This window comes from Panthera onca, chromosome D3 (genome assembly GCF_046562875.1).
Source record: "Panthera onca isolate mPanOnc1 chromosome D3, mPanOnc1 haplotype 2, whole genome shotgun sequence".
In the NCBI taxonomy this organism is placed as follows: domain Eukaryota; kingdom Metazoa; phylum Chordata; class Mammalia; order Carnivora; family Felidae; genus Panthera; species Panthera onca.
In genome coordinates this window covers 61,279,813-61,423,991 of record NC_138350.1, presented here as the reverse complement: position 1 = coordinate 61,423,991, position 144,179 = coordinate 61,279,813, and positions in this window count along the sequence as shown.

Sequence of the window (144,179 nt, the reverse complement as noted above, 5' to 3'; positions counted from 1 at the left end):
TTCCTATGTGATGAGGTCCATCTGCACAGTGAGTGTCTCTGCCCAACTACTGATAAGGTGCATTGACTTCCATTCCCCTCACCTGCTCCCTTAATTCTGGCCCCCACCCAGTTTCCTCTTAAAGTGTTATGTTTCTAGAAATTTATGGAATCAGTCTGCATCAGCAATAAAACACTGCATAGATTCATCAAAGCTCCCTCTGTATTTTTCTTCATCTATCTCTGTCCCATTTACCTGGAAGGAAAACAAGAGTCAACACACCGATTATGCCACCTCAATGGGAGAAAAATAACCGTATTTCTCAAGAGAAGGTCAATCTGGCAGTAAGACAAATGCCCGGGATTTTGAGCGGGTGTAGCTCCATCAGATACTCATGTCTGTCCTTGGGCAGCTCACACCTCACTCCTTAATGGTACTCAGTTTGGGCATTTGTGATATTTAAGTTCTCCAGTAACTGTAGCAGTTGTATCTAGGTTATGAATAGCAGCCTAAGGTGTGGGCAAATGCTTTTAGAGCATGCAGAGTTAATTAAGTGTGGAGACAACGGTCCAGGTGACTCAGGCCCAAATGTTGCTTTATTCTGAGATGTTCATACAACAAAAGTGGAAAGTACTCTCTTAATTCTTTGGTTACTTACCTTAATTTATCATTAAGAAAATAACAGCTCTGTGGTCTATCTTTGATGGCAACAAGGACATTCAAATTCTTCTGTTTGTTGAATGGTAGAACAAGGGTTATGTGTTCGAACACCCCTCGTATGACCAATTTTGTGCTAAGCAAGGTGAGTAGTATAGTAAATCTATTTCTACCTTGAAGGGTTACAAGCAAGTTTTGAGACGAGAAATGAGCAGTGTGAACAAAATTGTCTAAACCAGGGCTAGTTGGTTCAGGATCCAAGTACAGGCAGGTTGTAGAGAATGGAGATTGTGCATGACTGAAGAGACGAGACTGCTTCATAGTGGAAGTATTGTAATGTCGTCTGTGATGGATAGTAACATTTGGACAGACAGAGGGCAAGGTGGGGGGAGGCATTTTTGGCCACATGAATGGCACGATCAAAGACATGGAAGCTGGAAGCACCGTGACATTGCAGGAGACCAGGGGGGAAAATGGCTTGTGTAGGGAAGTAGTCAGCTCCTGTGAGACCTTAAAAACCTCTAGAAATGAAGCCTCTGAGGACCTTTTCAAAGATCTTTCCTTTAACTCCCAGCGGATGACAACCAATTTTCAGAGAGCCCTATTTGAGTGCTGAACTTGGAAAATGACATTCAGCTGACATTTAACAATTTGCACACATTTTCCAAGGGCTTTTTTTTTTTTTTATGTGTGAAACCAAACTGAGAGAAGACAAAACTAAGATTGTGTGACAACACCTGATATGAGATTAAATCAGAACATTGATTCATCTACAACATTGTCCCCTTTAAGGTGTTGTGGGTTAAGATGGTCCATGGAACCTAAGAGTCCTACCAGAGAAATTACTAGGTATATTAAAAGAAAAAAAAAGCTTTAAAATGTTTGGTGTTAGGTGATTATTTAAATGGTATGCATTTACATACAATACTAGGGCCTAAGAACCAAAAAGGAATTAGGCATCACTCTTCTTAGGACCCCAATTATAAAACTAATAAAGCTCCCACCCATGATGGTAATGTGCTCCCCCAGGATCACAGGTTAAGATGTGTTGGAATTCTGACTTACTATTCAGTGGTGTTTCCACTGTGTGTGTGTGTGTGTGTGTGTGTGTGTGTGTGTATGTACACGCACGTGGTGCATGCATGTGTGCATGCATGCATGCTTCCATGTAGACACAAAATAACTCAAAGTAAAATACATCAAAATAACTCAAAAGAGCAGAACTTTCAAACCTCACATTTATCATGTGCTTGTAAAGGCCCACAGGGAATAGCTGCTGAGGAAGTTTGATGAAATGTTTCAAACAGTAAAGAGATAAACAATTTAAGTACTTTCAGAATGAAAAGATTTCTTCTTGACTTTTAATTACATTATATTGATGTTCCTTTGGAGACATCATTTGTTGACTGTGATTATTTCTCTTCTACTCTGTTTTATTTTCTTCTTCCTTTATTTAACCTGAAAAAAATCATTATATGCCTCCAAATCCATAATAAATGCTGATTTGACCATGCTAAGATAGCAGATAGTAACTTCCAGGCAGTTCTGATCTAGTTTACTGGTAATTGTTAAATAGTGTTTCTCCAATGTCAGTAAACTGGCTTGGAGAAAACATCGAGATTACATTTCTCCTATGTGTTAATTTATTTCACCTTAATGACAATTATTTTATTTAACATAATGATTTTTTTTATCAGTTTCAGAGACTACAGAATGTAGTTAAGGTAAGTTAACGTAAGTTAGGGAAGGTAAGGCCAGGCAATTCAAGGGAATAAACATTGCGTAGTCTCATACTTGTTGCAAGACACTTACTAGATGCTTCTGAGTGAAGATTCAGGTAAATAAGACACATTCTGTTTCCTGGAGGAATTTCCTGCCTGGTGGGAAAGAGAGACATGACCCTGAGTAGCTTTACTAACAATCTCAAGTCTCCTTTGAGATGAAGAAACATATACTGCAAATCTGTAACCTGGAACATAGTGTCGTGGTACCCACAAAGAGGAGAATGTGATATGAGGGGACATTGGTTGCAGCTTCAAAAGAAGGATGTTCTTTAAGGCAGAATGTTAACAGTTGAAGATGTGGCAGAGGGGCATTCCAAGTGGAAATGTCTGAGCAATGTTGTAGTGTGCAAGTCCAGTTCTGGAAATGGCAATAAATTCAGTGAACTGCAAACACACAGTTTGTATTGGGTAGTTAGGCTGAGAGGGTAGGGAGTTGGAGCCATGGAGGGTCTTATATGAAAGTGTACTGATTATGGATCTTAAATTGCAGAGGGAGGGAAAAGCCCAGAAGGATGAGGGGCTGAGACAGTGGCTTAGAGTCTTGAAACACTGGCATTGGGGTCAGACCAGCTCAGACACTCTCTGAAGGGCAAGTAGCAATTTCCTTCTCATTGCGCTCCCTGTGCCTAGACTCTTGCGTGACCTCTTCCAAGACAGGACTCTTGCTTCTGGGCCAGGTGTGTTTTTTTGGATCCTTGTATCCTAGATTGAGCCTCGTTATTTAGTTCTCTCACTTACTCACTGTTTCACTCTGCTTCACTCCATGTCACACCAAGAAAGACAGAATTTTCTAAAGCTATATTATTTGTCCAAAGACTGTAGAATACATTATCTTCTTTCTTCCTTCCCTTCCTTAATCTCTCCTTCTCTTCTTTGCTGCCTTCAGTCTTTACTGAATCATGTCAATTTGTAAAACACTATAGAGTTCCCTCGAGAATTAGGGAATAAAAGCTTGGATTTAGAACACTTCAGTTCCAGTTTCAGGTCTGTCAGTAATTTACCATATAAACCTGGCTAATTCTCTTGACTTTTCTGGGATAACTTTCCATACCTATAAAATAAAGTATTTGAGCCAGATGAATTTAGGGCCCTTCTAATGATAACAATCTTTGTGACTTTATATAAGTATAGTTTTTATACCTGTGCACCCTAAAATCACTTATTGCTAGTGGCAATACTCATTGCCTTGAGAGGTCTCTACACCTCCATTGATTTAGTATCTTTTTATACTATTTCATAAATTGTTTATATATTGGCCTAGCAAAGTCTCTTCTTGTTGGGTGACAGGAAAAATCCTTTTGAGGGTACTAATAGACAAACCAATGACAGGTAAATGTGAATATAGGGAGGCATTACTTAGAACTAGGAGGAATCAAAAGGTGAACAGATTTCCAGAGCTCTGAAGGCCAAAACTAGCTGCAACACAGTGATGGAGGAGGGGAGCAAGCATGGGGCTATAAATAGGTAAATGTGGGTAGCTGAGCAGAGGGGGTACAAGGTGAAACAGTTTGATATAACTGCTGTGCATTGGTCTATGAGCAGGACACGTCTTTTATTGTTTTTGATTTATTGAGTACTTATGAGAGTTGACGTTTCTTAAAAAGACAGATTTTGTTTGTTCAGGCTGTAGCCAAACTGATAGTACCCTGAAATAAAAGCAAAGCATGGTAAAACAATTTTTTTTTTGGTCACACTGTAGGCTATTTTTTGTTAACCTAACTGATTTCCCCTCACCCTCCTACATGCTGTAAAAGAAAGTTCAATTGAGGTATTGCAAGTTTCCTTTTATTTTTCTTTCCTAACTGACATGGCTAGAAAGCTTTAGGTTATAATCCGTAACACTTAGCCCTTGTTTTGTATGCATGTTTGTGACACAATTTGAAAAAAAGTGCCACTTAAGACTGGGATGGGCGACTGCGTTTTTCCAATCGACCTTCATGGGTTCTGAGTTTAGAGCTAAACTCGAGCCTGTCTGTGTTCCAGTCCAATTATGCCAGTGAAACGTGATTTCATTGTTCAAAAGGAAATGGCTTCTTTTTTTTTTAAAGGCCCTTAGACATCAAATAATTTCTTTAAAAAATAAATTGCAAATGAGTCAGACCAATGCAGAATTAACTCCCTGAAATATACTTGAGTTCCACAATTAAAGAGGAAAAGTTCCTCAACAAATTATGCAAAGAACTCAAGAATTATCAGTCAATAGCATTTATTGACTTCTTACTGTAGGCTGAGCCGTCATAGTATTATTGGGGGAGACAAGAGGAATAGAAGACTGTAGCATTTGATTGACCATCTAATGACCTTCATGATTAGACAAAAATAACTTCAAGTTATCACTCCACTCACCCCAAGATTCTGTCTCTTGAGAATTCTATCTGCATAGCTCTGAATAGGGAAAAGGAAGTTCTGACATGGGTAGCCCAATTCTAGATATAAGGTATATTATTGAATCAGAATGTTCTGATTCATCTCTATAATAATCATTGGCAGGATGGGGAAACAAGAAGACTGGCTTTTCCAAGAGTGTCAGGTATCTAAAGCTCAGGAAGCCAGTGAGTGTAAAACTCGGAACAAAATTTAATCTCCTGTCCAGTGGAGCACAAGGTGCTGGATATAAAACAAAATACCAAAATATCCTAAGATGATGGCAGAGCACAACCTGGTCAAAACATTCCAGCTTGAAAAGGTTATTTCTATGCAAGGTACCTTAGTCCAATCAGGCTGTGATAACAAAATACCATAAAGGAGTGTCTTACACGAGCAGAAATTTATTTTTCACAGTTTGGAGATTAGCAAATCCAAGATCATGTTGCCAGCAGATTCAGTGTCTGGTGAGGGCTTGCTTCCTGGTTCATAGACAGTTCTCTTTGCTGTGTCCTCTCATGGTGGAAGGGTTGAGGGATCTCTCTGGGGCCTTTTTTTTATAAGGGCACTTATTCCATTCATGAGAGTTCCACACTTGTGACCTAATCACCTTTGAAAGGCCACACCTGCAATACCATCATATTAGGGATTCGATTTCAACATATAAATTTGGGGGGAACATATTCAGTCTATAGCAGAAGGGCAAGGAAAAGGAATGAAACAGAACTTCCATTAAGGATCACCTTTCTCTTATCCTTCATCTTCCAGACTAACCTGAGCTAAGGCTTATGAATGATGCTCGACTTCTAGCTCTTCATTTGAGCTACATATAAAATAATGGAAAGGCAGAATACAGCAGAAGTTAAATATAGAATAGAAGTATATCCTTGGGCCAATTTACTTAACTGACCTCTAAAAAGAAGGGAATAATGTTATTTGTCTCACATTATAGTTGGTATTATTGAATGGGTTAAATCTTGAGAAATGTCCTGAAAAGTGCCTGGCACACAATAAGCACTCAATAATACTGTTAGGAATTATTATTACTGTTGTGTCCACTGGTTAGTGTAGTTTGAAAGAAGTTGCAATTATATGTTGGATGAAGGAACTCCACTGAATGATTTCAGAGGTAAGAAGTGAATTTTCCCAGCAACACTCAAAGTTTCATCTCCTCCATATTGTCAGTACTTTAGATCATTAAAGTGGGGACAAGATCCATCAAGTCTTGATTGCAGGAAGAATTCAAAATGCAAAGTGTTTGTCATTATTGTGTATTTTAAACCATGGATGTCTTTGTCCTCAGTGTAAGATTTTGATAAAGGAATAGCAGAAGACATTAGGAGAAAGGAGGATTTGGAATGAGGGCTACATATTGGAGAAAGTTTCATGGAAATGGAGAAGCAGTTACCACTGCCAAGGCTAAAGGCAGTAACACAAACTTTGTTGACCTTGCAATTTTGCCATTGGTACGCAGAACCCAGATATGACTATTAATAACACTTACAGTAACACATAAAAAGGAAGGCTTTTATGGAATTGAAGGCTGAAAGTGTTGAAAAATAAATTGTTTCCCTCCTTTTTGTCCTTCCTTAAGTCTTCAGTTTCTAAATGTGTTTGGTAATTTTTCTTTTTATGCTGTTGTTGCTTTACATTTTGCCAGTGGTTTGTGCATGTGCTGAATATTTATAGAGAAACTCAATACACTATAGATCTTGTAAGTGCCTCGAGGGCAGGACCTGGGTTAATAAAGTCATAAAATTATTCATAACCATTCTGGGTGAGAGCCATATAGTATTACAAAACTATATGAATGTTAATAAAAGACATAGAAAAAGACCTAAATCACAGATCACTGAAGCCAAAATGGTGGCCATAGGAGGTTTTAGTGTTCAAATCAACCTGAAATCTTGTTTCACAAGATAAGATGGTTTTATGTACTAGTCAGGCTAGGTTATTCTGTGGTAGCAAAAATCCCAGTGGTGTAAAACAGCAAGGTTAACTTTTTACTCACATTAAATATCCGTTGGGGGTCAGCTGAAAATCCTGTTTCACACCATCTTTATTCTGGGACACAGGGTACTGGCAGCCCCCATTTGGAGTATTGCCAGTTGCCAGAATAGAACAAAAGAAATTGTCATGAATCGTGCACTAGTTCTTAAAGCTTCCACCTAGAAGTGACATATCATTTCTACTCATGTTTCCTGATACAAATCCTATAGTCATGTTTAATTTAATATGGGGAAGAAAAATACAGTTCTGTTATTGGTGCTTAAATGATGGAACTTGAAAATATTTGGAGAATATCACTAGTGGCTATGACAACTGAAATCATAAATAAATATTTTATTGTTAGATTATCCATATTTATGCAGGATAAGTAAACACACATTGGTCAGATGTTAACAGCTTCATAAAGAACATTAACATAAAATGAAGAACATTAACATTTATCTACTGAATATCTACCACATGCCAGAGGAAAAATGTCCCAGCCTTGGAAGGTAAGCAAGACTTTTATATAATGAACTCTCCTAGCATATTGTCAGTTGGGCATGCTTTCACTAAAGTGGCTGAAACCAGTAAAGCTTGGTTTTCTTCACATAATAAGAAGTCTGGAGATTAGCATTTGTTGGCATTAGTTTGGCGGTCAGTCATGCCATCAAGGACTCACGCACTTACAGTGTTCTTGTTCTGCCATTCTTGGCATGTTAGCCATTTGTTCTCATACTTGGTGCTTCTGGGTCACAAGATAGCCGTTGAAGATCAAGGCATCCTTTTTCTGCTAAAAGCTGGAGGAAGAGAGAAGCTGCTAGTATCAGCTGCAGTTGAGTGCTGTGAGGAACATCACTTGTATGCATCTTTCCTAGCTTCTAGTGATTTGCCAATCTTTAGAGTTCCTAGGCTCTAGGAGCATCGTCTTATCTCTGCCTTCTTGTTCACATGTTCTCCCGGTATGCGTGTCTGTCTCCAAATTTTTCCTTTTTTAAAGACACCAGTTGTATAGGATTAGGGTCTACCCTAATGGCCTCATTTTATTTTGATTACCTCTGTAAAGACCTTCTTTCCAAATACAGTTATGTTCTGAGGTACTGGGGGCTAGAACTTCAATCTGTAAATTTGAAGGAACACATTTCAACCCCTAACCAGAGGGAACAGCATAAGCAAAGTCTCTGAGGTGAAAAAAATAAAACCAAACCAAACCAAGCACCTACTTTATATAAAATTATCATCTACTTTATATTATAATACATGGGGTGAATAAGAAAGGCAGGCATAACTACCAAAGGGTCTTGAAAACTGAGTAGATTAGTGAGTGTACCTAGTGAGCGCAGTAAGCAGTAGAAACCTGTACAGGGGAAAAGACTGGGAGAAGAAGGAGGAAAATTAGAGGGATTAGGCATGTGGGAGGTGTTTAGGTAGATGTGCAATGATGAGAGCCTAGAGCAGTATTAATAGAAAGGAAATTAAGGAGCATCAATTGGCATGAGAGGCATTTACAAAGCACAAAAGCTAGGATTTAGTGATAGGTTGCATACACTGGAAAAATGGAGAAAGATAAAAAACGACATTGAGAAAACATACCTGACTTTAACCATGTTTAACCATGGGAATTTAAGAAAGATATGGGAGGGGAGAGATTTTCACTGTAAATTTCATATCATCTTTATTATTGCTTTAAAAAAGTTAAACAAACAAAAGTTAAACAATGTGTCCAGATATTTTTTACGTTCAGGAAACTTGAGGATTTTTTGTACACTGTTTTTGTTTTGTATTACACAAATTGAATTGAGATAATGCTGAGACATCTGAGTAGAGATACCTGATTAGAGATAAAAGACGAGGTCACAAAAGAATCATTCACAAAGAAGTGACTGATAAAGTAAAAAGAAATAAGAGCAGGATGATGGTAATTATTTAGATGCTTGAAAAATAATAGTAATTATTGAATGCTCATCAGGTGCCAGAAACTTTATATATATTGTCTCATCTAATCCTCACAATTACTCTATAAAATAGGTATATTATTTCTGCTTTACAGGTGAGAAACCTGAAGCTTTGAGACATTAAGCAATTTGCCAGGGATCATATAGTACGTAAGGGTTGGGGGAGCCAGCCTTCAAACCCATCCCTGTCAGACTTAAAAGTTTATGTGCTTCCACTCCACTCTGCTTGAGCATAATTACTTCATCTGTGGATAATGAATTCCTTTCACGGGGCAGTGTATTAGGAATCGCATAAGAAATAAAATTTAGCTGTTTTCTACAGGTGGGTGGAAATTACATTCCCTCCTCTTTATGTGACACAGGCCAGATGAGGGGCATGCAGAATATGAGATGTCTGACAGGGGGAAATTATCACCCATTAAGCTACAAAAGTTCTGCTCAAACCAAAGATGAAATTGCTCTTGAATAGCAAGAGGGACTTCTCTGGCAGACATAGTAAAGTCACTGGGCACAACCTCGAAATTCCCCACACTGGATCTGTAGATTCAGCACTTCCTTTTGAGGAAAAATCTTGCATAACACTATGCCAAAGCTATTTTGAGTAAGAATTAGCACTTTGAAAGTGGCATGTAAATTTCTCATAGCAATAAAAATACCATTGCTCTATAAAGAGAAATGGAGAGCTAGGCTAAATTTGCTACTTTTTTGGAATGGATATAGTAGGAAGAAACTGAAGGATTATTCTGTTTTGGAATCTCTATAGAATGAATGAAGTAGAAATTTGACATCATTTCAACAAATGGATCAGTGTTGACAGCAAAATTGGGAAAGAAAAGGGAGCTTAAATGCTCTATAATCATAAATTTGAGATTTGCCTAAAAATCCTTAAACAGTAATTATTTTGAATAAAAATGCTAGTCCATTCTTGACTACATTAATCAAATCACCTGATGTTTCTTTGTGATGTACATTCATATCCACTGTGCGTTGAAAGAAGATAGCCAGCCTATGTTTAACATTTGCAGGGCTGGTGAAAGAACATGAAAGGAGGCCTTCATACCACATATCCAAATATTCAAAAATTAAATAAACAAATGAAGCAGTGTGGTAAATATGCTAAAGACCAGAAACATCAGATTTGAATGTAGAATTCCGAGACTTCTTGGATTTATGCAGAATGTGATGCCACAGGGAGACTTAGCTCTGGCTCCAGTCCCTGACTATTTGCCTTTGACCTACGTTCCTTTTTGCCCATCTCCAGATCTGTTCTGTACTATAGGGAGCCTTGTGCTTGTATGTGTGGATACCTCATCTGTATATCCAAACTCTGTCATCAGCCCTGGACCATCCTGGGCCAGAAAGGAGGTGGGATTACAGCTGGCCCCAGGAGGAGAGGCCTGAGGGAGAGGCATTTAAGACCTTGGGCTTAGGGCCAATTGGACCAAAAAAATCCTGGATCCTGGTTACTCATAGGTGATGTTAGAAGGGAATTTACTAAGGTGAGAGTTAGAAACTAGGTACCTACTTTTTCTGACTCTAATGGCCCTTGGTTGATTGTCTTTAATCCCTTATGGAAAAGAACCTAATCAGAATGGTTGGTTTCCCTAGACCATTGGTGGAACAAAGTAGAAGAAAATATTATAGAAATTCACTTGAACATTCGTAGAAAACAATACTCTTCAAATGTTATAGGAAAGTGGGATTTGTTTTCTGGCCGTTATGATACAAAATTATCTCAGTTCTCAACCTTGAGTGTAAGGGTGCAGTGGAAATGTGTCTTTTCTCTAGTTGGACCTTTTACAAGGAAAGAAGATGGTACAGCTGCAATGCTGTTTTTGTCAAACTATATTTTATTTCTTCTCATCATGGTTTTATAAAAATTCAATAATGTGAACCAAATAATTCATTTATGCCCACATCTTCTGATTTGTCTGCCATACTCTACTCTGAAGTGAAAAACACGTCTCCAGCTTGCTTTAGCAAACACATCCTGCTGGTCCCAGGGAAGTTCTTGGAAGAGCCGAGTTTGTTGAGTCCAATCTTCTTGATTTCATCATTGTTCTGCCATTGATTTACTACATGACTTTTGGAAGATCATTCGCTTTCTGGTATCTGTCTCTTCATTTAAAAATGGGACTGTATATCTTAATTTTTCTAAGTGAGTAGAATTCTGGGTAGGTGTTAAACAAGGAGACGCTGGGGCTGAATATGTGCTACAAGAGCTCACAGGAGAGGAATTGACCCAGATGAAGCTGAAAGGTGGTAGACTCATAGACAGTAAATTTTTATATTACTGGGTATTTGGCATATTTACTCTACTGGTCCCTTTTATTTTCTTGATAGGTATGGGCAGAGGTAAAAGATCCTTAATAACAAGTTGAACTGTGTGGCATGAGGGAAGGAAGTCACCAGAAATCTGCTGCATGAAACTGAGTGGAAGGAAGGATAGATGCTAAGAGTCCTGAGAAAATAATTTTAAGTGCCCAAGATGAGAAATCCTGTAGAGATTGAATTAATGACTCAAATGTATTTTAGTTAAAGATCATGGTGACAAATAATTTACTATTCTTTTCATCACATTTAACATTTCTGAGCCAAACAGAAGCCAGTACAGATGAACATAAAAAACGTATGTTGGAAATGTTAACATTTGGTGGAGGGAAGTGTGTTGAAAAGTTTAATCTGAAAAGTTTCAGAGTTGTCTTTAGGATGATCGACAACGTAGTTCCTGACTGTAACAACTGAGAAAGAATACTCAGTGCTTCCAAAAATAACATGAAATTGCTTTTGAAGGTCCTGTGATTTTGTTCAGTGTTGATTTGGGTCCTGTTGAATGTAGGCCAGATGGGACAAACTGATAAAAACTGAACAGCAGATGTTGGTAGATATCCTGGCAGCTGTTTGATATCCAGCCACATGAATTATCAAAATAGAAGCCTTATCTGTAGGGATTCTGACAAAAATGGAAGTATTTTGGAACAGTGTTACAACAGTAGATTCTGCCATGAAGTAGGGTTGAAGTTAAAGTTCCTTAGGGCGGAACATAGATTTATTTGGAGGGAAATTATGAAAAAAAAAAAAAAAAAAGAATCTTACAGCTCCAATGGGATACTGAATATAACATCTGTAAGAATTGAATCTAATTTGGCTGAAGAGATATTTATACTTTCTTTTCCTAGAGTAATTTCTGGGATCTCCTATAATTTGGAGAGCTCTCTATGCAAATATTCTTGGTAATTTCTACCTCTAAAAAATTCTTAGTAACACAGTTATGATGATTAAATTAATATTTGAAAAAATGAATTTGGCATTTGCCACTATTGTTTTTGTTTTTTTTTTTTTTCTTTAGAGATGTATATATTATTCACATATTTGGAAAGGCAAACCTACAGTCTTATCCAAACCACTCAATAGCTTCTCCCAGATCTGTTCCCTACTTTCTAAGATCCTCCTATGCTATGCTAACTAGATGTATTTGTATTCCCAAGCCTATCTTTGTCATTGAGCCCCTGAGCCATTGCTTATATCACCTCTCCTGTCAGGAATACTTTCATATCAATTATCCCTCATTCATATGCCACTGTCATTCAGACATATGAAAGGTATTTTTCCACAGAACATATTTGATCACTTTGGGCCAGGAGATCGTTGCTTGAATTAGACTCCTATAGGAGTGCTAGTGTGCTGGAGTCAATTGAACTGGCTTGCCAGAACCTATTTTGTGCATGTCTCCCCAACCCAGTGTTCGGTGACTTCATGTAGATAGCTTGAAATGAGCCAGTAAGGGAATATTTACTCCATGGAATTTGGCAAATTTGGTGTTTATTATATAAGACTTTGCATTGTCAGCTAGTTGTGAATCTCTGCATGCTTTACTCCCTGCATAATTATTGGGTTATTTGAGGGCAAGACTCTATCCTTAGACTTTTTGTATTTCTCAGCACACTTCATATAGTTTTCTAGAGTACTGAATATGTGCTTAATAAATACTAACTGATCAAAATACTCTCAAACTTTAAAAAGGAATGGGGATTTTTTTTCTATCAGTAGAATTAGATTAAACTTGCCTTTATATCTTCAAGAAACATGTTTTGATTTCTTAACCAAGCAACATGATCACCAATTAGCTTTTAAAATATGTATAAATAGATGAGCCAAACAATTGAACTACAAACCAGGTAAACTGTATCTACTCAAATAATAGCATTATGACAAGTCCCAAATAATAGAGTAGACACAGATAATAGAATTGGACAATAAAAAAGTTACTCCTAATTATCACTGCTAGGGAGAGGTTAATCAAAAGTATTAGGCTGGAAGAGATGCTTGAAATTAACTCCTTGATTGTCTTGAGACTGTAGATGCTCAGAATAGAGATGTGCAAAACTGAGACTAATTCTTTTACTTCTACTGAGTTTTTTCTTTCAATAATTCTGCTTTAACCCTTGTGTGATCCATTACTTTGTTACTTTATAAATGCAAGGGGAATAATTTCTTTGGTCTACCAAACTCAGTGAAACCTCTTATTTTCCATTGAATCTTAGTAATACTCTCTTAATGATGTCATTAGCTGACAAAACCAAAAGCATGTTTTTCCTAAATGAATAGAAAATTATGCCAGTATAGAGTCAAGCATATCAGGTAAGAATTATGAGTCTTGAGTTCTAGCCTCTGCCACTGATAGGTATGACCACATGCTCACACACATAGGTCAATTCTGTTTATTTTCGAGGGCAATTATGATGATCAACTGATCAAATCATATCAGTTGTAAAATTACTTCAAAAAGTAAAAATACACAGTTAATATTAGAGGAAAGTTTCTCTGACTTCATAAAAGAAAGCAAGGATCTAATAATATTTATATTTTATTTTTTTATTTGTATGTTTTTAAAACAGTTAAATAATAAACCCAATACAATTGTTTTATTAAGAGTGTGCCATGTGGCCATTTCATATACTAGAAAAGAAATGTGGTTACTCATTTAATACGCTTGACCTCTAGCTGGGGAGACAAAATCACTGATGCAAAACCAAGGAAAATATGATTAAATGATAAATTGTACAATACAGATTAAAAGAACTTTAGAAGTTTAAAGAAACAGAAGGTGGAGATAGCAGTGGGGGTGGGAGTACATCTCTGTAGATTAGGAGGAATGTGACTGGAACTTTAAAGTTAGTGTACATTTTTGACATGTGAGTGAATGACCAATGCAAAAGAAGAAACAAAAATTTTAACTTTCTCTGATGAATCCTTTATCAAGGGACTTAGATTTAAAATAAAACTTTTTTTTTTAAATTTACACCTGGCTTTGGTGAAGGCACTATGGTCTTCAAATAATCCTAAATGAGCATCTAAAGCCATTTGTGACTTATACCTTTCTCAATGTCTAGTCTTCAAGCTGTGTCAGAGTGAAATAAATAAATGGTAGAAGAAGTAGTCTTTGCCTTTAGTTAATTTCTTGGCTAAAATGATGCCATCAAAAACTTGGTAAAACAACCTGGCTCATCCTGAAATTTCAGAGGCCGCCAAAGCAAACCAAGATAGACAAAACAAAGGGCACATCAACATAATGTACATATTGTGGGGATTCTTGAAGGTCAGAGCATGATCTTTACTTCTTAGTGACATATAATGCCAATATTTGTCAGATCTTACTGAAGACTAAAGCTCAGGCAAAGAAAAAAATGCATTGCATGACATTTGTTTTCTGTCCTATAACATTAAATATCCTATTGTTATAAACAACCAGCTTTGATGATTAAATGGTTGGGGATATTGGGGTTTTTTTTCCCTATGAAATACTATTCTGACACATTTATAATGCATTACAAGCATCAGGCCAAAATTCTAAATTATAATGAATCTTCTTTCAGATTACACCATAAAAAATTAAACATGTATATTATAGATTTTTAAAAAAATATTGTATGGCACATAATCTGAAAGTAGGTCGTATTCCCTTTGTTTGGGAAGATGTTTTCTGTAGATTTTCCAAGTGGAACTCTGAGTTGTACTGGACAGTTTTTCCTGGTAAGAATGGAGTGGGCCATGATTATTTGTGAGAATATGGTGCTAGACCTGGGGCCAGCAGGGGCAATCTAGTAGTCAAATATCCATATTCTGGAACCAGATTAAGAAGGGTTTATTTCTAGCTGGTTGTCTATCTTAAAAAAAAAAAATCCAAACTTGTGGACGAAATTGGATCATGAATCTATAGGCAGTGAACCAATTCTGGAACCAGATTAAGACTTGGGTTTATTTCTAGCAGGTTGTCTATATTAAAAAAAAAAAAAAATCCAAACTGTGGACAAAATTGGATCATGAATCTATAGGCAGTGAACCAATTCTGGAACCAGATTAAGACTTGGGTTTATTTCTAGCTGGTTGTCTATATTAAAAAAAAAAAAAAGAAATTCAAACTTATGGATGAAATTGGATCATGAATCTATAGGCAGTGAACTAATTCAGTCAGGAAGTTTTGTGGTTTTAGGTGTCCATCCATTTGTTAACAAAATCTTGACTATAAATTAGGAATGCTGCAGATAAATTAATACATGTTGGGAGGGACTGACAAAATATGACCATAGACAGTAAACAGTATATGGTCAGTAACCATGAGAGCATCCAGGCTCAGAATAGTGAATGAAAATTGTCTTCCTAATGCTCTCTTCCATGTAGCTTCTAGGCCTCTGTGTCTCCAGCTGAACACCAAGAACTAAATATCACTTGTAGACTACTGCCAGGAGCAGGGTTAGTGCTGAGAGTATAATCTACTTTCTCAGCAGAGCAAACTGTATTCACATAGCACCCACTGTGCTGATAATCTGGTGAAAGGGAGGGCCTGAAGGGCATCGAACACAAAAGTGAAATATTTTAAATCACTCCCTGAACATAAAAGCATATTGCTCTCTGCGTTTGAATAAAAATAAGAGATTAGCCTAAATATTTTAAAACTGCAAGGATACCAACTCTTAGTATAAAATAGACAATCCAGTAAGATATTTTGTGTTTATCCTTTGACTTTTCATATTTCCCTCTCCACCACTGCTTATTCCTGAGACTCACCATATACCTCAGTTTGGGGAGGAGGGGGGAGAATCCCTTAATCAGCTGGACTTTATTTTGGTGTAAGTTTATATGGTCAGGTTCTTTTCCCAGAGCCTGAATTGCAATCAGCTGCCATCAGTTGCCAGTAATAAAATTGTTTATATGTGAACAAATGCACACTCTGTCATAAGAGAATACTTCAGCTCCATATTCTCGGTAAGTTGGTTAGATGTATGGATGTTTATATCTCCTTCAATTTTTTTTTTTAATGCTTAGGATCTGCCTTATGACCACCATCCTGGCCCATGTGGTCTCTCAAGAGTAGGTAAACCTCTTGTAAAGGAGAGGCAGTTTCCAATATGTCTCAAAACAACCAAGGCCTAGGAAGGAAGAGAAAGGAAAGTCAAGGCAAATTAAAAAGAGTCTTCAAGGAGAAAATGAATCACAAAGAAAAGAATGTTTTGCTTCTTAACTTGTCCTACCAAGAGTCCCATCAACTAGATTGGCCTAATTTTAGGACCTTGAAGAGTATCAGAGTTCTTTCCAGCAGGAAGTATATCTGATATAAGTGACCATGGCACTTCCTAGAGGGAAGACTGTGTGGTTTACAAGTTTTCAACCTGGAAAACAGTTGAAAAATTTTCAAGTACACATCAGTCTTTACCATAATTTAATAAGTGATTTAAAACAATTTATGTAAGGAACTTAGACTCTACTTCCTCAGCACAATTCTCCTTCCCTCCTGAGTGCAGGCTGCTGGGGTGTCACTTCCAAATTCTTATGCATGAGTAGTCTCACCATATTCAGTAATATATTCCTCTTATGAGAAAGTAATCAAGTACAATATAACTGATGACTTTCCTGATTCAGTAATCAGTAATTTGTGATCAATTTTACCTGATGGTGACAGCCTGGTGTATAAGTTAGTGCTAATGTATATTACTGCATTTCATTTCTGTAGAGCCTGTCAGCCGAGTAGAGGAGGGGGACTGGGATAAAGAACTCCTCCCCCTCCATCCATAAGTGGCATACCGCTGGCCTCCTGGTGTTATTAAAGGAAAATTGGAAAAGTTTCCAGAAGATTAAGCAGAAAGCTTACAACTTGCACAAGACTCTCAATTTTCCAGTGGCTCTGACAGAAGGATAAATCTTCAGCTGTTTTAACTAAAATGTAAGCAAACCCAATGTCTAACTACAGTAAACAAAATTTATTATGATTCGGACGTGGCAGTGGTGTTTACATCTAGGTTGACAAAATTGCCAATGTGTGAGACCCTTAGTTAAGAAAAATGTAGCAGGCTGTTTCTTATCCATCAGGCAAAGGAAAGGGGAATTTTTTTGAGAGCTGTGGACATACAAAGTGACTTTGAACCGTACACTGTGATTACATGTGCCTGTGAAACCTGGTCCAGTTTTAAAACTAAGTGAAGTAAATGCCTGACTATATAGTGTGAATTTCATCCATCTCTGCTCTAAAATAAATTCTCATGGTATATAACTAATGTATTGTTCCTCTTATTGGTTCTGAAATTATTATCTTGGTGGGGTTTACTAAGCAGGATAGTTACATGTATCCTTCTGTCACCAGATGAAAGACCTTGAGGTGATTAGTAAAAGAATATGTTGAGGAGGGAAGTTAAAACACCACTACCACCTAGAATTCCAGGTTGTCTGGACCATGCTGCTGTGCAGTGTGAGGCTTTGAAAACCCAAGGAGTTTAGCATGGAGAGGGGCAGAGGTTGATTAGGAAGGCCTTCTGTTTACTTCACATTTTGACTGATCTTTCCATGACTATTTGATCGAATTTAAAAGCATGTTGGGTGCACCAAAGTAGCAGAATTTAAGCTTGGGGTTTGATAACATTCATTACGCATTGCTCTTGCACCACGGCAGCATAGGTCTTCTGGCCATGTAGCCATTTCTGTTGTAGGGCTGTGCCTACTTGAGCAAAGGGTTGACTGGAGGATCTGACAGTTCTTCTGTACAGCTCAGAGATGATTTTGTGGAGAATATAAAGCCTACCTTCTCTCCTGTAAAAACCTTAGCTTTCTGCTGATAATACATGAAATCTTTTCAACGCTAAGTTTAAATTTATAATTAGAAGAAAAAATTAAAATTTCACTTGAGAACTGTACCACAGTAATTTCAAATAATATTGAAGTCTCTTTTTCTAATATCCAAAACTTTGCCGAGAAGCATTGGAGGGCAGATCTTTAGGAGTTTGGAAAGAGAAAGAAAATATAGAGAAGTGGGGTGGAAGAAAGAAAATGGAGAATAGATATTTCATTTTTCTCACCAGACCATGGACTGAGACTATTGGCAAATGGTGTATAAGTTCCTCAGATTTATCTTTCTTTGGGTTGGGATCCAGATACCCAGGAGCAAAATGTTTGTTTCCAGATGGAACTCTACCCAGGCCTGTATCCAAACTTTCAGCCCCCAAAAAACATTTCCTGTCTTAGGTTGGAAAGAGATAATGTTTATAGACAACCAAAAGAAATCCTACCATATACGTTTAAAAGTATATTGTTACACCAAAGGGAATATAAGAACGTGTTCAACTTGTACCACACAAGTACAAATTCCCAAGCATGTTTCATAGTTCTAAGAATTCAGTCACAGATTAGGTCTGGTGTTTTCCATTCACTTGAGAACTTCCTGTTACTTTAATGTTTGCATTACTATAATTTAAGTTGTGTACATTCTGTATTACCATAACCATATATATACCAGTGTTGGGAATGTACACATACTTGTCCTAAAGTCTAATAACGGCTCGATCAGGAGCATAATTTCACTAGAATTTATTTAGCTGTTGTAAGTCTCAGTGAAGTCTCCTATTTTTAATTTGGAATAATAAATTTCTTTCATCCTATTCTAGATTTGTTTTCTTAAAAAAGTATCTTACTCCATGTGTTTTTGCATTATTTCTCTCATTTTCACTAAGTCACGAACTCTAACAAATGAATTATCTAAATAAACATTGTGTGTTGCGTATGATTTGTTGTGGTCTTTGTATAAACTCACATTTAATGTTTTTCTTTTCTTTTCTTTTCCTTTCTTTTCTTTTCTTTTCTTTTCTTTTCTTTTCTTTTCTTTTCTTTTTCTCTTTTTTCTCCTCTTTTCTTTTCCTCCTCTCTTTGAGCATACCAGTCTATCTGAGTTGCTCTTTCTGTCGAGGATTGCAATTCACATCATTTATCATTTACTTACTTTCATAGGCTACAGACTCATTGTTCTGATTGCTACAATTACTTTTCAATATTTTATGTAGTAGTTATTCCAGGGTTGCAATTTCATTTTATTATGGAAATAAAATTTGCCCATTCAAATACCTTTAAAAAATTAATGATTTTAGCTTGTTCCCTTTGACTCCTGTCTTTTTTTCCTCTCTCAATATCAAGGTTTATTGTTTTACCTCCATATTCACCATTTATGAAGCTTACTTACTGACATTTTAGTTAACTTAAATTTTATGAAATCTTAGATTTCATGTTCTAAAATGAAGCAGTTTTACCATATTGACCTGTTTGCAGTTATTCACACTGTTTACCTCTTCTAATGATTTACCTAGAATATGTTACCTATCTGGAGTCTTTGGCTTAAGTGCACAAGATTTAAAATTAACAACACTTTAAATACATGTACAAAATTCCCTCAACTTAAGGTAGCATGAATCATAAAACACACATTGATTTGATAACTTTTTGAGTAAACACATAAGCACACACACATAACAGTTTGTGTATAAACAGTCATATACCAAATATATTAATATTTACATAGAAAATATTTTTATCTACATAATTTCATTATCCCAATCAAGCTCTAAGCATTCTTCACATTTAGATTCTAAATATTTTCTGAAGCACCTTTAGCCAATAGCAATTATATATCAATATGACATGTTGATTTTCAAAACCAAACTTAAAATCTTAACCTTATTATTATATTTTAAGACCTATCAAATCATTTAATCCACATTTACTATATACCATATTAAAATTCTTACTTTCAGTTTTCTCTAATTATAATAATATTGCTTGAAGTTAAATAGCTGCTCTTAAATATCAACCGAGTTTATGATTGATAGAGAGTTGGTGCCTCAGGGATAGTTCTTTAAACTATTTTGTCAGTCATACTAACCTTTCCCAAGTCTGAAAAATCTCAATGTGAGCCATGTGATTTGGCAATTTCCATTGCCTAGAGTTGAACAGTCATGTTATATGCAATAGTTTTTCATTTTTAGTATTACATCAGTATACAGTTCAATAAAATGTATTATAAACAACTTCATGTAACACAGCTATTATACAGCTAATGTAAGGGACTCACTGTATTTTCAACGTTAAAACAAAGCTTGCACAATGTTTTTATATGTTCTGTATGTTGTAAAATAATATGTAGGTGCGGGGCATCTGGGGGACTTAGTTGGTTAAACATCCCACTTCAGCTTGGGTCATGATCTTATGGTTGGTAGGTTCCAGCCCCGTATTGGGCTCTGTGCTGACAGCTCGGAGCCTGGAGCCTACTTTGGATTCTGTGCCTCCCTCTCTCTGCCCCTCGCCTGTTCATACTCAGTCTCTCTCTCTCTCTCTCTCTCTCTCTCTCTCTGTCTCAAAAATAAATAAACATTAAAAATATAAATAAATGAATGAATGAATGAATAAGAAATGTGTAGCTGCTATGATTATGTAATTAGATAGGCCACGCTAAAACTCTGAGATAGTTATCTAACTAACCCGAGTTCTAACTTATTTTTTTAGAAGTATAATAGGGAGAGTCAGGCCCATTCTACCAGGTATAAATGAAAACATGGAATGTATTCTGAGCATGGTGCATGATATAAAGTAAGTGCTCACTAAATGATAAATTTGAAAGAATAATAATAATGATGCCAAAAATAATAATTAACACTTATAAATACCAGAGATTTGTTTATCTTTTCAAGGCATATTAGCTTTCAATGTAATGGTGTATCTCTACTATAGCTTTTTAAGTTATTCAAGGGAAGAACTGACATCTTCCGCTGACTAAAGCAGAAACTGTCACTAACAGAATTACTGACTTACCCATAGCCTCAGGGCTGGGACTAGATCCCATCTCTCTGGCTGAGCTTTACACTGCCCTGTTGTCTCTCTGGTTAGGAAGTGATATGTGAAAGGAGAGCCCTCAGGACCCTAATGACATTCGTAAAAACCAAATAATGTTCCCTGTGTTCTTACCAGAGGGGAAACATGGGCTGTTTAGAAATATTTTATGCAATTTGAGCTGGAACCCTCAAGGAGAGACTCAAACTCATGGCAATTTTTGGTACTTTTAATGTTGATGGGGCAGGTAAAATTGGTATGCATAATGGAGTTTAGCATATCTGGCCAGGAGCTGGAGAAACTGAAGGAGGATGCAGGAGAATGTGGAACAATTGAAGGCCCATCTGCTACCCACATGAAGACGGGAGGTAGAAAATGACACAGGTATGAGTTACAAAGTGGTTGCTGCTCTACTTTCATGCTGAAAATATGGTGGGGAGTGGTTGTTGAGGGGGTGTCTTTAGGCCCACCTCAACTGGAAACATACAATGAAAAAGGTTATGGTAGTTTAGCCCAGCCAAGCTGACACATTACAAAGCTACCGTGGGTGGTTATAGAAAAAGATGGATATTTGGGGTGCCTGGGTGGCTGAGTTAGTTAAGTGTCTAACTCTTGATTTCAGCTCATGTCATGGTTTCGTGGTTCATGAGACTGAGCTCTGTGTGAGCCTTTATACTGACAGTGGAGAGCCTGCTTGGGATTCTCTTTCTCTCCACCCCTCCCTCACAGGCATGCACTCTCTCTCTCTCTCTTAAAATAAATAAACTTTAAAATAAAGAGGAAAATACGGATATTCATAAAATGCCCAGATATAAGCATGGCTAAAAATGCAATGGCAAGGCAGGAAAATTATGTACCCAGACAAGAGAATGTTGCATGTGCTGAACTTAGTTCTTCTCTGATTCATTCTGTTATTAATTCAACAATGCTTTCTTAGGCATCTACTCCATGTAAGGCACTTTACTATGTAGAAGTTATAAATATATAATTAATTAGGCCATAATTAATTCATTCAACAAATATTTGAATGATGTCTATATTCTGACATTGTGTGGTGTGGGGAACAGTGGGACAAGGTACAGTTTTTGTCCCTTAGCGTACATTATATCATATGGTGTTCACCTGAGCTATATGACACTATTATCTTTATTTTCCAGGTTAGAATACTGAAGCCTTGGAATGATTCAGTAACTTGCCTTAAACCATCCAGCTGGTAAGTGGTAGTTGTCCGAACTTGAACCCAGTTCTGTCCAAGACCAAAGCTATTGCTCTCCATATTTATGTGATACTGCCTCCTTATTGTCATTTATGAACATTTCTGCCTTATTCTCTAAACTCTAAACTCCTTTGAGGCTAATGCATATGTCACATTTATCGTTTTCTACTCTTTCCCTAGTGCCTATTGCCATAGTACAATATGTATATATCAAATCAGCTTCTTCTGTAGTACAACCATGAGCCATTAATCCATTGGGAACTTTATTCCACAACATTTTTACAAGTATTTCCTGAGCCCCTCCTATATGCCAGGCCCTATTATAGGTTCTGGTAGACATTATTTATGTAAGGAAGAACTCTTGTCAAAGAAGGTGAAGAAATACTGGAGTGAACAAAGTTACAAGTTTTTTTTTAGATTTCTTTTTAACCCCATGATTTCTTACAGACTTTAATATGTTAGTAAACATTTGAGATTCTTTAAAAGGGACACAGTACAAGATTTTTTCAACTTCTCTGATCAAAATTCACTTTCGGTTCTTTGATTACACTCTGAATTGCCAACGCCACTCTAAAGGTATAATTTCCAGAATTTTTCACAGCATCTACATCTAAAGTACCTGGCAGAGAGTGTGGTGGGACTTCTGAAAATGGAATAGATGCCTATATGATTCACTTTGATTCACATCCCTGACCCTGGTCCTCATGCCTGACTCTGGGAAGAGTTTTTGTCCATAAAACTTCCCTTCCAGGTTCCAACACTCTAATAATACCTCAGATACTTAGTCTTTTCGTCAGTTGTCAAATAATCTCTTTACTGATAAAGATAGAGGTAACACTTCCCACAAAATGAAATGTTTGTTAAGATCCAAACTAATGTACCTGTATTTTTTTTTTTTTAATTTTAGTGTTTATTTATTTTTGAAAGAGAGAGAGACAGAGTATGAGTGGGGGTGGGGGAGCAGGGCACACACACACACACACACACACACACACACACAGAATCCAAAGCAGACTGCAGGCCCTGAGCTGCCAGCACAGAGCCTGACACGGGGCTCAAACCCACGGACTGTGAGATCATGACCTGAGCTGAAGTAGGACGCTTAACCAACCGAGCCACCCAGATGCCCTATTCCTGTATTTTTTTAAAGTTTATTTATTTATTTTGAGAGAAAGAGCGAGAGAGTGGAGGAGGGGCAGAGAGAGGGGGCGAGAGAGGATCCTAAGCAGCCTCTGTGCTGTCAGCACAGAGCCCATCATGGAGCTTAATCTCACAAACTGTGAGATCATGACCTGAGCCAAAACCAAGAGTCAGGTGCTTAACCGACCGAGCCACCCTGGTGCCCCAAGATAATATACCTTTAATCAGCTTACTGTACTTTAATAAATGTTGTTGCAATCTGTAGGTGAATTCCACTTTAGTATCACATAGGTAGCTACTTACATGCAAGGCAAGTCTTGCAATACAACCCATTGGACATTGAACATGAGACAGCACGCTATAGATGGTCCAGCATGATCCCTGTACAGCTGCTAAAAATATTGAGAGAATGTTTTCAACTGTTGACAAACCAGAAGCATCAGAGCTCATGATTAAGAGAAGTGTTTGGAGCCATACCAATAAAACCCTAACCTCTTACTAGGTGTGTGACTTTGGCAAGATTTATGACCTCTCTAAGCCAAATTAAGTAAAATAATATTTATGAAGTATATATGTGCAAAAATGGCCCTTTTTCCAAGACCAAATTATGGTGATAACCAAGGCAAAAGTAAAGTAAGAGATTCAGTTTGAGCCTCTAGAAGCACATTTTTCTTTCATGTGTACTTCATACAAATTGAGCAAGACAGCAGCGTATTTTTTCTCAATAGACATTGAGATGGAATCCTCATTGTCTCAGTGATTTGCTCCCTTAATCCTCCTGTATGATATATGTGACATACATAATGTAATTATCCCCATTTGGCAGGTAAAGAGGCAGAGGCTGAGGGACTAGTTTATGATGACACAACTAGTAAGTAGGAGAACCACTATCGAAAACCAAGTTTTTTTCCCTCCACCAAGGGGACATGCTTTGTATTTTCCTCCCATTCTCTCCTCATTAACTAACTTTAGTGACTCACTTCTCTTTCTTTATCTGTTTCGTTGTTGTTGTTGTTGTTGTTATCTGTTGTTGTTGTTGTTGTTGTTGTTGTTGTTAGAGAACAAGAGTCCATGGGATGATTTCTATAGTGTCCCTTTCAGCTCTAATTCTTTTTGAAGAGAAGTGTAATTCCCTTTGGTCACAGCATCTCCTGTGAGGCTGAAAAATATATTTATATCATCTTTCCATTCACTCTCCCCATTTTTATTATTATTATTATTACTATTATTATTATTATTTGTATATGCCTAGGCCTCCTGGGTCCAGCATCACTGTCTTCCTGTCAACTTTTCAAGTAAAGTAATGCCTTTCATTACATTTTGGATGCCACACCAGTTTAATCCCATTGATAGAGGGCTATGCAATCAAGCTGACAGTTGGATGATGATTTGAATCGTCCCTGACTCATTACTTTGTGAAGGATTTGGCATGCCAATCAATGGGGAATGATGTGCCGTGCCTTGAAGAATGACAGTAATCCATTTTCCACCAATTGACGTGATGAGTCCTTGACAGAATCACAAGTTATGGGGCCAAAGCCAAACATGATTTGGCACATGCCTCCCAGCACTGCCATTTTGCAGCCCCTTAGGGTATTTATCAAAGCAGTAGCCTTCTTATCTTCTGCTGTTATCAGCCACACGTTCTCAGGAGGCGGTCCGACTTTAATAGGCTTTTGCAGGTGAGTAATGGGGCAACTTACTTGACCTCCCTTGGTGAACTTACCCAAAGTGTGTCTGTAAAGAAATAAATTGGACCTCCTAATTACTCCCACCCATGCTGACACACCTAAAATTATACATCTGAGTGAGAGCTGTCTTTCAAAAGTAGTCATTTTGGGAGTAGATACATATATTCTAATGAGGCTGTCAGCATTCACAACGCATTTGGAATTTCTCTTTTGAACTAGCATTCAAGTCCCAGTACTTCCAAACAATTCATTTTTGAGATCAGAATTGCATCTCCAGCTTGATCATCTTCCATGTTAATCTAATTTGCCTTTTGCCTATTTCCCAAGACAATTCATTCATTAGGGTATCCATAAGAAGTACTTTTGGCTCCAAATTAAAATCCAAAATGAGTTTAAGAATTATTTTCAGTAAAATCTGACCATTGTCCATGTTCCTAAGGTGGTTCATCTGAAAGCTTTGATATGACAGATTTTAATATATAAATTCCTATATATTTTTTATTTTATTTTTTTTTTTTCAATGTTTTTTATTTATTTTTGGGACAGAGAGAGACAGAGCATGAAAGGGGGAGGGGCAGAGAGAGAGGGAGACACAGAATCGGAAACAGGCTCCAGGCTCTGAGCCATCAGCCCAGAGCCCGACGCGGGGCTCGAACTCACGGACCGCGAGATCGTGACCTGGCTGAAGTCGGAGGCTTAACCGACTGCACCACCCAGGCGCCCCCTATATATTTTTTAAATATTAGTTATTCATTTCTGATATAGGATATTAAGCACCATCAAATTACGTAAATGATTTGTGAGCTACACTCTTCTTCCATCTTATTGCCTTGTTTGCACAATACTTCTGGAGCTTATTACCCTATCATGAATGATCAAATCCATAAGTATTTCCCCCATATTTTCTTTAAAAAAATTGACAGCTGGTTCTATACAGTACTGATAAAAGATGTGAATGTTGCCTTTTGGGGATGTATTGACTTGCCCAATGGATAAAGACTCCCCATAAAAGAAAGCTGGGATTCACTATAAAAAAAATAACAGAGTCCCTGACCAAGTAGCTTAAAGAGGAGCTTAAAGAGAAGCTCACTATTTCTCAAACTTTGTTCATGTATACTGGGCTTTCAATTAGTATTTTGGTGACCTACTTTTACATGTGAACAAATGGTCTGAGACCACTTGACATTTGAAAAAAATGAATTTTATTAGCTAAAATTGTATTTAGCATATCTGTATAATCCCATTAACCCTATCATCTGTAGTATTTTTTTCATGTGATGTCTTTGTCAGGTTTTGATATGCAGAGCAATACTTCCAAACTCACTTCTCTCATTCCTTATATTTGTAATATTTTATTTTCTGTCACTTTTTCCCCTGAATATTCTGGTCATAAGTTAAATGATTTTATTGATCTCAAAAAAGTTTGGTTTCATTTATTTATTTCTTATTTTTCTGCTCTGTTGCTTTTCACTCTGATCTTTATTATGTTCTTTCTTTTCCATAATCATCTGTTTAATTTGCTCTTTCTGCTTTCTTAAAGTGAAAACTGATATCATTGAGATGAAACCTTTCTTCTTTTCTCATATAGGTATTTAGTGCTATAAATTTCCTCCTAAGTACTGCTTTAGTAGCATCCCACTAATTCTAATGCTTTTTCATTTTCATTCAATTTAAAATACTTTCTAATTTCCCTTTTAATTTCTTCTTTGATGCATGGGCTATTTAGAGGTATGTTATTTAGTTTTCAGATATTTCAAAAGATTTTCCAGACCTCTTTCTGTTATTTAATCCTAATTTAATTCCATTTTAGCCATCCCAGAGTATTTTGTATCTTGGTGAATGCCCCATGTACACTTGTTTAAAAAAATGCCCATTCTTTTGTTGTTCAATACAGCAATATATAAATGTCAGTTGATCAACTGGATTAATTATGTAGTTTATGTCTTCTTTATTCTATTTATTTCCTGACCACTTGTTCTACCATTGTAACAGAAAGGTTTTGAAAGTTTTGATTTTATGCATGGCTTTTTAGATTTCTCCTTGCAGTTGTATCAGTTTTTGCTTCATGTATTTTGAAGCTGTCTTCTTGGGTACATAAATACTTAGGATTGCTATGTTTTTCTGATGACTTGATCCCTTTATAGTAAAATGGCCATCTGTAGCTCGAGTAACATTCTTTTTTTATGAAATCTACTTTGTCTGATATTAAGATAGACACTCGTTTTCATTTGGTTAGTGTTAGCATGGTATATCTTTTACCATTTTGTTTACTTTTAACCTATTTTCCATCTTTTATTTGGAATGAACTTCATATAAGCAGCATGTAGATAGATGCCTCTTCCACTTTTTATCTGATCTTATAATCCCTGACTTTAGGTTTTACAACATTTACATGTAATATGATTGTTGATCTCAAACCTTGCTTTTTGTTTTAAATTTTTCTCCTCTGTTTTTTGTCCTCTCTTTCCTCTATCTACTTTTTTCCTCACTAATTGATTATTTTATTATGATCTTATTTATTTCTTTTGTTGGTTTATTATCTACTCTTTGTTATTTTGGTAGTTGCAGTAGAGTTTACACAGTTTTAATTTATCACAGTCTATCTTCAAATGATATTGTACTAATTTGCATATAGTATAAGAATGTTACAGTAGTATACTTGTTTTTCTCTTGTTTTTTTTTGTGTTCTATGGTCATGCATTTTAATTTATGTTATAAACCTCTCTGTTTTTTTTTTTTTTTTTTTTTTTTTTTAACATTTTTTTATTTATTTTTGGACAGAGAGAGACAGAGCATGAACGGGGGAGGGGCAGAGAGAGAGGGAGACACAGAATCGGAAACAGGCTCCAGGCTCCGAGCCATCAGCCCAGAGCCTGACGCGGGGCTCGAACTCACGGACCGCGAGATCGTGACCTGGCTGAAGTCGGACGCTTAACCGACTGCGCCACCCAGGCGCCCCAAAACCTCTCTGTTTTAATGCCATGGTTGTGCCTTTTACTTTATAATTCTTTTTAAGTAAGAAATTATCTTATAATTACATTTTTTTTAAATTAAGAAAAAACTCTTACATATTTACCCACATAATTATTTCTAGTGTTACTCATTTCTATGTGTAGATTCATATTTCTGTCTGATATAATTTTCCTTCTACTCTAGGAGGTCCTTTAACTTTTCTTGTAATAAAGTTTTGTTGGTGATAAATTCAGCTTTTATGTACCTCAAAAAGTCTTCCTTTAGCCTTTGTTTTTGAAAGATACTTTTGCTGGGTATAATTCTTCACGGAAATAGTGAAGAAATTGCATCTGTGAAATAAGGGTAGGATGTTAAAAAGAGACAATAAAGCCAGTTACTGGAAGTTAATACAAGAGCAGAAACTTTCACACATTATAGAGAGGTTGGAAGGTTAACTTGAGGACATTTCCCAGAAAGATCTAAATGCCAGGAGAATACAACATAACAAAAAAAATAAGAAAATTGGAGTGTCAGTCGAAGGGATTTGTAATTTTACTAATTGGAATTGCAGAAAGAGAGAAAAGAAGAAATTGAAGAGGAGAAATTATCAAAGATCTTGTTTCTCTTTAGATTGAATGGGTCCACTGAGTACTCATTGCAGTATATGAAAAAGCGCCCATACATGCTGAAGATCCAGAGGCCTCCAGATACAGGATAAAAAGACTTTTCATATAAAGGCTCACAAATCAGAATGGTGCTAGACAAACATTCACTCTGGAAGCTAAAAGACAAGAGAATAATGCCTTTAAAATGTTGTACCTAGCCAAATTGTCAGCCTGGGGTGAGCATAGATTAAAGCAGGAGTCAGCAGTTTGTTTTTGTTTTTGGTAAAGGACCAGGTAATAAATATTTTAGGCTTACAGACCAAACAATCTTAGTTGCAATTACCCAACTCTGTAATTTTAACAGGACAGTAGACAATAAGTAAACAAATGGATGTGGCTATTTTCCAATAAAAGTTATTTACATGTATGATAGAGTTTTAAGAGTTTTAGCCCACATGTCATAGACCCCTGGGAATAAAAACATGTTCAGATAAGCAGCATCACGGGGAAGAAATCTTGATTTTTTGTTCTTTTTCCAAAAATGTATTATACAAACATACACACCAAAATTAGAGTTGATACCAATAGAGAAGAAGAGATATTGGAAATAGAGGATCCAGTATAGGAGAGAAACAGAATTCCAAAGAGATATTGCAACAGCCTGGAAGACAGTCACTTCAGACTAGAGCAGGAAGATGGAAAGCCCTAGGAGGGTTGTATACAAATAAGAAATGAAACTAATAAAATACCTGATATGTTTAAATATATTGAGACAAGATTTCAATTTCTGTTGAAGAGTTCAGGGTGAATTAGTAATAAGTACATAGAATACTAAGCAACTGAAAATAACCAGGTAAATATTAACTCCTGTGAAGTTCTACAAGAAAGGAAATCTAATCATATACTAAGTGGGTTCAACTGTGAGTAATATTTATATAGTCATAATTATATAAACACTGAACAATACTTCAACTAAAAATTGTGACACACAATGGGGAGACAGAGAAAAGAAGTGTGTGTGTATTTCTGAGTCTGTGGGGAAATGATGAAGAGAACCAGATTCTCATCTTCCATAGTAGGTATTCAACAGATAGTAGTAACATCTGAAAGGAAAAAATAGAATTAGAAAGTTATTTAGCTAGATAGAGGGGCAAGCTCAGGAAAATATAAAAGAATTCAAAGTAATTATTTCTAGAAGTGGGAATTTAGAGTGCAAGTAGGTGAGGCTAACTACTGTGATTTTTCTTATGGATTTTGAGAAACTGTTGCCTATTAACCTTTATAAATATGTATTCCTATACAAATAAAAAGTAAAATAAGTGGCTAAACTTCCATGGAAGAAAAGAACATGAAACTATGGAATGGATAATTGCCTTTAAGAGAATGAATATATTAATTTGTAAATTATTATTCTTAAAAACGAAAACCATAATATTGATAATACTAACATTTTTGAGTATGTACTAAGAGATTCTGCTAAGTATCTTATAGGTACCATACTTTAAAAGAAAAATTGTTGATAAGTAAACAGAATCTTAGAGAAGGTAAATAAAGAAGAGTTTTGGAGAGGACACATGACCACAAAAAGTGGAAGCAAGGTTCAAACAAGGCCTCTCAGTCCCATAGTGGGTACCTCAGCCTATGAGCTAATGGCCTTTTTTTAGTGGCATTCAATTTTAGTTATTCATTAAAATTTTTCCATCGTCTTAAAACCAGTTTCTCTGTCCCTTCTCTATGATAATAGTTCTATAAAATAATTCTGCCAACTTGATCACATTTCTCTCATTCCTGGTTTAATTTGTGCCACTTTCTTGCAACTTTTCCCTGGAATTTGGCTTGAATATCTTGTTTTCACTTGGAGTGTTTGAAAAGTTTGCTAGAAATAAATGCAAGCTATGGCTAAGCAAAGACATTCAATTTTCCTTTTTCAATATAAGAAGAGCATGAAGACTTATGAGGACTAAGGGAGATGTGTTTCTTGGGGTTGAGTATGGGGAGGGCCATGAACAGGACAAGAGAGAAATCAGTATGAAGAAAGACACAGAGAGGGGAAAAGGAGACAAAAATAGCAGACACACACATGCACACATACAGACACAGGAAAAGGAAAAGGAGAGGTAGAGTTTCAGAAACAAAGGGATGAAAGGGGGACCAAGTAGTTGTAGCAATTTAATGACTGATGGATTTCAGATAATTTACTGAAAACAGGTCTAAGTATAGGTACTATTAGCAATGTTACTACATGATGAAATAAGGAAAATAATTCTGTGGGTTTATTTTTTTTCCTGATTTGGAGTTAACTATACAACTTTGTCTTTGCCTAATGGTGGACACAGGACTACACACTGTGCTGAGTGCACATCTTGAAATGTTCTGCAAAGAAAATATAGGCTTGCCCTCCCTTGTGTCATTTAAATATTATAAAATTCTCATGAATAAGAGAAATTGGGAATGACAGAAGAATCTACTAAAATCTTTGCATAGCCAGTTAACCAGACAAAGATCTGTCACTTGTCAAATTTTAGAGATTTATTAGTTCTTTTTTTTCACATCTCTCCCCCTCCTCTCTAAGGTCTGAATGTAAAGGCTCATCTGGCACTAGAATCTTCAAGGACAGGAGCTGCATACTTCCATCCCTTTATTAAAAAATCCTGGTGTTATATTTTTAACTGAATTTCATATACTAGGGATGGGACAGTCAGACCCTTTTATTGCTTTGCTGATCTCTTGCATTATATCCTCTCTGCAAAAAGGCTCCTGTGGCTTAAACCCCTCTTCTTTCAACTCTTTAGATCCAGCATCAGAGACAACTCAAGATGTCTGATTTTATATAAAAAATAATAAATGGGTACAAATGATTGCAAGATTATAAACCAATCAGGGTTTTAAGGTATATTGGGCATGGGTATATTACCAAGGTTTCATATAATCAGCATGTGGTTGGAATCATGAAATATTTAGCCTATTGAGGATTCAAATATTATGTTTTTGTTGCCACTAAGGTTTTAGAAGGTAACCAATAATTTTGTAAAAATAGTAGCTGCAGGCTACATAAATATGCCTAGTGTCATCATATACTTACACATAATCTGTCCAAGTCTCCACTTTTGATTCTGTAAACCCACTTTAATCACATCATTCATTTGCTTAAACTTCCTTTGTTTCTGGAAGTTAGGTAAACCTTCCAAGATTCTGTCATCTCATCTACCTTTTAGTCATTTCCTTCTTCTTTCCATTAACCTTCCCCTTTCAGGTAAACTAGCATGCTTGCCACTCATCTTCCAGATCTAAGAATTTAAAACAGTATCAAAAACAACCACCAAAAAAATGGACACAAATAACCTTTATAAAGCTTCTTTACATTTTTGTGTGTTTAAGCTACCATGGCTTTCCATATGGTTGCATGCCCTGACCACAGCTTGGTCCACGGTGTCACCTGACTCATAACTAAATCCTCTGTAAGTTGGATATAAGGAAGTGTCATGATCTGTGAAGTGGCTTATAGCAGGGTTATAAGGACCCATGTTTAGATTCTGAAAGAGTAAGAAGGAGTCTTAAGGATTTCTACCTCCCATGGTGGAGCCAAAGTGCCTCTCCTTCCTGACATTAGCACTCTGTCCCACAGCACTGAGTATATCCCACAATAAATCTTCCCCTGTTTTACCTCCTACATCAGTTATTTTCTAGTCCACTTATTTGATACTAATCATGTATCAGCTTTGGACAAGTTTTCCACTATATTTGTTAAATCTTTATTCTTATTTGTATTTCCTATGGGTTTAATTTCAATTTCTCAACTGTATTTTAAACACCTTGAGGGTCTAGGCTCTGTTGATTAGATGGCATTTTGTGAAGCATCTGTTTTGATTTCATCTACCTTTTGATGAGGCTAAAAGCAAACATTAAATTACTGGGAGGAGAGGTTTATGTTAGAAGGTGGCCAGGGATTGGAATGCAGGCTTGCCAATTTCTGAGATGATATGAGGTTCAAGAATGGTATGAGGGATGGTGGCAGGGTTTAGGAATGGAATGGGATTCAGATACGAGACAAGGGTTATGAGTACATATCAATTGCATGGTTAATTATGTAATTGGGATGTTTTACTTTCATTATTTGGCTATTTAGGTGGAATGCATAAATATGGTGCCAGTCACAATGTCCAGCTTTGGAACATGCCCTAAACCTTTTGAACTCCCCCAAATAACAACTAGTTTCTCTAAAACCATGTATCACATAGAATATTAACTAACTGTAGGGCCTTCTAGAAGAGGCAATTCTTCTATCATACTCTTAGTTAAGGATTCATTACCTTGAAATACATTTGTATTCGACTTTAATGGTGTAATTGCTCAGCTGTAGTTAATGCATTTCAGAATCATTCATATACTGTTCTTAAACTATAAAGTTGGGTGCAAAGGTTACAGTAAATGTGGGAATAATTAAGAAAACCCTAATGGAAAAATATCCCTAAGTCATTAACACATCTGAGAATGGTGCAACTATGTGTACATAATGAGAACATTGTGCCTGTCCACTGCACATGCAGGTCGGTAGGTGCATTCCTGGCTCCCTCTTGTTCTCTTAAGGAACTGTTTCATTTGTTTCTGAGCATTTATGTATGAGTCCATTTTAATTCTCTCCACCTTCTGGGAGAAATACCCGCTGCGAGGTCAGTCCAAATAAAAATTGTCTTACTGGAGGATGGAGGCATAGCTTTGTTGCATTTGATGTTAGCGGAGTCTAGCATATGGAGAATTTGTCTTTAGGAGATATAATATTGCTCAGGTTATAGCTGCTATTGCTTGTAGAAACTGCCTGAATTAGAGATCTTTTGAGATTCAGCATGTAGGGGACTTTTAGTGGATTTTAAAAATCATTAGTTTTACTAGTGCCCTGTAGATTTATGGCCTCTTTGTGTACATTGGGAAAACATGCCTTCCTTCTATGAGCGCATGGCTGAGAGAGTGGGTTAAGTCGTTCTGAGAATAAAAACGTGCACCTTCCTTCTGATGGTTGCCTCCTTAACTCAAGTTACACAGCTTGGTGAGCCACTCACAACCACTCACCCTCTTGGCTACACCCTTGTGTGACACACAAACTCTACAACCGTATATGGAGGCCCTGTCTGGTCAGTGCAACATTATAGTCATTAATCACAGAACACTGGTAATTTGTCATTGTATAAAACATAGGCAACTTAATTTATATAAATATTTGTATGTTGTTCAGCCAATTAAATATGTTTTTATTTTTGTTTTTGTTGTTGTTAATGCATACTCCCAATCTTCTAGAAATACTCGTACCAAGGTTATAATTACTGGCTCCAGCAGGTAGGATAGAATATTTTGGAACCAAGCTGCCTTCAGTGATTCAATGGGGAAATATCAGAACCAACCTAAAAGGAAGTAAAAAAAAATATGGATCTTTTTTTTAAATAATTTTTTAAATGTTTATTTATTTTTGAGAGAGAGACACACACAGCACAAGCGGGGGAGGGGCAGAGAGAGAGGGAGACACAGAATCCAAAGCAGGCTTCAGGCTCCTAGCTGTCAGGACAGAGCCTGATGTGGGGCCTGGACCCACAAACTGTGAGATCATAACCTGAGCCAAAGTTGGATGCTTAACCGACCGAGCCACCTAAGCGCCTCAAAATAAGCAACTTTAAAGAAAAATGGGTTTATACCAATCATTAAGTAGTATTAGAAATTGGAGGCATAGTTGTAAAATACGTCTGCTTAATACCTACTGTGCATTCTCTACTTTGAAAGAAATCAATTCCTGTAAGAGCAAACACAACTCTTTCGGTGTACTTCATCATGTAAGTTCAACCAGTGGTTTCCCCATATTCTAGCAACCACTTATTTATCAGCGAGTGCTAAAGGAACTTTTTAGTGACTACTTAGTATTGAGCCGTAGGACTATCCAAAAGTAGTAGAAAATGGGTCCCTTTCCTTGATGAATTTATATCTTTTTGGATCCATGACAAAACAGTATAAGTCTTATTGTAATTAAGAGTGATATAGTGTATCTTATTCTTGATCTAATTGATAGAAATTGGGGGCATCAAACTCATTTATTAGACATCCAAATATGCTTGTTTAATTGTTTAATTTATGTTTACTATTGCTAGGTGCTGAAGATAGAGAGCTGCCTTGTCCCATGATTTTCTTTCTGGAATAGAACAGCAGCAAAAGACCAGATCATCTGGCCCATGCTTCCTCAGTTCTGACAATAGTGATTCTCTCAGAGACCAGTGCAGGTGAGGAGTGGCTAACAAAAGTGAGAGTAAGAAGGGAAGTTATTTCTTCAGGGTGTGTGTATGTGTGTGTGTGTGTGTGTGTGTGTGTGTGTACAAGGTACATATAGTAAGAATATTAGACTTTTAGAGCTGGAAGGTGCCTTAGTAACTGTCCTATCTTATACTGTCATTTTAGAGATAAGGGCACAAAGACTTGGAATGGCTAAGTGATTTGGCCAAGGTCACACATTTTAGGCATCAGCTCATGGAAACTACAGTTACTTTTGGTAAAGCACAACTCAGCAGTGTTCCACACGGCTGGAACTCTGCACCAAACTTTTCTTTTTCCTTTTCCAGTATCATCATAATCTGCCACTCTTTACTGTGGTGCCTGAGGAAGAAGCGAGGGAGTCTTAAAAACCATCCAGCTCTCCAGATTCAATTGGCAGGTTAATCGAAAACAATTTTTTTATAGCACAATAAAGGACCTGGGAACAGTGGAACATTAATATTTGTTTCCCAAAGAGTGGACCCTGAGAGAATAAAGCTGAATGCAGTTGAATTATGGTACCCATAGTGTGGGGGATGCATTTTGCATTGCTTCATTTTACACTGCCATTAATCAGGCAGCAGAGAGCAAAGGCTGCCTCACCAACTGCTGCCAGAGCACCCCGAGAGAGATGTCACCCCCAGTCCTGGGGAAGGGCAGTCAGCTTTCCTAAGTACCTTATGTGATTACAATATAGTTTTCATGATGCATTCTTAATAAAACAAAAGGTGGCCCTCTGACAAAAAATATCATCTGGTTTTTATAATGTAAAATACAGCAATTTTATCAACATTAACACTGATTGGCTGCCATTAGCCCCTTGCCTTCTAATAAAATTTATGATACCTTTCAGGAGCCCAATTTGATAGAAAGTGAAGTGATTGCACCCTGCTTAGATATCTCTCTGGCATCTGTTCCAACAATAATGCGGTAATTTTATGCATGAAATAGCACAATTGGCATAAATAGTTATAATACTGAGTGCTGTCTAAGGAAACTGGCTGGTGGAAAATTAGAAAGCGCTTCACACTTTTGAAACAGGTAATTAGGATTTTTCTTCGTGCTCATACAAGGCAGACTGGAGTTTCATTTTATATTTCATGTTTCATTAAAATATAGGTGTGAAAAATAAATGTTGAATTTAAAACTGCATATATTATGAAATTAAAGGTATAGTACATGGTAGAGGGTGCAAAGTGTGCAATGAGACTTTGGGATGTTCTATTTAGTTGCAGGGGGAGTATGTTTTTAAAACATTTTGGACAGGTAGTATAGCCTTGTTTCAAGTATGTTACTTTGGAAAGGATTGATTTAGAAATAAGTTGCATTCAATCTCCAAATCTTTAGCCCAAGAAACAGTGTGCTGCCTTGATTTAAACTCTAACTGAGGATGATCTCCTTCATTTAATTGGCAGGTGAGGGTAGACTTTGGGTCACGTAGGATTGGCTGAGCGGCTTTGAACTTTGCATTGGGCTCAACAGTTCTCTGTCTATTCCACATTTCCATCCTGACCTTGGCTGCTCATTCAGACCTGAGCCAACCCCCAGTGGAACCTTTCTGATTCTCTTGAACTGTGCTGTGATTTTGGGAGGCGGGCAAAGGGCTGTAATGGCACCATTGTATTAACCTCCACTTATGACCCAGCCAAGGGCAGGCTTTTAAGTTTTCCCAGCTGTGTCATTAAATTTGTTGCTCTGGCCCCACTGACATGACACCATCACAATCCCAGCCACAGACTAATGACCGCATTTGTGAGGGCAGCATGTTATAGAAGAGAGTACACAGGGCTAAGAGTTGAGAAAACTGGGCTTCTTTCTTGTTTTCCCATAACTACTCATGTGGAATTAGGAAGGACATTGAACTGTTATATGCCTCAGTTTCCTCATCTGTGAAATGGGAATTGTACCCTCATTATGTTTCTTAGAAGCTTGTTGTGAGAATACAGATTGCAAAACTTGTTGAAAAGGAGCTAAAGCCAAATACAACATTCCACATATACGCCATGTCTTGCTATATTCTAATGAAAAAGCTCATGCAAAATGAAAATGGTATTGCTCTTGTATAATACAAAGTATTTGTTCTTAGAGTGTTTGGAGATATGAAAGGAAGCTGTGTCTGTGATTTAGAAGGATATTAAAAAATGCTCTTATAATTTAAGATGCATAAGAAACATACCATAGAAAGAGCAACAGCATTTATCGTGCCTAAGTAAAATTGCAAGGTTCCTGGCGGTTACTCTAGTTTTCAATAGAAAATCATAAAATAGGGAATAAATTCAGCATTGCTAATAATCTCACTGTAAATTCTGTTCATTACTCCTATCATATCTTCTAGTGATTGCAAAGTAAAGCTGTGGCCTGCTAATGTAATAATATATTCACATTCTCAAGCAATTCTAAAAAAAAAATATCTAGTCCACCAGAACAGTGATCATGCAAAAGAAATTGGGAACAAATGCTATTTTCATTAACCTTTACCAGTGACACTAAGTTCTAGACAGAGTCACTTCATGTTGTAGTTATTGTTCATACATAATTAAGAAAACTTAAGTTTTAATTTTTAAGACAAAGATTTTTAAGATCTTTTACAGAACCACTGGAACTTAACATATTCCTCTTTACTTTATCTTCCATTCTTCCAATAATATTATCTTTCTAATTCTCAAAGCTGATTATATTCTTTTTTCCAGGTTGTGGGGGGAATTTTTGCTCCCCAGGAGAGAATGTCATGGGAGAAACATGTCAGCCTTCTTTTTTTTTTTTTTTTTTTTTTTTTTTTTTTTTAGAGTGTGTGCTCCTGGGGGAGGGACAGAAGAGAGAGAGAGAGAGAGAGAGAGAGAGAGAGAGAGAGAGAATCTTAAGCAGATTCAATTCCACACCAGGCTTGATCCCAGACTCTGGGATCATGACCTGAGTCCAAACTGAGAGTTGGACACTCAACCTACTGAGCCACTCAGGTGCCCCCACCCTTTTTTCTCCACATCCTCTCACTTATTCCTCCCTGAAGGAGGAAGGGGGGATGGTTCAATAATTGAGACTGAGAAAAGAGCCTGTGTCTCTGCTTTTCTTCTTCCCAGTTTTAGATCTGTGTGACTGAAGAATGGGCATAGTCTTAGCAGCTTCTCTTTTTCTGTAGTGAGAAACTTAGAGTGGAATTATTACATTTTGGTTCTCTACAGTGTCTATAACATTGAGAACTCGGCACATAGTTAGTGCTTAATCAATGTTTGTTAAACAAATAAATGACTAAACACACCAGGATCTATGGCAGTGATCCTGGGTAAGTGTATCAAACTTGAAGATACAAATTCTCCCTGGGGTGGTTTGTCTTGAGATCTGGACTAGGAGGGAAAGTATGAGGAGGCCTGATTATAGTCATCCATCTGAGCCACATTTTCAGGTTCAGTTTAGTCACATATAGAGACTTGCTCATCAGCTTGACTTGTGTCTTTTTTTTTTTTTCAATTTCATTCAAAACTGGAAGAGAGGGCTGTAATATACTTTATTTCCACACACCAACTTTCATTCTCTACTTGAAACTAATTCCAATTTGTTTAATACATAATGTTCAAATATGTTAGAATAACTAATGAGAACTTTCATAAGTTCACATAATTATTCTATAGGAAGAACAGTGGAGCCAGAGTGGATAATAACAGAGACTCAACCCAGGATAACCTAATGAATAGGTACTTATGAGTAAGACTAAGAAATACAGACAGATTAGGGTTGATATGTATTTCAGCAAAACACACATAGTAAAAAAATTGTTGATCAAAAATATTTATATGATACAGGAAAATATTGACATATGCTAATAATATATGCTATTCTTATATCTTTTAATAGACTGCACCCTTTATCAAATCTAGACATCATTATATCTGACATATTTCTCAGTTTAGGATTGACTGAGTTTAAGCTCAGACACGTGGGAGCCTTTCGACATATTTGTATCCCTAATGTGAACTTTGGCTCCAGCCATGAAAAAATATACTGTTATAATTCCATTAAAATGGTGCAAACTGTGCGTTTTGAAGGAACAGACTCATGCCATTGGGAATTGCTCTTTAGATATCTCAAATCCAGGAAGGAAGTTGCTGAAAACTCTCTAAGGTAAAAAGTTAAGGAACATAAGAATTTACAAAAAGGAGCCTGTTTTATTTCATCTAGATGTAGTTATCACAGTGATTCGCTTTGAAATTAGCAGTGTGTCTTAGGGTTTGAAAGAAGAGAAATTGATCAGTAGAGAAAGGCCACAGAAAAGAATCAAATTCTTGGTTACATAAGTTTCAAAACTAGCAACGTATGGATTTTGCTTTGAGTCACTTTTGCCAAAAACAGAATTCTCCAAATGTAAGACTGAAGAGCTAAAAAGAAACAGGTTTTAGTCTGAAAAAATTCATTTATTCATTAGTTGATTTATTTAACAAATTCTTATTGGAAGGAAGAGTGGGGTCATAAGAAGAATAGAGGCTGTGATATGAGACAGACTTACTTAGGTTTGGGCTTTTGCTTTGTTAATGTTTCATTTGACAAACCATTTACCCTTTTCAGGACTCAGTTTCCGTATTTTGCAAGCCAAGGGTAATGATGTTTTTATGAAGATTTTTTCATGTTTTTGTGAATACTAAATAATATATAAAGAATCAACTGCAGCATACACAGAAAATGATTCCTTTTTATTTCCTTTCCTCACTTAGCTCTTCCCCATCTCTATTCTAAGTGTTGTGGAAGAAAAGATGACCCAGATATTTCATTGCCCTCAAGAGCTGGCAGTTTTGTGGGGGAACAACGTAATATAAAAGCAAAACCGCTCACCAATGTGCTGTGTGCTATGTACAGGATCCTGTATGAAAGTTGAGCTCTTTCTGGAGCTTCCAAAGAAGGCTTCATAGAAGAGGTGTTGCAGAAGCAAGGGAGTCTGAGAGAGAGAGGGGCAGGGGAGGAATGCTGAGGCCAAGAAACGATAGGTGGGTTAATGAACTAGAACATAAGGTGTTCATGGAAGAGTGGTAGGAGGTCTAGCTGAGCAGATAGACTGGAGCCAAGCGGTGTGACCTAGAGGGCCATGTGAGAAGCTGGGAGTTTTCCTCTGTGGGTGATGGGGATTCACACAAGCCTTTAAGCAGAGGTTAGCCAGATCAGTCTCATTTCAGAAAGATCACTCTTGTGACCATGTTCAAAGTAGAATAAAACCTGATTAGTAATCAGTTAAATTAGTACAAGATATTTCCTTAACAAAATAAGTGCAGATAAGGAAAGACAGATTCCAAAAGCATTTAAAAGGTATAAGAGAGAGCTGTATGAAATTGGTAAAGTTATGAGGAGACACACCAAATACACTCTTTGCCAAAGCAAAAACATAAGTTTTGAGGACTGGATCTAGCTAGTAGAAGCCATTGACATTGCATTTCAGTGCTTTACCTCCCAAGAATTACCAACAACACAAGAGAGATAGACATACTTCTATGATGGATGCTTCTAGTGCTAAAGGTGAAGCTTTGGCATTCTTTGTAGCTTCATAGATGACCTCTGTGTGAAATGCAATCAGACAAATACTAGTAAGTTAAAAAAGGGGTTTTATGACTGTTTTCAGGCAATATATGGTAACCACAGATCCAAACATTTCTGTGTTAGAGAAAATAGAGTTTGCACATGATTTGCTTTCTTCTCCTAATGTAGTTAAATCTATACTGGTGTCTGGTTAATTTTTTTTGACTCAGTTATGTCTTGTTGGTAATATTCAGAGTATGCTGCTTGACACAAATACATTTACATCCATAGTTGAGATCGCTCTCCCCGCATGAGTTGATCTCCCTTCCCCCACCTTGCTTCTCCCTTCCTTGATCCTTCACCCTGGATGATTGGCCCTCCCCTCCTCTCTGCTGCACTGTCTGGAAATTGATTGAAAGATGCACTCAGTATACCAAGAAGACTCTGAAATATTAGCTATCCAGAGCACTCTTCTTTTCACCCTCAGAACAACTTCTGGTTGTTATTTTCTATAATCTTCAATGTTAAACTCATGACTTTTTTTAAAATATCAGAATTCAACATCCTGGAAGTACTAATGAGATATGCAAATACTGTTATTTAATGTTGCACTTCACTTAATCTTCTCTCCTTATCAAAATAATTTTTGTAGCATTGCCATCTTTAGTGGCTGATGCCTTTTATGGTCTCCAGGTGCATAAGCTTTGCCCCAGAACCAAGTAAATGGAATGCTATTTCAGATAATATTAGAGTGTTTCTAACTATGGGATCAGAAGTAATCGGAAGAAGCCCTTAATGCTTTTAGAAGCACTGTCCTCCTTTAGTTTTAAAGTTCTGAACATAATGTGAAGAACTGAGATAGGAAAGTAGATGTGGTTTCTGCCCTCAAGAGTCTTTACCATTTAAATGGGATGAAAGATCCATGTATTTGTGAAGCACCTATGTCACAATATACAATGTCTGATAAGCTGCCAGATTATGTGGATATATGCTAAGTAAAATTATATAGAGTAAAAATAAATTTCAAAAAATCATATAACACAGAAATATTACACTAAAACTTGCAAAACAAAACTGTTCAGAGATGAAACATTCATTCATTCATTCATTGTGAAAAAAAAATTTGCTACCAGGTGACAGATACTGTTTTATGCACTGGGATAAAGTGGTGAATAAAGTAGGGCTTTTAAGGGCTTTTAAGCCCCTGACCTAATGATGTTTTTAGACTAGATGGAATACATTGAACAAATAAGTATGTAATATTTTTGGGGAAAGAAGCAAATCAAGAATGATACTTAGGTTTGGAATTAACTGAATTATGAGATCATTTATGAAGATGAGGTATAACCAAATTTAAAGAGTATGAGGTCATGAAAAGAGGCCTCAAGAGTTCTGAATTCAGCAGAGGTTAGCCAGATCGGTCTCATTTCAGAAAGATCACTTGATATTGAGTTTGATGCTTATTAATCAATCAATTCTAGGCCTGAAAGGAAAATCCTGGGCTGGAGATATAAATGTGTTAGTGGACAGATGATTCTCAAAGCCATAGACAGATGGATGTTCTAAAGGAGAGAGTGATTGTTGAGAAGAAAAGAGAGAGAAGTCTAATCCCAGGTTTGGAAGATGAGGACAAAACAACCAAGATGACTGAGAAAGCAACCAGTGAGGTAAGTGGAAAATCAGGAAGGCGATGTGTTCCTGAAGCCAAGTGAATAAAGTGTTTTAAGGATGAGAGAGTGATTAACTGTGTCAAATCTGCGCCAGAGTAGAAGAAGATTAGAATTGAGAGATGACTAATGATTCAATAACATGGAAGTTTTTGATGACTTGACATGAAGAGTGTCATTGAGTGACTGGATGAAAGTTTGGTTGGAATGGCTTCAAGATTGAATTATATTTAAGGAAATGGAAAGAATGAATATAAAGAACTTTATACATGAGTTTTACTGCAAAGGGGAAGAGAGACATGTGAATGTAGGGCCAAGGAAGTTGAAAAAATGAGGGATATAACAACCAGTATATAGAGATAAGAAAATTATAGTGGAGATATTGGTTCAGTAAAGAGGGAGAAGTAAAATTGCAGGAGAAAATCCCTTTGAATATTTTGGAGAAGATAGGATCCAGCACACAAGGGGAATATTTGGCCTTCAAGGTAGGCAAAGAAAATTTCATTCAGAAGCAGAGGAAAAGCATTGTAAAATGAGAGTACATGTATGCTGGTTGACTTTAGTGATGGGAGATATGGATATTGTTCTCTTATTTCTTTTTTTCTTTTTAACTAAAATGAAAGATGAAGCCATCAACATGGTGAGGAACATGAGTGTTAAAAGGTTAAGAAGAAAGGAAAAATGGTGAACGTGTTCTAGAAGAAATCTATAGAGTGTAGGAACTAGGGAAATATAGAAAGACTACAGTGACATTCTGAGAACTTTCAGGAGATGGAAGGTTAGCAACTTAAAGTGAAACTAATCAGAATTACCATGTTTTGTTGTGCTGTTTCCCCAGCCTACATTCCATAGTTTCAGTGCACAAGTGGGATAGATGAAGAAATTAAGTTTCACCAAGAAGAGAGAAGGCAGAGAAGATGAAGGTGTATGTAAGGGAATAAATGATTGACCCTGGCATCTAAGCTGGGGAAGGAAGGAAGAGAAGACACAAGATGGGTCTTGGAAAATGAAAAAGTGACAGGCTACACATTGGAAATAGTGTTGATGAATTGTTGGCTTGGAGGGAGTGGCATAAAAGTATTGGGGATTCATGAAGTAAGCATATAGTTGAAATGTTGGAGGGGATGAAGTGACTGATAGGGCAGATTCTAGGGTGAGATAAAAGAGGAGGCTTCACTGAGTTGAGAAATTCATATGGTCAGTATAATCGTATTATTGGGTATAATCGTATAATGGGTATTATTTGGAAAGGCAGATGTGAATAAACATGTGAACAAACTGATTAAGCCAAAGTATTCATTTGAAGGGGAATTAAGAATGAGGCAATTAAATGTGACCTTGATACCTGAGTAGTAACACTGGTGTAAAAATAATCATCATTCAGTTCCCAATCTCTTATTAAAACATAAAAACATCTGACATCAGAAAGAAATACAAATTCCTTGAAATATATTCTAAAGAATTTCTCTATTTTCTCCTGTGATTTCCCAGTCTAATATAATTTGTAAAACACAGAAAGCATCTCGTTTGCTATATGTTATTGTAAGTAAATCCGTGTTCGTTTCTAGTGATGTTGTCTTATTTTTGAAGTCCTATGACCACTGCAAAATCATAAATAAAAATAATTATGTGGCATTTAGAAAGATGCAGATAAGCACTTCCTGAATTTAAAAGAAAAATATGTACAAATCAGCAGTGATTTAAAATGCTTTAGGAATTAGCAAGAAAGATGTCACATTGTATACCTAAGTATTTCCTTAAAATATATTTTAAGTGTTGAGATTTAGCTATATTATTGGACAGTTCTTACTTAAGAAAGTATTTCATACAAAACCAGCTATCTTTCTTTCTTTTATATATTCCCATTTTAAAACCTTGTCTTTATGCCATAAGACCCCAATCATACACTTTTCTCTCTTTTACTTGCTGGTGTGGCAGTGGAAGAACTCTAGAGTGTCAACCTTGTGCTCATGAAGTATAAGCTGAGGACAAGTAAAGTCAACCAGATCTGGAATGTCTATTTGCCAGAGGCTCCTGATGACTTTTTACTCCAGACCAGTCATGAGCACCTTGCCATACAAATAACATATGCTTGAGATAAAACAATATTCATTAAGTTAAAAAAATTAGCTGATTCAATTAATAAATCAAACTACTCCAATAAGGTATTTTTATATATAATTTTCTACTTACTTAAATTAATTTTAGTTGTTTGGGAAACCATAATGAGCCTGAAAGAGCTAGTTTGGCCGCCGGGGTAAATACTTAATTAGGCTGTCCTGCCAGGTGCCTTCTGAGCAGTCTTACTCTAGTAAATTGCATTGAGACAGGCTCCACTGATCTCAAAGGTGATGGAGGCCCAAGTGATGACAGTTGATTATCTTGGTCTACATTCTGAAAACTTCTTGAGTTTGCACAATTAGACTAGCCTACTCATGAAATTAGACCCCCCCAGGAGCTTCTCTTCTTAAATGAAGGGGCATCGTATTTCAAGGAATGGAGATGTTCCTGAAACCAGATCCTTAGCCATCTGTTCAGTTCCTGGTTATAAACAGAATTTTAAGGCAATTTTTAATTGCACTGAACATATACACTTCAACTTATCTATCAAAAAGCTAGCTTTTTGTTTGTTTACTCAGAAGTGCTTAAGAAAATGGGAGGGAGAGGTAATTTTTTTAAACACATTCAATGTACCAGCCACTCATTGGTAGTTTTCATACATTATCTCATTTAAGAATCTCTTCATATTTAATTTGCCCAGGAAATAAATAGAAATAATGGTTCTAATCTGCTTCTCCATTCACTGCAGAACTTACTGTTTTGATAGCAAATAAGACAAAAATTGACTAGAGAACAAAAGCAGGTTGCTGACCATCTGAGTGGTACTTGTTGAGTTATTTCTTCATATAGAATTATCAGTCCTGGGCTAGGAGATGACCCCAGCACTTCCAGGAGAAGTCACATCAATTTGTTAGCAAAAGGAATAAAGCCAGAGCAAAGCTGATGATATGGCATTATTTAGCTTCATAGAAAATTTCAGTGTATTGTGGTTGGGACAGCGTGGCCAAAGCAGGTATTTGAGGTCATCTCCCTCCTTGGTGCCCACAGATAAGTTTCTAATGAACTTGAGACAATAAAAGATCCCTGTTGTTCACCCTGGTTGCTCTCGTTCAGATAGTAGGATAATGTTTACCTCCCATTGCAAGTGTGTAGAAAATGCTAGAGGTTATTTTTTCCCTCCATGGGATGAGACATCTCAAACCAATTTGAAATATTTATTAATAAGCTAATAGTGTATATCATTTTAAGTTCATTGTTTCAGTATTTTTCCATTCATTTAAAATAAAAATCTTATTTCAAGTTCTCTTAATTATGCTGCTAAGAATATATCATTTTTTGAGCAAGAGACAGTATTAAATTTTTAACAGTCTTTTTAGGGTTATAATTTTGGATATGGGTAAGTTATTTAATTTCTTGTGAGTTTGTTCACCTTAAAAAATAATAATAATGCTCAGGCCATATTAATCTGGGCAAATTTCAAGTTAAATAAGGTTCTAGGAAGTTCCTTGCCTTTGATGGTTTTGCATACAGGTTGGGGAGAAAACAATAACAAACAAAACAATTAGAAAACCGAAGAGGAGAATTATAATCTAGTGCCAATTTGTGTCATACTGAGGATAATTAGGCTGGGAGAATACAGGTGGGAGGGATTAATGTCAATTGAGTAACCAGCTATAGTTTCACAGAGGGTGTGAAATTAAAGTGGGCTTTGCCAGATGGAGCTAGTGTAGATTGACGTGGAGAACATAAGAGGACTATAAATTTAGAGGTAACAGTATAAGCAGAGATGCAGGGTTGGGAAGGAGCATGGTAATGTTAATAATGACATTCACACTGCCATTAAGCAATATGGCCGAGACAACACTGAGACCAGAATACTCCGTTGATCATAGTTCTAAATGTTCCCTGTGTACTTTATAAGATACTTAAAAAAATAACAAGGAGATGGTGTCCAAAACAGTGGTAAGACTGGAGTCCAATAATCCTGGGCTTATGTTTCAGCTCTCCCACTTACTAGCTGAGTTATCTTGGCCAAAGCATTTAAATATCTCTGTGTCAGTTTACTTATTTCTAGAACGGCAATAGTAATGTGCCGTTCTCATAGGGATTTTGTGGAGAGTGAAAAAAGAATGTGAGGAATAGTGCTTGCTATGAAGGGAATCCATGAGTGGTTGCTAGTATTATGATTGCCATTGCTGTTATAATTTTTAGTAGTAGCTAAGATTTACAGTAAGATTAGATTGATTTTAAGTGGCATGGGATATGCTTACATGGATACAATCTCAAAAACAAGGTCGAAAACTTATATCTAAGGTGCCATATACCCCTATTTACCTGAGGTCATCTCCATTTACACCTGTGGTCCTGACATAAATATCAAAAGTGCTTTTTTCCACTCTCAGATATGTCCTGGTCTGGCCAATAAATTATACAGTCATATCTCCTGTAACCAGTGCACGGCAATAAAAAGCAGTGTAGCTCTTTGAACAGGGGGAATGAGGGGATGGAAGCAGTGTTTTAGGAAGATTTCTGTGGTCATGGCATCCAAGAGGCTTGGAAAGGGTGCAAGGCAGGCAAAAAAAAGCAAGGTAAGTGCTATTAGTGGTAGCACCCTAGACTCAGATAACAAGGATAGTGACAGGAGGGTTCAAGATATGTCCTAGGAGCAAAAGCAGGGCCCAGGAGGAAAAGGACACTTCTTCCTTTTTTTTTTTTTTTTTTTTTTTTTTTTTTCAACATTTATTTATTTTGGGACAGAAAGAGACAGAGCATGAACGGGGGAGGGGCAGAGAGAGAGGGAGACACAGAATCGGAAACAGGCTCCAGGCTCTGAGCCATCAGCCCAGAGCCTGACGCGGGGCTCGAACTCACGGACTGCAAGATCGTGACCTGGCTGAAGTCGGACGCCCAACCGACTGCGCCACCCAGGCGCCCCACTTCTTCCTTTTTAAACTGACTTCTGACCCCTGATGTCTGATCCCTGACCCCTCACATTTGTCACCTAGCTCACAAACCCTTCCCCGGAAAACTCCAGCATATGATCACAATTTTTTGAAGGAAACCTTATGATCAGGGGGGCAACTCTAGTCAATCCTGATAAAGAGGGGTCGTAGCTTCCAGTCAAGGCAAGTGGCCTAAACAATTCTCAGAACTACATAAGAAGTAACTCTTCTGCATTGATTCACCAGCTTTCATGGGTATATGGTAATTGTCTCCTGTCCAAACTGCTCTGAACAGTTACACTGAATGACCTAGTGTTGTATTCCCAACTTGGGTTTGTCCTATTTGATATTTCAGACCATGCCACTGTCAGAGTAGACTTCTCTAGTGGATGTGGGGCAGTTTAATTGAGACTAAAAAAATCCACTTATTATATAAAAGAACAAAGGTAGAAGGATGAGGGATTCTGGTGGCCTGAGAGCTCTTTCTTAACTGAGAACAGTGTTGAATGATAGTAGGGAAGTAAATATGGACTGGACAGAGCTGAATTCTCTGCACAATTTAGGTGAAGGCAATGAGGACTGACTCCAGTAGGATGGAGACCAGAGACCAGAGCCTGGGCACTCTGTTGGGAAGGACAGACAGAAGAAGACCTGGAGAGGAACTTTAGAGAATATAAATCTATGTTCTGGGTGTCTGTGTGGTTATGTGCTATGAGGTGTGCACTGTAAACCCTTTCTCCATCTCCCAAAGATAATCACTAGAACATAAAACATTCTGCATTGCTGTCTAATGTTTTCAGAGCCTGGGCAATTTTTCTGGACACTGGGGGGAGGAGCTGGGTCTTGTGGCTAAGTTAGGATGGTGAGCACATAGGGTGAGTCTGTTCAGATCAGGTGACAGGCTTGAAGCTACCAGACTGAGATGAAATCTGAACGAGAAGAAAATTGGAAGCAAAAAATGATGGTTTGGGAATCTTTTGTTCTCAGACTTTTGACCAATCAAGTCTGAAGGAGAACCATAACATCCGAATAAGGTCTTTCTTCTGTGGGGGTGTTTCCTAGAAAGCCCCAAACTAATTAAGTTTATAAACTTTTAAGTGCTGAAGAGGAGCTCTTAATTTAAAGAAAATCTAAAGTGAACCCTCTGGTAAAGCATGGAATCCTTTTGTAATGCAAATAACCCCTCCCCTGTGCTATTATATTATCTTGTAAGTTTCTGAGTTGGGAAAATGCTGGGCCCACCTGTACTCCATTCATAGCATACTGAGAAAGCAGAGCATAATAGATGGTGAGCCCTAGGAATATTTCAACCCTAGCAGCATGGTTCACTGTTGTCTATGACATGTTATTAAATTATTGATACCCAGCCAGGCTTTGGGACACAGGCTTTGTTGTTCTGAGCTAACAAAGCCACCTGAGAGAAAGCCATAATGAGAGAGCAGGGACTTAACTATGATGGGGTAAGGCTTCTGGGCCTCCCGTAACAGGAATCCTGCCTGAAACAGGAGAGGGCTACAAATTATTTGGACTGACCACTCTTGCAAAAAGGAAGAGAAAATAGGTGCATTAATGAAATTCTTACAACAGATGGCAAACTGTCCTTGGATCCTCTGGTGGGGGAAAAGGGGAAAAAAAACTTTCAAAGAATATTTTATATGAGTATATCACACAGAATCCACTTACTCCGAGGACTCACAGAAAGCTATCTAAGAGACATTCAGTTAAATTATTTAACAGAAGATGACAGAAAAGAATTAGAGAAAGAAATTTTCCCATCTCAAGTTAAAACAACAATCCACTCTCTATCCACGGGTAAATCTCTGGGTCCAGATGGTTGCCCAACAGAATTTTAGCAAACATTTGGAGAGATAATAAGGCCTGTAACAGTAGATAATTACTCACTTATATATGGCTCAGTGCCCCCTCATCTACATTAGTTTCTATAGCAGGTTTTTTGCCAAAAGAAAGGAAGCAGACCCCTGCTCTATTTTTCCATTTGTAATTTTCTCTTGCATCACTCTGTGCAGATGCCAGGAACCATCCTTTTTATTTCACTGTCCTTATGAAGACCTTTGAGCACAATGGGAGGTGAGGAGACATTAAATATTACTGAAATGGGATATGAAAACAGCCACTAGGAATTCCTCCAGGAAAACAGGTAAAGGTCCAGTTTAGTTGTCAAGAAACATCATCCAATTAATGTATGTTTAGGGAAAGGGACTCCATTTACCCTTCTTCTTAACACCTCCACCACTCATTTTCCCAAGAGGAGCAGTAAACATTGGCATCTCAGGAGCATGTAGTATTGAATGTCCACCCCAGAGCATGCAGAGCAAAGGTCACGGACATTTTCGACAGCAACTAGTTCATAGCCATTTTGCCAGGGGCTTAATGGAGGCTGATGAGTTTAGCTACAATCTGTGCTCTAAGGCTGAGAAGCAAGGGTGAGGCTCCAAACTGCAGGCTTCGCTGACCAGACGGGCTATAAATGTCTCTACAAATTATAGATGCTTCTGGGAGACCATAATCCTTAGCTCTTATAGATGTTTTTTCCTCTCTACAAAGCATTTTACATGAGCAAACTAATTAGTCCTTTCACCAACCCAGTGGTTTCAGAAAAAGTGATTTTCCCATTTTATAGATAGAGAAACTGAGTGCCAAGTGTCTTCTTGCCTTTTAGCTGTCAACACTTTGAAGATGAGACAAATTTGAAACATGAGTCATTTCAACTTCAGTCGATCTGCCAGTTTTCTGTTAACTAGATTGTGACATCTGTGTCCAGAAAGCACACTAATGTTTGGTGATTAATGTGCTGGTAATCGTTATCATTTATTGAGTGCCTATTAATATGTACTGTGCTGTACGTATGTTAGATTGCTCAGTCTTCATCATCCTGTAGAACATTGAGTCTTACTCTTGCATGTGTTTTAGAAAGCACCTGAGGAGACCTTAAAAAATCTGATGTCTGCTTCCCAGATCAATAAAATCAGAATCTTTGAGAGCAGACTTCAGTATTGTTTAAAGCTCCCCAGGTGATTTCAATATGCAACTGAAGTTGAGAACATTTTGGATAAGAAAGCTAGAAGAGATATAGAGAAACAGAATATCTAGAGTTAACAATATGATGGTGGTTTCTTTTGTTTTCAGTGAAAAAGATTTGAGTTATAGGATGAGTAGAAGGGGCTAGTAGAGAAGAAACATAATGGAAACAGAAGAGAATGGGTCATTAATGGGGCAATTCCCAGAGGAAATCAGAGAATGAGGATTAGCCACTTTCACCTTTATGTCTCTTATGTACTTGTAGATTTGTACTGTAGTATCTATTACCTTAAATTTTTTGTTTACATGGCTGGCTTCTTTCCAGACTATACATTGTTTGAGGCATGGTTCTGTGTCCAGAACCTTGAGTAATGTCTGAGATACAACAGTCTCTCAGATGCTGCATAAACAAAAGAGTGAATTTGGGTAATTTAAAAATCTTCTCTTCATGGAAGAGACTCTCCCAACTCTCACACAGTACTTGAAACACCATTAATCACCCTTTTAGAGTAAATTTCTGATAACCTGAGTTAACAATTGGTTGCAAGGACATTACAATGACCCATGCTACCTTCAGCCATTTGTGCCTCTGCATAAATTGTTTGGACTGATTAGCCTATCTGTCACCAATAGGAACCAAAGAGAATATGAATCTAAACAGGCTGTCACCATTTGGTGTGTTTAAACACAATAAAGAGTACATCCCAAAGCACTGGAGTGTGTTTCAGCCCTCTGGGAGGCAACAGGATAGCCAAGCAAAATGTGTGTGTATGTATTGGGGTGGTCGTCAGAGAATTCAACTGCACTCAAACCCTTGGTGTCTCAAAGGCTGTCTTGGAGCCAAATTTAGAAGCTACACATCATGCTATCACTTAGCATTGTTTGTGCTCCTCAGTTTTCTGCACATGTGCTCCTCAGGAAATTGATGACTAGAAGACATCACTTTTCATTCACATGGACTGATTCATCCCAGAGGGAACATTATTTGGTGATTTGTGAAAAATTCTGTGAATGCAGAAAAGCACCCCATTCAGTGCTCCAGTTCACACTGTAGCCAGCAGGGGCCTTCATCATGGTATCCCTCAAAGCTCAATCCTGCTACCTGTAGGATACAGGATAAGGCTATCTTGCTCTGGCCCTCCACTGGAAATTGCACCATCTTGCCCATATATTCTGTAGTGCCTTGCATTGACCCTAATCCAAACTCATTTTTTTTTCTCTTTGAAATGTCTGTTTTATGATGAGTACACTTCATATTCTTTCAACTCCTTACCTTAATCATAAAACATTTTCACTTCCAAAATCACTATTTAAAAATGACTGCTCTTGGGGTGCCTGGGTGGCTCAGTCAGTTGAGTGTCCGACTTCAGCCCAGGTCATGATCTCGCAGTTCGTGAGTTCGAGCCCCGAGTCCGGCTCTGTGCTGACAGCTCAGAGCCTGGAGCCTGCTTCAGATTCTGTGTCCCCCTCTCTCTCCGCCCCACCCCTGCTTGTGCTCTGTCTCTCTCTTTCTTTCAAAAATGAATAAACGTTTAAAAAAATGACTGCTCTTTAGGGGTGCCTGGATGGCTCAGTCAGTGGGGCATCCAACTTTGGTTCAGGTCATTTGGATCAGGTTCATGAGTTCGAGCCCCGCATCTGGCTCTGTGCTGGCAGCTCAGAGCCTAGAGCCTGCTTCAGATTCTGTATCTCCCTCCCTCTCTGCCCCTCCCCCATTCTCATTCTCCCTTTCAAAAACAAACATTTAAACATTAAAAAAAAAATTACTGCTCTATAGCCTTAAGTTCCTATCTTTCCAGCTTGCTCTAATGTGAAGGTTCAGACTTCTATTATTTGACCCCTGTTTAATTTATTTTGCTATCCATAAGCTTTTAACCTGCTTTCATCCTTCTTTTATCCAGCTTTGATTGTTTGACCTGCCATTACAATTAAACATTGTACAAATGGTAAATTATGTTTCTCTTCTGTCCTTTATTGCTCTCATCTGGGACAACGTCAACTCTTGGATAAAACTATTTCCAGGAAATACCATGTTTTGTTGGGGAAAAATCACATAACAGAATAATGTAATTCCATTGTGAATTAATGATTGTCAGTCTCAACTGAATCTCAGTAATATTACTATCCAAAAATTCTATTATGTTTATCTGGTCAGTTTTCTATCCAACTTTTACAATGTCTATTTCAAACCTATTTTATTTTCATTAATCTTCTGGGTCTCCCCTTCTGCCCCTGCCCATTCTCAGCAGATGATCGTATTTCTCATGTAACAAGGAAAAATGAAACCGTAAGATGGGAGCTTCTTTGCCTTTTCATCTCCACATCTATCTATACTCATTCTTTTCTCTCTATAACTTGTTAAGAAAAGGAAGTATCCATCTTCTTATATGTCAATTCTTTCCTGCATATTTAGGAACATTATATTCTTGGCCATACATTCCCTCTGTTGAAACCTCTACCAGTTCCTTTTATAGGATCATTCCAATTAGCTGTTAAGGTTTGGTCTCTCATAAATAAAAATTTACTTTTGGCTTTAGTTTCAGCCTCCACTACTAACTACCCTATACCTTGCCTTAAAAATATTTCTGTTCTTACCTTAAACTAAAATGTTAAAGGGATTTTAATGTTTCGATATCTGTATTTTCCATGGACTCTTAAAGAGCTCATTTTGATCAGGCTTGCATCAAAATCTCTACTACTTCACTAAATGCCCTGGTCACCAAAGTCTACCATGTCCCCAAATAAATTTAACATTCTTTGTTTCCTTTTTTTTTCTCAACTTCTCAGTAAAATCAAACATTTCTTACTTCCTACCCTAGAAATTATCCTTTAGTGACATCAACACCATACTTTTTACTGTGTACTCTCACTTCTCTGGAAAATTCCTTCTGAGTTTTGCCTTAAGTATTGTCATTCTTTAGTGTTTGGTCTTAAGTACTCTCCCTTTTATTAACCTTATGATCTACTCTTTCCCCAGGCAATTAGATTTAATTGTAGAGCCTTTTCATATGTTCGTGCATGACTGAAATTTGAATCCCTACCCTAGGTTTTTTCTCTGTACTTTACCCATATGTTCAACTGACTAAGTGACATTTCCAAAGGTATATTTCATAGATGCCTCACCATCTTGTGTAAAATTGAATCTATGATGTCCTATTGCTAATATGCTCATCTTCTGTGATTTTATTTTCCTGTACAGACTATTTTTGTTACTGCATTGACTGGAAACTCCAATAAAATGAGTAGAAGCAGTGGTAATGGACATTCCTAACCTATCCCTGACTTTAATTGGAATGCCCCTAAAATACCACCATTAAATATGATGATAGTAATCCATAGCTGATGCTACTAGTTCCTTATGCAATATTCATGAATTAGTAAGATTACCATCTTACTAATAGGTAATCTCTTTTAAAAAGAGCAGCAGTATGTCTAGAACAAAAACAATTTTTTTTTGATTTTCAAACTTTATTGCAGTTAAAAATACAGTTCTGAATAATGACATGTAAATTGAGTGTTTCCAGGAAAGGTTTTAGCAGTCTTGGCATAGGCACTGTCCCCTCCCCCTTTTACTTCCTTCTTCCTGCTAAGAATGCAGATCTGATGCCCATAAGACTTACAGCCTTTTTGCCATCAAAGAATATGTGGCAGAAATCTAGAAAGATCTGGAGACCCTGATGTCATTCTTATATTACCATACTGTCCTTCCTATACTGCTACTTCTCAGACTTCTTATAGTTGCAACAAATGAAAAGTTTATTTAAACCATTTCTGATAGAATTTTGGTTAATCTCAGCTAAAAACAAACCTAATTTATATGTATTTGTGGTAGAGTAATAGCATCCCAAAGATGTCCACATACTAATCCCCATAGTCTGTGAATATGTTACACACATGGCATGGGGAAATTAAATTGCAAATGGAATTAGTATTACTAACTTTAAACTGATTTTAAAAGAGGCAGATAATCTAGATTAATCACATGAGCCTAATGTAACTATGAGGATCCTTAAAAGTTGAAGAGGAAGATAGAAGAGAGAAAGTCAAAGTGATGGAATGTGAGATGTGAGAACGACTCCAGCCATTGCTAGTTTTTAAAGTCACTAATTGGCCATAAACCAAGGAATGTGGGCAGCTTCTAGAACTTGGAAAAGGTAGGGAAGTAGTTCCTCTCCTAGAACCTCCAGAAGGAATGCAGTCCTGCTGACATCTTGATTTTAACCCAGTAAGACCTGTGTCAAGTTTCTAACCTACTAAACTATAAGATAATAAAGATGTATGGTTTAAAGCCATTAAATTTGTCAAAATTTGTTACAGCAGCACTAGAAAAGCAATATAGTACTCTTATTTTTTTTAAATTTTTTTAAAAAGCTTATTTATTTATTTTGAGAGAGAGAGGGAGACAGAAAGGGAGAGGGAGAGAGAGAATCCCAAGCAGGCTCAGTGCTGTCAGCACAGTGCCTGACTTGGGACTTGAACCCACGAACTGTGAGATCATGACCTGAGCTGAGATCAAGAGTTAGACACTTAACCAACTGAGCCAGGCACCCCTAATATGCTACTTTTTATGAACTTGAGGAAGGTTCCTGCTATGTTTGTTGGCTAAAAGTTTTATCATGAATGAATCTAAAATTTAACCAACTGTTGTTCTGGCTATACTGAAAAATAAGTATGATGAAAATATCTTACTTTTCATTTCCTCTTTTAAGTGTTAATATGCTGGATTACTTTAGGATTACTTTAATAAATGTTTCAATTTAAATGGTGACTACATATCTTGATAAGCACTGAGTAATGTATAGAATTGTTGAATCATTATGCTGTACACCTGAAATTCATATAACACTGTATGTTAATTATACTTCAGTTAAAAAAAATAAATCTGTCAACAAAACTAGAAGCCTACAGAAAGCGAGAAGATATTTGCAAATGACATATCTGATAAAGGGCTAGTGTCTAAAATCTATAAAGAACCTATCAAGCTCAACACCCAAAAAGCAAATAACCCAGTTAAAAAATGGGCAGAAGACATGAATAGACACTTTTCCAAAGAAGACATCTAGATGGCTAACAGATACATGAAAGAATGCCCAACATCACTCATCATCAGGGAAATACAAATCAAAACCACTGAGATACTACCTTGCACTTGTCAGAATGGCTAAAATTAACAACACAAGAAACAACAGGTATTGGTGAAAATGTGGAGAACAATGCACTTGTTGTTGGGAATGCAAACTGGTGCAGCCACTCTGGAGAACAGTAAGGAGATTCCTTAAGAAACTAAAAATAGATCTACCCTATGATCCAGCAATTACACTATTAGGTATTTAACTAAAGGATACAAAAGTACAGATTCAGAGGGGTACATGGAACCCAATGTTTATAGCAGCGTTATCAACAATAGCTAAACCGTGGAGAGAGCCCAAATGTTCATCAGCTAATGAATGGATAAAGATGTGGGATGTGTGTGTGTGTGTGTGTGTGTGTGTGTGTGTGTGTGTGTGTAATGGAATATTACTAGCCATCAAAAAAGAGTGAAATCTTACTATTTGCAATGATGGGATAGAGCTAGAATGTATTATGCTAAGTGAAATAATCAGTGAAAGACAAACACCGTATGATTTCACTCATGTGGAATGTAAGAAACAAAATAGATGAATATATAGGAAGGGGGAGAAAAAGAGAAGAGAGGGAAACAAACCACGAAAGACTTAATGATAGAAAACAAACTATGGGTTTATTGGGGAGGTGGCTGGGAGATGAACTAAATGGGTGATGGGTACTAAGGAGGGCACTTGTAATGAGCACTGGGTTTTTTATGTAAGTGGTGAATCACTAAATTCTACTCCTGAAACCAATGCTGCATTGTATTTTAACTAACTAAAATTTAAATAAATAAAAAAAGAAAATAAAGTTTTAATTTTAAGCCTTTGGATTAGTTTTCTACATTCTCAATTTTAGGTCACTGTAGAGACACTTATTAAACCTGTTTGTAATTTCTGTTTTCTTATTTTTTTTTTTTTTTTTTAATTTTTTTTTAATTTTTTTTTTTCAACGTTTTTTATTTATTTTTGGGACAGAGAAAGACAGACAGAGCATGAACGGGGGAGGGGCAGAGAGAGGGAGACACAGAATCGGAAACAGGCTCCAGGCTCTGGGCCATCAGCCCAGAGCCCGACGCGGGGCTCGAACTCACGGACCGCGAGATCGTGACCTGGCTGAAGTCGGACGCTTAACCGACTGCGCCACCCAGGCGCCCCTTCTGTTTTCTTATTAAGCTAATACTCATGAAGAAAAATAAGTTTGGTTGTTAAGAATGTATTTGATGGTAATTCTTTTTTTTTTTCTTTCCAAGTTTTTATTTAAATTCTAGTTAGTTAACATGCATACACTTGTTGGTAATTCTAGGGCTAGAGGTTGTTATAACCTATGGTCCATTCCAGGGAGTGAGTTCAAATACCAAGAATTGTGAATGTTTTGTTCTAGTCTCCTTTGGCAAATAGAGATTTTCCCATTTCCACCCTATGAAAGGATAAAATAGTCTTAACTACTCTTATTAAATATAAATATTTAATTTGATAAAAAAAAAACAAGCAGCAGTAAAGTGTATAGAAAATAAAAAAGTAGATTCTTACCTTGAGGAAGAAAAATCTGCATAGAATAATTTGAAAATCTTTTAAATGCTGCCTTTCTATGCCCTTATCTCTTATGTCTTTGGACCAAACCCTTCTCAATTAGATTCCAGATTAGGGACTTTATATAATCAATTGGTCTCCTTGGAATGTTTCAAACTAAGGCAGTTCACAAAGTCATAACTCCACATGCACCATTTCCTGAGATGTTGCCTAGGAGTACTGGGCATCTAGAGCTAAGTGATGCCTTTGATTCTGTACCTAGACCACTAGTTTTCTTGTTGCTTCTGTACCTTACACACCGTGTTTTCATTGGACTTATCATCATAAGAAAGTGCTCCTTACCTGTAACAACTCCTTTACCTTATGGAAAAATCTGCCTGGGGCTCCAGGAAGACAAACTCTATGTACATAATTTTTAAAACTTTTTAAGTGAGCTATATAACTACAATATCATCATGATGTATACCCTGGATGCAGTCTACATGAATAGTAATTTGCTGAATATAATGTTGCATATAGGGGGAAATTACTATGGTGCCAAAGTTGACAGTTTAGCTTTTCAGATTTTTTGTTCTAAATAAACAAAAATATGTATTTTGTATTTATTTCAAAATAATAGAAGTATGGCCTTCATCTACTATACTTTTTTCATTAAACTAATATTTCTTTGCTCTAGAGTCCATAAAAACTAATACATGAAGATGATACTGAAATTGGTTTGCTAACACTCTATTTAGGAATTTGTCAATATATTCATCAATATAGTTGGTCTATACTTATCTTTTCTTATATTCACCACTCTGGTTTTAGTATTAAGATTAAATTAGTCTTGAAAAATGACTTAGTCACACTTAAACTTAGTCACATATTTTAGTCTTGGAGAAATTCTGAAGATCAGATTTTTTTTTATAAGGAATTTGGCAAAATTTGGCTATATATATATTTGGAACTTGTTTCTTTTTAACAGAGTTTTATTGGAAGTTACATTTTTCTTTTTCTTTCTTTTTTTAATCCTCATCACCTATTTAACCCAGCCCTCCACCCCTCTTCCCTCTGGTAACCATCTATTTGTTCTCTGTAATCAAGATCTGTTTCTTGTTATCTCTCTCTCTCTCTCTTTCTTATTTTATTCCCTTTCCTTATTTGTTTGTTTTGTTTCTTAAATTCCACATGAGTGAAATCAAATGGTATTTGTCTTTCTCTGATTGACTTATTTCACTTAGCATAATACTCTCTAACTCCATCCATTCATTGCAAATAACAAGATTTCATTCTTATGTCTGAATAATATTTCATTGTGTATATATACCACATCTTCTTTATTTGTTCATCAATCTATGGACACTTGGGCCACTTCCATATCTTGGCTATTATAAATAATGCTGCTATAAACATAGGGGTGCATATATCCCTTTCAATTAGTATTTTTGTATTCCTTGGGTATATATCCAGTAATGCAATTGCTGGATCATAAGTTAGTTAAATTTTTAACTTTTTGAGGAACCTCCATGCTGTTTTCCACACTGGCTGAACCAGTTTGCATTCCCATCAGCAGTGCATGAGTGTACCTTTTCTTTACATCCTCACTAAAACTTGTTGTTTCTTGTGTTTTTTATTTTAGCCATTCTGATATATGTGAGATGATATCCCATTACAGTTTTGATTTGCATTTCCCTGATGATAAGGGATGATGAGCATCTTTTCATGTGTCTGTTGGCCATCTGTATGTCTTGGAAAAATGTCTGTTCTTGTCCTCTGCCCATTTTTAATTGGATTATTTATTATTTGGGTGTTGAGTTTTATAAGTGTTTTATGTATTTTGGATACTAACCCTTTATTGAATTTGTCATTATCTTCTCCCATTCTGTAGGTTGCCTTTTAGTTTTGTTGATTGTATCCTTTACAGTACAAAAGATATTTATTTTGATGTAGATACTAACTCTTTATTGGATAAGTCACTTGCAAATATCTTCTCCCATTTTGTAGGTTTCCTTTTAGGTTTGTTGATTCTTTCCTTCACTGTGCAGAAACTTTTTATTTTGATGTAGTCCCAATAGTTTATTTTTGCTTTTGTTTCCCTTGTCTCAAGAGACATATCTGGAAAAACGTTGCTATATCTGATGTCAAAGAAGTTACTGCCTGTGTTTTATTCTAGTATTTTTATGATTTCAGGTTTCACATTGAGGTTTTCAGTTCATTTTGAATTTATTTTTGTGTATGGTGAAAGAAAGTGGTCCAGTTTCATTCCTCTGCATGTTGCTGTCCCATTTTCCCGACACCATTTGTTAAAGAGGTTTTTTTTCCATCGTATATTCGTTCCTCCTTTGTCTAATTCACCATATAACTGCGGGATTTTCTATTCTGTTCCATTGATCTATGTGTCTGTTTTTTGTGCCAGTACCATACTATTTTGATTATTACAGCTTTATAATATAACTTGAAGTCCAGAATTATGATGCCTCCAGCTTTGCTTTTCTCTGTGAAAATTGGTTTGGCTATTTGGAGTCTTTTGTGGTTCCATACAAATTTTAGGATCATTTGCTCTATTTATGTGAAAAATGCTGTTGGTATTCTGACAGAGATTGCTTTAAATGTGAATTTACATTTTTAAATGGTTATTTTTTGTTTAGATATTATTTTAAAAAATTATTTTTATCTTAATTATGTATTAATATAATTTTTTCATATTGCTCTATTGATTTTTAAAATCTTTATGTCCACTTTTTTCCCATTTTTAATCCCAATGTTATAAACATATTCCTTTTCTCTCTTTCTCTTCGCTCTTTTTTACATTCTTCTTTCGTTTTTCTCATGTCCTGCTTGATATTTGGCTACAAATTGCTTTTCAATTTCATTATTTTTTCTGTTATTTTCTTTAATTTGCTCCTTTTATTATTTTCTTGCTATTCTTTTTCTTTTCCTAAATTATCACCTCAAATGCTAAACATACCATGAGTCCTATGTTAGTTGTCACTCCCAAATTTGGTTACAGCATATCTTCATTATCATTCAGTTCTAAATATTTTATAATTTCCATTGCAGGAATTCTCTCTTTCACACATGTTATTTTGGAATGCATTTTTAAATACACACACACCCACACAAATGCAGATGCATCTGGAGTTGATTTATTGTATATGGAGTAAGATGGGAAATCCAAGAGCATTTTATGCCAATGTAGTCACTTTTTAAAAATGTCATTTAATAAGTAATGCCATGTATGTCTACTGGTATGTCAGGCCAACCTTTGTCCTATATAAAATGAGTTTATTTGGGGGCTGTTTTATTCCTTTTGCTAGTTTGTCTCTGCTTATGCCAGAAGCTTATGGATTTAATTCCTTTGGTTTGCAATAACAATTGATGTTGGGTAGGACTAGTCTCCTCTCCTCACTTCTCTTCTTAAGACTCTTGACTATTTTCACCTCCTTTTCCCCCATATATATGTTTCATAAATATTTTTGAATGTTTATCAAACATTCAAAGAAATAATTCACAACTTTACAATATTCATCCTTTTTTGAACACAGTATCTTTTCATTATTTAATGACTCCAAACAGATAAAATATTATAGTTTTCTTGGTACAGGTTTTCTTATCTTTTGTTAGATTTATTCCTACTTGATATTATTTTGTGATATTGTCTTCTTTTCAGTTGTATTTTCTGGTGTATGTAAATGTAATTGACTCTTGTTTTGTTACCTTATTACCCAGTCTTCTTGTTCAACTCTGCTGTGATTCTAAAATTGATTCATAGTTTCTTTAAATTCTTTTATATGAAGTCTCATATCATTTACAATAATAAGATTTTTATTTTTCCTTCCAAAACTTCAAGCTTTTTTCTTCGAATGCACAATCTAAGATCCCTAATACAAGGTCAAGGAGTTAAATTGATGAAGGTGGGTGTTTCATCTCATTTCCTTATTCTAACATTTCCTGTTTATAGTAATGCTTACTGTATACACGTGCACACATACACACACACTTTTTCATATTAGGGAATTTTCTTCTCTTCCTAGTTCTCTGGAAACTTTTAATGTGAATTTATATTTAACTTTATTTAATGTCTTATGGAATCTATTGAAGCAATTATATGGATATTATCTTTAATATATAAATGTGCATTTCTGGAATAAACTCAAATTGGTCATAATATACTATGTTTTCTATGTGATAGTGGATTCAATTGGATAATATTTTGTTTAGGATTTTTGCATCTGGATTCATGACTTAAAAGGTTTTGCTGTTTTCCTTGTTATAAAATTTTAGTCTCATTTTCTGTTTCTCTGTACTGTAATGAATTTTTCAATTTTTTCCCAACTCTGTAGGTATTATTGTGATTATGACTTATTTTGAGTTTGCAGTACTAATGCAATATTTGTTTTTAAGATTTAATTTTTAAGTCAACTCTACACCCAGTGTAGGGCTTGAACCCACAACCTCAATATCCAGAGCCACACACTCCACCAACCGAGCCAGCCACCCAGGCATCCCACTACTGCAGTATTTTATATTAATGGAAATATTTTGATCAAACAAGATTTTTTAGTTATTTTCATTTTAGATTCATGTTACATGTTCTATCCACATCCATTTGTTTTATTTCTGTCCATTTTTTTTCATAATCTCTTCTTTTAAAATAATGAAAGATGTGTCATCAGTTACATCCTTAAGCATCTGAAACATCATCATCTTAAATTTTGTAATTGACTCTCTTGGAACTTTAATTTTATATGGAGAAATAACCCTTGTAGTAGATCTGTTTATTTGTTTACTTACTTTACTTACTTAGATTTTTTTTAAATGTGCTTTAACTTTGAGTTATAGGTGTATTTTTTGTGGAGGCTTTTTTTTTTCTTCTCTCCTCTTCTTTTTGCTCCTCTGGTGGTTTTGCTACAACTCCAAATAGCCTTGCAGACCAGGTTCCATCATAAATGCAGGATGGATTCCTGTGCCAGTATTAAAGGCCCTGCAAATCCAGCCACAGAGCCAGAGAATATCTTGGCTCAGTTCCTGGTATAGAGCTTTTCTGCACATTGTTTGAGAGCCATAATTCAAGTTTAATTTTTATTTATTTTTAAATTAATATACAGCAAATTTCACTGTTTTTAGTATGCAATTCATGATTTTGACAAATGCATGGAATCTTCCTGCTGCCTTTTTAAAAAATAAAGTTTATTTTATAACAGTCTTATATTCACAGAAAAATTGAACAGAAGGGGCAAAATTTCCCACATACTCTCTGCCTCCAGACATACATAGCCTCCCCCGTTATCAGCATCTCTCACCAGAGTCGTATTTGTTACAGTCGATGAACCTACACTGACACATCATTATCACCTGGAGTCCATAGTTTACATTAGGGTCCACTTTTAGTGTTGTACATTCTGTGGGTTCTAGACAAATTATAATGACATTTATCTAGCATTATGGTATCAGAGTCGTTTTATTACTCTAGAAATCCTCTGGCCTCAATCTGTTCATTTGTCCCTCCCCTCAGCCCCTGGAACCACTGATCTTTTTACTATTTTATTTTGCATTTTCCAGAATGTCAAATAGTTAGAATCACAGTATGTAGCCTTTCAGATTAGCTTCTTTCACTTCATAATACACATTTCAGTTTTTCATGTGTTTTTATGGCTTGATAACTTATTTTCTTCTAGCACTGAATAATATTCCATTGTCTAAATGTACCACAATTTATTTATCCATTTATCTACTAGATGACATTTTAGTTGCTTCCAAGTTGGTTTTTTTTTTTTTTTTAATTTTTAAATTTATTTGGGAGAGAGACAGAGACAGAGTATGAATGGGGAAGGGGCATAGAGAGAGGGAGACACAGAATCCGAAGCAGGCTCCAGGCTCCGACTGTCAGCATAGAGCCCTATGCAGGGCTGGAACTCACGAACCATGAGATCATGACCTGAGCTGGAAGTTGGACGCTTAACCGACTGAGCCACCCAGGTGCCCCAGTTGCTTCCAAGTTTTGACAATTATGAATAAAGTTGCTATAAACATGTGTGTTCAAGTTTTTGTGTGAACTGAAGTTTGCACCTTCTTTGGGTAAATACCATGTGCTATTGCTGGATCATATGGTAAGAGTATGTTTAGTGTTATAAGAAGCTGCCAAACCATCATCTATACTGTCTATGACACTTTGCCTTCCCATCAGCAATGTATGAGAGTGCCTGTTGCCTCACATCCTTGTCAACATTTGGTGCTATCAGTGTTCTGGATTTTGTCTGTTCTAATAGGTATGTAGTCGTCGTATGTCAGTGTTGTATTAGTTTGTATTTCTCTGATGACATGATGTGGAGCATCTTTTCATGCGCTTATTTGCCATCTGTATATGTTCTTTGGGGAAGTGTCTGTTAAGGTCGTGGCCCCCTTTTTAATTGAGTTGTTTGTTTTCTTATTGTTGAATTTAAGACTCTTTTTGTATTTTTGGGATAATAGTCCTTTCTCAGAGTCGTCTTTTGCAAATATTTTCTCCCAGTCTGTGACTTGTCTTTTCATTCTCTTGACAGTTTCTCTTGCAGAGCAGAATGTTTCAGTTTAATGAAACTTATCAATTCTCTTACAGATGGTACCCTTGGTGTTGCATCTAAACAGTCATCACCAAATCCAAGGCCATCTAGGTTTTCTATGTCATCTTCTGAAATTTTGTAGTTTTGTGTTTAGTATTTATTTATTTATTTATTTTAATTTTTTTTTTTAACATTTATTTATTTTTGAGACGGAGAGAGACAGAGCATGAATGGGGGAGGGTCAGAGAGAGGGAGACACAGAATCTGAAACAGGCTCCAGGCTCTGAGCTGTCAGCACAGAGCCTGACGCGGGGCTTGAACTCACGGACCGCGAGATCATGACCTGAGCCGAAGTCGGCCGCTTAACCGACTGAGCCACCCAGGCGCCCCTGTGTTTAGTATTTAGATCTGTGGTCCATTTTGAGTTAAGTTTTGTAAAGAGTGTAAGGACACTCTTTCATGTAATTTTTGGCCAATGGATGCCAATTTTCTCCAGCACCATTTGTTGAAAACTGTTTTTTCTCCATTGCATTGCTTTTGCTCCTTTGTGAAAGATCAGTTGATTATATTTATGTGGGCATATTTCTGGACTCTCTTCTGTTCTATTGATCTATTTGTTTCTTGTTTTACCAATGCTTGCTGTCTTTTTATGTCAAATCCTCCACCCACTCATGTGGGACCATTCATCCCTGTAGTTTTACCTTTTACAGAATGCCATATAAATGAAACCATAAAGGATGCAGTCTTTTGAATCTAAATTCTTTCTTCACTTAGCTTCATACATTTTGATACGATAGATGTTATAGCATGTATCCATATTTTCTTTATTGCTGAATAGTATTCCATTGTATGAATGGGCCAGTTTATTTACTCATTTCCTAGTTGAGGGCCATTTGGATTGTTTCCACTTTGGGGCGATTACCTATAAAGCTTCTATAAACATTTGCTATAAATGAGTATGCAGGTTTTCATTTCACTAGATATAAAGCAGGTATAATAGTCAACAATTTTTGTTTGTGTTGTTTTGTTTTGTTTGCTGTTTTTTTTTCATAGCTTTTTTATACTGATAGTTGGGTTCCCTCCTGTGCTTTCAAACAGAGAGCCTAAATCAGTTACCTTTCTGAAAAAAAGGGTAGTTTGTCTTCTTTGCCTCAAAAAAGCAGAATTTCTAGCCACCACTATCTTTATTTGGGGTGGGAAGACTTATCACTTTAACCTCTCTCTTCATTTGGTGTTTCTATTCCATTTTTGGTCCATGAAAATATTTATTTTTTCCTAAGTTACATGTTTTTTTGTTTTCTCATTATATGTTTTGTCTATAATTACTATGTGGCAAAGCAGAGGAGGTGATCAGAATACAAACTCACAGAGCCATCTGGAACCAGAAGCACCTGGAATTCCCAGAAGGTCCTGCCTGTGCTCATGGCACCATCACCCATCTAGCTGAGTGAATCAGAGAACTGAGAGTTATTTTTGATTATTTCCTTTGCCCTCAGCTTCTATATGCAGTCGAGCACAAAATTTCATTGGTTATTACCTTGTAATTTCTTCTCGAATTATTATACTCTTTTTCATCTGCAGCCTCCATTTTGGTCTAAGCTCTGGTCGTCTCTCACTAGGCTTCTCTTTCCACCTAACCTCTCTTCACAATGAAGCCTGAAATATCTTCTGTAGCTACATATATAATCAAATCATTCTCTTGCTTTAAATATTCTGTGGCTTCCACTAACCTTAGTTTATAAAGAGATAAAGCCTGGGGCTCAGCCTGTTGCCTACTGCTTTAACCTCTTGATGAGCTCCTTCCTCTATAAGTTCTATTCATACCCATCTCCTTTAGTCAGTGCTCTGTAGAAGGCATGCTCATCTCACTTCAAGGTGTTCACAAGTGTTAGTCTTCTGCTTGAATGCTTTTTTTTCTCTCTTTTCAAACTCCCTTTCATATGTAATTTCTACTAGAAGTTAGTAAGAAGACTTCAAGGAAGCCTTCCCTGACTTCCCTAACTTCTTCAGGTCCTGATTACAAACTCCTATTATACTTTGTATTTACAATAATTCTTTACTCTGATGTCTATCTTGTTTCTTTTGTGTATGACTAGTGTTATGTTCTGACAACACTAAGTTTTCACTGAATACCTTGTGTAAATGAATAAGTAGCTACAAAAATATGTTTCAGAGGAGTCATTTAAATGATACCATTTGAAGTACCAAGTACGTCTGTATCTTTGGGTACCTCACCTGCTGATGTCTGAAAGTGTATCAATCTTCATTACTTTTGATTAGCCATTGCCCTGTCTAGACTCCACACTTTAAAAGGCAATTCCTTCTTGGGACACCTGCGTGGCTTAGTCGGTTGAGCGTCCAACTTTGGCTTGATCATGATCTCATGGTTCATGGGTTCGAGCCCTGCGTCGGGCTCTGTGCTGACAGCTCGGAAACTGGAGCCTGCTTCAGATTCTGTGTCTCCCTCTGTCTCTGCCCCTTCCCTGCTCGTGCTTTGTCTCTATCTCTCAAAAATAAATAAACATTAAAAAAAAGGCAATTCCTTCTTGTAATACTAATGCATGATGTCCTTAACTCCTTAGTGTACTGAGGTTACCAGATTTCTTTCATTCCTGAGGGACAGACTGTCAGATGACATAGATAACATTAAGGGAATTTTCCAAGTTAAGTTCGTACACAACTGGTTTGGTCAGGTAAAAGTGAAAGGATATGGCCTAGCTCTTTCCCAGAGTATATACATAATAAATACATGAGGTAGTTTTTATTGTGGTGGCTTCATTCACACCCTAGTAGTGTACGGTCTAGTTGAATTGATTGACAATGGTGTCTAGGCTTCAACAATGAGGTTGCTGATTCAGAGTGAGTTAATCTCATCGATGTAAATACTTTTAAAGAGCCTAGAATATTTTCTTTGACACACTCTTGCAGTTGAGTCAGATATTTGGCATCTATAACCCCAACAACTTGGCTCATAACTTGGTAGAGAAATCCATCTAGCTAGCTGGAGGCCTTCTGAATAATAAGTGAGACTTTTTCACAGCATGTAAATTGTAGAACAAATACCACACCATCGGTTTATAATGACTTTTTAATTTTTATTTATTTTTACAGTAGGCAGATATTGGGACAAGGGACTTCTGAAAGTGTTTATAACACTTTAAAGGAGAAGATTTTCCTTTCTTTCTGGGAGTCATGGAATCTTGTGACAAGGAAGAATGGTGGGTGGATTTTATTAATAGCTAACATTAATTGAGTATATAGAATATGTGCTAGGTGCTAAAATAGCTCTTTATATTGTATTATTGTATTTAATCTCCAATCTGTTAACTAGTTGCTGTTGCTATCTCTAATTCTTTTTTGAGGAAAATAATGATTTATTTCACTGGGTCTATTTCAAAGAATGGAAAAATTATACTTATCTTTATTTGTGAAAGAAAATAAGTCAGTATAATTACTCTTGAAGGAAATAAATTTTACTAAGGGTAAAATCTAGAAGTAGTTGTATGGAATATTCTTCATTATATCAATGATTTAATAAGTATCTGTTACTCTAGATCTCAGGGCAAAATTTAAATGGTTGTAGAAACTTAGTTTCTTGAGGTGAATGAGATTAGGTTTTTGGGGCAGTAGAGTTCTAACATCGTTGGGGCAGCCAAGTTGTCATTTAGACCATACCTCACTGCACTTTTTGCTTTCATGTTCTTCATACTATCATGGAAAGGAATGGGATACCTATAGTGTTTCATGTTCTGAGCAAGACTTTCAAGTCATAAGCTCCAAGTACTTTGGTAACTTCTTGAGATGCCTGTATTTAATGCAGAAAATTTTGAAGAGAAGTTCCCGTTGGATTATGTAACAATGCAGATCAATGGTACTCATTTTTAGACTCTTGGGTAAAATCCAAACTGAGTAAAGTTGGTTTTGCCACGGATAATATCCATCATATAAATGTTGCACAACATTGTACTTGTAATTCAATTTCAAATGACCATGGAAATAATTTTTGGTATACAAATGAAGTCTTATGTAATACCATGGGAAGGTGTAAGAATATTTTTGTAAGACCTCTTATGTACCCAAAATAGAAGGCTGGGGCTAATACAGAAAATTTTTGATTCATTGAGCCACCTCTGGAAAGTTAGAAAATGCTATGAGCCAGAACAGATATGATGTGGGCTTTCCCAAGGCCCTATTACTTCTCCTTTATAGATGAAGAAACTGTATCCCAGGAAGGTTAAATGACTTGTCCAAAGTCAACTTGCCAAGTCAGGTTTGAAGACCCCCAGAGTGATCTTCTACCTAGATGCAGACCAAAGTTCCAAGGAACTTGATATACAGCCAGTCTCAGATGATTATAATGTGGCTGGCTGCCAGAATTATGCTTGCTGTGAGAGAAATTACTGTAGGGAAAGAACATAGTAAACACAGCTACAGATATGGGTCATGTGCATGCACTGAGAAAAAAGGAATCAAAGTGGCATAAGAACTTGGGGTTAAACATTTGCTCTTCTGAATTTGACTACCTGCTCAAGAGCATGGGTGAGGGAGTCAGGGTTCTGGGGTTGGGGTTCTGGGGTTGGGTTCAATGTGGAGGAAATTAAAACCTATCTTTACTCATTAGGAAAAAATGCCTAAAGGACTAGAAAAGAAATTTATATTTTTAAGAATGGAAGAAAATATACTTAATCAGAATTTAACCCATGAACTAAACTCATGTCTCTGTGGCATGAGCTCAGGGATCATAGTAGGTCATTGTGAATCCCTCACTGTTTCCAGTACTATGTGCCTGAAAACTTGCTTTTCAAGCTTCATTCCTTTAGTTTTATGCTCTAATCCCTGTCAAAATGCAAATTCTTTTTTAGAAACTTTTCATATAAAACAAATGATTTGACTTTTTTTTTTAATGGCAGCACATCTGAAAAATATGCCACATTCCAATCAGCAACTGTGGGTTCACTATGGCAGTGATTGTCAAATGTTCCCACAACTTCTGAGTACAGAGGGTATTTGAATTTTAGGAGAAGTTGATGGGAAGAAAATAGGAAACCACACTGTTAAGAATTCACTAAATGTGAATTTATGCAAGGGAAAGAAGGGCAATGGTGGGCACCTGGAGCAGAAGGGAAAGGAGAAGGTAGAAAGCTTAGCAACAAGCTGTTATGGCTTGACAGTTTACCAATGATGGGTCTTCCAGATACAGTGATGGAACACTTCACAGGTTTACCTACTAGCATCTCTTGTCATCGAATGCACACCAAGTCCAACTGACATATCACTCACAGGTGCTAAGTATTGCTATTACTAGATAGGCTGGTAGGTGAGAAAGAGGATAGACTTTGGAGGAAAACTTAGACTCTCATATCTTCATCATCATGGGTTGGCTGAACAATCTGAGGTATATTTATGAACCTCTTTGAGAATCTTTCCACTATAGCATGTTGCCTATGGATAACAACATTTATGTTGTGACAATTAAGGGAGTTTGGCTCTGCAGGATGCTTAGCAAAGTACCTGCAGGGAGTTATGCACTAGAGTTTATACCCACCAGTTCCCTTCCTGGTTTCATGATTGCTTCACCTCTCCTTACATCTCTCCTGTGCTGCACCCTGGTTTTCTAAAGGTATCCCATTGAGGACTGCACATCTGAGACCATGCTTTACACATTGGCTAAGCTTTCTGTCATCATACTTTCTTCTCTCAAGAAAGGTCCTGGGTAAGTACATTCACACCAACATACTGATAATTAAAGACCTAGTTAATATTATTTTCTGAAACATAGCTGAATTTTAATGAAAGGGAACAAATTAAGAGTTTCAGTTTTAATAGTGAGAGAGAGAGAATGAGGCATCAATATCTGATTGATTGATTGATGTTGAGTCTCGGTGTTTAACTCTCCAATTTTGACCTCCATAATTTTAGACCAGAAGGCTGGCTTCAGCTTGGGTTGTAGAACACTTAGGGAAAGATTTTAGATGCAGAAGAGCTGAGGGTTAAGTATAAGGTGCTTGACAGTCGTGCATTTAGAAGTCAGGAGATGGGCAAGAAGTTTGAAAAAGAGTAGCCATCAAGGTTGAGGGCATACCAGGATATTGATCCAACAGGGTCATGCCATATCCATGTTTCTACCCGCTCAACTGGAAACTGAGCTTGGGGCTCACTAACAGAAGGGAGAGATATTGAAACTTGTTCTGTCCTCATTATAGTCAAATATATCTTTGGTTCATTTCTTTACAGTGAGTCACCTGCTCAATCTGTCCTTAGTCTTTCAGCTAGGACTTGGGATGTTTTAATTTACTTAGCTTAAGCTGGAGTCAGAAACATTGCTATATACTACTTTTGAATTTATTTTCATGTTCCATTATAACCTCATCATCCCCCTTCACAGTCTAATGGTTAAAGCTCGGGGTTTGGAGTCAAACAGGTAAGGTGTTTAATCCTGTTTTCACTACTGACTAGCTGTTTATTTTTTTACCCAAAGGTGAGATTACCACTTCTCCAAATTCCCAGAAATGCATTCTTATCCTTCTCTCTTCTCCAAGACATAGGCAGTATTGCCCAGAGTTTGGTCTCTCATACAGTACTGCTGAAAGTATCTGAGGCAAACATGTGAGGTGGAGAGAAACCGGGGTCCCAGGAGGTCAGAGATTTCATAGCATAGATTAGCTGATGGCATTTTTCTGTGTTTCTAATGTCATCATGAAAAAAGAAATTTTAATCCTCTGGAAGGAGAACTAATATTACAAAAGAAACAAAGCAATCCATAGGTTGTAATTATGCTTTCTATAAAGAAGGTCCAGCCCAAAAAGCCATAGTATATTTTAATGGATGTGTCAAAGCTACTCAAGACATTAACATGAAATATCAAGAGCAAGGCCATATAAACCACTAAAAACAGTTAGCAATGGAGAAGAACTTCAGGGAAAGTGGAAGAACTTCAGGGAAAGTGGAAGCTGTCCCAAACACTTCACGCTCTATTGTGTGGAGGAGGGGAATGAAGAAGAGCATAGTTGGTACCAGTTGGTAGACAGTGGGTGAACTTTGACTCAATGGAAAAAATAGTTTTCTTTTATCCTGAGTCACTCAGTAATGGAACAGGCTACTTTTCAAGGTAAAATTGTAGAATTTTCTTGCCAGAGGAGTCTTTGAAATCACGTTAGCCCCTCTTTTCAGCTGACTTGTGAGATGACCAAGGCCATGTTCAGTTTAATGACTTTCACAGAGTCACACAGAAGGCATATAGAGTTGGAAAACATGGCTTGAGTCTGTACACCACTGTTCTTTCACTATGAAAGCTTGTTTTCCTTGTTCTGCTTCCAGTAGTCCTGAGAGAAACTCAGAGCTTCAGGAGATGAGATCTGAGCCTACCTCCTTTCGTCAAAGATTTGGCTAGGAAAGCTCAAAGATGCAGGGAGAGCAGGGTGATGCTTTTACATCACAATAATATGACCTTTCTTGGTTCATCTGTAATAAAAGCAAAAAAATATGTAAGTAGGAATAATACTAATTTCTCATATATCACTTCTCAAGTAACTCCTCCACAGTAGTGAGAATAAAGTTTATCTTCTTGTCAGAAACTGGGTGAAGAATAGCTTTGACATTTATCAGAGAGAGAACAGGCTGAGAAAATTATCGGATGCAAAAATAGATGTAGGCCTGGCAAACTTCTGTGCCATGCCCTGGGAAGAGGGAAGGAGCCCAAGGAGAGGATGGTAAAGAAGGCAGAGAGCTGCAGTGTGGAGCTGAGAGGGTGGGGGTTGGGCATGGAGGAAGTGAACATTGAGGCCACATCTATTAGCCTGGGTGCCTCCATTGGTTCCTCCAGAGACAAGCAGTAAAGTTGCTGTCTTTTTTAATGTTATAGGGAATAAAAAGTAACTAGAGAAAGAGCATAATTCCATCACTTGCTCTAGCTTGTCACTTTGAACCTGACACAAATAGTTGAACATACAAGTTCTGAAACCTTCCTTGGAGCAAACTCCACTAGTGTTTATGAAAAAAAATATGGGGACAGTGCCTTCTGCTTGGTTAACAATGGCCATCATATTCGGTGTGGATAGCAAGATGGCAAGGCCATGTGCCAGAGGTCAGAGCCAGAGAGATATAGTAGGGTCAGGTTACTTCTATACTTCTGCTACCCTTCCATCCCAAAGGATTGATTGAAAGCATCCAGCAGAGACAGAACAGTGGCCATCTCATGAGTAGCAGTTGAGAAAGTCTCTAAATTTAGGAGTTTAATTTTCCTATTTATGAAATCAGTAATATCACCATGGTATTGTTATATTTTAGTATTTCCTAAAATATTTATTGATTTTGACAGAGAGCATATAAGCGAGAGGGAAGAGAGAGAGGGAAAGAGAGAGAAAATCCCAACTAGGCTCCATATTGTCAGCTCAGAGCCTGATGCGGGGCTCAATCTCATGAAGCATGAGTTCATGACCTGAGCTGAAATCAAGAGTCGGAATCTTAACTCACTGATCCACCCAGGTGCCCCTATTACATTTTAGATTACATTAGATAATGTGCAGTATTGCAATGATAAGTTAGGTCCATCTGGGTGGAGTTGTCCACATTGGAAGCAGCCAAAAGGTGAGCAGTTGTCTCCCAGGAATTGGAGGGGAGGGATTCTTGCATTGGATGGGACATGGCAATTGTGTGTGACTATGTTCTGAAAACAGAAATGTCACACATTTAAAACATCTTTTTTAAAGATGTCAGAATGAGGAAGGCAAGTTGCTATAAAAACAAGAACATAGGGTTTGGAATTTGAGGGTCTATCTTTTCATTGTGGTTTTCTCATTGTTTTTTGGGTGATCTTAGACATATTTTCCTAAATCTCAAATGATGGTAACACTTTCATCTAACTGAGGAATAAATAAGCTGGTGGGCCTGAATGTGTTTTTGCTAAATACAAAGTGATACACTACTGTTATTTAAAGCAAGGAAGGAAATTTAGAAAGCATCTGATAACTTACAATGTTATTATTATTAAAAAATTTATTCACAGGATGTGCAAAGATGGATGAATGAAGAGTAGCTCATCAATTATCTTAACCTAGACAGACTCAGCCAGGGCTGGGCAAAATATTAGATTTCTATCTTCACTATATAGGTAACAGGTTAGGGAGAGAATTTTATTTTACTACTCTCCTTCCTGTAATGTAAGGCTCTGAAGTTAATACTTGTTCCAACAACTGTGACTCAAGAAGTTTGCTATGCTAGGGTCTAGGAGAAGAGATTAAGATATACTTTGGCTAGGATATCAAAATGGGGAAGAAAGCTATGTTATGGTGAGGTGCCATTTCAGACAGTTAAGAATACATGACAACCCAGTGATCCCTTGCTCTTAATTCAGTGCACGGCTCTCTGTGGCATTGGCTGGATCAGCTGCTCTTAGCCATGAACCAGAGCATCTTGGAGAGGATCAGTTACGTGCCTACTGGGTCCGTAGCATGGAAAACATGTCTACAAACTTAATAGAGAGCTTCTGCTTCTCAGGTTTGAGAGATTTCTATCACTGGTATTGTCAATGAGTAGGGCTGTTTGGGGCCATGATATTTCCTTGTCTGGGAAAAAGAACAGAAGCTTAAAAAGCAAGAACAAAAAAAACACACCAAAAATCAGCCTTGCTGAGTAGGTGCCAGGTCCAGTTGTGGGCTGTTGCAGGTGTGTTAGCTGACTGGAGCTGGGCCGATTTCCTCCTGTGGTGGGGGAGCCCTCCTGCAGGGCCATGCAGCACACCACAGCTCCACTGCTCAGAAACAGGAGGTTAATTAGCTCAGTGCTTAATGAGAGCGTCTGGAGGAACTGTTGAGAAAATACTAAAAAATAAATGAGATGGAGGAATGATGGAGAAAAAGCAGAGGGCTGTGATGTGCTCTGAAATGGCTGGTAGGAGAAATAATACAACTGAGACAAATTGCCAATGACTGTGCAGTGAAGGCCTGGCCTCAATGCCACTGGAGGGGCACTCTTAGTGAACAGGCAGCACAGTGATGGAGGAACTTGTGAAGGATGGCAGCTGTGGATGGTGATGTGAGTGTGTGTGTGTGTGTGTGTGTGTGTGTGTGTGTGTGTGTGTGTTTTGAGAGGTTAGTGTGGAAAGGGGAGAAGCTTTGTTTTCATTTTGAGGACTTGAGAATTATTAAGACTTCTAAGGCAAAGGAACAATTATGTTGTATCCCTATAATCATTTTTATTGACTTCCTGTGAAGCTGAAAATAAATATTTGTGGGGGCGCCTGGGTGGCGCAGTCGGTTGGGCCTCCGACTTCAGCCAGGTCACGATCTCGCGGTCCGTGAGTTCGAGCCCCGCGTCGGGCTCTGGGCTGATGGCTCAGAGCCTGGAGCCTGTTTCCGATTCTGTGTCTCCCTCTCTCTCTGCCCCTCCCCCTTTCATGCTCTGTCTCTCTCTGTCCCAAAAATAAATAAAAAACATTGAAAAAAAAATTAAAAAAAAAAAAAAAAAAAAAAAAGAAAATAAATATTTGTGGCATAAATGAATGAATAGAAGAGGAAATGTGTTTCCTTAAGTCTGTGCCGTGGTTTTACGGTGGTAATTTTCCAATCATGCCCAGAAAAGTCCAAAGATTCCATGGAGATACATCAGGAAACTCTATGAAATTATTGACCAAATTGTGTGGATGAGTGTATGACTCTTTGAAGAAGTGCTTCAAAGCTCAGCAGGGTTTGATGTGGAACCAAAGGTCTAATTGAGTCAAACTTCAGTATGGCCATTACAGCCCAAGGTCATAGGGAGAGCTAGAACCTGAGTTAAAGATTAAGTCAGGAGCTCCTGAGTTAAACTCCCAGTGCTCTTTCCAATCCAACATGCTTGAGGCTACATAAATATCAGAAGAATGCACCAATTATACATTAGATAGTCGTAAAAAGTTGTCAGTGTCTTAGAAATTTGGGAATACTTGAGAGGGCAAAGTGAGAATATAGGCAAACTTTGAAGAAAACAAGTCTCTTGAAATGAGGATTGAGACAAAACTGAAGGAATGTGGACACAAAACAATAAATATGTACATACATAGCAATGACACAAAGAGATCTTAACACTGTAAAACCCAGGTGTCTTCTTTCAGGCCACTGTTCTTTGAGGTAAACAATATTATTCCAGTTTTACAGATGAGGAAACTGAGACTCAGAGAGATGAAGTAACTTGATTGAAGTGACATTGCTAGGAAATGGTAGAGTGTGGATTCAAATTCAGGCCTGCTAAGTGCCAATGTCCTCAATCTCACTAAGTGGAATGAATGAGCATGAACTAGAGGTAATTAATATAAAGTTCCAAAACAAATGGGCAAAATAATTAGAAATTTTAATAATTATGTGCATACTAACAGATACCATGTTGACAAATGAGAACTTGTCCGTCTCTACACATAGCCTGGACCCTGAGCATGGAAAGCACCTTCTACACTAACATGACAGTGCAGTTCTTCTGTCTTTGTTAGCATGTCTTTGCTATCTCTAAGTCTTCATTAGCATGACCTAATTCTTTCAAAAGTCTCCTGCCCAGGTAAATGTTTTCATCATTCTTCACAAGAACTTCCTGATGGACTCTACTCTTCAATGGAAAACATCAACAATTTATGCCCTAAAATTCTTTGAATCCTTTGCCTCAGAGTACTTCTTTTGCTGTTTCCATCAATCTCAGACATTGTTTCATAATTCTTACTCAATCCTAATCAATCCCCTGCTTTGAAAGACCTGCCTGAAGTCAATAAATGTTGACCTTGCCTCCCCCCATAAAGACTTTGCCAAAGCAATGTGATGTTTCCAATAGGAAGCAATCAATTAATTTTTGTCTTATCAAGAGCTTGTGTTTGTAATATTTGAGGTTCCAGCTTTTGACACAAAGTGAGCTTTGAAAAGTATTCAAATACCAAGATCAGTGAGGGACCCACACTTAGAGAACCACCAAACAGAGCACACAAAAGACCCACCACTCTGCCATGAAAGTTAAGTTCAAAACTAAGGCCAAATGTTCTGTCCTGTTTACTAGCCCTTCCCCAAATATAACAGTTTTCAGTCAAAGTTGAGGCCAGTGCTGTTGGGGAGGGAGAAAGAGATTGTGTTATTTGGAGGAACCAGAGGCAAGAGGCAGGAGGATGTCACAAAAGGGCCCCTTTGTTCCAGAGCTGGAAAGGTAAGAGAGTCTAACAGTATTGCAGGGTTATCATGCTGCTCGCCTGAGGCTTAGACCACCAGACTGATATATTGAGACAGAAGGATGCAAGAGTCATTTTCTGAGCAAAAGGCAAAGAGCACAGTAAGCTACCTTTCCACCCAATCATTTCATTAAAATTCTATATCAAATTGATCATGGAAGTCAAATTCCATGTCAAAAGGCATTGCTACTAATTGCTATTGATCTATCATTGGAGGCAGAGGTAGAAAACAGGAAATAACCTAGGAATGTAAGGGCATATGCTTGACTTCTATGTGATGGGTCAGGCTGTTTTTGGGAGACAGCCAATATACCACTGTGTCCCTGTCATTTAGTGCTCAAGCGTCTCGATACAAGTGACATCACAAAACCTACCTGATGAGATTGTAACTGAACTTTGAATGGAGTTACAGGTAAAGTTGCCAAAATTCTTTCCCATATTAACTAGTTGGATTTATATTATTTTAACTAACTGAGCCTAATTCTAGCACATAGCAGTATTCCTAAATCCCAGTGAAATGATCTGATCATTCAAATTAGGTGGGGCTCTGCAAGTAGCTGAGTATAGTGTGAGATAAATATCAGTGGGCCTCTTTCATTGAACAGATACTTAAAAGGAGTACCAATGGGCAAAGAACCACTATAGCCACTACAAGGGGTCAAAATGTGAGTGGGAAATCAGAAAGTGGGGTAAACCTCTCTCTCTCAAAAAACGTCGGGCTCCTGGAGGGCTCAGTCAGTTAAGTGTCTCTTGATTTCAGCTCAGGTCATGATCTCATGGTTGTGAGATTTAGTCCTGCATTGGCTCCACACTGGGCATGGAGTCTGCTTGAGATTCTCTCTTTCCCTCTGTCTCTCTCCTACTCATGTGTGCTCTCTCTCTCTCTCTCTCAAAAAAAAAAAAAAAAAAAAAAAAAGAAAAGAAAAAGAAAGTGGGGTAAACATACAGGCAAGCCCATTTTGTACAGGAGAAAGTAGGTGAGGGAGTAGGAGGCAAGCTGTTCTGTATTAAGACTTTTTCTGAATCTGGAACTTCTGTACATTCTACAGAAAGAAAACAAAGAGTTCTCTTGCCCATAAATTCTTGTATGTGCACTCAAACCAGTAGTAGTCTCTGTCCCTCCATGCGAGTTACACCTCTGTTTGCTTTCCAGATTCTTGAAATTTGCAAGTGTTTCTTTTAAACTGGTGACACTACTCCCATTATATTTGCTGTTAGTTTTTACATTTTGTATTTTTTTTGCTGCCTTAAAAAACAGTTTAGAGAGATGTTGAGAAGAGAGGAGCAAAAGGAGATGAGTATTAGTAGTGATCCATCACCTTCAGCCAGAAGACCTTGCTTACAAGAACAAATATTTTTAATTTTAATGTTCTATTTATCAATGTTTTATCTTATGTCTCATGCTTCTGGCAGTAACTTAAGGAGCTTTTAATATGGCATCATGTTTAAAGCCTTTGCCTGAATGTCCACAGGATATGCTAAGTGTTATATGAGTAATATGAAGTTCTATGAGAGTTCAGGGCAGGGAGAGATCACTTAGAAGTAGGTAGTTTTGCAGTGTTGCTTAACAGTTTTCCAGTAAGCTGCTGCTGACTCCTGAATTTTCTACGTATTGAGATATATTGTTAATGTTTCAGGATTTGGCTTGAGCACATAAAGTTCAAGAAATGTATCTATCTCTGGCCAGTGAGCCCTAAACAAAATCATTAGTGATATAAAGAGCCAGAAATGTTTCTCAGCTCTCAGACCCCCAGCAACCCCCTCCCCTTGTCAGTCATGTATTGTTTTATTCCACAGAAGTTTATTTAAAGTCTTAATGGGCCCTTTGGATTTTATACATTTCCTTCTTTGATATATAAGGAACAAATTATCTATTTAGTGTACTTATTGTTGTTATCCTCTTTCCCACACTGAGATCTTTGATTATTTTCAACTCACTTTCAAGGGACTGATGGGCTTGTCTGATTAAAAAAAATAGATACTTTATCAATAAATGCCTTATCATAGCACCATGAGTACCTGGAAGTCTTAGTGTTTAATTGTCAGGATTCAGCACCTCGTAGGTACTCAATAAATGTTTGAAAAAAGAAAGAATGTGGTTGAGCTCACACAAATCAGAAAAGAGTTGGACAAAGAGCAGTACACATGTAAACACTAAAGCCAAGGGTATCCCAGATAATCTGAGGTTGAAAATAATGTTTTTCTTTCTGATGCTAGAGAGAAAAAGATCTAAAGTTTCTCTAGATGTAAAATAAAGGGCATTTTTTTGCTCTTAGCTGTTAAACAATGGCATGGCTTTATTATAAAGGCTACTTTGTTTAGGTGTGGCAAAGAAAAAGAAACCCCCAGCGCCATTGCCTCGGTGCCCATCATTAATCACTTGGATGACACCAGCATGACAAAGCTTCCACTGAGGTGCCTGCCATGTATCCCTGGTCCTTGCCTCAAGGTGGTGATGGTTTGCACTCACACTGGGGGAAACACAGAGCCCCAGCCCTTTCCTTCACCCCAGCCTCCAGCAGTGCTCATAACTAGCATATGCTCTGGCTGAATGACCTGGCTTCATTCACAGCTAAATCAGTACTAAAGCAGTCTGGATGATAGATAGCAGCTTATCAATAATTGAAAAGAAAGGCTCAGAGATGTCCCATTATCTGAATAATTAATGCTCCACTTGGGCTTTGTAATTCCTTAATAAAACTGACTGATTGATTTGCTTAATTAATTCCTCCTTTGACAGGCTTATTGCTTTCTTTGGAGACAGGGATGGGCAAAAAGAAAAAAAAAGATAATTCAAGCCAAGAGAAAAGATTTAAAATCTTCATAAACTTTAACCCCCTCAGAGTATTATGAAAACAAGTTCTCCAGCAAGCCTTCTAGCCCAGTCTCTGATTTGCTGTAAAAGACCCCACATCCCTGTAAACAAGACACCACTTGTCACCTGGGTGTATTTGGCTTTGCAACTGATGAAACATTATGCTAAATGGTAAGGGCCCAACCACATCTGTAGTGATAAACTCAGCTCAACCTTAAACACTTTTGAATAAATCGATCTGAATGAATGTTTAAAGCCGACTTCCATTTAAAGCAATGAGCTCTGGGCAAGGCAGTGGCAGCTACCTCGATGCTGAGTGAGCTGATGGCTGTGCCTGCATGAAGCATCCCTCTGGCTTTATGCGCACCTGCTCTGACTGCAGAACAGCACCTGTCACTAAAATTTGGTCTAATCCCAACTCTGCTGCTGTCCCTCCTATGATAACTGGAGTTGACCAGAGAAGGCTCAAATCACCGCGCAAAATTAAATGAACAAATGGAAAGAAACAGGTCATATGAGGTGAGGTTGGAGGGTCGGAGATTGTGAAAAAGAAAACTGAGCAAAATAACTGAATGTAAACTAGTACATGGCAGAGGGTAGAGAATGAAGGCCATTTCCCCTAATTCTGGAACACAATTTGTGGTTAGAAAATTGCATAATCATTCTTAGAAAAAGTTGTAAAAGAATAAAAAATATACAAGAAAAATTATTCTTGGAAGAATAAAGCAAGCCTTACTATCAGACATTCCAATGATTTTTGTCAAGTTAAGTAACAAATATACACAGCAGAAGTTTTAGTGCTGGAATCTGTTTCAGTCATCTGTAGTTTCATGACATTGATTCCTGTGGTTTTCTCAAGAACTTTGTCTTAGCTTGGGCTGCTATAATAAAATAGACTGAGCTGCTTAAACAATAGACATTTATTTTTCACAGTTCTGGAGGCTTGGAAGTCCAAAATTAAGTTGCTAGTCTATTTAGTTCCTGGTGAAGGCCCCATTCCTGGTTTGCAGAAGACTGGATGCCTTCTTGCTATATCCTCATATGCCAGCAGGAAGCATGACAGAGGAGGGGAGGGAAGGAGGGAGAGAGAGAAAGAGTGTGTGAGAGAGCACTTTGGTTTCTTTTTCTGTGGCTATAAACCCATTATGAGGACCTCATGATCTCATGTAAATCCAATAATCATCTACCAAAGGTCCCACCTCCTAATACCATCATGATTTGGGGGTTAGGGCTTCAACATTTAAATTTTGAAGTGATGCAAACATTCAGTTGGTAGCAAACTTAGTTAAGGAGTGTTGGTGGTGAAGGTAGGTTGGGGTATCCTGTATGGGAACCTATTTCTGACCTGAGGCCTGAGACAAAGGAGGGTTTTCTGAACAAGGACTCAGGGTAATGGCAGTGTGTGTGGAGTAGTGATAAATCTCTTTCCATCAAATTTTCATGAAAAGAGTAAATGCATAAATAAATGAAATATATTTCATGGTAAGGCACAGTGTGAGGTATCAGTGGAGGAGGGCGAAATGATCAGGCTGATCCTAAGATGACTTGAAACTCTCATCTCCCAGTCTTGACCTTTGTCACAGTGAAAGCTTCACATTTACCTTGATTTTTTCAGCTTACATAACTCCATCTTTCATATACAGGGGATACATACATCTTCCAACAATGAACAAATGAGTGATTGAGAATACCATTCTGAGCACAGTTCTGAGAGTTGTGTCACTTACCATCTCAGTAAATATTCATAGCAGTCCTGGAAGATAAGCATTATTAGTTGCATTTTCCATTCAGAAATCTTAGATCAAGAGCGATCAATTGCAGAGTAGTAAAATGCAAAATGGAAACTAGGCTTGGTTCATCTTTTTTTTTAACCCCATTTGTTTATTTTAGTCACATTGGTTTGCATCAATTCTTTAACCCTTTACTCAAGTTCTCTTTGTTCTTCTAGTCCCTTCTCTTCCATGAAGATTCCTTGATGTCACCAGTCTCCTTCAATATTTTCTCTGGAATTGCTTTTGCCCCTGTTATCAAATATCTCCAGTTTAGCCCTAATTTCTTTTTTGTTCATAAGTTTTATTTTTATCTGTCCATATAGTATATAAACATCTTTGCTACTATAATGTCTCTGCAGATAACACAATATTTAGTGTACTAAATGTTGGTTACATAGATATCTCCACATACTGTAGGTGATGAAATGATTAATAGTAGATCTTTTATTTTTGCAAGTTAAATTTAAAATGTATTACACACGGGGTTTAGACTTAAGATGGCAGAAAAACATGGAGACCCTGAGCTCATCTCATCCTAGAGATCAGCAACAAACCATTTTGAACACCTAGGAAATTGACCTGAGGATTAACACAACAATCTACATAACTTGAGCCACAGAACTCAGCAGGAATGCAGTGTGGAGAGGTGAACTGGGGGAGAGAAAAGCCACAGAGGGTAGGGAGCTGTTTTTGTAGAGACAGGACAGAGAAAGGGAAAGGGGAGAGTGGAGTGTACCAGGATTGTGCAAGAAAAGCACTACCCTGAAAGTAGCCGAAGAGGAAGAGAGAGAGAGTGAAAACACTCACAGGGGACTAAACAAGAAATCTATTCCCCAAAACCACTGAGTAGAAGAAAGGAAAGGGTTTCAATACCACTGGGATTCTACAAACAGTGGAACACAGAGTCTGAACTTTCAGAGCTCAGTGCCTGGTGGTGCTCCAGTGAGGAAGCAGGGCAAATCCCCAGGTATAGACAGTGGGACCTGAGGGATCTGTGTGCCACAAGGGGAAAAGTGGTTCCCCTGCTTGGAGTGCATTTGGTAGAGGCCATATGGCCTCCCAATAGGCAAAGGTTCCAGTGGACCCCAGAGAGCAGCCACGTTTGCTGGTATTGGGACAAAGATGCCACAGTGTAGTGAAACCTGGAGCCAACTATGTGTTGTGGTTTGCCATAATCTCTGAACCTCTGCTGCTGTGTGATTGCACAAATGTTTTCTGGGGCAAGCTGACACCCAGCGATTGCTCAGAGAGGCCCTCCCTGAGAGAGTTGATGTGGGTTCAAGCCACAGGGGTCTCTGAAATGTAGGATTTTGAAACAATCCCATCTGAGATAAAACTCTGAAGGGAGGGGCCACCTGGCAGGTGGACAGCTTGGGTAGGACAGGGTAGAGGCAGAGAGTGCACAGAGGCCTGAGACAAAGGAGGGGTGCCTGATTCATCATGGGCTGGTGAGAGTGCAAATTTCTTGTGCCAAAGACAGGGAACTGGGTGAAGCCATTTCCACCTGTCCCACGCAAGCGCATGTGTGCCACATTTATCCACCCCAATAAGCTAGGCAATGCCACCTAGTGCAGAATGGAGCCATTACACCAAGCCCCTCCCACCTGCACCCTCCAAGCACATCCTCTAGAAGACCAGCACAAGTCATTCCATCTGCTTAGTGTATGGACTATAGAAAGCTACTTTGTAGTTTCAGTTCTAGGGGAAACTGGATGTAGCTTCATCTTGGTTTTATTCTGTTTGCTAGTTCATTTATTTGTTCGTTTTCTTTGCTTCTGTTTTTGCTTAAATTGTTTTCTTTTTTTCATTTCATTTCATTTCTTTGTTTTTCTTTACTTCCTCATTCTTGGATACAGAAAGAGAAAAATTTATCTTTATTTTTTATTTATTTTTATTTTTTTCTTCTCTTTCATTTTCTTTTTTTTTCTTTTAATATATGAAATTTATTGTCAAATTGGTTTCCATACAACACCCAGTGCTCATCCCAAAAGGTGCCCTCCTCAATACCCATCACCCACCCTACCCTCCCTCTCACCCCCCATCAATCCTCAGTTTGTTCTCAGTTTTTAACAGTCTCTTATGCTTTGGCTCTCTCCCACTCTAACCTCTTTTTTTTTTTTTTTTTTTCCTTCCCCTCCCCCATGGGTTTCTGTTACGTTTCTCAGGATCCACATAAGAGTGAAACCATATGGTATCTGTCTTTCTCTGTATGGCTTATTTCACTTAGCATCACACTCTCCAGTTCCATCCACGTTGCTACAAAAGGCCATATTTCACTCTTTCTCATTGCCACGTAGTATTCCATTGTGTATATAAACCACAATTTCTTTATCCATTCATCAGTTGATGGACATTTAGGCTCTTTCCATAATTTGGCTATTGTTGAGAGTGCTGCTATAAACATTGGGGTACAAGTGCCCCTATGCATCAGTACTCCTGTATCCCTTGGGTAAATTCCTAGCAGTGCTATTGCTGGGTCATAGGGTAGGTCTATTTTTAATTTTCTGAGGAACCTCCACACTGCTTTCCAGAGCGGCTGCACCAATTTGCATTCCCACCAACAGTGCAAGAGGGTTCCCATTTCTCCACATCCTCTCCAGCATCTATAGTCTCCTGATTTGTTCATTTTGGCCACTCTGACTGGCGTGAGGTGATATCTGAGTGTGGTTTTGATTTGTATTTCCCTGATAAGGAGCGACGTTGAACATCTTTTCATGTGCCTGTTGGCCATCCGGATGTCTTCTTTAGAGAAGTGTCTATTCATGTTTTCTGCCCATTTGTTCACTGGGTTATTTGTTTTTTGGGTGTGGAGTTTGGTGAGCTCTTTATAGATTTTGGATAGTAGCCCTTTGTCCGATATGTCATTTGCAAAGATCTTTTCCCATTCCGTTGGCTGCCTTTTAGTTTTATTGGTTGTTTCCTTTGCTGTGCAGAAGCTTTTTATCTTCATAAGGTCCCAGTAATTCACTTTTGCTTTTAATTCCCTTGCCTTTGGGGATGTGTCGAGTAAGAGATTGCTACGGCTGAGGTCAGAGAGGTCTTTACCTGCTTTCTCCTCTAAGGTTTTGATGGTTTCCTGTCTCACATTCAGGTCCTTTATCCATTTTGAGTTTATTTTTGTGAATGGTGTGAGAAAGTGGTCTAGTTTCAACCTTCTGCATGTTGCTGTCCAGTTCTCCCAGCACCATTTGTTAAAGAGACTGTCTTTTTTCCATTGGATGTTCTTTCCTGCTTTGTCAAAGATGAGTTGGCCATACGTTTGTGGGTCTATTTCTGGGGTTTCTATTCTATTCCATTGGTCTATGTGTCTGTTTTTGTGCCAATACCATGCTGTCTTGATGATGACAGCTTTGTAGTAGAGGCTAAAGTCTGGGATTGTGATGCCTCCTGCTTTGGTCTTCTTCTTCAAAATTACTTTGGCTATTCGGGGCCTTTTGTGGTTCCATGTGAATTTTAGGATTGCTTGTTCTAGTTTCAAGAAGAATGCTGGTGCAATTTTGATTGGGATTGCATTGAATGTGTAGATAGCTTTGGGTAGTATTGACATTTTGACAATATTTATTCTTCCAATCCATGAGCAGGGAATGTCTTTCCATTTCTTTATATCTTCTTCAATTACCTGCATAAGTTTTCTATAGTTTTCAGCATACAGATCTTTTACATCTTTGGTTAGATTTATTCCTAGGTATTTTATGCTTCTTGGTGCAATTGTGAATGGTATCAGTTTCTTTATTTGTCTTTCTGTTGCTTCATTGTTAGTGTATAAGAATGCAACTGATTTCTGTACATTGATTTTGTATCCTGCAACTTTGCTGAATTCATGTATCAGTTCTAGCAGACTTTTGGTGGAGTCTATCGGATTTTCCATGTATAATATCATGTCATCTGCAAAAAGCGAAAGCTTGACTTCATCTTTGCCAATTTTGATGCCTTTGATTTCCTTTTGTTGTCTGATTGCTGATGCTAGAACTTCCAGCACTATATTAAACAACAGCGGTGAGAGTGGGCATCCCTGTCGTGTTCCTGATCTCAGGGAAAAAGCTCTCAGTTTTTCCCCGTTGAGGATGATGTTAGCTGTGGGCTTTTCATAAATGGCTTTTATGATCTTTAAGTATGTTCCTTCTATGCCGACTTTCTCAAGGGTTTTTATTAAGAAAGGGTGCTGGATTTTGTCAAAGGCCTTTTCTGCATCGATTGACAGGATCATATGGTTCTTCTCTTTTTTTTTGTTAATGTGATGTATCACGTTGATTAATTTGCGAATGTTGAACCAGCCCTGCATCCCAGGAATGAATCCCACTTGATCATGGTGAATAATTCTTTTTATAGGCCATTGAATTCGATTTGCTAGTATCTTATTGAGAATTTTTGCATCCATATTCATCAGGGATATTGGCCTGTAGTTCTCTTTTTTTACTGGGTCTCTGTCTGGTTTAGGAATCAAAGTAATACTGGCTTCAGGGAATGAGTCTGGAAGTTTTCCTTCCCTTTCTATTTCTTGGAATAGCTTGAGAAGGATAGGTATTATCTCTGCTTTAAACGTCTGGTAGAACTCCCCTGGGAAGCCATCTGGTCTTGGACTCTTATTTGTTGGGAGATTTTTGATAACCGATTCAATTTCTTCGCTGGTTATGGGTCTGTTCAAGCTTTCTATTTCCTCCTGATTGAGTTTTGGAAGAGTGTGGGTGTTTAGGAATTTGTCCATTTCTTCCAGGTTGTCCAATTTGTTGGCATATAATTTTTCATAGTATTCCCTGATAATTGTTTGTATCTCTGAGGGATTGGTTGTAATAATTCCATTTTCATTCATGATTTTATCTATTTGGGTCATCTCCCTTTTCTTTTTGAGAAGCCTGGCTAGAGGTTTGTCAATTTTGTTTATTTTTTCAAAAAACCAACTCTTGGTTTCGTTGATCTGCTCTACCGTTTTTTTAGATTCTATATTGTTTATTTCTGCTCTGATCTTTATTATTTCTCTTCTTCTGCTGGGTTTAGGCTGCCTTTGCTGTTCTGCTTCTATTTCCTTTAGGTGTGCTGTTAGATTTTGTATTTGGGATTTTTTCTTGTTTCTTGAGATAGGCCTGGATTGCAATGTATTTTCCTCTCAGGACTGCCTTCGATGCATCCCAAAGCATTTGGATTGTTGTATTTTCATTTTCGTTTGTTTCCATATATTTTTTAATTTCTTCTCTAATTGCCTGGTTGGCCCACTCATTCTTTAGTAGGGTGTTCTTTAACCTCCATGCTTTTGGAGGTTTTCCAGACTTTTTCCTGTGGTTGATTTCAAGCTTCATAGCATTGTGGTCTGAAAGTATACATGGTATAATTTCAATTCTTGTAAACTTATGAAGGGCTGTTTTGTGACCCAGTATATGATCTATCTTGGAGAATGTTCCATGTGCACTCGAGAAGAAAGTATATTCTGTTGCTTTGGGATGCAGAGTTCTAAATATATCTGTCAAGTCCATCTGATCCAATGTATCATTCAGGGCCCTTGTTTCTTTATTGACCGTGTGTCCAGATGATCTATCCATTTCTGTAAGTGGGGTGTTAAAGTCCCCTGCAATGACCACATTCTTATCAATAAGGTTGCTTATGTTTATGAGTAATTGTTTTATATATTTGGGGGCTCTGGTATTCGGCGCGTAGATATTTATAATTGTTAGCTCTTCCTGATGGATAGACCCTGTAATTATTATATAATGCCCTTCTTCATCTCTTGTTACAGCCTTGAATTTAAAGTCTAGTTTGTCTGATATAAGTATGGCTACTCCAGCTTTCTTTTGGCTTCCAGGAGCATGATAAATAGTTCTCCATCCCCTCACTCTCAATCTAAAGGTGTCCTCAGATCTAAAATGAGTCTCTTGTAGACAGCAAATAGATGGGTCTTGTTTTTTTATCCATTCTGATACCCTATGTCTTTTAGTTGGCGCATTTAATCCATTTACATTCAGTGTTATTATAGAAAGATATGGGTTTAGAGTCATTGTGATGTCTGTATGTTTTATGCTTGTAGTGATGTCTCTGGTACTTTGTCTCACAGGATCCCCCTTAGGATCTCTTGTAGGGCTGGTTTCGTGGTGACAAATTCCTTCAGTTTTTGTTTGTTTGGGAAGACCTTTATCTCTCCTTCTATTCTAAATGACAGACTTGCTGGATAAAGGATTCTCGGCTGCATATTTTTTCTGTGTAGCACACTGAAGATCTCGTGCCAATCCTTTCTGGCCTGCCAAGTTTCAAAGGAGAGATCAATCACGAGTCTTATAAGTCTCCCTTTATATGTGAGGGCACGTTTATCCCTTGCTGCTTTCAGAATTTTCTCTTTATCCTTGTATTTTGCCAGTTTCACTATGATATGTCGTGCAGAAGATCGATTCAAGTTACGTCTGAAGGGAGTTCTCTGTGCCTCTTGGATTTCAATGCCTTTTTCCTTCCCCAGTTCAGGGAAGTTCTCAGCTATAATTTCTTCAAGTACACCTTCAGCACCTTTCCCTCTGTCTTCCTCCTCTGGGATACCAATTATGCGTATATTATTTCTTTTTAGTGTATCACTTAGTTCTCTAATTTTCCCCTCATACTCCTGGATTTTTTTATCTCTCTTTCTCTCAGCTTCCTCTTTTTCCATAACTTTGTCTTCTAGTTCACCTATTCTCTCCTCTGCCTCTTCAATCCGAGCTGTCGTCGTTTCCATTTTGTTTTGCATTTCGTTTAAAGTGCTTTTCAGCTCCTCGTGACTGTTCCTTAGTCCCTTGATCTCTGTAGCAAGAGATTCTCTGCTGTCCTCTATACTGTTTTCAAGCCCAGCGATTAATTTTATGACTATTATTCTAAATTCACTTTCTGTTATATTATTTAAATCCTTTTTGATCAGTTCATTAGCTGTTGTTATTTCTTGGAGATTCTTCTGAGGTGAATTCTTCCGTTTGGTCATTTTGGATAGTCCCTGGAGTGGTGAAGGACCTGCAGGGCACTTCCCCTGTGCTGTGGTGTATAACTGGAGTTGGTGGGCGGGGCCGCAGTCCGACCTGATGTCTGCCCCCAGCCCACCGCTGGGGCCACAGTCAGACTGGTGTGTGCCTTCTCTTCCCCTCTCCTAGGGGCGGGATTCACTGTGGGGTGGCGTGGCCCGTCTGGGCTACTTGCACACTGCCAGGCTTGTGGTGCTGGGGATCTGGCGTATTAGCTGGGGTGGGTAGGCAAGGTGCACGGGGGCAGGAGGGGCAGGCTTAGCTCGCTTCTCGTTAGGTGATCCACTTCAGGAGGGCCCCTCTTCCGTGGGCCTCTCATCTGTGCTTGGCTCCGGAGACTCCGTTCTGCTAATCCTCTGGCAGTTTTCTGGGTTATTTAGGCAGGTGTAGGTGGAATCTAAGTGATCAGCAGGACGCGCGTTGAGCCCAGCGTCCTCCTACGCCACCATCTTCCCTCTCTCTGCCCTCTTTCATTTTCTTTATTTCATTTTATTCTATTTTATTATGTATGTTTTTTAATTCTTAAATTTTTTCTTACCTTTTTTTCCTTTCCTTTCCCTTTTTTTTCTTTATTCTCAAGCTTCTTTCAACAAGCAGACAGAAACACACCTAGCATCTAGTAGCTTCCTTTAATTTTTTGTTTTGTTTTTAATTTTTTAATTTTTATTTTTTACTTTATTAATTTTTCTTCCTCCAAAATGACAAAATTAAGGAATTCACTCCAAAAGAAATAAGAGGAAAAAATGATAGCCAGGGGCTTAATCAACACAGATATAAGCAAGATATATGAAGTAGAAAGTAGTTCATGATAATAAGAATACTAGCTGGGCTTGAAAAAAAAAAGCGTTGAATCCTTTTCTGCAGAGATAAAAGAAATAAAATCTAGTTAGGGAGAAATTAAAAATGCTTTGGAGATGCAAATGGAGATGCATTCTTGAACGGATTCCACAATGGCAAGGATGGATGAAGCAGAACAGTGAATCAGTGATTTAGAAGATAAAATTATGGCCAACAAGGAAGCAGGGGAAAAAAGAGGGAAACTAAGGCAAAAGAGCACGGTTCAAGACTTATAGAACTCAGTGACTTATTAAAAGGGAATAACATCTGAATCATAGGAATCCCAGAAGATGAAGAGAGAGAGAAAGGGGCAGAAGTTTTATGTGAACAAATTATAACAGGAAAATTTCCTAATCTGGGGAAGCACACAGACATCAAAATCCAAGAAGTACAGAGAACTCCCATTACATTCAACAAAAAACAACTATCACATTGGGGCGCCTGGGTGGCTCAGTTGGTTAAGCGTCCGACTTCGGCTCAGATCATGATCTCACAGTCTGCGAGTTCGAGCCCCGCGTCGATCTCTGTGCTGACAGCCCAGAGCCTGGAGCCTGATTCAGATTCTGTGTCTCCCTCTCTCTCTGACCCTCCCCCGTTCATGCTCTGTCTCTCTCTGTCTCAGAAATAAATAAAACGTTAAAAAAAAAAAAAACAACTATCACCAAGGCATATCATAGTCAAATTCACAAAATACACAGACAAGGAAAGAATTATGAAAGCATTAAGGGGGAAAAAAAGGAAAATAGATCAGGTTCGCAGCAGACCTATCCACAAAAACTTGGCAGGCCAGAAAGGAGTGGCAGGATATATTCAGTGGCTGAGTTGGAAAAAATATGTATCCAAGAATTCTTTATGCAGCAAGGCTGTCATTCAGAATAGAAGGAGAGATAAAGAGTTTCCCAGTCAAACAAAAACTAAAGGAGTTCTTGACCACTAAACCAGCCCTGTGATAAATTTTAAGGAGATCCTTTGAGTGGAGAAAAGACAAAACAAAACAAAAAAGACCAAAAGCACAAAGACTAGAATGGACCAGAGAACATCACCAGAAATACCAAACTCAACAGGCAACACAATGGCACCAAATTCATATCTTTTAATACTCCAAATGTCAATGGACTAGACACTCCAGTCAAAAGACATAGGGTATCAGAATGTATAAAAAACAAGACCCATCTATATGTTGCTTACAAGAACCTGATTTTAGACCTAAAAACATCTGCAGATTGAAAGTAAAGGGATGGAAAACCATCTATCATACTAATGGTCGTCAAAAGAAAGCTGCTGTAGCCACACGTATATCAGACAAACTAGACTGTATCAAGAGATGAAGAAGGGCATTGTATCATAATTAAGGGGTCTATCCACCAAGATGACCTAACGATTGTAAATATTTATGCCCCCAACATGAAAACCCAAATATATAAATCTAACATATATATAAATAAAACAAAACAAACAAACAATATATATATATATATTTATATATATATTATATATTTATGCAAGCATAAATAAACTCACTGATACTAATACTGTAACAGTAGGGGACTTCAGCACCCCACTTACAGCAATGGACAGATCATCTAAGCAGAAATTCAACAAGGAAACAATGGCTCTGAATGACACACTGGACCAGATGTACTTAACAGATATATTTAGAATATTTCATCCTAAAGCAGAAGAATACACATTCTTTTTGAGTACACATGGAACCTTCTTCAGAATAAATCACATACTGGATGACAAATCAACCCTCAACAAGTACAAAAAGATCAAAGTCATACCTTGCATATTTTCAGACCACAACACTATGAAACTCAATCATAAGAAAAAATTTGGAAAGGTGAAGAATACTTGGGAGATTGAAGATCATCCTCCTAAAGAATGAATCGGTTAACCAAGAAATTAAAAAGACAATTAAAAAGTACATAGAAGCCAATGAAAATGAAAACATGACAGCCAAAAACCCCTGGGATGCAGCAAAGATGGTCATAAGAGGGAAGTATATAGCAATCCAGGCCTTCCTAAAGAAGAAAGAAAGGTCTTAAATACACAAACTAACCTTACCCCTAAAACAGCTGGAAACAGACCAGCAAATAAAGGCCAAAATCAGCAGAAGGAGTAGAAATCAATGATATGAAAAAAACAAAAACAAAGAAAAAAAAAACCCAGAAGAAACCAGGACTGGTTCTTTCAAAAAATTAACAGAATTGATAAATCCCTAGACAGATTGATCAAAAAGAAAAAGGAAAGAACCCAAATAAATAAAATCACGAATGAAAGAAGAGAGATCACAACCAACACCACAGAAATACAAACAATAAGAGAATATTATGAGCAATTATATGCCAAAAACTTGGGTAATCTGGATGAAATGGACAATTCCTAGAAACATATAAACTACCAAAACTAAAACAGGAAGAAATGGAAAATTTGAACAGACCCATAGCCAGTAAAGAAATTGAATCAGTAATCAAACCTCTCCTAACAAACAAGAGTCCAGGGAAGGATGGCTTTCCAGGGAAATTCTACCAAACATTTAAAGAAGAGTTAACACCAATTCTTTTGAAGCTGTTGCAAAAAAATAGAAATTCAAGGAAAACTTCCAACTTTGTTTTACAAAGCCAACATTCCAAAGCCAGACAAAGACCCCACTAAAAAGGAGAACTACAGACCAATTTCCCTGATAAACATGGATGCAACAATTCTCAACAAGACACTAGCAACCTATCTCCAACAATACATTCAAAGAATTATTCACCATAATCAAGTGGAATTTATTCCTTGGATGCAGGGCTGATTCAATATCCACAAATCAATCAATGTGATACAATACATTAATAAAGAATGGATAAGACCCACATGGTCCTCTCAACATGCTGAAAAAGCATTTGACAAAATACAGCATCCTTTGTTTATAACAACCCTCAAGAAAGTAGAGACAGAAGATCATACTTCAAGATCATAAAGGCTATATATGAAAGACCCTCTACTAATATCCTCAATGGGGAAAAACTGAGAACTTTCCCCCTAACATCAGGAACATGACAAGGATGTTCACTCACACCACTGTTATTCAATATAGTGTTAGAAGTCCTAGCCTCAGAAATCTGACAACAAAATAAATAAAAGGCATCTAAATTGTCAAGGAGGAAGTCAAACTTTCACTTTTCGCAGACAACATGATACTCTGTAGAAAACCCAAAGACTCAACCAAAAAACTGTTAGAAATGATACATGAATTCAACAAAGTCGCAGGATATAAAATCAATGTACAGAAATTGATTGCATTCCTATACACCAATAATGAAACAGCAGAAAGAGAAATCAAAGAATCAATCCCATTTACAATTGCACCAAGACCTGTAAGATACTTAGGAATAAACCTAGCCAAAGAGGTAAAAAATCTATACACTAAAAACTATAGAAAGCTTATGAAAGAAATTGAAGAAGACACAAGAAAATGGAAAAACATTCCATGCTTATGAATTCAAAGAACAAATGTTGTTAAAATGTCGATACTATCCAAAGCAACCAACATATTCAACACAATCCCTATCGAAACAGCACCAGCATTCTTCACAGAGATAGAACAAACCATTCTAAAACTTGTGTGGAACCAGAAAAGACCCCAAATAGCCAAAGCAATCCTGAAAAAGCAAAGCAAAGCTGGAGGCATCACAATTCCAGACTTCAAGCTGTATTACAGAGCTGTAATCATTAAGACAGTATGGTACTGGCACAAAAACAGACACAATAGAGAACCAAGAATAGAGAACCCATAAGTGGACCCACAAATATATAGCAAACTAATCTTTGACAAAACAGGAAAGAATATCCAATAGAAAAAAAGACAGTCTCTTCAACAAATGGTGTTGGAAAAACCGTGACATGCTGAAGAATGAACCTGGACCACTTTCTTACATCATACACAAAAATAAAATCAAACTGGATAAAAGACCTAAACATCAGACAAGAAGCCAAGCCATCAAAATCCTAGAGAAGAAAATAGGCAACAAGCTCTTTTACCTTAGCCACAGCAACTTCTTACTCAACATGTCTCCAGAGACAAGGGAAACAAAAGCAAAATTGAACTATGGGACCTCATTGAGATAAAAAAAAACATGTGCACGATGAAGGAAACAACCAGAAAAACTGAAAGGCAACTGACATGATTGGATAAGACATTTGCAAATAATATATTAGTTGAAGTGTTAGAATCCAAAATCTATGAAGAACTTATCAAGTTCAACACCCAAATAAACAAATAATCCAGTGAATAAACAGGCAAAAGACATAAATAGACACTTTCCAAAGAAGACATCTGGATGGCTAACAGACACATGAAAAAATGCTCAACATCACTCATCATCAGAGAAATATAAATCAAAACCACAATGAGATACCACCTCACCTGTCAGAATGGCTAACATTAACCACCCAGGCAACAACAGATGTTGGTTAGGATGTGGAGAAAGAGGACTTTGCACTGCTAGTGGGAATGCAAACTGGTGCAGCCACTCTAGGAAACAGTATGGAGTTTCCTCAGAAAACTAAAAATAGAACTACCCTATGACCCAGCAATTGCACTACTAGGTATTTATCCAAAGGATACAGGAGTACTGATTCAAAGGGGCACATGCACCCCAATGTTTATAGCAGTGCTATTGACAATAGCCAAAGTATGGAAAGAGCCCATAAAGAAGATGTGGTTGTGTGTGTGTGTGTGTGTGCGTGTGTGTGTGTGTATATAAAATATTCCATATATATGTATATATATGTATATGTGTGTGTGTGTGTATGTACAAATACATACATACACACAATGAAATATTATTCAGCGATCAGAAACAATGATATCTTGCCATTTGCAACAATGTGGATGGAACTAGAGTATATTATGCTAAGTGAAATCAGTCAGAGAAAGACAAATATATTTCACTCATGTGTAATTTAAGATACAAATCAGATGAACAAAAGGGAAGGGAAGCAAAAATAACATAAAAACAGAGAGGGAGACAAACCACAAGAGACTGTTAAATAGGAAGAACAATCTAAGGGTTTCTGGCAGGGTGTTGGGTGGGTGAGTGGCATTAAGGAGGACACTTGTTGGGATGAACACTGAGTGTTATATGTAAGTGATGAATCAAATTCACTTCTGAAATTATTACACTATATGTTAACTAACTTGGATTTAAATGACTTATAAATAAATAAATAAATAAATAAATAAATAAATAAATAAATAAATAAATAAAATGTTTTACACTTTTCACAATACAACTCAGTGTGTTTTTATTGGATGTTCACTAAATGATTGGTTCTGTGTGAGATATTGCAAGAACTGTCCTTTTGGAAGGACAAGTTTCCAAATTTCCATATATACTTTTGTATACTATCTTATAGTTACTTATTGTGTACCTTTCCATTGTGACCTCTTATTCATTCTTATGACTATCTAAAAGAACATTGAGTTTCCTTACAATAGCATTCTGTTCTCAGCTAGATTGTTTAAGATTGGCTACACTCTCAGCTCTAGAAGTGGGTATGATAGAAGCCAGTCATCATGCCCCATTTCGTAAGCACACTAATCTGCTTAAAGATGGACTTTCTTCTTTTACTAGAATTTCTGGGTCACAGACTCTTCTTCTTTCCTGAAATTTTCTTACTTTTGGTGATTTTATTGCTAACAGTGCCCTGGAAAGAGCTACAGTAAAGAGGAGAAACAAGATACAACTCCTTAGCTGTACGACTGCAATTTCCCACTACATGATCTCCCTGTTTCCTTTTTGTTCCTATGCTAGTTCACCTTTCCTTCCTAAAGCTTAAAACAGTCAACTCTCCCTGTACTTAAATTCATTTGGTGGTCCCATTGCCTATAGTATAATATCTAGTCTCTTCAGTGTAAGTTATCATTTCCTGTGACTTAACTCCCACAATGCCACAACTAGTTTTTCCCAACAAGGACAGAATGCTATTAGCACTGACATTTTGGACAACATTATTCTTGATTCTGTGGGACTGTTATAGGTTATTGAACATCCCTTGATGCCTAGTATTTGTCGGTACCAGTGTGGCCCAGCACTGTGAAATCAGAACCACTGCACACATTTCCAAATTCCTCTTTGTGTTTGATATAGACCCCAGAGTGAGTAACCCTGAAACTTTGCTATTCTTGTCCAAATATGCTGAGCATCCATAGATTCTCAACTTTGTAGCTCACAGTGTAATGTTGAATACACACCATTAAATCAATTTTTGTTTGAATGAATTGAATTAATACAGCAAAAATTGACTCAAAGGTATTTTTTAACTACTCTCTTTATATTGAATTGGGCTGGACATAACTAGGGATATATATACATACATATGTATGTATATATATCCCTAATTTCAAATTACTTAAGTAACTCTTCTTAGGGGAAAAAAATCACCCATATGCAAAGTGAGTTAGTTGTACAGGAGATGATAGCATCAGACAAAAATTTAAAAGAACCCACAATTTAGTGTAGGATTTAATGTCTAATGAATTAAAAAAAAGATGAGTTTCTGAAAAACTGTAGGTGACTATAAAAAGTCTTAAAACCTGTTGTCTTCAGATGTGTTTCCACGAAATAGAACTATAAGTCAGTCTTCCAAAGCTTTAAAACTAGCCATACACTTCTTAGTAATAACATTCTATCATGCATGCTTTTCTAGAATATACCAGTTCATTGCAAACATAGGCAGGGAGCTCCTTCCTTGGTGACATTCTGAAGATATCATATGGGACTCTTGACTGGGGTCAGTGGCTACATTCTCCACTTAACCATTCACTCTGATTGAAAAAAAAAAGTTAACTGAAATCCAATATTTATTCATGTATTCAAAAGTATTTAGTGACCTTCTATTATATGTTAGGCAATCTTGTAGGAATCAAATATGTTGGATGGAGGGAGTAAAAAACTTAGATGCGCTAGTGAGAGGTCAAGAAAAAGGGAGAGAGAGAGAATAATGTCATGCAGATATGATCCTGAAGATAAACTTCCCAGGCAGAGGAAATTTTAGATGCACTGAAATGGGAAAGTGACTGGCAAGTTTTAGGAAGAATGTGGGGACTAGTGTGCTTAGTAATAGAGAAAAGAGGAGAGCAGAGGAGTTAAAGGTAAAGAATAACAGGAGGCTAATTCATATGGGAACTTGTAAATCATAGTACCAAGAGTAAGGCATAATAAAGGTTTACTCTAAGTGAGGAGTAGCCACTGGAAAGTTTTGCATGCCTCCTGCACCACCTATGGACAGCCAGCTTCTCTTTCCCAGTAGCTGCTCTGGACCATCCCTTGAGCCGATGAGAATACTCAGTGGTAGCATTATTTGACCTTTGAAGATTGGACCTAGCAATAAGTATGTAGAGGGCTTGGAATCTATTTTCAATTATATAATTCCGAACAAAGCTACTTAATATTTTCTCCTGAAAAGATGCCCAGATTAGAAAATTTCAACTTTATAGCAGTTTTTGTTGTAAATATAAATGAAAGTATTAGGGGTTTAAATAGCTAAGGTAGTATCTAACTTATTCTGGATTCAATAAAATTCTACTCGAAAGAAAAGAGGAAAGAGGAAGGAAAAGACGATACTATAGCTTATGTCTAAAGAAAGTCAGTGTTTGAAGTGCAGTGTCCTGGGGTTTCTAGAACACAGGCTTTAGAGTCAACAGACCACTCCACAGTCTGGATTGCTCACTCACAATGCAGAATGATTTGGTTCAGAGTTAACCACTCTGAATGCCACTGTCTTCATCAATGAATGCTCTGTGATGATGTCCACCTTACAAGGTTGCTAGGAGGAAAAAAGAAAAAAGATATAAATCACATAAATGACATCTGACACAAAATGTATCTCTTTTTTTAAAAAAAATTAAATATTTATTTTTGAGAGAGAAAGAGACAGGGTGTGAGCAGTGTGAGGGGCAGAGAAAGAGGGAGACACAGAATCTCAAGCAGGCTCCAGGCTCTGTGCTGATAGCTCAGGTGCCGATGCGGGGCTTCAACCCACGAACCGTGAGATCATGACCTGAGCTGAAGTCAGACGCTTAACCAATTGAGCCACCCAGGCGCCCCCAAAATGTACCTCTTGATAAATGATGGATATTAATATTGTAGCAAAATACCTAAATATTAGGTATTTTGTTTATGAGGAAAATATGAATGCCCACCAAAAGCAAAATGGCAAAATCCATACATTGTGGAGTAGATTAGAAAGACCAAGTCTTTCTAAAAGAAGCAGATTCTTTCCTAAGCTTGCAACCATTGTCTGTGACCTGAAAGAATATATAACCTGCAAGGAATTGGGTTAGCCATGGAGAAAAAGTGTTGAAAAATAAGAACCACATGGAGATATGTTGGCAGTGTGCTTTAAGACCTGCTCAGAGGGAGAAATTTCAGATAAAGGGCTGCAGGTGTTGTGTTCCCTTTGGCAAGGCCATCCTATGGAGATGGATGCCAAAGGAGATACCTAATAGATTTATTTCATGTGTTCTGGTTCTGTTCGACAAGACCATTCCAATCTCAGACTAATATTAATTCCATTAACTACTTTTTTTCTGAATTGAATATTTACCAATTCTTATTATTATCTTGTTTCCCACATAGACCTTCTCCCAAAAAGAAAATAATTGGCCATGTAGACTTTGCATATTTCATTTCCTATGAGTGGAATTTATTCTCCCAGTAGAAAAGTGTTGTTTACAGTAAGTGAGTAAACTGACATCCTGAGTTTATTCCTCAGTCTCACAAGTTTGGTTAGGGTGAGTATGTTTTAGATAGATACAGTCACAATGTGCTGATAGAGGCAGGTTACTGAGGCTGCAGGGATAAAGGCCACCATCTGAGCCATTGAGAGAAAGTTTACCGAGAAAATACATGCCACTCTGTGAGACACTGCCATCACCTTCCTAGAGGTCATATACACACATTCTCAATATTGTTTAGGACTACATTGTTTAAATTATTATAAATAATTTTTACATACATTTGTGTTGAGTCTCTACCATGTATCTAGAATTCTGTTGGTCAATGAGAATAGAAGATGTCCTAGATAGGGTATCTGTCTCCCAAGACTTTGAAGTCTACTAGACTACTTGTCAGCAAATACATTCAGGATACAGACGGTTATTGTACAAAACTATATGTTCAAAACTTAAAAAAAAAAAACAGTTTTGAGGCACAAAATTGTGTGTCCTATCCTCTGGAAGGCTCAGATTCCCATGAGCCATTCAAGTGCAAATAGTCCACTAATAAATCCAATACCAATTTTCCTTTTCTTGTTACTCAACGTTTACACATACCATATGTCTTAAATGTGTGGAACAATTATGCTTTCAAATGTCTTAAAATTTCTGAATCAATCTTGATTTCAGACAATCAGATCCCTTATTCCAACAAACTGTTAAAGTGCCCTAGAAATTATTGCTACATTTCAACATTCAAACCGTGTCCAATTTTTTGGCAGAACTAAAATGTATTTTTTTCAGACCATGATTTAATTCTGGTGCCTTAAAAAAAAAGGAAAAAAAAGTCATCTTACTCATACTACCTACCACATTGTCAGCTACCTAATAGATGCCCAAATTGACAGTGACTGGTTTGATTTTCAATATAGCATGATACTTTAAGATAAAGTCTCATTGTAGAGGTGGAAGAGTATTGGACTGTTATTGGTGTGTAACAGAATGGCCCATTCATCCCATGTTTCGTAAGAGAGGCTGCCTTGTTGTCATCTGGGCATCACCACTGCCAAATTCTAACCTTTAATCTGTACCACCAGGAAAAAGCCAGGAGCTACACTTCCCAGAACCCCCTTTTCTGTATAGCTCCAGATACAGAGGGTGGAAGAGAACACAGGCCTTGAGAAGTTATAGAAGCCAAAGCAAGTGGCTTCTTAGATCCTGTATGAGCTTCCACGCTGATGAAGTAGACTAAGACGGTGGCAGGACCTTCCTATAAACTTGGAAATTGAAGCAATTTCTCTGCCAGCCACCCACTTCACACTTCAGGCTGAAGTCATCAATGACTGTTTTGCCAACCTTGTGACCCTAGCCATCCTGACTTTCTACTCTCCCTGCTCTTCTTACATATGTGTAAGCCCTGATTTCTTTATTAATTTTTTGTATCCCTCTAATTCTTAGCAAGGCTCTGATTCCATGGCCAAAACCTGACTAACTTACAGTGAGTTACCCATATGGAAGACTCAGATGCCTTTTCAGTTATTCAAATGAAGACAGCGTGGAGATTCACTTCTACCCTGATAGGTGTGCACCAACCATGCAACTTTCTCTGATGAAGTCTCCCTTTAGAAACCTTAGAAGTTAATACACAAACCTTGAAGAGAACGTTCATTAGAGATTGAGACTAAGAAAACCGAAAGCAAGCCCAGGCTGGTTGGCTGTGAAATACCTGTTCCATGGATAACTTATAATGCTCCAAATACTATTTTTTCCCCAGCACTTCTGAAAGAACTAAATTGCTTAGGGCAGAACTTTTTACAGAATTAAAAATTAACTTAGATGTCAAAATAAAACCCTAGAATTTAATTTATCATAAAAGCTGTATTCTCGAATAGAATCTAATGGACCAAAACAGATAAAGCAATTAAATGAGAAATGCTGTGAATTAATCTTATTTAAAGAGGCAGTCGAGATGGAATTCATATTTTTAAAGATACAATAACCACGGAAAAAAAGAGCCTTCCCAGCTCAGCTAGAGGTGCCATAATTTAAAATAATAAAGTATTATAAGTACCTAATTTATTCATTTTCTGCAGGTGCTATTTGTTAATTTTGACATTCCCCTTAGTTTTGATTGTTGGTGACTTTCCTCTCTTTGGGGACATTTTACTCTTTTTTCCCCTGTTACTTGCTGAATTTTAGAGGTAATTGAATATGTACTATGTAAAGTGGAAGAGTATTGAAGCCCTGAAAAAAGTTCATGCTTAAGCCCAGCGTTTCTAGAATGTTCTATCAAATAACGTCTCTGCGCCTTAGTTTCTCCTGTCAAGTGGTGAGAACTTCATGCAATAATATAGTGATGAAAGCAATCTTCAGAAGACTCTGTAGCCTCCTAATTATTACTATTACTGTTATTAATAGTTACTATGTTTTATTATTTTCTTTTTTATAAGTATTATGTATAATTAAAGTATAAAACTCGATGTGATATATGTGTACATTGTGAAATGATCACTACACTCAATTAACACGTCCATCACCTCACACAGTTACCTTTTTTTTTTCCTTCTGGTGAGAGCACTTAAAATCTACCCTCTTGGTAAATTTCGAGTATACAGTATTATTAACTGCAGTTCTAGAGATCTAATGTACAGCACAGTGACTGTTCTGAGGTTTGCTGTTAGATTTCCTTTATTATTTACTTTTTGGCTATGTGAGCTGGTGGTTAGCAGCATGGGCTCAGAAGCAGACTGTCCAGGTTCTCATCTTGATTTTAGCACTTCCTATCTCTGCAATCCTGTACAAATATATTTTCCTTGTGACTTGGTTTTTCCATCTGTAAAATGGAGATAATAATACTACCTGCCTTATAGAGACTTTTGCACTGATTTTTAAAAAGCTTAGAATATTAGCTGGTACATAGTAAACATCCAATGAAAGTTGGCTATTATGTTATTATTACTTTTCATAAATTTTCTTTGACTTAGTTCTAAATATATGTATAATTTGAAAAGATTATTTATAACTTGTAATTTCCTTCAAGTTAATCAAGTTCTATTTATACATTAAAAAGCAAACTAACAAAAACTCAAAGCATTAACTTAGCAGATCTAACCTTTAATATCCCCCATTGTAAAATATAATAAACCCTAATGTTTATGAAACCTCACAGTAAATAGTCTGATTTAAAGCAATTCAAATAGTGAAACAAAGTATATTGCTTCTCTCCATTGACATAGTGGGAACACAATGTACCCTCCTTTACCTACTTCACTTCACAGGAAAGTCATGGTTAATAAGGACACAACCTCTACCCGTTGTTAGTTCTTCTTCCTCTCCCCCCACTTTTTTTTGTTCTATAGTCTCTCTCCCTCCAGAATATTTTGCATGTTGTCACCAGATTTGTCTTCCTAAAATATCCCTTCCTCCATGGGACGTCCAATGTTCATACAGAGAGTCTAGTGTTACTTTGTTCAGTATCGTTCAGTTCTTCCTATTATCTCAGCATTCTACTCACCTCCAGTCACATCTACCACAGGCTCCACTATTTTGTGGATCTTCCTGCTTCTTGGATGGACATTAAGCCTTTCTCAACACTTATTCAGTCCTACCCACTTTTCAAGATGGTGCCCAAGTACTGTCAAAAGCTTTCTTTGTTTCTTTAGTGAACCGCATAAGCAATTATAAAGGGCAGACCTCTGGCTCACATAATTATATCTCCCCCAGCTATGTTTTGAGAGCCTGTGGGGGAGATTCAAAATCATATACCTAATAATACAACTTACTTATTTGTTACTGTATTGTTGTTTGATTTGTTAGGGCTGATTTTTGTGTTTTAATTGAACTCTTTTCCTTTTCTCTTTCTCCACGTCTCTTCTCACATTATGTATCTGTGGCTGATGATAATGCAGTTTTCTGTCACAACAAAACTTTTTATTTATTGAAATGAGCTCTTACGTGTTTTTACTATCAACATATATTTTCTTAATAGTTACTCCTTGGAGTCATATTAAGTTAATGGAATTTCAGAATTAACATTATGGATAAATAGCATATAGCTAAAGTCAAATTTGTTTATATAACAAGTTTGGCTCTCTAATCATTTTGCTTCTGCCAGAAAATTTAGAATAGTATTTAACAATGGACAGTGAAATAAGTACATTGATTATGGTAAGAAAGCATTGACTCCATCTCCATCCCCCCAGAAATTGCTCGAACTCTGGAAAATTCTCTGAAGGATAAAGAACTATAAGCCAGTCAGTCGTTGAAGAGATGTCTCTGAGGTAACTAAGCCCAAGGCATAATTACTTTAGCTCCTGGTCATAATGAGAAAATACTGGAACTGCCTAGAATGATGAATGCTATCTGAGAATGAATGATGGATGTTTACCTGAGAAATGAAGGAATAGGGAACATAAAGCTGTTGGTCAGATTGTCAGGCAGTGGTATCTGAGTAGACTTGTGTGCGTTGCCCAACTCTGGATTAATTAGATAATTATAGAAAAGGAGGCTTGTTGCAATGAAAATAATTACTTAAAAAAATAATCTCACAAGCTGGCTATAAATAGTGAGGTAAGAGTAAAATGAGGAAGTATAGTTAAACCTATGAAAACTTGATCAAATTAAGTAGAAACATTTATGAGGTAGCAACAGCACAGAAGGTGTCTCGTTTCATTTGCAACATACTCAGATTCCTAATTATGCTGGAATTCTGTTGGGTTTGCATGTGTATGGGATGGCCACTCCATTAAAACCAGATATCTAGAGGGGCACCTGGGTGGCTCAGTTGGTTAAGCATCCGACTTTGCCTCAGGTCATGATCTCACGGTCCGTGAGTTCAAGCCCCACGTCAGGCTCTGTGCTGACAGCTCAGAGCCTAGAGCCTGCTTCGGATTCTGTGTTTCCCTCTCTCTCTGACCCTCCCCATTCATGCTTTGTCTCTCTCTGTCTCAAAAATTAATAAACATTAAAAAAAATTAAAAAAAAAACCCCAGATATCTAGAGTGTATGGTCATGGTGTAGTTTTTTGAGGCAGCAGTGTGGAGGAGAGGGGCAAGGCTGCGATTGAGATATCCTAGGGAGTAGCATAATGGAGGGGGATGGGCAGATTGGAGGTCTGAGTTTTTCATACATGGGGACCTAAAAGATGCAAATATAGATGGTGTATCCTATAAAATAATTCAGAACAAATGAAACAAAAAATAAATAATTATATGAAAATTAGGCTTACAGTATCCATATAACAAAAACCCCTCTTATTTTTATTTTACTGTATTTTTAAAATTTGTTTAATGTTTATTTATTTTTGAGAGAGAGAGACAGAGCGCAAGCAGGGGAGGGGCAAAGAGAGAGAGAGGGAGACACAGAATCTGAAGCAGGCTCCAGGCTCTCAGCTGTCAGTACAGAGACTGTCATGGGGCTCAAACTCATGAACTAGGAGATCATGACCTGAGCCTGAGTCTATCTCTTAACTGACTGAGCCACCCAGGCGCCCCAAAACACTGCCCTTTTAAAATTAAATATTTCCATTTTTCACTGTGGTAAAATATACATAACATAAAGTTAACTGTTTTAACCATTTTAAGTGTATAATTCAGTTGCATTTAGTCTCTTCATAATGTTGTGCAATCATCACCACCATCCAATTCCAGAACATCTTCATTGTCCCAAACAGAAACTCTAAGCCCATTAAATAAGAAGTCCCTCTTCCTGCCTTCCTCCAGTCCCTAGTAATCTTTATTTTACTTTTTATCTCTATGGATTTGCCTATTCCAGGTGCCTCATATAAGTGAAATCATGACCTATTTCTTTTCTTTTGTGCCTGGCATATTTCACTTACCATGTTTTTAATATTTTTTAATATGGTAATTCTGTGTGTAACTTGTAGAGGAATTGTCAAACTTTTTCACATGGTACCAGTACTCTAACCAACAATGGACAAGGGTTCCAATTTCTCCTCCATATCCTGGCCGAAACTTGGCTATTTTCCATTTTTCTTTACTAATATGACACCCATAATAATGGGTGTAAAGTGATAAAATGACATAATTCCTACACAGTAATATGGAAAGAGGTGTAAAGATACATTCTTCAGTGAAAAACACCAAGTTCCAAAGCAGATATAGAGCCAAAATGATCACATGATCTCTAAAGCCTTCCATAATTTGGCCTATCTCCATCCTCAGATTATCCACAGATACACATTTCTCATTAGGGAAGAGAATACAACCCATCTTTCAAAGATTTATGTCTTTACTCTGACTTATATGCTCTGTGCTCTAGCTCAGCCATGAAAAAGTTTTTTTCACTCTGCCACATAGAAGTTTATGAACCACTTTTATTGATATCCTTTGCTTTCTGCAATGATGATTCTCAAAGAGGGGAATGTTCCTTTGAGTGGGAATAGCAGATGGACACAGTGGAGGTGTAGAGGAAGAATGAGAGGGTACAGAGGCTATGCATGACTTCAGAAGTACCCAGGTGATGCTGGCATCCTGTCTGCACTTGAGTAGTTAATGCTGGAGTCATCATTTCCTGTAGTCAATTCAGTAATCAGTTAATCTCTGTGCTGTTTATTAATAAATGCTTATGATGTGTTTCTTTTTCGTAGGTACTTTAATAGAAGTGTATTATCTGTGCATTGGTAGAACTCACAGTCCGTGAAAGCAAAGAAAGTTGAACAGCACAATATGACAACATATAATTAGGTGTTGGAATAATATAGTACAGACTGTAAGTGTTATAGGAATTATGATGAAGGAATATGAATAAGGATGTGAGGAATGCTTCAAAACAGATAAGAATTGAGTAGGACCTTGAAAGCTAGGAAAGATTTATTTATGTAGAGAAGGTAAAGGTTAACCTTCTGGTGGTAATGAAAACCATGAACACAGACAAAGAAATGGTGGTATATGAAAGGGGTGCTTTTAGGACTTAGAAGATGAATTTGACAGAACTGACATAGATCTACTAGAAAGCTGTGAGAAATATATAACAGGAAATCACTTTATGAAGGTCCTTTATTATTTAAAATGCTATAGCAGTAAGTAGGACATTTTAACTGGTAGGACATAGGGGCATGTTACATTCCCCATTTGCCTAAAATAACACTATTCAAAAAGGCAGACACCTTTCCACTTTCTTTCTTGTAGGTTTAGTCAATGAAACAAATTGCCATTGGAAATAAAGATTATCTGATGAGAATAATAGAGGTAGTATTTATTCCACCTTAATTTTTTTTTTTTTTTTTTTTTTTTGAGGTGGGAGCTGTCCATTCTGGGAGTATGATAGTCTAGGTCCGAACATAAATCTTTCTCTTGGTCCCACTGAGTCACTTAAGAAGGTTTTGAATGTACACTGCCCCTAAGCGGTAAATGAAATCTTATTCCAGGATCCAAAGCTAATTGAAAATGTATATAATAATGCACTGCCTTTTCCCTTTATGAAAGAACAACCACGTTAGACACAGATTTAGAGAAACATCACTTTTCTAGAACTTCAGAAATATATTTTATGCACTCAGGAAGGGAAAGGAGAGATCCATTCTTGGGGGCCGGTGGGGAGGATGGTGATCATAAAACTATAAGATATGGCTGCCTCACTTTCTCCCTAAAGTCATTTTATTTGACAATAATATCATTTGAGGAGTGCTATTACAAAAACACCGTTACAGAAAAACTGCTTTCTGGGAGAAGAAAAGGCCCAATGAAGACTTTCCCACAAACGGATGTGTCCTTTTACCCATACACCTCAGGTTGGTGGAAGGGGAATTGACAATGAGAATACACATCAATCAACCGTTCACCTTCAAACCTGAGACAAAAATTTGACAGCAGTCAGTACCAAGCCATAGAAATAATATTCAAGATATGTTAGAGAAAACTTTCAAACTTTATTTATTTATTACACCCCACATGTTGACATTAGATTCCCAGGCTCCTCCCTACCCTCATTCATGTCTAAATATACAGCATTGCATATATATTTGTGCGACATTATATTAATGTTAAAATAAATTATAACATTAAATTATATTAAAATAAAACATTAAACATTAAAATAAATTATATTTTAAAGAGCAATCGATCATACCATGCTGCTCCTGAAATTCTTCCTACTTAAACATACATGGTGTAAAACAATTTTTTTCAGGTTCCTGTCTTTAAATAATTTTTAATTTAATTTTAATTAATTTAAAAAATTTTTTTTGTTTTAATGTTGAGTCATAGAAGTCCTTTCCATATTTTAGATTTTATTCTTTTATTGGATATGTCATTTATTAGTATATCTTCCCATTCAGTAGGTTGCTTTTTAATTTTGTTAATGATTTCTTCCACTGTGCAAAAGTTTCTTATTTTGGTGTAGTTCCAAAACTTTATTTTTGCTTTTGTTTTCTTGCCTGTGGAACCTATCTAGAAAAATGTTGCTAAGACTGTCAAAGAGATTACTGCCCATGTTTTCTACTATGACATTTATGGTTTCAGGTCTCACATTTAGGTCTTTATTCTATTTTAAGTTTATTTATGTTTATAATATAAGAAAGTGGTACAGTTTCATTCTTTTGCATGTAGTTGTCCAATTTTCCCAGTACCATTTGTTGAAGAGACTGTCTCTTCCCCATTCCAGATTCTTGCCTTCTTTGTTACAGATTAATTGATTATGTAAGTGTGGGTTTATTTCTGAGTTCTCTATTCTGTTCTATTGATCTGGAACCATACTGTTTTGATCATTATAGCTTTGTGAGTAAATCTTGAAATTTGGGACTATGATACCTCCATCTTTGTTCTTCTTTTTAAAGACTGCTTTGGCTATTTAGGGTCTTTTGTGGTTCCATACAAAGTTTAGGATTATTTGTTTTAGTTCTGTGAAAAATACTATTAGTATTTTGATAGGGATTGCTTTGAATCTGCAGATTGCTTTGGGTAGTATGGACATTTTAGCCATATTAATTTTTCCAGTTTATGAGCATGGTTTATATTCCCATTTGTTTGTGTCATTGTCAATTTCTTTCATCAGTGTTTTATCATTTTCAGAGGGCAGGTCTTTCATCTCCTTGGTTAAGTTTATTCCTAGGTATTTTATTCTTTTTGGTGCCATTGTAAATGGAATTGTTTTCTTAATTTCTCCTTCTGCCACTTTGTGATTAGTGTATGGGAATGCAACAAATTTCTTTGTTAATTTTGTATCCTACAATTTTACTGAATTCACTTATTACTTTTAATAGTTTTTTCAGCGGTGTCCTAAGGGTTTTCTGTGTATAATATCATCTCATCTGCGAATAGTGATACTTTTACTTCTTCCTTACCAAGTTGGATGTCTTTTCCTTCCTTTCCTTTCCTTTCCTTTCCTTTCCTTTCCTTTCCTTTCCTTTCCTTTCCTTTCCTCTCCTCTCCTCTCCTCTCCTCTTCTCTTCTCTTCTCTTCTTTTCTCTTCTGTTCTTTCTTTTCTTTTTTCTTGTCTGATTGAATTAGGCTAGGACTTGCAATACTATGTTGAATAAAAGTGGCTAGAGTAGACATCCTTATCTTGTTCCTGATTTCAAAGGAAAAGCTTTCAGTTTTTCACCATTGAGCATGATGTTAGCTGTGAATTTGCCATATATAAATGAGGTATTCACTTTAAAACCACTTTGTTGAGAGTAAAACAATTTTAAATAAAGTAAAACAATAACAACAATAACATGTATTGTGGGAATGTTTCTGGATCAGTGAATCAGTAGATCTTGTTGTTTTAACAGCTGCCTTTTATTTCATTGTGTAGTTTGTGTCATGACATGTTTGTCCCCATCTTTTGCTATCACCAGTGCTGCAACAGATATTCTTTTGCTTATTTGTATAAACTTTTCTATCAGATAAGTGTTAGGAAAAGGGACTATGGGTAAAGATATACATTTATATATGCTGATGTGTACTGCCAGTTGACCCCCAAATAGATTTTATGAATCTACAATCTAAGAATATAAAACAGTGATTATTTTCCTATACTCTTGTCAAAACAGGTAGTTATTAAATAAAATTTGCCAATCTAACTTAATTTAATTTAACTTTTTTAGCTTTATTTTTTTTTTACTGGTCTTTGTTTAATACTCAAGACTGCTCTGCCCATTTCTAGTCAAGTCCTTGGCCTGAAATGTGCTTTCCCAAGTTTTAAGGTTGATTTGTAGATATTTCTCCTTAAAAAGTTTTTAGCATAGCTCTATTAAAATTCCTCACCACCCCTACCCTGATGAGCACTCTCTACCCTTTTAATATCCTTTATTTTCTTAGAAATGCCTGAAATCATGTTATTTGTCAGTTTGTCCTTTCCCATTAGAATATATGCTCCTGGAATAGGGCCTAGACTTAACTTTATGGTTTTAAAATACATAATTATCTTCCTCAATATCATTTATTGAATAATCCATCATTTCTCCTCCTATTTGAAATGCTAACTTTTTCATCAACTGAATTTTCCTGAATTCCTGAGGCTGTTTCTTAATTTACTTCTTTTTCCCACTGGTCAGATAGGTATTCTGCTACAGAACCATATTTTTCAGCTTATTGCACTTTTTAATATCTTTTGACATCTGACAGGGAAAGTCTTCCTTCATAATTTTTCTTATACAAAATATTTTTGGCAAACCTCCTTCTTGTGTCTATATTTAAAAATACATTTTGATAAAATTATTAACAAATTGATAATAGAGAAAAACACAGGATGAAGTACTCACATGTTTTCTAAAGTATAAAAAAAAGCTACAAGTATACTTTAGAATTAAATTTTCACTTTCCAAGTTTTGGTAAGGAATAAAGATGTGGGTGGCAAAATAGAATTTATTGTGCAAAGGATAGGAAATCAAGAACATCTCAAGGATTTGTATTAAGTACAAAACATAAAAGATATAGACTAAATCATTTAGCTAATACAGTTATAAGAGTTATCTGATTTATTGGATAATTACTTTAATATTAGATACAAAGTAAAATAAGACAAAGAAAGAAAGCTTTGACAAGATACATACCTCAACAAGGAGATTCAGAATGTATATATAGAAAAGCATACAGGGAAGAGAGGAAGGAAGAAAAGAAGGGAGGAAGGAAAGAAAGAAAGAGAGGGAGGAAAGAAGAAAAAAGGAGGATGAGAGGAAAAAGAGAAGAAGTGATCCTTATGAAAATGCAGAGTCATAGAAATTTGGAAGAATTATCTTGTGTGACAAATGTCATCCTTATAAAATAAAACGTAAAATTTATCATGGAATTATCTTTCTACTATAAAATAAGTAAAATTATAAAACGTAAAATGTGGGCACTTTTATGCAACCCCCTCAGGCTTTACGAGACTAAGGAGACAAAATTATAAACATATTTAATAGGTATTTACCAAACTTACTATTTGTGGTTATAATATAAAAAGCAAGAAATTGTCTGATCCCCCAAAGAGACAACTCACAATAAATAACAAATGTTTAAACAGAAAACATGCAGCTACATGAAAATTTATGAAATATTTTCTCTAAACAACACTTCAAATTTTACAGTCATAAGATTTTGAGGAAAAAGACAATAATGAAGCTAAAAATCAAAAGATTAATAATTAAGAAGGCAGAAAAAGAATGGAATTAAAGTGTTTGTTTAGCTTCTTTGAAAAACAACAAAGAGAGAAACACTTACTAACATAAGCAAAAAAAAGAACATGTATATTCAAATTAGTAAAAGAAATAAAACAGATGCACGTATAGGTGAAATGGAAATAATATTAAGAGAAAATCATATATAATTATACTTGAATATATGGAGATTAATAATATGGACATTAATAATTTTCAGAAAATCTGATTATATAAAACTCAGGAAGAAATAGAAAATCTTAGTAGTTAAAATTTATTAAAAATATTTTTAAAATATTAAATATCTATTCTAAAAATATTACTTGACCTACCTAACTAAATGTTTCAATAAGTGAATTACTTCTTTCATTGAAAAAATAGCTTCTGTGTGTTATTAAAAGGCAAAAGTCTCATAATTTTAGGATGATAATATAACATTGACCTTAAATGAATACTAAAAAAGAAAACTATAAATGAAATTCACTTAGAAATTATGAAATTCACATATAGACACCAATTGTAAATAACCCAAGTTTAATATTAGGCAAAAAATGTTTAGTGAAATAAAAATAAAATATTTCCTAAATATGATACATAATAGGCCAAAATATACAGAATGATGGCTGCTCCCACCTCCATTAAAAAAAAAACATTCTTTGAAATAAGAATACAATAAAAATGGAACAATAAACATAAATAATGGAAAATTGATAACATCAATATTGGTAGATGATGTGATTGTCCATTTAGAAAATAATTTCAAAACTATTAAAAATAGCAACATAACAAAAATATGTACTACCATATTATATTATTAGAAAATATAAGGAGAGGGGTGCTTGGATGGCTTAGTTGGTTAAGTGTTCGACTCTTGGTTTCAGCTCAGCTCATGATCTCACAGTTCAGTTCCATTCATGAGTTTGAGCCCCGCATCAGGCTCTTGGGGCTCTACCCTGCCAGTTGAAGAGCCTGAGGGCCTGCTTCGGATTTTCTCTCTCCCTCTCCCTCTCCCTCTCCCTCTCCCTCTCCCTCTCCCTCTCCCTCTCTCTGTCTCTCCCCCAATTGTTCATGCACTCTCTTTCTCAAAATAAATAAATTTTTAAAAAAGGAAAGGAAATATAAGGAGAAAATAAAATTTGTAAGAATTGCTTAAAATATAAAATATAAAATACTTAGAAAGAAATGTGAATGAAGAATTTTTATCTAAGTTTTACATGAGAAACTACCAAAATTACTGAGGGGCATAGTAAACTGAGAAAATTATTCCTGCTGGTTGGTAAGAATCAGTTCAGTATTATTTATATGGGAACTCTCTATAAATTAAGTTAAATATTTGATGTAATTCTCTCCCAAATCTCAGTGGACATTGAAGAGAATGAACTTTAACAAAATAGTTTAAAAATGTATCTCAAAAAAAATTCTGACACTGTCCAAAATATTTTTGAAGAAGAATAATGACTTAAGACCATAAGGTAGTAAAATCATATAAAGGTGGGACAATTAAAACAACATGATATAAATATGAGGATAGAATTATTACTCAAGCCACCAAATCTCTTCCCTAGAACGCTCCACTTTCATTCTCTTCTCCTGCAGTCTTGACCACCTTCCAGCATCTGGGAGCATTAGAAGATGAGTACACATTATGTAATCCTTTCATTTCAAGATATTTAATCACTTCTTGTGCACTTGGATTCTGATCTAAACTTCTCTCCATGCCTCAAAGACTAAGCCATCCTGTTTGTTCAGTGCCCTGCCCTTAACGGCCTTTCTGTCAAGTGCTGAGTTGTTCCTTTGCCTTCCTGGGATCTTTGGTGCCCTTCGGTTAGCTAGAGTGCTACTCCCTAACTAATTCATTTCTGCTCATCACTAAGACTTAAACCTAAACATCAGCCCCTTGAAGAATATCTCGCTCCTTGCTCTACCTGAAGTAGACATCTTTGTTACTTTCTTCCATGCTGTTTTATTTACTTTTTATCACATTCTGTATTTGTTTTCTTTGTTTACCTGTGGGTCTATCTGTTCACTAGGAGTTCAGCTCCATGAGATCTAGGTATTTAGAAGGAACTAGCAAAATCTTTTAAAGGCACGGCAGGCTTTACTCTTGATTACTTCTACTGGAGAAGCTTCTGGATATAGGTGAACATCTGCTGGAGGGACATCCACACCACATAGACAGTATGCCAGAGATGATCCAGTACCCTCTTTGCTCCAGGGGGTCATCACTACCGCTCTTTGGGCAGCAGGAGAGATGGGGGTCAGTCAGTATCCATTCTTTCTGGGAAGCTCTGTTTGTTCCCCAGCTCCCTCTTTCCACCATTTTCTGACCATTTTGATTCAGGAAAATCCTTTCTTCTGACAGTTTTGAATTTCACTTGATGCCTGTGCTGCTGGAAAACAGCGTAGGTTAAGAAATTCCCCCACCCTTTTGGATTCTGGAAACAACTGAATGCAAAGAAGCAGTCTTCCTTATGACACAGATAATATGACTCCCAGATGCACCACCCCCTTTTTAGCTATGACAGACACAGCCTCTCCAAATTCCCATTTCTTTATCTCATAAATGACTAGCTGAGATGTTTTGTACCCCCTGATCAATTGGAATAAAATGCTAGCTAGTCGAACTACAGTTAAAAGTCTTTCCTTCCCCCTAGATCCCTGTTTCCTTCCCCCTAGATCCTGATCTTTAGCCTACCCTCTGCCTGAGCCAGAATACAGCCCAGACTTAACTTCTCCTCCTTAGACGGGATTAGGGGCAAAATGTTCTCTGGTCTCCTGTCTCATCACACCACATCCTTCATCCCACCCCCCGACCTCCCTTCATTTCGCCTTGTTTACTTCTCCATTTGAATGAAAAACTCTTTTGGTCTCACCTGAGAGACAAGAGATGAGAGACACCTGCAGATCCTATGGTGAGAGAATTCTCTCTACTGCAGTAGCCTTCCCTCCTAGTTGTGAGAGACTCTTTACCTGCCTTGTGGTAACATTTTCAAAGAGAGTCTCTGTACCAAGTCTGGATTTGTTTTCTATTTGACACTCCCCTCTTCCTCCCTCATGGGCATTTGCTTCCTTTGGCCTTCTCCTTAAACCCTTTTCTTTTCTAGTTTTATTCTTTCATCATAGATTTTACCATTCCTTAGAACCCAGATCCCAAATCATTAATGATTCATATAGCAAAGGAAGGGTGGTATTCACTTCTATTCCTGCAATGTGAAAGAAAATCTGTTGAGTCCATCTTTCTGGAATAGCAATAAGAGATAATAAAAGGAGTGTTTTTTTATTTTTGTTTTTACTAAAATACAAGTCCATATATTTACCCAAGCTTGCCTGTATCAACCGCTTTCAAAACAGACATTCCCTTTAATCCAATAATACAGGTTATAGAAGTTGTTATAAGGAAATAGTATAATATAACCAAAATTTGTTTAAAACGTGCATATATTTATAATTTTATTTCCAACACCAAAAACAATGAGAAAAACTAACAAGACTAAGATCTAACAACAACCAAAAACCCAGTACATTCACAGACTAAACCAGTCTTTAATAATTTATTTGCAAAGAATGTTTTATGGCATAAGAAAATATCTGTGATATACCAATAATATACAAATAGATTAAGCTACAAACACTAAAATTTTAGTTTCAGAAAAATTATTATGTATGTATGACTTGTATTATATTTAGTATCTATCCATATTTTTCACATTAAGAAAAACAGACATTTTAAAATGTTTTTTGGTTTGCTTTTGCTAAACTGCTGGTAAACATGCAAAAGTTAGCTGTTTTTCCCCTACATCATCCACCCACAAAACATACCTATCTATCACCCACATACAGTCTCTTGCCTTATCTCATCTAGGAAAAGTCATTTTCTCTCCTTGCCTCTACTCCTTGCCTCTGCCTCCAAGTAGCTCCTACTGGCTGTGAGTGCAGTTGAGAAACAATGATAATGGACAATAAGAAACCATTACAGATTCTTGAAATTATATGTGGAAGGTTTTAGGTTTGTAGCCACAGAATGGAAGAGGTAGTGGCATAAAAGACCTTACTGGTCACATTTGGCTTTGTACAAATTTTAACCGATTTGGTCAGTCCTAGAGTTGTTAAATCCTTTTCTTCACTGAACAGCAGCTGAGCCTCTGATAGCTTTACTTTTCAGAAAGATCTACCTAAACACTTCTACCTTATTCTCATACTAGTTTCAGGGTAGCTACAATCTTTTCTTATCTACTAGAAACATAATACTAAATTTGATGTATTATAAAGGTGGTATTGCAATACGGAAAAAAAAAAAAGGCACAAGATACCTTGTGTCCTTTCCTTCTGAGGTTTGAATCTACTAAGGAGGCTGGCAATCTAGTAGGGAGGCTGGCACATTAATAGTAAGATAATATTAAGGCAATACAATATTAAATGTCAGATGTTCTGTGGCAGTGCTGTCCAATAGAAATGTGATATAAGCCACACATATAATTTTAAATTTTCTAATAGTGACATTGAAAAAGTAAAAAGAGGGGCACCTGGGTGCTCAGTCGGTTTGATTTTGGCTCAGGTAATGATCTCACAGTTTGTGAGATTGAGCCCCACATCTGTGCTGTAAGCACAGAGCCTGCTTGGGATTCTCACTCTTCCTTGCTCTCTGCCCATCCCCCACTTGCATTCTCTCTCTGTCTCTCTCTTTCTCTCTTAAAATAAATAAATAAACTTAAAAAACAAAGTAAAAAGAAACAAGTGAGATTAATTCTAATATATTTTATTTAACCCAGTATTTTCAAAAAATTGTCCAAAATATTACAATTTTGATATGCCATCTATATAAAAATGATTAATAAAGATATGTTACATCTTTTTTTGTGTAAGCTCTATGCCCAGTTTGGAGCTTGAACTTATGACCCCTAGATCAAGAGTCACACACTACCAACTGAGGCAGCCAGGGACCCTATTTTACATTTTTAATACCAAATTTTAAGTGTGTATTTTGCACTAGCAGCACACATTGATTTGGCACTTGATTAGCTGTAATGCAAATGCTCAATAGCAACATGTGACTAATGTATTAGAGCAAGTCTATAGTATGGTTACAACTAAACCATAATAAATAAAAGGAGTGGAAAGGGTTATTTTGAAGTTGGGATGCTGGAAAATTATCTTGGGGGACGTGGTACTTTGGCAGTGCCTTCAAGAGTGGGGTAAGGTAGTAGGAAAGACATAGAAGGAAGAGCAAGGACAAAATAGAAAGGAGATAGAAATGCAGTCTGTCCATTGTGGCTTAAATGGGCAGTTTGTAGGGTCAAGAGAGAAAGAGGAAAAGCTGGACTAGATTGTACAACTTGAATAATAAACTGGTGATTTGTGATAGTATCCATATGCAGTGTTATTTTTTTTGAGTGTTTTCAAATTAGACCTTTAAGTGTGGTGTGTAGCCTGGACAGAAAGTGACACAAATTGGAAGCAGGAAAGCCAATGAGTGACATCCTCAGCACTGCCAGCTCATGGACTTGAGGGTCCCTTAATAGGCATTCAGAGTGAGAATGGAGGCAGCAGGTGTGGGGACATCACAGACACTGATTTGGCAGAATGTGTTTTATGACAAGATAGAATTGATGGAGGAGTCCCAGATGCTCCTGGGTCAAGCAGAAGGTGAGTCTGTTCCCAAGACTACAAACACAAGCAGAGAAATAGGGTGAAGAAGAAGCTGAGAATTCTGCTTTTAAATATACTGAGTTTAAGGTATATATCCAAAGAAACCTAAGGTTTTATTTAGTAAAGCTGCAAAGGACACTAAAAAATTTTCTAGTCCAAACTTACTTGAGATGAGGAAACTTAGACCAACATGTCAGTTTGGTGGTTTGCAAAAGGAATTGAATTCTTAGTAGAAGGTCCTGTGTCCAAGTTCATGTCCATCATAATCAGAGGTGATAACACATGATGTGGCTCATTATAAAAGTACATATCTAGATTGTCACACAATCAGGCCTTAGTATGAAAATCAGATCATAACATATCAGGTCTTCAAAATACTGTTGTTTATTTTGGAGAGCAGGGCACAGCTAATGAACTAACGTGTAAAACCGCTCTTCCTTCCTTCCTTCCTTCCTTCCTTCCTTCCTTCCTTCCTTCCTTCCTTCCTTCCTTTACTTCCTCCCTTTCTTCTCTTTCTTAAAGCATTGGCTTCTTTTCTAGCTTCTTCCAGCTCTTCCTCCTTGTCTAAAGCACAAACTTTTCTCTCTGAAGCAAAAAGTCCCTAGCAGACTCACTCTTTTTAGAGTTTCCACCAGCTGCCTATGACCTAGTTAACCACTGATTTCCAACTGAGGCAAGTTTAGTGAAAGTCCCGCAGGCCCTCTCAGAGGGAAGCTCGCATTCAGTTTGTGGTGTCTGAAGAGCTGTGAGCAGGTGCCCAGGGTCTTGGCGTCTGCCTCAGCATGGGTAATTTATGAGTCCCCAGCAAGTCAGCGAGAGGAGGAGAAAGCCCGGATAGGGGACCCTGCTAATTGGCCCTTTCAGTTCCTGGCAGGCACTACTGGTGGGAAACTCCCTGGGCTCAGACTTCTTATGTCCTTTTCAAAAGGTAGAGAGACAGCTTAGGTCGACAAATTAAAAAAGCAAACAAGTGGGAAAAGCCCCCAATTCTAGGGAGAGGATGTCAGTGGCTTCACCCAGCTGCATGGCCATCTCCTGATTACGGAGGAGCCGTGAGCCTGATACAGGCTTTTGCTTTGTGCAAGCTGAAAGAAAGAACACATTTCCTGCTATAGACAGAGGAGTCAGGCCAATTGATTTAAACTCACATGTATCTGATTTACGAATTCAGCAGCTACGTGGAGCTCAGGTGCAGCATGGCGAAGCCCAGAGAGGGTAGTCACCACGCCTCAGTTCAACTCTGGTCTGCAGTTTGGGGGCCCATACAAGGAACCAGAGCTGAAGATACTCTGGAAAAGTCGCCACAGGGAACTTTATGAAGAGGTGCAAACGCTTAAAGAGGACTGATAACACATTGTTTTTCTGCCCCTATCTACTTCTAGGATCTAGCAGTACGATAATGGGAATGGCCTTTATCCTGGTTACACTGTTAATTGCCATTTTCTTGCCCACTTTCTACCAATACCCCAGTATCTACCTATGTTGTTTATTTGGCCCAGCTTATCAGTACAAAAGTGATGTTAACTGGGGCAGGGGATGTGTGAGTGGATGTCCTTGTGAAATGATTCATGCACTTTGTTTTTGTAAATAGCCTTTTGCTCAAAGAACCATTGGAGGACCAGTTAGTTTTGGTAGAAACCAAGGACTTACAGGACTAGCATTCTCTCCTGGAGTTTGAAATAGAGAATGTAAAAAAAAAAAAAAAAAACAATAAAAAAAACCCCCCAAAAAACACAAGCTCAGTTATAACAGCAGGTGAAAATACTTTAATTTCCTTCAAAGATTTTCAAACCCACATTGGCTAGTGAGAATAAGAAAAAAGATTGGATATTTGCATTGATTGGGGTTATAAGACATATTCAGAATAAAAATTGAGTTGGACCAGAAGCTAAATACCTTTATAGAAGGGACTAGTTATTTTCTTTTTGATGGCATTATTGACAAGAAGTGCTGGATGCAGTGTGGGTGATGAGCTAAGAGCTATTAGATTTGAAAATAGTCTCTTAACTTTGTCTGACATTATGCTTATCATGTATCATTTAAAACAATTTTTTTTTTGTATTTCTCATCTTATGTCTTCTTCACAACAAAACTGAAAATAGGGGCACCTGGGTAGCTTAGTTGGTTAAGCATCCAAATTCAGCTCAGGTCATGATCTCACAGTTTGTGAGTTCCAGCCCCGCATCAGGCTCTGTGCTGACAGCTCAGAGCCTAGAGGCTGCTTCATATTCTGTGTCTCCCTCTTCCTCTGCCCCTCCCCCACTCATGCTCACTCTCTCTCTCTCTCTCAAAAATAAACATTAAGAAGCCTGAAAATAATATGAATAACTATAACTATTAATAACTCTATAAGTATAATTAATTACTGTAACTCCTAATATTTATTGAGTACAGTGTACCAAGCATAATGCTAACAAATTAATACTTACTTTTTAACAGTAAAAGCCCTAAGACTAATAGGTATTAATTCAATTTAAATTTGGCCTGCTTTTGGGGAGAAGGTTTATAAATGTGTGTGAAAAACTTGGGTTCTCAACTCAAGCTTTGACTAATTTAACCAGCTGTGAGCTAGCTACTTAATATTTTTGGGCCTCAGTTTCCTCCTCATAGACAATGACTCATTCCCATGACCCATCCGAATATATAAGAAGCTTTCACATGTGCTATTCCATTTTCTCACCCCAGCTGTGTGAAGTAAGTGTCCATTTTACAGATGAAGAAACTGAGGCCTAGAGAGAATAAGAAAGTTGCTCAAGGTCACAGAGCCAGTAAATCTACATGCCTGGATTTGAATTCCAGGTTTCTGATGCCAGATGCTATGACATTTCTCCTTCATCTTGCCCCCTTAAGAGGTTTCTCAAAGGTAAACAACATTAGGATTTCACCTGCATGATGTTTGGTAACCTGAATGATAATCTGCATTTTGTCAGGAACATAAATAGTGTGGAAATTTGCTTTTGAGAGCATGGCTTTGGAGTGCTCCAATGGATTGAAAACCCTAGCTCCTGTGTTTCTGGCTGAGGCCAATCTCTTAAGCCCTCAGCCTCTGTGTCAGCTTCTACATGTGGCAGTTATAGCAAGATCTCCTGCCCGGTATCATGGGGAGGATTAAATCTGAGGCCTTAAACAGGCACATGAAAAGATGCTCAATGTCGTGTCCTCATCAGGGAAATACAAATCAAAACCACACTCAGATATCACCTCACGCCAGTCAGATTGGCCAAAATGAACAAATCAGGAGACTATAGATGCTGGTGAGGATGTGGAGAAACCAGAACCCTCTTGCACTGTTGGTGGGAATGCAAATTGGTGCAGCCACTCTGGAAAACAGTGTGGAGGTTCCTCAAAAAATTAAAAATAGACCTACGCTATGACCCAGCAGTAGCACTGCTAGGAATTTACCCAAGGGATACAGGAGTACTGATGCATAGGGGCACCTGTACCCCAATGTTTATAGCAGCACTCTCAACAATAGCCAAATTATGGAAAGAGCCTAAATGTCCATCAACTGATGAATGGATAAAGGAATTGTGGTTTATATACACAATGGAGTACTACGTGGCAATGAGGAAGAATGAAATATGGCCCTTTGTAGCAACGTGGATGGAACTGGAGTGTTATGCTAAGTGAAATAAGCCATACAGAGAAAGACAGATACCATATGTTTTCACTCTTATGTGGATCCTGAGAAACTTAACAGAAACCCATGGAGGAGGGGAAGGAAAAAAAAAAGAGGTTAGAGTGGGAGACAGCCAAAGCATAAGAGACTCTTAAAAACTGAGAACAAACCGAAGGTTGATGGGGCGTGGGAGGGAGGGGAGGGTGGGTGATGGGTATTGAGGAGGGCACCTTTTGGGATGAGCACTGGGTGTTGTATGGAAACCAATTTGACAATAAATTTCTTATACTGAAAAAAAAATCTGAGGCCTTAGCTCAGTTTCTAGCATTATCAGAGCACTGGATCAACGTTAGTTATTACTGTCATGATAACACAGAAGGGCCCTAAATGCCTAGCCACGTGGAGTCTGCCTGCTTTGGAGATATGATCCAATACTCACTTCAGGCAGGGAAAAAGAGTCAGAGGAGCTACAAGGGCTAGAGTTCCATAGGAAAGAAAGTCCATTCTTTTCCTCTGGATCCTACTTGGTTTTCTACTTCTTCCCTAACTGAACACCTTTGCTTTGGAACACTTACTCCATGACCCAGCTGAGGGGAGGGGCTACTAGCAGAAGATGGAGTTTTGGGTCATGTTAAATTAAATTATGCCACTGTAGTGTCAAGAAGAAGTAAAAGAAAAAAAAATTTCCTCCAATCACATCATTTCATGCCATTAGAGAAACTGCCAACGTTTCCATAAGGTAGCTGTGGGCTTATGTACTGTCCACATATTGATGTTTTTTCTCCTAAATTATTGACTAGGTGTCTCCAGCACATTGTAAAGTGTCTACAGAGGTGCAGTGACACAGTGGGGGTCATTCTTTAAATCTTCTTAAGCACTGGACACATTTTCCTGTCTTTGTGTATCTAGAGCTGTAATTTTAATAACAGTAAGAAGGTAGAAGAGAAAAAAAAAAAGGCCAGACACAGCCCAAGATCAAGATTCTCTTTCTCTTGCAATCTGCTTTGGAATTTCTCAAAGTCCAAAATGCAATTAATCACTCCTGTGAGGAAATTTGGAAACGATCAATACATTTCATCATTGCTTTAATTATCCTTAAAACTGTTTGAGGGCCAAAGTTGCCTGCTTTGGGAAAATAAATAAATAAACAGAGTCTTCATTAACACCCCACTCACTCTTCCTTTCACCCAAGGTAGGGCAATGGACAAAAGCACAATATACATAGGGAATTATTTTTCTTCTTTTCCCCTCTTCCTCCTCCTCCTTTCTCCCTTTCCCTTTCTTCTTCAATTCCCTTTCCTTCCTTCCTTTTCCTCTCCCTCTTTCCCTCTCTCCTTCCCTTCCTTGTGAGGAAATTAGAAGATAGTTTTCTTTTTTAAATTATTTTAGAGAAAGAGAGAGAGCACATACATGAGTGGGGGAGAGGGACAGAGGGGGAAAGAGAGAGAGGATACCAAGCCGGCTCCACTGCTCAGTGTGGAGCCTGATGCAGGGCTCAATCCCATGTCCCTTGGATCATGATCTGAGCCAAAATCAAGAATCAGACACTCAACCGATTAAGCCACCAGTTGCCCCCAAAGGTAGTTTTCTTAAGGGCTTTAACCAGCAGGTGACAGGGCACTGAGCACATAGACTAATTCTTGAATTTAGTGAGAGGGGAGGATGGTGGAGGTGATTAGGCAGTGGGATTAAGTTCCAGAATTTGCCAAATGCATCCTTCAGTGTATTCATGGGAAGGAGAGGTACCAAGACAAAGGCATCAGGCAGACCACAATGAGCAGATGATGCAGCAATGTGCATGGAAATTTTAAAGTGTAGACCCTATACTTGGGAGCCAAGTTTTTTGTTTTCTCATTTTATAATAAACTAAAATAACACAGATACAGCCGCCCACATACACATAAAATACATGACTTAGTTAACTTGCTATAAGACAGTACTCCTGACTCACCACCCAGGTCAAGGAATAGAACTTTGCCATCTATCCCAAGCAGATTTTCAGTGGGCTGAGTCCCAATTCAGCCTCTTCCTCCCTCCAAAAGTGATCACTTTCATACTTAGTAATTATTTCTATGCATTCATTTATGGTTTTATTACCCAAATGTGTATCTCCAGATTAGCTTAATTAGTCTTGCCTATTTTTTTTTTTAACTCAGTATGTCTTTTTTGGTCTACAAGTTCTCCCTTCATTCCTTTCTTGCCTTTATGAGTTATCTGTTGAAAATCTGGCTAGTTTGACCTGTACAGTTTCCTACAGTCTCTGTGCTGCTGAGTGCACACTCATGGTGCAGTTCAGCATGTTCTTCTGTCCTTAGGACTCCATACTAATTGGCAGCTGGATCCAGAGAATGGATCAGACTTAGGCTTGAGTCCCTTGAGTCAAGCTCCTTTGTATGTATCTACTAACAAATAAAGTAAACACATCTAAACTGCAATATATGGCTTTGCTTTACAGTTTTATTTAACTTTGATTTGGAGATAGTGATGTTTTATGTGTTGCCTTCAACTCATTTCCTACTAAAAACAATTTTTAAAAAGCACTAATTTACTCCTTTATTCATTTCACAGATATTTATTAAGTTCCTGTTAGATACCAGTGATACCCCCAAACATAACACAAACAACATGTTCTCATGTATTTTATTTTCAGTTGACGAGAGACAACATATAAACAAATAAATTCATAACTAAAATGTTGGGTGATGATAAGCAGATCAAAGAAAACAAAAAAAAAACAAAGCAGGGCAGGGTCAGGGAGATTGAGATGGGTGTTGGAAGGGGGCTATTATTTCATATAAGATGGTCAGAGAAGACTTTTCTAATTAGGTGACATTTGAGTAGAGACCTGCTTCCAGTGAGGAAGTGAGCCAGGCTAATATTTGTGGGAAGAACATTCCAAGAGCAAAGCCCTGAGGGAGACTGTTCTTGAAGGCTTGAGGAATGGCATAGGGGCCATGGTAACCCCATGAATATTCATGGTAATGCTGTGAAAATGGGAGTGACTAGAAAGAGATGAGATCAGAACATGAAATATTTATCATCTGTTCATTCAGCAGAGCTTCATTTAGAGCTTCTGCATATCTGGATCCTAATTCCGTGTACAGTTCTAGAGAAAGGTATGGAAAAACATGTTATTAGGACTCAAGAAGAACATGTTCAGCAATCAGGAGTTTGAAGATAAATACTGATTGAGTCACTATTACATATTTCTCACTTACATGCAAATAACTACGGTTTAAGGCAGCATGCAATAGGTGTCACAGCATTAAAAGTCTTTTAGAATACACCAGAAAGTATTTTTCTGATTGTGGCAGTAAAAAAGCTTCCAAAAGGAGATAGCGGTTGAGTTGGGCCTTGAGAAGAAGTAGGATTTTTGAAGTCAGAGGTAGGAGGGGAGACTGTAAGTGGAGGAAATGCCATGAGTAAAAGTTCAAAAGCAGGAAGACAAGAGCATATTCTGAGCATGGCCAGGGGGTCCATTTGACAAGACTTGTCAAAGGAGTCATGGACTGAAAAGACAGGTTGAGGTTCAACTGTGGATGGGCTTGAATGCTATGCTAAAGAGGTATATGCTTTAGAAAGGGGAAACCTAAGAAAAAGATTTGATATAGCAAATACTTTGGTTAAAATGGATTAGGCGGGATTGGAGAAAAAAGAGGCAGTGTTTAAAAGAGGAATTCACAGAACAATACCCAGCCTAATGTATCAATCCAGAGCCGAGGGGCTAAGGACCTAATAAGGATAGAGCAAATTTAATTTAAAGGGCACACTGAAGACACACTGAGTTTCAACTAGGACTTCAGTAGTGAAGAATAGGAGAGGTGGGCATGTGCTGTAACTAAGACTTACACAACTAAGAGTTAAGTATCTGGGACTATCTATCATGATGCAGATATAGGCATATATATTTACATATGCAATGTATAGATGTATATATATTGGAAATATTTGCCAATTCCCTGCTTTTTCTTTCATTTTGCTTGCTTTCTTCCCCTTTCGAATTTAAGTGCTTTCCTTTGTCCCTAGATTCCTGAAGCTTCTTACTAGCACAATTTAATCTTATTCTGACCTTCTAGATAAGTCCTTGTAGGGTCTGGATTTTTCTGATGTTACCACAAAACACATTTCAGAACTTAATTGTCCTTAGTGTCTTTTTTTACAGCTCTGTTTTCCAAAGTGACAATTATTTAAAATGAACTATATAGTGGTAATAAGTTTAATAAACAGCATTTTCTTTATATATATATATATATATATATATATATATATATATATATATATATTGCCTAGATTCACTAGAAGTTTCAGGAACTAGTGAAGATAAATAAAAGACATAAGGACATTCTGGGACTTTTCACTCTTTTTGAATCACTCAACATAGGTAACCATCCATGATACAATAATCCTGCAGGGAAACACAATAACTTGGTTAGGAAAGCAGCCCTGGAACCACATTGCTTAGATTGTAATTCTACTTATGTCTTTAGCAACTGTGATATTGGGCACGTATCCTGAGTCTCAGTTTCCTCATTCTGTAAAGTAGAATAATTATTTTAATTACATTTTTCTGTAGTAAGGATTAAACAATGTTAATATATGAAAACACTCAGAACTGAGATGGGTAAAGCAAGCATTCAACAGATATTAGCTGTTTTCTTATACAAGTAATCCTTTCACTGAATTTTATTCATCATTAAAAACCTGACCTTGGGTCCTTGGGTGGCTCAGTTGGTTAAGGGTCTGGTCGTAATCTCACAGTTCATGAGTTTTAGCCCTGCATCCGGCTCTCTGCTGTCAGTGCCCAGCCCACTCCAGATCTTCTCTCTCTCTCTCTCTCTCTCTCTCTCTCTCTGCCCCTCCCCCACTCTCTCTCTCTCTTTCAAAATTAAACATAAAAAACAAAAACAAACAAACAAAAGAAAACAAAAAAACCCACCTAGCCTTCTTCCTAACAGTAGCAAATTAAGATGCCTATGAAAAGCAACTTTCTAGGTATGGCCCTGTGTATCCTAAAACCCATAATTCACTGTGGTAGGTGTACAAAATTAACTTCAATCTTGATCTTTGATTAAATCACCAATACTGCTACCAAGTTCTGATTCTGTCATTAACAAAGTGTACAACTGGGGACCAGACATTTCACCACGTTGGACTTTAGGTTTCCCATCAATAAAATGAAGGAGTTCTATGGAAGCCCTTTAAGTTTCCTTTCAGTTTGGCCTCTGTGTTTTGTTTTTTTTTTTTATTGTTTTAATCTTTAGACAAAGTATAGAGGATATAGGAAAAAAAATTTAGCAAAATGACTTGCTTGTCAAATTCCTTCAGTGAAAATATAAACACACACACACACACACACACACACAAGCATGCCATGGACAGTGTTCTCTTTGTTTAACACATCTGTGTTGCAGGAAGTTGAAGTTGTTTCCTGTTCTTATTGTGTCAGGTGGGACTGATTATATAAATTTCGGTACATAGACTTTCTGATCTCTTTGGCTTTTCACTTTAAGTAAATGCAGGTTGACATGAGAGAAGATTACATTTGCCATATTTCTTCTTGTATATATTCCTGGTCTGGAAGAACAACTGTAGGGTAAGAAAAATGTAGAATACATTTCTGTCCCTCAGAAACAATGCTAACAGAGCCATGAGCTAAGACATGCATAGGTATCCGTGAGACCTAAAACCAGTAATAGATAAAACCAAACTGAGAACTTATCCCCAAAACTATCTAAATAACTGCAGGAGGGAACAAATACCACCTCTTAGGTCTCTGTTAGCACTAAGACTTATGTGCTGCAAGTAATTAAGACCTCCTGGCATTCATACCCACTTCAGACATTCTTTCGAACCCAGTACTTGGCAAATCCTATCTCTACCTAACAGTAGGATGAGTTACATCAGTGAGAGGCCTCTTCCTTTAGAGCTATTTTTAAAGAATCTTAAAACTGAAAGCATGATAGAGTCGTTGACCTGCAGAAGGAGTGAGTGCCCTACTTTATGAACTTTACCAACCTCTTCAGCCCTTACATGTGAGTGTCCTATGTCCTTGCTGGTCTTTCAAACTCTACTTCTGACTCCTGGTATCCTGAAGCATCTCATTCCATAAAATCCAAAGCTACTTTTGAGAGGATTCTTCTTTATCCTTGGCTGAATTATATTTCCATGTTGCTGTCATTGATCTTAATTTCATACACCAGAATTCCACCAGAGCAAGTCAAATTTCTCTTCCATATGATAGGATTCATATATTTGAGGCAGACTAGAGTTCTTGACTTTTCTTGGCCTTAACTTGAAGAATTCCCAGCAGGCAGAGTGAAACAAAGTCTCTGCCATGTGGAGGCAGGCTAGGGGTTCGAGAGGAGACCAGCTTCAGAACGGGCTGGATACAAAGATGAATAAAGCATATCATGCAAAATGGACAATTTAATTCATGAAAATATTTGTTTATTTGCTTTTTGTTACTGCATATCCTTTATATATGTTAATTAAATAGTTTAGCCTGGTCTCAGTTTTGGTACAGAGTACTGAAAAAAAAAAGTGACCTGTCATTTTGGGGGATGGAGCATTATAGAGGGAAGCGCTAACACTGGAAGACAACATGATTTTGCCATAATTCATTAGGCAGCTGTTGAGGAGAGGGAGTGCCAGTGGGCAGATTGCAGGAAGTACAGATCATGTGTACATGGTGCTTCATCTTGTGAAGCAGGATGTTCTGCTTCTACCTGGTGCTTCTTCATCACTATATGGTGCTTCTTCCTGTCCCAGCATCTTAGCTTATGACTTTTTTTTTTTTTTCTGTATACTTAGTATTTTTTTTAAAAGGAGTCTGGTGGTACTAGTCAAAGCTAAAATCTCCATCTGCCTAATGAATTAGCTAATTTAAAAGCTTCTGGGTACCAACTCTGGCAAAATTATCAAGTATGATGTTCAAGATGTGCCTACACAGCGCGCACACACACACATACACACACACACACCGTACACACACAATGGAGAAATGGGAGTATTCTTTCTTTACATCCTTCAGGGTACAAGCTACCTATTAGAAGGTTTCACATATACTTAGCCTATTTATAAATTCACATACATTGTCTTTCCCCTTTAAGTGAAAATCTCCCTCATTTTCTTGCCAAGTTATATGCCCATAAGCAGGGATAGCCCAGTAATCTTAAACAGACATGTTTGAGGAGAGCTTGACAAGATGAATGCTGAATTGTATTTCTATTTATTTCCTTTTGAAGGGTCCAGAGCCAGTCGAAGGTGCTTCTTATACTTTGGATTCATGAATCTGTCCCCAATTTTTCTCTGTCATTGATTGCATTACATTCTTCACTTCCCAATTAAGGATTGATTCATAATAATAAAGTCATATTTGCAAGTATAGGTAAATTGAAATAATTTGTATGTGTGTATATATATACACACACATATATATAAATTCAAGTATATGAATAATTGAAATGTAAATTGATATAAATTATGTATTTTTCTCTTAGCATCTCATTGAAAGTATAGGAATAGAGATTAAAAGAGAAAATGGGATGCTTTCTGGAAGAAATGCTACAATGCCACAGTGATGGTATCTGGGTGGCTGATGGTAGGCACTAGGAATGTGGGCAGGAGGGCATCTCAGCTGTGCTCAGGTGAAGGCCTGGGCTGTGGTCCATGCAGAGCCCTTCATAATCCAAGGGAAGAGGTAGAATGAGACCCTTGCCATACCTTCTTGTGTACTGCCTTCCACCAGCCAGAGAGCACAAAGGATCCAGGGCTCCTGCAGGTGATTGAAAAGAAGAGCTGATTTTTAAGCATTTTACTTTAAAACGTACATTTCCTTCTGTTTACATCTGCATATATCTTCCCACTGATGTGGCAGCTTAAATGCTTTATTTACTTTTTAAAGCTCTACAATTGGCTTTTAAGTTGTGGTTACAGCTCCTGTCCTTTTCCAGATGCGATCCAATTGTACACAAACACATAAACAATTAAAATGGCGAGATGAGGTGGGGAAAAGGGCAATAAAAATGGTCAGAGTCAATTAAACCAGTGAAATAAAAAAAAATTAAACCATGGAATGGTGTACACAATAACCCATATTTTATTATTTTCCCCTTACAACATTGTAAAAAATACATAAGCCCTTGATGTATGTACGTTTCCTTGAGAAAGGTGCTCTATGGCTCAGAGGCGGATTGGCGGCATGTGATGTGGGCAGCTGTAAGGTAACAACATGTTTTCCCATAAAAAGCAGAGGAAATAGGCACATAAATTCCATATAAACTGTCAGTGTGTCAGCTATGCTAACACTAGGGAAGCTGGTGCCCTGGAGCTACGCTAACTTATGCACCTTCATTTTTCAAACACACACTTCTTGAATTCACAAAATGAAGCTGCAGTCAGGCTACTTTCTTTCCTCGTCGTCTTCTTCTTCTCCTCCCATCTTGCAATCGCTCCCTCCCCCACTCCTTCAGATATCTCTTGCTTTATGAAAGGAATGGCAAAGGACAAGAATAAAAGAGAGGAGAGACTGTCAAGAAGTGATCTTTACATATAGTTGCCATCTTGGGCAGTATAGCACTTTCTGGGTCCTTTTTGTTAACAGCCAAACCTCATTGAATTAAATCTAGAGAGCATCTTGGTGCAAAGTCTGTGGTTGAAAAGGTCAGGAGCACAGAGGGGACTCAGAATAATTCTCCCTCCTCTTCCCCTTTCCCTGCTCTCTCCTTCTCCCCCCTCTTCCTCCTCCTCCTCCTCATCCTTCTCCTTCTTCTCCTCTTCCTCTTTCTTCTTCTGCCTGTTCCCCTTCCTCTTCTTCGTTGTTTTGCCATTTATTGGTCCTTTGGAAGTGACTTCTAGGATATAAATAAATTTATTTGAGAATAGCACCCAGGAGATAAACACACTTTTCTCTTGCTGGTAACTCTGTGTATACAGTTATTGAAAGTTAGCACCAACAATCTGAATTCAGGGTCATTTGTCAAAGTGAAGCAGAATCAGAGATTCTGCCTCCTCCCTGGGATGGTCCAGGTTTGCTGATGTGTGTATGTGTTGGGGGGGGGGGGTAGTGGATTAGGGTTTCACATTTTTTTACTCCTACTTTCAGATTTCTCTATTTGAAATATTTTGGTAGTTATTTTTTGAAACTGTAACACAGACTGATTATCAGAACTCAAAATTTTCCTTGTATTATGACAGTTGACTGTGTGTTTAATTCAACCATGTAGCGTCTCCTTGTCCAAGACTCTGACGTTACATGTGAACAGGTTTCCTGAGCAGCCTGGGCTTACATTTGTCAGCTCATAGGGGCTCACCATCTTTATCCTACAGCATTATAAGGCTATTGTGATTACTAAGTGATATACTAAATGTGAATAATATATAAGGAAAGATTTCATTTTGTCTTCAGATATGAGGAGTTGTTGAGTCTTCGACAAATTCTGATTCAGGATTTTGAAGTCATGTTTAGACTCACTTGAATCAAAATATACTTACCCTTTTCTACTTAAATAAGGAGTTCCAGGGTCCAACAATTTAAAATGTGTCCAACAGTCTGTCTTATCCAGGAATTTGACAAGGTTAATATGATGGAAAGCAGAAAACAAATAAAAAAGGCTATGAGTACAAATCACTTCAAAGGAATAAATAAAATAAAATAAATAGGATGATCCACAGTCATTATTTTTGCACATTAGCAATGCGTTGGCTTTCAACTGTGTCTTTTACACTGATATCTAAACATCCATGATCATATTCTGTGTATCAACTCAGCTCAGATCCATTCCTGTTATGGTTTGGCCATTAATAAAACCCTATAATTCTTTTTTTTCCCTTTATACTACTTGTCAGAATCAATCTCAGATAGCAGTGGACTTCTAAGAAACACATATCCAAGACTGCCAACAAAAATCATTTAGATGTGATAAGACCTAATCACTTATTAATTAATCGCTCTGCATGACAAGATCATGATTAACATTTGCTTCATTATCATGCATACTGAGAAACTGAGACACAAAGATGATATTGGACTTTTCATGGATATCTAGAAGAAGTAACTGCATCAGGACTTTAATTTCAAACTATGGATAATTCTATCTATAGCTCATCTTGGTATTAATCTCTAAGGTCTTTTGCACATTTGTTTGTTCATAATCCTAAAACAGATTAAGCTAAGAGGGAGGTATGGTGTTTACCATAATAATTCAGGATTAAAATGATAATAACCTTTGGAGTTAAAGAAAAATAAAGCTGCGAGAGGATCAATAGTGAATCCCAGTGATTTGCCTCTCTTTCTCTGTATTTCTCAGGTCTCCATTTCAATCTACTTGTGTACTGGAAAGCCAACTTCTTACTTCAGAGTCAGCTTTGCATGTGGGGCCTCTCATGTTCCCAGCAGGCATATCTTGCACTGCTGTCGAACCAAAATGGTTTAAGTTTAATTATCTAGATACATTGCTCTCTGCAGTAACCTCAGTATTGTTCTCACTGTAATCTACCACATTATTAATGCCAGATTTTTCCTATTAGCTTTTAAACTGTTCTTTTACACTGAGTAGTTTGCCACCAAATTGTTACCAATAAAAATCCCCAAATGCCTAAAGGTTATTTTAAACACAGTGTGAGCAATGCTGGTTTCATTTCACCATTTATTTTGTTGAGTCATTATCGGTATGCATTGTGTGAACTTATTGTATGCATTTTTTATGCTGCTGGAATGGCAGTATATTTTTAACGATCCCATTTTAATACGACTGTCCTAAAAAAAGATCATTAAACCCAGGGTTTAACAAGGACTGTGCAAACTCCACCTATCCTCTCTCCTTGTGTCAAATATTGTGGAGTGATAACTTTGGGAACCTAATATATTTGGAAATCTTGGCTTCCATTTCTTTTAGAGCTATAATGCATACTAAAGGATGCTATAAAAGAACATTTTCCTTGCAGTAAGTGTTCTCTGCATCATATTCTCTAGTAGTCAGATAACCAAAGAGCTCAGGCGTAGAATAACCTTCTTTATAAATGTCAAAAAAATTTAGGCACATGGTACACACTTTAAGAAAACTTCTAAGTCATTGAAAATCTGATTCAAAACCTATCATAAAAACTAAAGTCATATTCTTACTAATATCATTTCTTATGGGCATTCACTCTAGCCTATGGCCGTGCCACTTCTAGCTAAAATCTCATCAGATTTTATAAACTAAACAAAATTAACTTGGTCATTATGAATGAGGATTTTTAATGGAAAAAGAAAAACAAAACAATTAGAACTGGGATAAGAAAATGTGTGGATGAATGTTTGTCACTTAGATAAGTATGTTGTGTTATACATGAACTCACTTTCCCAGAAAGTAAAAATGTGCTATGAGAGGACTTGATACTTTTGTAGGTTTGACTGAAGCTCTCCTAGTTCCTGGAATTATCTATCAATATTTTTTTCAGGGGTCCTGGGAAATATATTGGTTTGATATGATGTAATAAGGTTCTAATTCTAAGGAACATTTTAGAGTTTTTATTATTATCTTGGGGGCAAGTGTGTGCAGTAGGAAGGAAAGAACAGAGTAGTCCAGCCAACAGGCATGTCATTCATCCATTTATTCATCCACTCAGCCTTCCAACATGGATTCAAATTAATTAAATATTTATTGAGCACTTACTATGTGCCATGCTCCATAAGTAGCTTTCAAGTTATACCATCCAGTTAACAAGAAAGATGGGCTCTATCCACAGGAAACATAGTTTTGCAAAGTGAATTTTTCCACTTGATAGGTAATATAATCAGGCATAAACATGTCAAGGTTACAAGAGTTCTTTCCGGTCATGACACGATCACACTCCAGAGCTAGAGGTTTGAAAGCTAGAATCTCTTAGGATTTGGTTCTCAAATTTTGATACAGTATAAAAAAACTGCAGCCCCACCCAGGGCTACCAATCAGAATAGGAAGGTTAAGGGATGGGCAGTAGAGAGGGAGGCAGCAGTTTTCCCTGATGGTTCTGATGAACTCTGTGAGAAGCGCTGCCCTATTTGGAGGGGCTAGTGAGAGCGAAGCAGACATATTTATCCTAGCTAAATAGCCTCATTAGGAGAAGAAGAGAAAATTGAGAGAGTGATAAAATGGGATCAGGACAGGGGTGAAGGTGCTACTTTAATCAGGATATGGTACTGGGGGCAGAAGGAGTAGCGAAGGGGACATACAGGAGAAAAGACTGTCACTGTAAGTTCCTCCAAAAAAATCCAGATGCCATGTCTATTTGTAGAAGAGTTATTAAACCTCACCTTATGGCTGAACTTGCTGACCAATTCCTCTTTTCTGACAATGGCCTGGGAACTGAGGTAGTTTAGATCTACCTAAGTTTGCTCCCAGTTGATACAGTTCATGTGAAAACAAACGCTGGAAGGATGAGGCTTCAGCAGAGCTCTCATCATTTCTGCATCTTTATCATTTCAGAGATGGCTCTCAAGTTTGTTTGAAGAGTTTGACCTATGGCAGCAGTAAGACAGTTATTTTGAGGGGGAGTAGTGTCAGTATTTTGAGTAGTGTCAGTGCTGGCTTGACAGTCACAGACCTGGTTTGAGTTCTTGCTCTAACACTATGTAACCATGTGACTTTGATGGAATTTACTCAATCACACTAAGTCCCTCATTGTTAAAAAAAAAAAAAAGGGTAGGGGTAATTTGCCTTTTATATGGTTGCTGAGATCCTTAAAAGAATTTTCCTAAAGTACTTGGAACAAAATAAATGGTAACTATCATTAAGCCTCTCTCCCTTCTATTCACAATAAAATGTATCCTTTAGGCCAGTGTTATGCAAGAATTAGCCCAATAAATTACTGGTGAATTGAATGATTATGCTAATTTCTTTGCTTTTACATACTTTTGCCAGCATATACAAATATAGTCACACTTCTTGTTGGTTGACAGGTAATAGAGACATGTAATTCAGCCACCTTGAAAGTGGCTGTATTTTGATGATAGCTGGAAAGAGTGTTCTCTGGCAGAGTAGGTACCATCACTTTGTAAATCATCAAAAAATGGAGCAGGATAAAATGTTTGATGGGATTTTCATGGCATTATCATATAGATTACAACATAAAGAAGAGTTTGAATGTATCTGAAGAAATGTTTCAGGATTTACATAATGAATTAAAATAAAAAGGCAGACTTAGATCTGAATCCTTTAACCAATATTCATCCATAGCAGAGTCAATGGTCTTCACTGAATTCCATCTGCATGGAAGGGATCTGTTGTCTCTTGTTAATGGTGCTAATGGTGGAAAAATATCTAAAATCTAGAAATAACGCAATGTTCTTAACCTTTACAAGGACAGATAAATTGAAGGAATTCAGTTACTGAACTATCTCTAAACAATATAAAATCTCAGATATATCAGGTAAACTGTATAGGTAGGCTGTTGGCCAAATTGTGGAATTAAAAAAAAAATTGAGTCATTACAGTACTAAACACTTTCTTTTAAAAATGCCTCCTTTCCCAAATGCTCATAGAATGGTCTTTCTGAATTCCCATTGTATATCTCCCAAATAAGATCTTTCTATCCCAACTACATCTTTCCTTATTCTTCAACCTTCTTAAATTTTATCTAACTTAAAGGATAAATCTAACTATATAGGCTTTATAGCAACTAAAAATTAAAGTTGCTGATGCACATGGATGTCATTCTACAGGGAGAGCATTTACATTTGAATGTGTGTCTCAATGCAGAGGTGAAGCTCTGATTGCAGGGAACTAACTTTTGCAGATCACTTAGGATTATGCATATTTCTCTAATGCCCCCCATAATATACAGCCACCTTCTTACCCAATATATAGAACTAGCCCTAGGTCTGAGATAGGATCTCAGTTGGATAACCTGCTTATTTGTTTGTTTCTTTGTGTATGTATAGATGTACGTATGTATTATACGGAACAGGTGACCAGGAGTGGTGTCCTCATTGGTGAGATGTTTTCTTTGGTAAAGTGATTGCTCCACCAGAGAACAGGGATAATCTTCTTGCCCAGATAGAAGACAAACTGGTTGAAACAGGCACATGTAACAGATACAACTGAGATTCAGGAAGGGGTGGTTTTCATCAAAATGGTTACATTGAACCTGGAGGGGAAACCAGAAACAAAAATCAGCACTTGTCAGAGTTGATTTATGGCTATCAAATAGGTGCAGATATCAGTAGGAGGGTCTTACAACAAATGAAAAAATACAGGCCTTGAAAAAACGTGAAGGTAGGGATAGAAGAGAACAATAAGAAGCCCCCTAGGGGCACCTGGGTGGCTCAGTCGATTAAGCAGACTTGGGCTCAGGTCATGAACTCACAGATTGTGAGTTCAAGCCCTGATGACAGTGCAGAGCCTGCTTGGGATTCTCTCTCCCTCTCTCTCTCTGCCACCCGCCCCCCCCCCCCCCCTTCCAACTTGTGTTTTTTCTCTTTCTCTTTCTCTCAAAATAAATAAATAAAACTTAAAAAAAAAAGAAGTCATCCAGAAGTGGCCATGTAGTTGGCTTTATTGAATACATTTGCTCTTGATTTAGGGTGTAGTTGCCAGGTTATGGGGTTAAAACTAGGTCATCTCTTTCATTTCCATGATTTATTTCTTTTGTGATCTGATGGTTATAGTCAGTTCCTAAATGAAAATGTAACATTTTCTTCACTTGGAGCTCACCAAGCCGATTTATAATTTGTCAGATTTGGTTTTGTGCAATTGTAATACATTGGTTAAAAAAATACTCTAAGCACCCAATTCACAAATAAATATGCACAGCTTATACATTTAACATGTTAACATTCCTAACAGGTGTGCAGAAACTTGCCTTTAAACTTGTGAGATAGCTTGTTATGGGAATTGAATTACTTATTATCCAAGGCATTACTTGCTATATACTTACGTATTTCCTTATGTTTTTACTAGTGAACTTCTATTGCTCTTTTATTATTAATAAAACTTTCAAATGATTAAGTCTAATCTCTGTAGCAAGATTTTAAGTATTTTGAGGGAGAGGCATTATTGTAAACTTCTTGGTGTCTATGAAGCACCAAATTGGTTCTTTTTATAGCATGTGTTCAATATATATTTGCTGTGAATAGTATGTGCTCAATAGACATTTGTTGCAAATAGACAGTACTTAACATGTAATTGCTCAATGAGTGTCCAGAAATTATAGGAACTTGGGTTCAAATCCTGCCTCTGGCATTAAAATTGAACAATGACATCGAGTTCATGAATAGAACTGATTGTGACTTCTATTTAATTTTAATTAGTTCAGGAAATGGATTCATACCTGAATTCCATTTATTCTTTTATACAAGAATTATTGAACAATACCTATTATATTCGGGCTCTATGTAGGAGCCTATATACCAAAAATGAAAGTTAAAGTGAAATGCTTATATTCATTGTGATATCAGTAGCATTCATACCCTACCCCTTCTTAAATAGCTGTCTGTAGCTTTCAGAATACATTTCAGTCACCTCTGGTATTTGAGAATCTGCTTACTTACTCCCCAACATATATGTTCAATCAAGCCACCACAGAGTCCTTAGCATTCTTTAAACATTCATGTTTACTTTCATTGCCATATAATTGATCACATAGAAGAAACATGGTACACTGTTATAGGGCTCACTTTAAAGCAAGATGGATCAGTTCCAAGGTGTGTCACATATTTTGTAACCTAGGTTGATGAATATTGACTTTCAGGGTTGTGATGAAGATCAGAGATAAGATACAATATGTCTAGCATAGAATCTACACAAAACTTAACCTGATAAATACAAATCTATTTATGAGAACAACTGGTAAGAAATAAGGTCATATCCAGATAATTTAGGTAGGTGACTACCTAAGCTAAAGAAAGAACTACACACACAGCTTCCCCTTACTTTATTTTCTCATACAGATTTCTTCCCAGAACAGCTCAAATCCCAAATTTTCTGGACCCAGTGACTTACACTGTGCATGTTTATATTATTGATTTACATTGCTTTAACTACTAAAGTTAAACAAGAGTTCAAAAATACTAATAGATTCAGCATAATTTTTTTTATTTGACTGTTTACAAGAAAGATGATCCAAAAGACACACTTTGGCTGTTCCAAGAACCTAATTCATGAAGTTTTTATTAAAATGAAGGAGGTCGTCAAATTGTATAAATCAGGGGGAGGAAAGATAGTAGGGTGAAAAAGAAAAAGCTCTTTTGCAGACCTTGATCATTTTAATTCCATTTATCCAGCATCTACTATTTGTCAGATTTTTCTTCATTTCCTGCTGCTTAGTTTCAGACCTTTGGTTTCTTTAATAAAGTAGGAAGATTGTGGTCTGATCAATTGTAGCAAAGCCGAGTGGAGTCCTAAGGTAATTTTCAGGTAAGTTGAAGCAAGAAATAAAAAGCAAAACTCTCTAAACTGAAGTATATAACTCTCTAAATAAAGCATTTTTAGGGTCTAAAGTCTCTAGGTGATGCCCTCAATTCCCAACTAGACTGTATATAGAGACCTGTCCTGAGCACAGAAATTCTAAAGGAGAAAATGAGACTGTGTGTAACTCCTGACCTTGACCTCATCCCCTTCCCTTTTAAAGATGGGGATGAAGCTCCTCAAATAGACTCTGGCCCAGATGAGAAAGAACAATCAATGTCTCAGCTACAAGAGGTTTCTCTGGGGTTAATCTTGCTAGTTATTGAAAGCCACCAGGACAATTGCTATTCACTCTTTTCTTAAGGGAAAGAGGACTCCATATCTTACTGTTGTCTTGGAAAAATCCGTAGTCAGTCACAGTACCATTTTACTGCCATCTAACTTCAGGGAGGCAGTGAGGTACAAAGACAAGTGAACAAGCAAACAAACAAACAAAATGTAAGGCAATCAAGGTCTCCCAGTTGGAACGTTTTGTGGCAAAATAATGATAGGTCACATCACCCAGGGCTCTTGCTTGCCATATTATCTCTCTATTCATTTCTCTCTCTTTTTTAAAGTCACTTTTCTGAGTTTTAATAAATAAACTGAAAACCTGAAATTTCATGTATTGCTTTAATTATTCATCTGCAATCCAGATTTTTATATAGATAGGTTCCAATTAATAGCCAGGACAGAACTGCAGATGTCTGTGTATGTGCATGGTATATTTTATTGTTTTTTTTTTAAATTTTTTTTATTTGTATAGTTTCCTGTATTTGGTGTGTGCAGTAGATGTTATAAAGGCAAAAAGAAAGAACCCAGGCAGACACATGTCCATGATCAGAGGCATTTAAAATAAGCATAATTCCAACCCCATCTTTTAAGAGTGGAGAGGATTGTCCTCATCAGCCAGGGCATTTGGCTGTGAAGTCAAAGACGGGAATATTTAATTACTATCAGCAAATAGAAACCCAGTGAAGAGTATTTGTGTCAGTTAGATGCCAATGAAACTAAGCCTTTCTGAGATGGAGAGGATCGATTTAATTTTTTTCCCCTTCTCCAGATTTTTGCTATGACAGAATGACATACTCTTCATTCAGCCACTCAAGCAAAAGAGTGACTGACGATCCAATGAAGGTCAAATAGTTTTCTAGCCAGCTGACACCGTTTCAGACAGCCTTAACCCTTGAACGGCAGCAAAATGGCTGGACCAAAAGGTTGTCTCTGAAAACCATATGGACTACCTTTCCAGAGACAACCTCCCCTTACTTCCTCTGTCCTCAAAATACACACTTACAGAGAACTTTCCAGTAGATGGTTTTACTTTCTCAAAAGGTTCCGCCCTTCCTTTGTGTGCAGTTGAAACATCCTTTGACTTTCATTCTACTTTGCTGGCGTTTTCCTGGTCTCACACCATTGTTGGGCTCTGGCTTTATTTCTCATCAATGTCAGTGCGCCCCAGGGAATTAGTTTTTCTCTTTCCCTGAATGAACAAATGCTTCCCCTAAATGAAATCTGGAAATATATGGCCTTTCTAACAAAGTCATAAGGGAGGACTCTCCAGGAGGTGGGAACATTTACATAAAACAAAATCTCAAAGGGACTAGTGAGTCCTTCAGTTCAGAGCTCTATTAGCAGGCCAGAAGAGATTCTTGCCTCTGACCTCTGATTCTTTCGAGTCACATTTGTCAAAATAGCTTCATGTTCTTGAGAACTACACTGAAGTCAGGGGGGATTTTGCCAAATATCATCGAGTGTGCAAAAATGTGACAAAGGCTGGTGAGTATAGAGGACCTTTGTATTATGGGGTATTATTCTAGACATTATTAGCTGAAGTTAGTGGGTTCTTGAAGTTTTATTTTTATTGTCTTGGAAAGTCAGTGCCTGCCACAGCTGGCCTGCCTCAGCACAAATCCCACTCGGCTATTTGTCCCCTAGGATCCTCTCCAGTCTCTAATTCCTCCATCAGTCACTTGGGAGTTAGGTCTTCTATTTTTACCTTCCCATTTCCTGGTTTTTCCACTTAAAAACACGTGAAGAATTAGTGGCTTCTTTTAAAATGTCTATCAGAGTAAAGTACAGCAATGTGTAATAGTGTGTTTTCTATTCAGCTAAAGCACAGACATTAACTCATTCAAGCCTTTGCTCTTTTTTTTTTTAACAGATTAGAACACATATTGTAATTGATAAATGAGGAACAAGAAACCCTGAGTGGTTGTGTTGTTTGTACAGCTTCAACTTATAAGTCACTGATAAACCATAAATGTAGGTAGAGCTTCCTAACTCCTTGGATAAGATTTATTCTACCATGTGTTGGTGGTGCCTCTTTGTTTTCAAGTCTAGTTAACTATTATTGGATTCAAGAAGTCACTCTTCATGTGAGTTGCTATTAGCTCTAGTTATACCCACACTAAGATGAGGAATATGGGGCCCCTACTGAAGGAGAAAGAGACTCATGGAAAATAATGACAGGTGTGCTGGACAAAAGCTACCAATGGCAAAAATTCTATAATTAGTAAAGAATAATTTTACCACTTAAAAAAATAATGCAGCAGTTAGTAAATGAGATTACCAAATAACCCCAATTTTCCTTACCTAAAACTTCTCTTCTTAATTTTACTAAGTTGGAATTGAATATCAATATTACAGTATACCCCTGAAGTAAAAGAAAAGTTGAGGTTGAAAGGAGTTAATTGTGTCCTTTGATCTGGGTTCTGGTGAATGTGCTACACGTGTCAGTACATGTGGAGTGTCGTGTTGCTCTGGTCACAGCCACAGAGTCTGGGTCAGTGGTTTTATTTTTTTTTTCAGGGGACCTGACATAGAAGGGTACAAATACAGATGTGGGATTTAGTTCCACTGGTGCCATTTCCTAACAATGTAACTATAAGTAAACTACTTGCTCAACCTCAGCTTGTTTTCACATTTGTAAAATAAGGAAAAGAAAGCCTGTCTTTTAATGGGAGTATTAGGTAAAATAGTTTACATATAAGACTTAGTGTTTAATAAATACCTAGTGGCATAATAGTATTATTTGATTTTCTCTGTGCATCCTCCCAGTTTCCACAAAGACAAAGCAGGTAAAGCACCTAAGGTATATGAACACCATTAGTGTGAGCAAAGTTCTGGACTTGCCTTTGGATATAGTGCTCCAGACTTGAATACTCCACCCATTGATTCAAATGATGGACCACTCTATTTATTAATTTTGCACCCCATCATATCATGATACAAAATACCTGAGTGAAGTTCAGTACATTTCCAAGTGATGTGTTGAGTTGGGGGGAAATATGCTGTATTTTAATCCAGGTGAAATCAGTCTAAAATAATTTTTACTTAAAAAAATAAAATCACTAAAAAATGGGGCATTGTTTTCTGAAGTGCTACAATGTATGGGATACAAGCAAGGACTAAGAATACAGATATGGACTGATGCTATTTTTAGATGATATAAAATACCTGAGACCTGTTTATATGAGAGCATTTTGAATTGTATCCCTGCCCCAAATCCCTGCGGCATAATACCTATTGTATTGTCTTGCTTTGTTTCTGTTCAAATATTCCTTTCCCTTTGGAAATTTCCCTGCCCCACCCATCACATGATGGAACTACCCTATGAGTATAAATATTGTATTAATTCCATGTTACATCTTCCACATTGCTTATGTATAGTTTATCGTGTGAATGGTACCCCATAATATAAGTGGTCGCCCAGCTACAATATGATCCTACCCTTGACCACAGTTGATTGATCCAGGAATTTATACGTGATCCAAGAATTAAACATACCAAGAGAGAAGACCCATTCTCTCCAGCTGCTAAAACCCATTAATCTGACATAGTTCCTCCCTTTTTGAGGTTTGGATATTCAATACCTGCTTGGATATTCTAAGAAATCCTTTTATGTTTCTGGTAGTTTCTCTATTGCCACATAAGTAGCAAGACTTAGTGATTCTACTCAAGTGAAACAATGAAGAACCTTGACTAATAAAAGCACTCTAACCTCAATGAACATTCTCACACATACCAGACATGTGGACCAGATGCAATGCCTACTCATGTTTCAGGAACCAGATCACTGTGATAGAAGATATAGGTTCTGGGTTCAAATTTCCTGTACCTGAACCCTAATTTCACCATTAGCTGTAATAGCCTTATGAAACATATGTAATTTTAGCAACTTAGTTTCTTCATTTATATAATAGAAATAAAGGTAGTACCTCCTAGGGTTGTTGAAAGATTAAAGGATTTGAACATAGCCTAGTTTTCTCTTTATAGAGTTAGTTATTATTACTTTGTGAAGTCATCTGAAATTTCTTTCATAAATTCCCCAAACCACCATTTGATATGATTACTTTGTTTCTATTGTGCTTTCTTTCCTGAATATTCCTCAGTTAGATCTCTTAGTACATTGTTTTACAATTATTTACTTACCCATCCAGCTCCCTTTCCCTTTGTGATCTATTTGAGGGAGAAGGTCCATGTCTAATTCAATTTTTACCCACATGCCCTGCTAGAACAATGTCAAATGATTGTACTCAATAGATACATTTGGAAAAGTAATAATTAGCAAAATTACTGAAAAACTACTATATAAAATCACATTCTGCTGTTTGTAATTATGAGTTTTTCTCTCTCATTGATCCAAACATTTCTCCATTCTTCTGTTTATTCATGCACTTATTTGGTAATATTTGGGTAGACAACTCCAATGTGGTGTCTTCAGTGAAAACATAAAATAACAATCTCTCTCCTCTAAAGCAGTTTGTGATCCAGGAGGGGATAAAACAGGTATCCAAATTGCTGTAATATAAAGTAGAAGGTGATGGGTTTTATAATAGAGGCACTGGGAAATTGCCGTGAGATCTAGAAGATGTAGAGATTATTTCAGGCTGCAAAGCTGGAAAAAGACTTCAAGGAGTAAGTGCATCTGAGGCTGTTCTCAGAGAAATGAATATGCTATCAGTAGACTGAGAGAATATTGCCCTGAATGGGAAAGGTCTACAGGTTAATGAATTTCTGCTAAGTATGACTATTACTGACATTTCCTGTCTGTCAAATGGACTTTGAGGGATGCAATCACAGTCTATGGGTTGGGTTTGATAAAAGTAGAGGTCAGGCCCAGAGATGTGTGTTTGCTTAGGCTTCAACTTTCCCAATGAGCCATTTTAATACTACCTAAATCTCTCTGCAGATTGAATTGAACAAATCGATCTGTTTTAGTTTCACTCAGAACAGAAATCAATATTGTAAAAATAATATTGATATTCATCATGAACAAAAATGATGCAACTGGAATTCTCTTTGAGTTGTTTCCTCAATATTGGCCATAGTTCTTTGCAGGAAAAAAAATCCCAATCTGGGATTCTTACCTGGAAATAATAATCATCCAACACAGATTTATTGAGTACTTTCTATATACCAGACATATGCTCTCCATTGGATTTTTTTTGGGTCAGGAATATTCGATTGAGATATGATTTGTGTACTATGAAATGCACAGATTTAAAGAGTGCAGTTTCATAAGTTTTGACAAATGTGTGCACCTGTTTATTCCGTACCTCTATCAAGATATAGGACATCTCTATCACCCCAGAAAGTTGTGCTTCCCTGTAAATGTCCATCCCACCTCAGATACAACTACTCATATGATTCTTTTAGCCAAGATTCATTTTGCCTGTTGTAACATTTCTTGGAAATGGAATCATACTGTACTCTTTTATATCTTACTCTTTCACTCAGTATACTTTTTTTGAGATTCATCTGTGTTGCTTCATGCATCAATAGTTCCTTTTTATTGTTATGTATTATTCCCTTGTGTGAACAAAACATAATATATTTTAATCTGTTTTTCTACTAATGGGCATTTGGATTGTTTTTAGTGTTTAGCTATTATGACTAAAGTTTCTATACACATTCTTGTACAAGTTTTTTTGTAGCCATATTATTTATTTTGAGTAAATAACCCAAGAGTATAGTTGTTGGATCATGGAATATATGATATTAACTTTATGAGAAATTGCCAGGCCTGTTTCCAAAGTGTTTGAACAATTTACACTTCCACTAGCAATGTTTGAGAGATCTGCTTGCTCAACATTCTTACCAACCAACATCTGGTGTTGTCAGTATTTTTAATATTAGCCATTTTGATGGATGTATTGTAGTCTCATTGGGATTTCACTTTACATTTTCCTGATAAGAAATAATACTGAGTGCTTTTATCATGCTTTTTATAAATGTGTATATCCTCGGGGCGCCTGGGTGGTTCAGTCGGTTAAGTGGCCGACTTCGGCTCAGGTCATGATCTCGCGGTCCGTGAGTTCGAGCCCCGCGTCGGGCTCTGTGCTGACAGCTCGGAGCCTGGAGCCTGTTTCAGATTCTGTGTCTCCCTCTCTCTGACCCTCCCCTGTTTAGCTCTGTCTCTCTCTGTCTCAAAAATAAATAAAACGTTAAAAATTAAAAATAAATAAATAAATAAATAAATATGTATATCCTCATTTGTAAAGTGCCTGTTAAGGTTTTTTATACATTTTCAAATTTGGTTTGTCTTTTTTTTTTTTTTTTTTAAGAGAGAGAGAGAGAGAGTACATGAGCAGGGAAGAGGGGCAAAGGGAGAGAGGAAGAGAATGCCAGGCAGGCTCCTCACTCAGCATGGAGCCTGATGTGGGGCTGGATCTCACAATGGTGAGATCATGACCTGAGCCAAAACCAAGAGTCTGAGGCTTAACTGATTGAGCCCCAATCAGTTTAGCTCAACTGATTGAGCTTCCTGGGTTATGTATCTTTTTTTTAAAATGTTTATTTATTTTTGAGAGAGAGAGACAGAGCATGAGCAGGGGAGAGGCAGAGAGAGAAGGAGACACAGAATCCAAAGCAGGCTCCAGGTTCCAAGGTGTCAGCACAGAGCCTGATGCAGGGCTCAAACTCATGAACAACAATATCATGACCTGAGCAGAAGTCAGGTGCTCAACCAACTGAGCCACCCAGGCGCCCCATTGTTTGTCTCTTTATATTGACTTTTCTAAGTGGTTTATTCTGGACAAATCCTTTATCACATGTATGTATTACAATTTTTATTATGTTGCTTACCTTTTCATTTTCTTAACTATGTTTCTTAATGAGAAGTTTTTAATTTTGATAAAGTAAAATGTGTCAGTTTTTAATTATGCTTGGAATGTCCTAAGAAATAATTGCCTACCCTATGACTGTCTATATTTTAACTAGAGTTTTATAGATTTAGCTTTAGGTTTAGGGCTATAATCCATCTAGCATTTAATTTTTGTATGGTGGAGGTAGAGACTGAGGTTCTCTCTCCCTCGTTCTCTGTCTCTCTGTCTCTCTCTCTCTCTTCTAAACAACTAAGTAGTTGTTCCCAAATATTTCTGGAATGTTTCTTTTTCTCCATTCAATTGCTTTGAATTTTGAAATCAATTGAATAAATACTAGTGGGTCTATCTCTGAAACCACCATTCTCTGCCATTAATCTATTTGTGTTTCTTTATGCAGTACTGCATTGCCTGAATCAATGTAGATTTATATTAAGTCTAAATACCATCTACCATAAAGGCTTCAGATTTTTCTTACATGGGATTACTTTGGTCAATTAGCTCTTTTGCATTTCCATTTAAGTTTTAGATATAGTTTATCAATTTCTACAAAATGCCTGCTGCAATTTTTGTTTGAGATTACACTGAATCCATAGAATAATTTCTGGAGAACAATATTGTGACTTCTAGTCTATGAACATTTATTTAGATCTTTAATTTCTGTCAACAAAGTTTTGTAGTTTTCAGTGTGCAGGTATTGTACATATTTTGTTAAAGTTATCAGTTTGTATTTCATTGGTTTTGGTTCTATGATAAATAGTATTCTTTATTTAATTTGTAATTCCAATTTTTAAAATACTCAGAATTACACTTGAATTTTATATATTAATCTTGTGTCCTGTAACTTTGCTAAATTTACTTATTAGTTCTAGTAGTGTTTTTATAGATTAGAGTTTTCTACATGCATTATCAATTGTCTATGAATAAAACACTATTACATCTTTCCTTCAAATCTATAAACCTTTCATTATGTTCCATCTTACTCAATATGCTTAAACCTCTAGTACAATGTTGAATAGAAATGGCAAGAAGTGAACTCTTTATTGTTGATCTTAAAGTATTGATCTGAAAGTATTCAGTCTTTCATCATTATATATGAAAATAGCTTCAGGTTTTGCATAGATGCCCTTTATCAGGATGAAGAAGTCCCCTTTTATATAGTCTACTGATTATTTATTTTTTAAATCATAAATAGATGTTGAATTTTTTTCCTAATGTTTCTCTGCATCTATTGAGATGACCTATACTTTTTCTCTTATTGTTGTTAATATGTGTAAAACATTGGTATATTTTTGAATGTTAATCAAATCTTGCATTTCTAGAGTCAACTTCACTTGGCCATTATGAATTACTCTTTATATGTTGCTGAATATAATTGGTAAAATATTGTTAGTAATTTTTATATAGATTCATGAGGATTGTTGCTCTGTAATTTTGTTTGCTTGTAGTGATCTTCTCTGGGTTTAGTATCAGGGTTATGTTGGCCACATAAAATAAATTAAGAAGTATTTCTGTATTTCCTTTTTCCTCTATAGTTTCTGAAGTTTGAATAGTTTCTATTACCCTGTCTTCAAGTTCATGGATCTTTTCATTTGTATTTCCTGTTAACTTTTATGGATGTGTGTGTGTGTGTGTGTGTGTGTAATATATATATATATATTTGTTCCTCCATATATTTTGCCTCGAACTTAATTGTAATAGCTCTTTTTAAAGCCCTAGTCTGCTAGTTCCATCATTCCATGGTCTGTTTCTCCTGGCTTTTATTATTATTGTTTCTTCTTCTGGTTATAGGTCTCTTGATTCTTCACATTTCCAGTAAGTTTTGGTAGTGTGTCAGGTGTTATGATTTCTACGTTGTTGAGTATCCATATTTTGTTATTTTTCTTAAAGGGGTGTTAAGTTTTATTCAGGCAGGAAGTTAGTTTGTGCATAGGTCAGCTTGCTTCCTTAAAGGCTTTGTTTTAAAAAATAAATAAATAAATAAATAAAGGCTTTGTTTTTAATCTTGAATAGGCTGAGTCTAGATAAACATTTACTGTAGAATGAGATAAGCTCTGTACCTATGATTTGGTCTTTCTGGGGTCTCTACTGCATGCTTGATCTGTGCAGTACTTTCTCTTTATTTTGGCTGTCAGGACTCAAAATCTCTTAGTCCTATATGAGCCCCATGAATTGTTTCGGTCAGCTCTCCCATAGTTATTCTTTATATACTAGTGCTTTTGCTTGGCTTTGTGGAGTTTCATCCTGAGTAAACTCTGATTAGCATTTATTCAAAGACTCAAAGGGAACCTACACAGGTTTATGGAGTTCTTTTCTCTCTGGAATCAGACCCTGCAAATTTTAGCCACCTTCATAGCCCCAAATTCTGATCTTTGTCCTCTGTCTTATGATGTAAGATCATTATGCTCTATTTGAGCTCTCCATACATGCTGTGGTCTAGAAAATGTGTCCAGGCAGAAATCATGCACAGTTATGGAACCCTTTCATTGTTTGCCTTCTTTGGGACTGTAGTCGTGTACTACATCTTGTCCTTTATCTGCAAACAGTATGTTTCATATATTTTGCCCAATTTTATAATTGGAGAGACTAGTGCAATACCAATTATTCCATTACAGTTATAAGCAAAACTCAGCATTGGATTTTTAAAATGTTTTGTCAAACTAGTGATATGGTCTAGAACTTGAGAATTATGGTAAATAATGTAGCCAAACATAAATAATTCGTTGAACTCAAAAGTGAACTTGTAGTTTGATGAAAAATATGGTAACTGGAATCATTGTCACAAAAGGACTGTGTGCTGTTGGATTTTTTTGTTTTGTTTTGTTTTGTTTTTTAAATCTACCATGGAATACCAACAAAAATTCTGGAAGACAACAAAAAATATGTGTGTCTCATATGTGGTTTTTAGATAGCTCTTCACTCTAAAATTTGAAAGGTAGCCAGGTCTATTGTATAGTTTGCCATATCAACATCTAACATTATTATAATTTTATCATAGCATATCAAATTAATTATACTTTCCAAAGGGGGAGCAGAAATAGACCAGAAGTTGTTTAGAAAAATAAAAATTGAACACTCTGGTATTGGGAATATTTATTTCAGAGAAAAACAGTGGTTTTGTGTTCATGAGTTTGTAATTCACTATGCTGCATTCCAAGATTTTGGAATACCTCAGAAATTCCTCTTCTTATTACTATTCCTCTGCATGTACAAAGGGTTAAGTAGTGATATTTCTAGTGACATTTTGTTGCATACTGGCTTCTAAGGCAGAAATATTATTCCTCAAAACAGGACTATTATATTTAAATCTTAGGATTCTGCATATAATGCAGATTTTTCAGAGTGTCATGATTTTCGGGAATGTTGTACAAAATAGAGTAATGAATACAAAACTTTGGTGTCAAATAGATCTGGATCTA